The 144,179-nt window shown below is 35.8% G+C and overlaps 1 protein-coding gene and 14 non-coding genes across 15 annotated transcripts; 6 read left to right on the top strand and 9 right to left on the bottom strand.

Annotated features, from left to right (window-relative positions):
* Positions 1-1,029: 1,029 nt before the first annotated feature.
* TRNAP-AGG (transfer RNA proline (anticodon AGG)) lies at positions 1,030-1,101 on the bottom strand. Its single transcript has one exon. It is a non-coding gene; the product is annotated as a tRNA-Pro (tRNA).
* Positions 1,102-8,935: 7,834 nt separating this feature from the next.
* TRNAR-CCU (transfer RNA arginine (anticodon CCU)) lies at positions 8,936-9,008 on the bottom strand. The gene has a single exon. It is a non-coding gene; the product is annotated as a tRNA-Arg (tRNA).
* A 3,552-nt stretch (positions 9,009-12,560) lies between these two features.
* Positions 12,561-12,632, top strand: TRNAP-UGG (transfer RNA proline (anticodon UGG)). Its single transcript has one exon. It is a non-coding gene; the product is annotated as a tRNA-Pro (tRNA).
* A 1,338-nt stretch (positions 12,633-13,970) lies between these two features.
* TRNAP-UGG (transfer RNA proline (anticodon UGG)) lies at positions 13,971-14,042 on the top strand. The gene has a single exon. It is a non-coding gene; the product is annotated as a tRNA-Pro (tRNA).
* Positions 14,043-14,361: 319 nt separating this feature from the next.
* Positions 14,362-14,477, bottom strand: TRNAL-CAA (transfer RNA leucine (anticodon CAA)). Its single transcript has 2 exons — positions 14,440-14,477; positions 14,362-14,407 (listed from the first exon to the last, which is right to left on the bottom strand). It is a non-coding gene; the product is annotated as a tRNA-Leu (tRNA).
* Positions 14,478-16,074: 1,597 nt separating this feature from the next.
* TRNAR-CCU (transfer RNA arginine (anticodon CCU)) lies at positions 16,075-16,147 on the bottom strand. The gene has a single exon. It is a non-coding gene; the product is annotated as a tRNA-Arg (tRNA).
* A 4,932-nt stretch (positions 16,148-21,079) lies between these two features.
* TRNAP-AGG (transfer RNA proline (anticodon AGG)) lies at positions 21,080-21,151 on the bottom strand. Its single transcript has one exon. It is a non-coding gene; the product is annotated as a tRNA-Pro (tRNA).
* A 5,223-nt stretch (positions 21,152-26,374) lies between these two features.
* On the top strand, positions 26,375-26,446 carry TRNAP-AGG (transfer RNA proline (anticodon AGG)). Its single transcript has one exon. It is a non-coding gene; the product is annotated as a tRNA-Pro (tRNA).
* A 3,671-nt stretch (positions 26,447-30,117) lies between these two features.
* TRNAR-CCU (transfer RNA arginine (anticodon CCU)) lies at positions 30,118-30,190 on the top strand. Its single transcript has one exon. It is a non-coding gene; the product is annotated as a tRNA-Arg (tRNA).
* A 5,722-nt stretch (positions 30,191-35,912) lies between these two features.
* TRNAR-CCU (transfer RNA arginine (anticodon CCU)) lies at positions 35,913-35,985 on the bottom strand. Its single transcript has one exon. It is a non-coding gene; the product is annotated as a tRNA-Arg (tRNA).
* Positions 35,986-51,215: 15,230 nt separating this feature from the next.
* TRNAL-CAA (transfer RNA leucine (anticodon CAA)) lies at positions 51,216-51,331 on the bottom strand. The gene is made up of 2 exons: positions 51,294-51,331; positions 51,216-51,261 (listed from the first exon to the last, which is right to left on the bottom strand). It is a non-coding gene; the product is annotated as a tRNA-Leu (tRNA).
* Positions 51,332-53,158: 1,827 nt separating this feature from the next.
* TRNAP-AGG (transfer RNA proline (anticodon AGG)) lies at positions 53,159-53,230 on the top strand. The gene has a single exon. It is a non-coding gene; the product is annotated as a tRNA-Pro (tRNA).
* Positions 53,231-62,232: 9,002 nt separating this feature from the next.
* TRNAP-AGG (transfer RNA proline (anticodon AGG)) lies at positions 62,233-62,304 on the top strand. The gene has a single exon. It is a non-coding gene; the product is annotated as a tRNA-Pro (tRNA).
* An 11,015-nt stretch (positions 62,305-73,319) lies between these two features.
* On the bottom strand, positions 73,320-73,435 carry TRNAL-CAA (transfer RNA leucine (anticodon CAA)). Its single transcript has 2 exons — positions 73,398-73,435; positions 73,320-73,365 (listed from the first exon to the last, which is right to left on the bottom strand). It is a non-coding gene; the product is annotated as a tRNA-Leu (tRNA).
* An 8,746-nt stretch (positions 73,436-82,181) lies between these two features.
* Positions 82,182-125,455, bottom strand: LOC145679676 (uncharacterized). The gene is made up of 4 exons (XM_081750250.1): positions 125,139-125,455; positions 121,597-121,695; positions 112,639-112,805; positions 82,182-82,515 (listed from the first exon to the last, which is right to left on the bottom strand). The coding sequence occupies exons 1-4, from the start codon at positions 125,343-125,345 to the stop codon at positions 82,407-82,409; spliced, it is 582 nt and encodes a 193-aa protein (XP_081606376.1). The 5' UTR covers positions 125,346-125,455; the 3' UTR covers positions 82,182-82,406.
* Positions 125,456-144,179: the final 18,724 nt, after the last annotated feature.

The raw sequence follows: 144,179 nt of genomic DNA, 5'->3' as shown, positions 1-144,179 counted from the left end.
AGAACATCAGTTGCCACCCACCGTACAGCCCGGATCTTGCTCCGAGAGATCTTTACGTCCTCTTACACCTTAGGACATTCACGTTTGGTAAGCATATTGATAGTGATGAACGGCTGTCATATACTGGTCCCAATCCCAGACGGCTGACTGTTATGATAGCGAAATACAAAAGTTGATTTCCACGGTATTACAGGTGACTGAATTGCTATGGCGAATATGTTGTAAAGGAGTGTTACTTACGCTGTATCTGTGGCAATAAATGTTTCCAGGTCACTGTCTTGCTTGTGTTTACCGCAATAGGTAAATTTGCTTTCTGGGTGTGCCTCGTATGTGGAATTATACTTGAAACTTAATGAAACAGTATTGCTTCTGTTAAATGCCTGTTTACATGTACCTCACATTTAGTTTTTCAAGTTTCACTGTATATATATTCAATATACAAATTCAATATAGATTCAATTATTTCAATGACATTCATTTTACGGTGTACAATTTTCTTAGAATTTCTGCAATATGATAATACTATTTAAAGTGTATGACGATATTTAAATATTTAATTTTTCTTCTGTAAGTAATGCTGAACGCTAGTCAAAATCTAATTTATTGTGTTAACAGAAATTTTGGTCTAAAACTACATTTGATTTATTAACCTTTGTACTGCTAGTTTGCTGCTATGTAAAGTCCTATTTATATTATGTTAAAAAAAATAAATAAAAATCATTTTACTTGTAGTGAATTTATGTTAATTTATTCTACGAAATGTTTATGCATACGTTTACTGTATGTCGTTACAACCTTCAACTTCTCAGGACATCCTGGAGCATTTGGTAGTATTAGACGAATGTATCCTCATTTAGCGGTGGGTAATAATGGTTTATAAATAGGAATCAAATTCATTTGATTTTCCATTAAACAAGCCGAAAATTGCTTAAAGAAATCTTTTTATAAGCAATATATTTGCGCTATGTAATTTTATGAAACATAATTATAAAGAATTGATATACATAGTTACTACGTGTTTAAAATTTAGGGCTCGTCCGGGATTTGAACCCGGGACCTCTCGCACCCTAAGCGAGAATCATACCCCTAGACCAACGAGCCAGTTGAAAGGTTGTTTTTATTATTCTTTTTATTAATAGGGAGTTTCCTATTTTTGAACGAGATAAATTGTGTCACGTTTTGCTACGGTATTTTCATATATTTAATAACGGTTGCCTTCTTTCATTCTGTTAATGACCTCTATTATTCGTTTCGAGAACTAGTTGGAAAAATCATAGCCTTTACTTTCAGAGTTGATCATATGAACAGGGTGAAACAATAGAAATTATTAATTTTCTTTATCCTTATAACTTTTTATCTCTTTAAAGGATCGACAACAAGTTTCAAATTCCGTGACACTTCAAAATAGCATGAATTATCATTTCTGAGGTGGAAATTGAACGAGTGGTGACAGTGTTATTGGAATACGAAGACAAGTGTTAGGAATGAAAGTAAATGTTACCTGTTATTAAAAATTTTATGGCAAAGCACACAGCGTTTATCTTTAGACATGTAATAGAATGTGTTATATAACTCAAATTCTCCATCCTCCATAGTTCTAGACGAAGAAAGCAAATTACAGGTTCTATGAGGATACTATAAGGCAGTAAGTACGCCAGAAACTTTTACTTAGGGGGTGTTCAAAATAAAAGGGGGGTGTGCTCTCAGAATAGTGATATAATTTTTAAACAAACTCAAACAAGAAAACAGTGTATTTTGTTTCGCAACTATTGCAATACTATTATTATTATTATTATTATTATTATTATTATTATTATTATTATTATTATTATTATTATTATTATTATTATTACCAGTACTACCACTACTATTAATAATAATAATAATAATAATAATAATAATAATAATAATAATAATAATAATAATAATAATAATAATAATAATAATAATAATAATATTAATATCAACTCTTTGCAGTGGTAGGTTTAATAAAGTAAGTTCACACATTTGAGCATTTATTATTAGGCCTATTATTAAACTAAGTAATACAGTGAAACCTCTCAGAACGGATATCGGTGGAACCGATTATTTGTCCGTAAATTAGAGGTATCCCTAAAAGGAAGGGTTTTCTCGCATAACACCACATCACACATATTTATGGCATGGAAAAATAAGAAAGTTTGTCCTCTTATGAAAATATCCACTATTGAGAGATGCCCGCTGAGAGAGGTTTCACTGTATTCGGAATTAACCTCCACTATTTTACCTAGTAATTACATGTGAAATGATTACATACGAATTATTGTAGTCTAATTATTTCGCAAAATTCTGCTATTATTTCAATTTATTCACCCCAGCAAGTTTTAGTGGGTGATTTTTTTTCAAAATATTAATTTTGAAAAAATTCCCTCGTCCCACGCTGAAATCACATTCGTTTAGTAATTAATACTATACATAGTTCCAATTTCATTTCATTTAATATTCTAACCCTGTTGTTAACGTTAATTGTTGTAATATTATTTGATCTCTTAATCTCCGTTCCTGCCCCTTCCTGGCTACGTTATTATTCATTGATTTAGTTGTTTTCCAGAAATCCAGTTTTTCAGTTTACAAATATATTGTATCTTTCTGTTTTGTCTTCTTTAATATACCCTAATTTTAATAATCCCAGGGCTCATAGTGTTCTGATCTCTTGTAAATAGTGGAAAAGTGCCAAAATATGGCAAAAAGCACACAAAAAGTGACCAAAATCTCATCATGCCCCCTTTCCCTTTTTCAATTTCTCCATCACCTCTCTCTTTGTTTGAGCTCCTCCGTGGCTAAGCGGTTAGCGTACGCGCCTTTGGCGTGGGAGACCCGGGTTCGATTCCCGGCGGGAGCTCATGTGGTTCGGATTCCACGTTAATCAGTAGGTCCACGTCTCATATAGCCTCACTGCTGAAACGGACGCTAAACTAAAATCAACTCAACTCTTTCTTTATTTGTTCTTTTGTTTCTTCTTTACTTCTTTTTGAGCTTCCTCCTTTCTTAGGTTTTCAAAGTATTTTGTAGTTACGGTAAGCAGACTTAACAGATGTAAACAGCTTCTGAGTAAGTGGACCAGTTCTGGCCCATTTTCGAATTTCTTCATCCCAGACATTATATTAACTTCGCATTAAGAGTACTCAAAAACGTGAAATATTCAAATTCATCACCTACTCTTAAGAAGAACATACAAGAAGCATAACACAAGACGAACATGATGAACCACACAAAAACACATACACACAACGTTGAACGAAGCGTTAACTACTACGAGAGAAAACTAAAAGATTATTATGATAGAAGAAAGAATAGACACAGAAGGGTTCTCAACCCCAACTTGAGAGCTTAAGCATCCACCAACCGTCCACTGTGCTTTAGAAAGAATAAAAGCTAAAGTGAGAATAAAGCTGACTGTTTCACATGTGGCAGCAAGTACTGAAGCTTTCAGAAGAGTAATGGGTAACAAATTTCTGCCCTTTTCCATTTGTTTTTATATTTTTCTTAGAAAACTGTCAATGCAAAACATAAATCACACGAAAAAGTCACTTTACCTCTCAAAAAAGTAACTTTTAGTGACAAATTTGAAAAAAAAATGTAACTTTTAGTGACCAACTTGAAAAAAAAAAAGTAAATTTTAGTTAAAAAAGTGACTCGCTATGAGCCCTGTTCCGCTCAATGAATTTACGTGAATAAAAATATACTTTACAAAAATTAAGCTAGCGCCAAATGCGTTCCTGCATAACACTAGACTCAGTCTAAAAATATATATAATTCTTACTTCGATCGATCTCTTCATTTCTAAAAAACGTCTTGACTACACCCTTGTAACGTCCGTCCGTTGATATACCACTTGCAGAGCAGGCTCGAAACCAGCCACAGAGCTTTGGGGTCCATGAATATGTTAGGAGGGGTCAAGTCATTAAAAATTATCTTATAAATATCTAAATTGTGCATTTTGTATTGAGCTCTGGACTGAACATGAAAAATTTAGGGAGGGCCAGGCCCTCCTTAGCTCCCTTCTGGTTGCGAGACTGTTCCAGAGTAACACTTACCAACTGAATCTGGTGTAGGCTTATTACTATATTGTCACATTTTTCCTTATTGAGGAGGAGTTGGTGGTGAGGAGGAGGAGGTGAATGATCGCTCAAGACGTTGCCAAGTTCAGTAATCTGCATCTGTCCATCAATCTCTTTTCTCGGAAACGACCGCGGAGCTCAAGAGGGTAGGTATCAGCGGTCTGTTTTGTCAACTGTTTCCATCGAAACACTGCCCGAAACAATGAAGTCATGTGGTTCTCGAAGCCGTACATGAGAACGAGGTCGCTTCGTATTTTGAAGTGAAATTAATAAATAAGAATATTGCCTTCTTTCCTAAACGGTAAACCTTTTTAACCTGATGTAATAAATAATCTATATGATACTGATTGATACAACTGGATTTGGGGGAGTTTTCCTTTTCCATCCAAGGGAGTGTGTAAAGAAATTTGGAGGGGTGTTAGGGGGTGTTGGGGGGGTGTAGATTACTACCTGCTATAAGGTTAGTCGTAGAAAGACCTTGAAGATAGGGCAGACTGTAGGAAATAAAAAGTAGAGAGAGAAAATTAATAAGAAAAACATATAAAGGGTGAAAAAAAGAGGGAATATATTTAAGAAGTTGATTATCAAAACGGTGGTAAAAGCAGGAGAAAACAAAAATTGATAAAACGGAGGAAAGCAGATAATAAGAAATGCGTGTTTTTTGTGTGTGCTTTTTCGCCAAATGTTTTTGGGCTACTCAATCATCGTACACCTGGCCATCAGTAATTCCTGTTTGTCCGAAAACTATTTAAAGATAACTTATATTCAGAAAGGAGGTTTTCTTTTTAATTGTCTCCATCAGTGGCGGATCTCGAAAATAAAAACAGGGAAGGGGGAGTAACCATAACCCGACTATGATAGGTAAATTATGAATTTATTATAAACTTTTAAAAATATCTTAATAATAGTTTAAATTATTTTTGTCATTCAGAAACTGAGGGACTTAAGCCCCCCAACCCCGGGCTAGATGTGCCCCTGGTCTCCATTTTTATAGGTTGATTTGTGTGATGAAGTCAATTTTCAAAACAAAAAATACTTTCTTGAATTTGAGAAATAGTTTCTCAATGGGCAGCGAGGCCATTTGTTTCCCCTTAGAAACGAGATTTAATGATTCATGAGAATAACAATAATAAAATGTCTCGTTCTGTTTTATGTAAATTCTCTCACTATCTTTCATATCTTAGGAAGGGAAATTTCAAACTCTCGTTTCTAAGAAACAGGTCCTAGATACACAGATAAGAAATAGTTTCTGAAAAGTTTGTTGAGCGTGAAGGAAAGCAATGCCAACCATTAGACAAAATACTTCACTTAGAAGATGTTAAATACAAAGTTGTGTTTCCTTTCGCACAAAATTTCTAAATTGAATGTCTAATTTTTAATTGTCACTTGTCATTAATTAATGGACATCTCACTAGTCATCACATTCTTAAGGTTCATTTTTACTTTTACATTTCATTAAATATAATCATGTTTTTTCTAGCTGCATGGACAGACCATTGCAATAACAAAAACGATCATTATGTTGTTTTACAAATAAGAGGTTTTTAAGAGTTATTGTGGATTTTTTGTTAAAGTTCACAAAACTACCTTTGCTTGTATACAAATCCACTTGGAGAACAGTTATGGAAATTTACAACTATTTAGAATGTTTCATACTATCAATAAGAAATGGAGTTCTAATACATTAGAAAATAAGTGCTTTTAAAATGTTCAAAATGTGTGACAGCATTAATTTCCAGTAATAATTACAAATTTCTGGAATTTTATTCTATATATGACCATACAAACATTTTAATTCCGAAGCTTTTACAGTAAAAATATTTTGGGAAATGTAACGAAAGTTCAGAAGGAGTTTTCTTTGCGAATTTCTCAAAGCCTTCATTCTCACCGTTATGGTGAATCAGATTCGGTAAGACAAGCGTGATTATCTAAGCAAATTTATGACTATCAAAAGGCCAAACACGTATTTCAGACTTCGATCGTTACTGATTTTGAAAACGCTCCTGCGTAAACTATAAATCATTAATCGGTACTTTGTATATCACACCGTCATTAACAAATCATATATAATAACTTTTTAAGGTAATAAATGATAAGGAGTAAGGAATGATAGGTAATAAGGAATAAAAATTGTTGTCTTATCAAAATGGTTGGGTTGCGAGCGGAGCGAGCAAAATTTTTTTTAATTTTTAAACAAATCTGTTTCTTTGCAAACCGACAATAATGTTTATTTAAACATTCCTGTTACCGTCCGCCACTACGTTGACAAAATAGCACGTGTTTTGATACCGTATGCCATCATATTGGCGTAGTCTATAGTGTATGAAACTAAAGAGTATAGCACCACTTTTGTTGTGCATAGAGACATGAAGTAAAAAGTATTTTGTTGTTTAGGGTCTCCATTTTAATTTTTTGTGGTATTCGCTAATTCGTTTTCAGGACGACGCGACATTTAGTCATTTCTAACACTTTTTCATTTTTCTTGCTTGTTAAGCACCCTCTTGCTATCAGCGCCCGGGGTGACCGCCTCGCTCGCGCCCCTCTAGCTACAGCTCTGATAGTGGTAGAGTTTGATCAGATTGCCAAATATTATGTTGTATAGGCTTCTAATTGGTAAGTTATGGACAATCAGAACTCTAAATCAATTTATTTGGTATAATTAAACTGTAATATATACCGATATATAGATCTTCACTTCCCTATCCCAATCCAATTTCTGTAATTAAAAAAGTACACAAGACAACAAAATAACATGAAAGTACTTCATATGTTAATTAATTACATAGCTATCAACAGTTGAAATAGCCAGAGATGTTAAGAAATCGGTTGCAACCGTATCATTTGATGTCATTCAGGCATTTTCTTAAGAAGAATGAAGGGATGAGCTGGTAAAAAAAAAATAAAATAAAAAATCCTTGGACAGGACGACTGGAAGAAACGATATTTGAACGCGCGCGTTCAAAAAAAAAAAAAAAAAACATTTACTACACCATGCCACGCATTGCTAATTTGCATCTAAAGACAAACCATCTAGCCGGTGTAGCACTGTGTGAGATAATTACATACATCATCATATGAGAAACAGTGTAGGTAAGCATAACAGTCATGTTAGCTAAATCAAATCAGTTGTGGATCCTGAAAAGAGGCCATATCTCTTATAGAAATTGAAAAACTGTGTCATGCAAACTAAAAATAAAGAACAAAAAGAAAGAAATAAAAAGAAATGGAAAGAAAGGTGCAGATACAACTATAAGAAAATTATTCTCAACGTCTTAATTTATTTATTTATTTGCCTGTTTCATTAGCTTACAAAGCATGAGAAATTTTCATGTAAGCATTACAGTTGTCAGAAAGAAAGAAAAATAAAACATACAATATAGTATTATTATTCATTTCACAGGATCAAGAGTCTTGGTTTGTTGGCTACTTGTGTTGAGAGTCCCTTTTCAAGATCAAGGCTATTTGAGATGTAGACCTGGAATATACCTTAAAGTAAACGTATAACAGAGTAACAGTATAAAATACGCTTAGTGATATATAGTCAAGAATTATGATTAACTGTAAGACTTTATTTATTTATTTATTTATTTAAGTGTAATATTTCCGAAAGAAAAGGCAGATGTCAATGGAAGAACATTTAAAACTGACCCAAAAAACATATTTGAGGGCCAGAGTTGATTATGTTCGTTAGAGGGTAACTTCCCGCAAGTAGTTTTCAATAAAATCGAGGAAAACGAATTTTTATATCATTAAAAGAACAATATTTCGTTGTTTCCAATAATAACTGTTAGTTTTTATTCTATTGGAGCAGATCGTTTATTTGTCTGTGTGCTATTCATATGTAAGAATACAATTAACTAGAAGGTTGCGTATTATTAGTCTTTTGAAAGTGACACAATTCTCCTAAGAGTGACACAATAATGATCCGCATCCTCCTACATGTAATAGTGATCTGCATGCTCCTAGCACTGAATATCGTGTTCATGAGTTTTCTCGGGGTGCTCCAGTTTTTTCCAACCTTTCATTCCTTCCATTCTTTCATCATCATTCGCTTACTTTATTCATCCGTCTCCCGTAGCATAAACAGCATAATCGTGATACGTTAAACTGAAAGATTTAATCATTTTTCACATGCTCCTAAGAGTGACACAAATACTTCTAATAGTGATCCATATGCTCCTAATAGTGACACAAATGCTTCTAAAGTGATTCATATGTTCATAACTGTGACACAAATACTTCTAATAGTGATTCATATGTTCATAAAAGTGATACAAATATTTCTAATAGTAATTCATATGGTTATAACGCTGACAAAAATACTTCTCATAGTGATCCATTTGCTCATAAGAGTGACACAAATACTTCTCATAGTGACCTACATGCTCATAGTAGTAACACAATTAGTTGTAATTGTGATAAACATGCTTCTAACAGTGACATACATAATTCTAACATTCATAGCAATGACTTTTAAAAACGGCAAAGTTTAATACTAACCAGTGGACTGGGATGATGTGTGGTGAGCAAATTGGTCACTTTTAGCGTTAATTCTGATTTTCATGACTGGAGAGCACTACCTCTTACTTCCTATAACTCCCGCATCGTCTTTATGACTCTCGACAAACACCAATTACATCTGTAAGCTGATATCTGATTACTGACCAAATGAGGTGTTTTCGTCTTGGTGATATCACTTCAGTGATAACTCTTAACGATTGATGAGTTGTCAGTCGCTTATATATGCCATTCATTTAAATTCAATATAGAAAATAACATTATGAGCAAGATAACATTGATCATTGGTTCATTTTTGAGAAATCATAAAATGTTAATACCCCTGGTGGGATTCGAACCCACAATCCCCGGTTTAGGAGACCGATGCCTTATCCATTGGGCCACAGGGGCTCCATCTTGTGAGATCTAATCATTCTACATAATCCGCACTCTCGCTCACTATTCTCACTAACCTGTAGATATCAGGTTATACGTCATGAATACATCATATCGTAATTCTGAATTGAAATTAATAAACGCGGTTCTGCGAAACACAGTTTGAAATATACTGTTCTAGGAAATATATTATCTTTTGCTACTGTGAAGTGTTAAATATATCCAATTTTACTTCAAGTGGCATAAATATACAACTGTTGTTCATTTATTGTTTTGTCCTTAGTGTTTCGATTGCACTAATTAGAAGTTTTTATGTCATTGTTAAAGGCATATGGATCAGTATTACAAAGTATTTTTGTCACTGTTAGGACCATGCGGATGAGTATTAGAAGTATTTGTGTCACTGTAAGCACTATTATGTGACCGTTAGGTAAAGACATGCAGAAGGGACCTCGCGATCGAGGTCGTGATTTAACTCGCGGTCGCTTCCTCGATACTGCCACAAACACAAGAAAAAATGAAATGAAATCTTTGAGTTTTACGTCCCAGGATTATGCCGGTTAGGCTAAACGAGACGGTGATGACAAGTAATGAATGAAATGGTGGAATGAAGAAAGTGGGAGGAAACGGGAGAACCTCGAGAAATTCCACGCGCACGATGTTTGTCCACCACAAGGTTCACTTGGTGGGGGCTGGGATCGAACCTAGGACCCCAAGCACCAGAGGTGAACGCTCTATCACTGAGCCACCGCGGCTCCGAACAAACACACGAATTCAAATGGGTAAGCGCATGCTGAAAATGTGTGTTACATCGAGACCTAGAGGTCGACCGCGAGTGTGGATTAGTGGTCGCGATGATAAACAAGCAAGTTAGTTTTTACATTGATGTTCAACGCAAGCATCGCCGTGGCTCGTGTTCTTATTCGTTCTCCCTGGAGTTCTGCACGGAATAAAGTCTTCATTTATTTAGAATTTCGTCTGCAGAGGATTGTGCGTGTCTACGCTACGAGGTTCTGCTGCACTGTGAAATTTGATTATGAAAGCCATTACTAGAACTATGAGGAATGTTCCAACAATTTTGGATAGTAAACACAAACAACATCATAATATGTAGGTTTTAAAAAGCGAATAGAAGAAAATAGCGATTGAAATGGGAATATCAGAAAAGTTATTCACATTTATTTTGAGAATTATACTGTAGCTTATTATTATATATAAGTCAGTGGCGGTTACAGGGAGGGGCTTTCGGTGTTAATTCTGTAAATTGTGGAATTTCTATAGAAAAACGGAATCTACTGTTTATCATATCTATGCTTAAACTCCACGCCCCCACCCCAATTCCGAGATTAATAAAAAAAAGTTTCTTCTAAATTCGTTACTGATATAAAGTAAAGAAATACCTGTAATAAGAGACACGTATCCATACGGAGAAAACGTCGAATAATGGAATTGCAGAGACGAATCCTTATTTGCTGAAGTTAATACTCCCTTCACATCGAAACCAGAGGATTTGCCTTTTTTTTTTTTTTTTTTTTTTGCAATTTTACTGAGAAATTATTTCTCGCCTGACTTCTGAAAGAGCCCATTTGTTCAAAGAAAATTTAAAAAATGTTCAAGTCTTTGATTTATTGATAGAGATGGACGAGAGATGAGACTCAAATATTTTTGCGAAACAAGAGACGAGACTTTGGCATTTCTCATATCTCGTCTCGCGTCCATCCCTATTTATAAATTGTTTGGTACTTTCAATTTCAAAATATGGTTTCGAAGTGATTTTTATGCACTGATGGAATAATTTCACACGCGTCACAGTAACGTTTCTCCTCAAACTGAGAAGTTACAACAAGGGTGCGACCTCCTCGCTATGTGCGGCCTTCATCCCTCGCGATCTAGACTTCAAGGTAGCTACAGAGACTTAAACCTCGACTTCGATCGCGATATCTCTTCGGTATGTCTTTATCCTTAGAAGATCAAGAATATAGGTATACATCTTCTAGTTAATTGTATTTTTGCATATGAACAGTACAAGAATAAATAAGCGATCTCTTCCAACAGAATAAAAAGTAGCAGTTATTATTTGCAAGAACGAAATAACTTTTAATGCCATATAAATTTGTTTTTCGAAAACTACTCACGGGAAGTTCTGGAAGATACAGGCTATTAAGATTGGTGTGGTGCGATTAAAATAATGCTGTTGACGTGTGCTACTTTCAAAAGTAAGAGAAGACATCAAAATTACAATACAGAGGTCTCCAGCTGCAATCACACACTTTTCCACCGCTCTGCCGACGATTTGTATGTACGGCAAAAGAAATTTGGAGCCTGGGACTCGAAGAAGTCCTTAACCTCACATTACACCGCCCAGTCATCGAAAAAGTTCTTCCCTCGGAAGAAGTAATTGAGACACCAGAGGAGATGGTACTCAAGGAAAGGCATCACTTGGGGTGAGGAAGGGATTCATTGAGCGACATGTGGGCGTGCAACATCAAGATATCATATATTGACCTATATTGACTATTGTTCAGTGCTTGCGAACATGCTTGTGATGCATTTCTTGGATATCAGCACTGTAAATACCCGCAATGGTGGTTTATCTTCGCTGGAGAAAGACATGATAGATTACTCCACCATAAACCACCACACCTGCAATAATACCTGCAGATGAAGAAGTGGTTTTGTAATCCGTCCTGGACTTTGATAACGATCAAATCACGCTGTATAGAACCAGATAAAGTTTTCGTCACAAATCATAATTCGATGCAGAAAATTCTCCCGGTTATTTGGTACACTCAGAAGTTTCACATTTATGTATAGCAATCCTTGTTGGATACCATGTTATGTGGCTTACATGAGTCCATTTTTTTCCACGTTACTGACTTCGCGCAGCTGCCGAAGCACATTAGTATGATGTAAGCCTAACTCGTATTCAATTACATGAATACATTTCCGAGAGTCTGCTACCACTGTATTCCTGAGAAACTCATCCGAACATCTTGTTAATTGGTGCTTGTGGGACTCATTATTCGACGTTCTATTACCGGTATGCTTTAATATAAATCAATTTGTATATATGAAGTGTTTATTCATCACTTCCGCCACAAATGTTTGGTGATGTTTTTCGTAGTAAGATGTGGAATTAGTGGAAATAGTGGAAGACGTGGAAATAGTTTTAAATTTTAGTGGACACAGTGAAAATATGGTAACCCTGGGTTTGGCAGTGCCTTCAGTTTGCAAAAGGTCCGCATCCTTTATTCATTCATATTCTATAGGTAGTAATCCGATTATGGAATTCTTTCACCGAGGATAGTTTTATTGCAGATAGAGGTAAGTGGAGAATATGTAGGGCTATCTTATGTGAATTCTGAAAATAAATGTGACTGAGATCTGTCAAACACAAATGAAAAAGGAGTTCTTAAAACAACTAATAGAGGACACTGAAATAGCAAAACATGACAACCATTATCAGGATAACGAAATGTACTGTACTGGAACACATGGCACAATTTTTCTTCTTGCCCTTAGAAAGTTCTCAACAGATAAGTGAATAGCAAAGTTAGGTATGTAACTGGCTCGTTGGTCTAGGGGTATGATTCTCGCTTTGGGTGCGAGAGGTCCCGGGTTCAAATCCCGAACGAGCCCTTAATTTTAAGCTTGAAGTCATATACACTTCGAATCATGATGGTTCTCTATCATTAAGTCGTGTAATGTATTGTTTGTAAGTATGTGCGTTCTGATAATCGGAAAATTAGTTTTGTTCCAAGCGAATGTCATGGGAACAGGGACTCATGCATGGGCGTTCAACTGGGCCGAAACCACTTCCAAATCTCAACATATATATATTAGAAAAAATATTTCGTTTTATCAAATAAAATGGTTGCAATTGCATTATCAAGTTATGTTATTAAAAAGTTAATTTTGGAAAAGAACTTTCTTTTAAATATTAAAAACTTGTCAGGAGTGGGATTCGGAAAAAATTTAAAAATACATAGTTTTCACTTCTCAACATTTGCATATTAAATACTGGAAATGAACTCTGTGATTGACATTTGTCAAATACAGTAAAAGCAAATTTCTTAAAGGAACTAATAGAGGGTAATGACATAACAAAATATGACAGCCATTTTCAAGATGACGAAACGGGTACTGTACTGGAAAACGTGACACAATATTTCTTGTTCCGGTTAGAAAGTTTTCAATAACTCTTGAACCACCTGACCGATCTCGATCAAATTTTCAACATAGATGACGTTCGGGCCTGGAAAAAGTTCTGTCATTTAACTTTGACAAAGCAACGTACGGGGAGAGAAGGCATAAATATATGTAAAAAATAAATAAATAAATAAATAAATAAAATAAAAACGAAAACGACTGGCTTTGGGACTTTATCACTATTGAACCACCAGACCAACCTCGACCAAATTTTCAACATGGATGACGTTCGGGCCTGGGATGATATTTATCTATTCATTTTGACAATAGAACTTAGGAGAGAGGAAGGAAGGAGTTACAAATAAATAAAACTTCATAACTATTGAACCAAACGATCAATCTCAATCAACGGGTCACAGTGGCTCAGTGGTAGAGCGTTCACTTCTGGTGCTAGGGGTCCCGGGTTCGATCCCAGCCCCCGCCAAGTGAACTTTGTAGTGGACAAACACCGTGTGCGTGGGTTTTCTCGGGGTACTCCCGTTTCCGCCCACTTTCTTCATTCCACCATTTCATTCATTACTTATCATCACCGTCTCCTTTAGCCTAGCCGGCATAATCCTGGGACGTAAAACTCAAAGATTTCATTTCATTTCAATCTCAATCAAATTTTCTAAAACAACTAATACAGGACACTGGCATAGCAAAACATGACAACCATTATCAGGATAACGAAATGTGGTATTGTACTGGAACATATGACACAATTATTCTTCTAGCGGTTAGAAGGTTTTCACTGGATAAGAGAATAGCAAAAGTGTAAATGTAACTGGCTCGTTGGTCTAGGGGTATGATTCTCGCTTTGGGTGCGAGAGGTCCCGGGTTCAAATCCCGGACGAGCCCTTCATTTTAAGCTTGCAGTCAAATACACTTAGAATCATGTTAGTTCTCTATCATCAAGTTGTGTAATGTATTGTTTGCTAGTATATGTGTTAGTATTATAACCGGAAAATTCGTTTTGTTCCAAACGAATGTCCCGGGAACAGGGGCGCATGCATGGGTGCTCTACCGGGTCGAACCCACTTCCAAATCTCAACATATATATATTAGAAAAATTATTTCGTTTTATCAAATAAAATGGTTGCAATTGCAATATCAAGTTAGGCTTATGTTGTTAAAAAGTTAATTTTGGGAAAGAACTTTCTTTTAAATATTAAAAACTTGTCAGGAGTGGGATTCGAACCCACGCCCTCATAAGAGGACCAGAATTACTCAGGACCTTTAAACAGGCAAGTTTGCACTTGAGTCTGGCGCCTTAGACCGCTCGGCCATCCTGACAACGTCTCCAATGCCTTGTTGCACTTCTATTCGCCATGCATGACGCCTTCAATGTCTCATGGAGAGCATAGAAAATATGTGTCAAACAAGTTCATTATTTCAGTTGAGAAACGGTGATTCTCTAGAGTTCGTAGAGATTCATGGGCAGCGACTATATTGGGGAGAAGGCTAAACACATTGAAATTTGCAAAACAATTGAAATGTTTTGCATGGCATATTTGATAGCAAAAAATAATAATTGTGCTAATTCATCAAATTGAAGTTCCAACCAACTACACATCAAAGGTGGAGATTATATTATTATACACGTTGATTGAATTGAAATGAACTTCATTTCACATTGGCAAACCATGACAAATTTCCAAACTATGTAGTAAATTTACGTTATAACTTTCCTTTGCAGTAGAGGAATAATGTCAGAGATGGAAACTATTTCTAGAATGCTGATGAATTCATTCAAAAACATTTTTTTTTTCATCTTTTACAATAATTATTATATATGGAATAAATTGAAACCGGAATTATATTAGGTTCCAACTGGCAGTTTGAGTAGGCGAATAAGGAGATGAGAAGGATGATATTTTCAGTATTCTCTATCCACGTTAAAATGCACTTTCCCGTCTTCTATTGCCGTTTCTTTTGTATGATGACAGCCATTTTCAAGATGACAAAACTGGTACTGTACTGGAACACGTGACAGAATATTTCTGGTTCCGGTTAGAAAGTTCTCAATAACTCTTGAACCACCTGACCGATCTCGATTAAATTTTCAAAATAGATGACGTTCGGGCCTGCAAAACTTCTTATCATTTAACTTTGACGAAGCAATGTAGGGTAAGAGAAGAGGGAGATATACCCAAAAAAATAAAAATGAATGTAACTGTCTTTGTGACTTCATCACTCTTGAACCACTCGACCGATCTCGATCAAATTTTCAAAATAGATGAGGTTTGAACCTGGGATGGTATTTATCTATTCACTTTGACAATAGAACAGAGGGGTGGGGAAGAAAGGAGTTAAAAATAAATGAAACTTCATAACTATTGAACAAAACGATCAATCTCGATCAATTTTTTAAATATAGATGAGGTTCAGGCCTGAGATGTTTTTTATTTCACTTTGACGGTAGAATGCAGGGGAAGGGGAGATTATATAAAAAATAAATAAAACTTAATAACTCTTATACCACCAGATCGATCTGGATCAAATTTTCAACCTACGTAATTTCAAACCCGAGATGCTTTTAATCATATCATTTTGACGGTGTAACTTAAGGGAGGGGAAAAACACATTTAAAAATAATCGAAAATGGCAACATTAGTGTCGAATATATAGTTCTTGGGATCGCTGAGACGAACAGCGATGCCACTTAAATCCAAATTCAGCCCCGCAACTTGGGTCATGGGGAAAAGGTTACATATCAAAGAGCGCTTTAGTAATATTAAAAAGTGACTGACTAACGGAATATATTACTATTTCTTTCTTAGTTTAACCCAGCGGAGCGGGTAATTGATGCTAGCATAAAGTAACAATAATATCTGTTAGGAGTAGAATTTTCTTCATTGGTGAATTATTGAGAAATAATAATAAAAGCAAATACCCCTGGTGGGATTCGAACCCACAATCCCCGGTTTAGGAGACCGATGCCTTATCCATTAGGCCACAGGGGCTACGTACGAACATGACTCACACGTCTACTTCTAAACTTCACTGAAGTTAGCAGTCGCTGGAACTCTCGCTCTAAATTATCCTGAACTCGTGCTTCCCGCAGGGGCGGATCCAGGACCGACTTCGGGGGGGGGGGGGCGGTGGGTTGTCATAATGCTACTTTTAAGGGCTCCAAACTCTGGGATGGATATTATTTATATATAAAACAAGAAAGTTTCCTGTTCTGGGGGGGAGGTGATCGCCCGGCTTCCCGTTTTTAGCCAAAGTTGAGCTCACGCAGTCAGTGCACTCACTACTAGTGAAGATTTGAAAAATACCAAAAGTAAAACGAGTGTTGCCAGTAAAATATAGGAAAGTTAGTCAAGGGAATGGGTTCAAGCTTCGGTGCATGTTGTTAAATGCTAACTGTTTACTTTTGCATAATTCGAACTCTCCTTGTGTGTTATATAATATTGGTAATTTATTATATTGTGTGGTTTCCAGTGTCGACTACCCACGCTAATCTTATTTCTTCATAATGGACATCATACAACTGATTTATTAGCACAGGCTACTTACATCAATCACCAACATTCTAATCCATAATATTGATTACTAGTGTCAACTAACCGACACCTTTCACATTTTAAAATAAACTAACAGATACAAATGAATGGCCTATATCAGGGCACACAATTTTACAGTTAGACGCAGACGCCAATCCAAAAATGGTCCTGGATTACATCAGGGCGTAAAATTTCAAAATTAGACAATTAGATTCAGGATAATCAATTTTGAATTGGATAATTCATATACATGTTAAAAACTATTTTACCTTAAGACTTCACGTTTGTGTAACGCTCTCTCTCTGCACGGAAGTACCAATTGTTGATAACAGTTTTCTGAAAAAAAGTCCTCAAGTGAAGGGCCATTAATGGAAATTGAAAGAAAGTCTTGAATTGGAAGGACGTGCAGAATATTCCAGTTTCAACTAGTAAAGAAAACCTCTCCTAATTGTGAGTGATGTACTGTAAATCAGCATACTCAACAACACACTGTCTCTTGACTGACTGGGAATCCCATTTTGTCTTCTAAACATACCCGAAGTTTGTGAGTCGATGCATGATTTCGATCCATTCATTGCTTGTGTTACATAGGGTGGTTACATTACACTTTGAACAGATAAAATTTTCCGATAGTTTAAATCAGGAAGTATTTCCGTTTTTCTGTTAAGCGGATTCAATTTAACACAGATGTATTACAACTCACGTAGAAAATTAAACTTCCTTAGAGCGGTAAACACAAAGTAGACGCAATGACCTTGAAACATTTTTTTTCCCAAATACGGTACAAATGATACAACTCTTCAGTATGATCATATTCTCCAGACACTTCTAGTAGCTTGGGATCAACGTTTGTATTCCGATCTCATAACAGTCAGTCACCTGAAAGTGGAACCAGCGTATGACGGCCATCTGCAATTGTCTATCACTATAAAAATACTTGAGGGGCGCGGTGGCTCAGTGGTAGAGCGTTCACCTCTGGTGCTTGGGGTCCCGGGTTCGATGCCAGCCCCCGCCACCAATATACTTTGTGGTGGACAAACACCGTGCTCGTGGGTTTTCTCGGGGTTCTCCCGTTTCCTCCCACTTTCTTCATTCCACCATTTCACTCATCTCTCATCATCACCGTCTCCTTTAGCCTAACCGGCATAACCGTGGGACGTAAAACTTAAAGACTGTATGATGGGCGGTTATACTGGTGAAACACTTTCCAGTTGAACGACTGTAGAACATCAATTGCCACCCACCGTACAGGATCTTGCTCCGAGAGACTTTTGTGTCTTCTTACACCTTAGGACATTCACATTTGGTAAGCATATTGATAGTTATGAACGAGTGTCATATGCTGGTCCCAATCCCAGACGGCTGACTGTTATGATGGCGAAATACTAAAGTTGGTTCCACGGTATTACAGGCGAAATATTATGGCGAATATTTCGATCCATTCATTGCTTGTGTTACATAGGGTGGTTACATTATACATTGAACACATAACATTTTCCGATAGTTTAAATGAGGAAGTCTTTCCGTTTTTCTGTTAAGCGGATTCGATTTAACACAGATGTATCACCATTCACGTAGAAAATTAAACTTCCTTACAGCGGTAAATACAAAGTAGACGCAATGACCTTGAAACATTTTTTTTACCCAAATACGGCTCAAATGACGCAACTCTTCAACATATTCTACAGACACTTCTAGTAGCTTGTTATCAACGTTTGTATTCCGATCTCAAAACAGTCAGTCACCTGAAAGTGGAATCAGCGTATGGCGGCCATCTGCAATTGTCTATCACTACAAAAATACTTACCGGACAGGAATGTCTTGAAGTGAAAGAAGACATAAATACTTTCGGAGCAAGATCCGGACTGTATGATGGGCGGTTATACTGGTGAAACACTTTCCAGTAGAACGACTGCAGAACATTAATTGCCACCCACCGTACAGCCCGGATCTTGCTCCGAGAGATTTTTATGTCTTCTTACACTTTAGGACATTCACATTTGGTAAGCATATTGATAGTGATGAACGGCTTTCATATACTGGTTTCAATCCCAGACGACTGACTGTTAGGATAGCGAAATACAAAAGTTGATTCCACGGTATTACAGGTATCTGAATTGTTATGGCGAATATGTTGTAAAGGAGTGTTACTTACGCTGTATCTGTGGCAATAAACGTTTCCATGTCACTGTGTCTTCCTTGTGTTTACCGCCCTAGGTGAATTTACTTTCTGGATGCGCCTCGTTTGTGAAATTATACTTGAAACTTAATGAAACAGTATTGCTTCTGCTATAGGCCTATGCCGGTTTACATGTACCCCAATTTCGTGTCTTCAAGTTTCACCATATATACATTCAATATACAGATGCAATATAGATTCAATTATTTCAATGACTTTAATTTTACGGTATACAATTTTCTTAGAATTTCTGCGATGTGATAATACTATTTAAAGTGTATGACGATATTTAAATGTTTATTTTTCTTCTGTAACTAATGCTGAACGCTAGTCAAAATCTAATTTATTGCGTTACCTGAAATTTTGTTCTAAAACTACAATTGATTTTATTAACCTTTATACTGCCAGGACTTTGCTGCTATGTTAAAAAATATTAAAATAAATAAAAATCATTCTATGCTTGTAGTGAATTTACATGAATACGTTAATTTATACTAAGGAATATTTATGCATACGTTAACTGTATGCCGTTACTTCCTTCAACTTGTCAGTACATCCTGTGTGAGCGCGTGTCCTCCCTCACTCCCATTCCATTTGTTTAAATTCCCCAGTCAGCCCCACCTGAAGCGGAATAAAGCTCTATGCACAATACGTTGACGCAAACCTTATATAATGGTGCTGTCTTCTTTAACATGTTGGCAACGCTTTACCATGATGACTTGCTTTATGTGATCAGGTAACAAAGGGATGTGAAGTGGCTATGATGTTTCAGAAAAGTAGTTTCGTGAAATTTACTGTCATCGACATTTGTTTCTATTGTTTTTGGTATTTTGATTATTTTATCTAAATGGTAAATAAGTATAAAACTTAATTGTACTTATATTATTTACAAATGAATGTTTTCTAATAATATTTTAATACTACTCACTGTCATTAATGGCGTAGGAAAACGAACACTTTGTGTCGAAGGCGCGAAAGGTTGACATTGCGACGCCATCGTTAGATACAGAAACAAATATGTAGAACGACGGTGAAGAAAATCTGTGATTAAATAAGCAATCGCCCACAGTGTTGTAAAACTAACTACAGTATATAAATGTTTTTAATGGTTAACGCAGTCTCACGACGTGAATGTTAAGGTGAAAGTTAGTGAGTATATGCCAAAATAATACAACTTACCTAAAATCAAGTGAGCGCATATCGTGAAAATCTATTGCGAACATGTTTGATCAATAAGAAAAATCTATCTTCGCAGTCGATTACGTCAATATTTATGGTAAAATAGTGAAAGTAATGTGAAAGACATCCATTTGTTGAACTATCAATTTATCGTACATTAAGTGATTTTACCGTAAACTTCACAATGGAAAGACGTAAGTTGAAGTAACCCGGAAAGAGCCTTGAAATCATCGTCGGAATAAGAAGAGTAAATCAAAAGGATTTCTTCTCTATGGAATTTCACTAAATCCCCTGAGATCAATGTGTGAAGTGGTGAAGTGTTTAGTGAACAAACGTGTGCTGAGTGGTCGTGCACCACTAATCTTGATATCGGCCGGCAATAAAAATATAATTCAATTTTCAATTAACTCTTTATCTTTTTTATTTTTCTATTATTCTATATTAAATGGGCTAGAACTACAATATATTGAAATCTATGTAACAATAGAAGTATACTAGTAAAAGATACACGTAAGTAAGTGTGGAATGTAAATTACCTACTGATCAAGTAAAATTTATCCTATGCATTTATTTTGTTTCAGTTATCTTTTCCACGTTTCTTACATAAATCATTACAGAAATTCTTATCATTTTGTGTTGGTATTCATACATACTCTGTACGCTTCAATGATTGACGCATCAGGGATGGTGGGTAAGTACGAAAGCAACCTCAGCACGAGTTCATCTTGGTTTACGATTCCATTAAGAGTTGCATTTAACTTTTGTTCTAACCACTGCCACCTGCAGAGTTAAGTATGTGTTCTTACTGACCACTAAATCCATTTTGGATACAAAAATTAACAGCTCGAACATGGAAAATCGAACCCGGCCGGTCATACCTGGAGTAGACGAATATATCATCATTCAACGGTGGGTAATAAGGGTTTATAAATAGGAATCAAATTCATTTGGTTTTCCATTAAACAAGTCGAATTTTGTGATACCTATTTATTAAGATTTGATATACATAGTTACTACGTGTTTAAAATTTAGGGCTCGTCCGGGATTTGAACCCGGGACCTCTCGCACCCTAAGCGAGAATCATACCCCTAGACCAACGAGCCAGCTGCTAGCTTGTTTATATTATTCTTTTTTATTAAAAGCGAGTTTCCTATTTTTGAACGAGATAAATTGTGTCACGTTTTGCTACGGTATTTTCATATTTAATAGCGGTTGCCTTCTTTCACTCTGTTAATGCCCTCTATTATTCGTTTCGAGAACTAGTTGGAAAAATCATAGCCTTTACTTTCAGAGTTGATCATGTGAACACGGGAAACAATAGAAATTATGAATTTTCTTTATCACTTTTTGTCTCTTTAAAGGATCGAAACAGATACCCTACTATGGCACCTGAAATGCCCGCGGCTGAGTCAACACTTACAAGTTAGAAACATTTTGGCGGAACAAGACAGGAAAACCAATCCGGCAGGAGGGGGAGTAGAAATGACATGCCAATTCCAATGTGAAAACCCTCTGTGCAGCACAAATGAAAAAAAAAAAGTCTTATCAGATCCCCTCGTTTGCTTGCTTGCTTCTCAATTCTTGGAATTCTAACCCGAAGCTAGTCAGTCACGTGATGTGCAAAGCAGAGAAATTCTTCGTTCATCTCTTCCCCACCGTACCGTTTACGAGATAGGATGTACTCATAACTGATAGATGACACTTATTATTATTATTATTATTATTATTATTATTATTATTATTATTATTATTATTATTATTATTATTATTATTCAAACTAATGAAATAAGGAACTTCACACTTACCCGTCCGATTTTCAGATTTTTCACCTCAAATCGTTAGTTTAGGTTAGTTGCTAAAATTATTATTTTCGAAAGAGTTCTTTTATACTAGAAATAATTTAGAGAGAGGAGGGATAGTGTGAAGTTGTCCACCCATGAACAATATCCATATAGTTATACTGCATTATATAACTAGTTGCTCATCAGTTTACGCAGTTCTGAAGCTGTCTATCTCAGTTTTGCAAAAGTAAATATTTTATTTGACAAATATGTTTGAGGACCAAGTGGCATGTAATTATAATCGTACTTCTTCTCTTTAATCAACATCATATTCGTATACATCGCTCATTGTCATGATATGTATCATCATAATTAATTCCACATAATCTCTAGTCCATTAACAATAATTTATTATTATATTGTGCTAAAGATCGAACAAAATGACATGCACAAATTTTATACGTACCATGGAATATTTCAGAACGAAAATGATTCTCACATGTGAATATTATTATATTATTTAATCGTCAACATTATTTATATCTTGCTTACTGTCCGATCCCAATTGACAAATATTATACCTACGTAAACCAAGATTTCGAAGATAGACCCCCCCCCTGGTATGGCGTACGGTTCACGGGTATCCTTGCGAGCCACTGTTCTTAGCACTCTAATTTATTGAAATAACTTACAGTACAATGGTACCCTTATTTGGTTCACAGTGAGAGAGTATTAAATGTAATACAATATTCCGTCCCAGTCTAAATAGTGAGTCAATATATTAGATTGTATATAGAAACTGGTAGGTACTGAGAACAGATGCTAAACAACGAAAACAAAACATAATTAAAAACCAGAGACAAAAATAATGTAAATATACATTAAATAATAAGTAAAACGAATATAAAGAGTTATCTACTAACATACTCCAGTAACACGAAGCTTATATATATATATATATATATATATATAATCTTACCTTTCATCATGCTGTCTTGAATCTTCAGCGGTTCCTTGTTCTTGATAACATGGAAAAGAATCATCAACAGAAACAACAACTTCAGTTTTGCGACGTTTAGCTGCAGCTCGAGCAGATTTTGAGCGCTTATTTCGTTTTCTGGTTTTTGATAAAGGTCGTTTACGAGCCATTATGTATTTGCAGTATATCAGCTCACGCCTGATTGGTAACACCTTCAACTCGTTAGCTACACTGCGAAATAGGTGATAGTAGGACCTTGTAGTTGTAGAACATCCCGTCGAAAATGCGAGTGGCGCTAGCGTACAGATGTTCCTTTTAAAATATTAACACTTTGTGCATTTATTCTCGAAATACATAAAGTACGTTGGTAGTACATGATGAAGTATAATATCGAGAGGAAGAAGACACTTCAGTGTTTAGAACGATATATAAATGTTGAAGATCGCTGACCTCTTTCGACAAATATAAGTGATCAAAAAACGGATTTGCGCTGTGGTGTGCAGTTTAGTTGCATTTTTTCATTCTAATATCTAGTTCTTAAGATAATTAAAAGCAAATCAAGCTTCAAGAAAAATTTAATACCATTTCATTCTAATCAATAATAATCAGGGAATAACATATTCAAGTTTTGGAACGAAATTTTTATTAATTATTGCTCTAAATTGGAACAAATTTTAATTAATTATTAATTAATTATATAAGCGCATATTGATTATATCAACATAAAATTAATCATTACTACTTTTAAATATATTGCTATAATGTTATATACTCAGATCATTTCGATAAGTTGCGTTTTTTAGTAATTCTGAGTAGAGTGCCAACGCCCTTAAATTCCGTGATACTACAAAATAGCATGAATTATCATTTCTGAGGTGGAAATTGAACGAGTGGTAACAGTGTTATTGGAATACAAAGAGAAGTGTTAGGAATGAAAGTAAATGCTACTTGCAGTGGTCGAAGTAAGATGGTATGCCATACCGCCTATTGTTTTTTAGTTATGGAGACATACCCTCTCTGGTTTTTCAGTGACCAAAACATACCATCACTGGAAAATGGATGCTAATATAGCTGTAATAAATCCATTTTTGTGCACAGGAATTAACATATAGCTTTGCACTTCAAATATTTTATTTCTTATGTAGAAATAATTTCTAAGTTTCCAACACCGACATTTTTGTTATCTTTTCTACCTTTTGTTTTTTAAATAAGGTGTCTACAAAGATTTTCAACCCTTGCTCCTATACAAGAACTTGTCGTGTTGGTTCAGTTAGTAGTAGGGGCGCGGTGGCTCAGTGGTAGAGCGTTCACCTCTGGTGCTTGGGGTTCCGGGTTCAGTGGCGGATCTCGATGATAAAAACAGGGGAAGGGGAATAACCAGAACCCGTCTATGATAGGTAAATTATGAATTTATTATAAACTTCTAAACCATATTAATAATAGCTTAAATTATTTTTGTCATTCAGAAACTGAGGGACTTAAGCCCCCCAACCAAGGGCTAGATGTGCCACTGGTGTACATTTTTATAGGTTGACTAGCAGCGTTCACCCCGCTTCGCTGCGGTCACCCCGGAACGCAATAAACTTTGTTACTTAGATAATTTTTACTTTTTCGCTTTCAAGTGATATGATAAAAACCATAGAAGATTGCACTAATGTTAACATTATATCGCCTGTCATTTATGTTAACCCGCCCCGCTTCGCTGCGGTCACCCCAACCCGCCCCGCTTCGCTGCGGTCATCCCGGAACGCAATAAACTTTGTTACTTAGATAATTTTTACTTTTTCGCTTTCAAGTGATTTATAGCGCCTGTCAGTTATGTTAACCCGCCGAGTCACAGGGTCATGCGGGTTGCATATAAATACGTTTATTTTTATACCTATGATGAACTAATAACAAAGGATTTGTACGTATGGACACCTGAATGGTCAATTATCTCAAGACACTGGTAATTGAAAATTAAAGTGATATGATAAAAAACATCTAGGGTCCACATCCTAACAACCCCCCAAAAATGAAAGAAATCGGTTCAGCCGTATTAGCGTGATGAGCGGACAAAGGATTTTTTGTACGTATTGACACCTGATTGGTCAATTATCTCAAGACACTGGTAATTGAAAATTAAAGTGATATGATAAAAACCATCTAGGGTCCAAATCCTAACAACCCCCCAAAAATGAAAGAAATCGGTTCAGCCGTATTAGCGTGATGAGCGGACAAAGGATTTTGTGCGTTCTCTTTTATATATATAGATTTGTGTAATGAAGTCAATTTTCAAAACAAATAATACTTTCTTGAATTTGAAAAATAGTTTCTCAATCTGGGCAGTGAGGCCATTTAGAAACAAGATTTAGTAATTCGTAAGAAAAACAATAATAAAATGTCTCGTTCTGTTTTATATGACTTCCCTCACTAAACGGAAATTTCAAAGATAAGAAATAGTTTCTAAGAGACGGTGTCCTTGATACACAGATAAGAAATAGTTTTTCAACAGATTTTTGAGCGTGAAGGAAAGCAATGCCGACCACTAAACAAAATACTCCACTTAGAAGATGTTAAATTCAGAGTTTTGTTTCTTTTCTCACAAGATTTCTAAATTGAATGTCTACTTTTCAACTGTCACTTGTCATTAATTAATGGACATCTCGTTAGTTATCACATTCTTAACGTTGATTTTTGCTTTTACATTTCATTAAATAGAATCATACGTTTTCAGCCTTCTTGTATAAATAAGCGTTAAAAGTGCACTGTGCTGGCTTTCGATACACCACTTAAAGGAGGTCTAATTTCGAATCAGATTTTCGAAAACATTAACCCACACACTGAATTCCTCCGATCGGGTTCAAGTTTGGCATGGTGGTCAGAGCTGTAGCTAGAGATTTCGGCGCCCAGAGAAAAATAGAATTCGGCGTTACTTAAAATCACTGTACCAGGATCTTCTTTTTTTTTTTTTCTTTCTTTTTTCTTTTTACATATAAAAGAAGCGGGTTTTTAAGTAAGAATTAAATTAAACAATTAGTTACTGCACATAAAAATGGATTCATTAAAGGTATATTAACATCCATTTTCCAGCGATGGTATGTTTTGGTCACTGAAAAACCAGAAAGGTTATGTCTTCATCACTAAAAAACCATAGGCGGTATGGCATACCGTCTCACTTCGACCACTGCAAGTAGCATTTACTTTCATTCCTAACTCTTCTCTTTGTATTCCAATAACACTGTTACCACTCGTTCAATTTCCACTTCAGAAATGATAATTCATGCTATTTTGTAGTATCACGGAATTTAAAACTTATCGATCCTTTAAAGAGACAAAAAGTGATAAAGATAAAGAAAATTAATAATTTCTATTGTTTCCCGTGTTCACATGATCAACTCTGAAAGTAAAGGCTATGATTTCTCCAACTAGTTCTCGAAACGAATAATAGAGGACATTAACAGAGTGAAAGAAGGCAACCGTTATTAAATATGAAAATACCGTAGCAAAACGTGACACAATTTATTTCGTTCAAAAATAGGAAACTCGCTCTTAATAAAAAGAATAATATAAACAAGGTAGCAACTGGCTCGTTGGTCTAGGGGTATGATTCTCGCTTAGGGTGCGAGAGGTCCCGGGTTCAAATCCCGGACGAGCCCTAAATTTTAAACACGTAACTATGTATATCAAATCTTAATAATTATGTATTACGAAATTACATAGCGCAAATATATTGTTTATAAAAAGAGTACTTTAACCAATTTTCGGCTTGTTTAATGGAAAACCAGATGAATTTGATTCTTATTTATAAACCATTATTACCCACCGTTAAATGAGGACATATTCGTCTACTCCAGGATGTCCTGAGAAGTTGAAGGAAGTAACGGCATACAGTTAACATATGCATAAACATTTCTTAGTATAAATTAACGTATTCATGTAAATTCACTACAAGCATAGAATGATTTTTATTTATTTAATATTTTTTTCTATAATATAAATAGGACTTTACATAGCAGCAAAGTCCTGGCAGTATAAAGGTTAATAAAATCAATTGTAGTTTTAGAACAAAATTTCAGGTAACGCAATAAATTAGATTTTGACTAGCGTTCAGCATTAGTTACAGAAGAAAAAATAAGCATTTAAATATCGTCATACACTTTAAATAGTATTATCACATCGGAGAAATTCTAAGAAAATTGTATACCGTAAAATGAAGGTCATTGAAATAATTGGATCTATAATGAATTTGTATTTTGAATATATATACAGTGAAACCTGAAGAAACGAAATGTAGGGTACATGTAAACCGGCATTTAACAGAAGCAATACTGTTTCATTAAGTTTCAAGTATAATACCACATATGAGGCGCATTCAGAAAGTAAATTTACCTACGGCGGTAAACACAAGGAAGACACAGTGACCTGGAAACGTTTATTGCCACAGATACAGCGTAAGTAACACTCCTTTACAACATATTCGCCATAACAATTCAGATACCTGTAATACCGTGGAATCAACTTTTGTATTTCGCTATCCTAACAGTCAGTCGTCTGGGATTGAAACCAGTATATGAAAGCCGTTCATCACTATCAATATGCTTACCAAATGTGAATGTCCTAAAGTGTAAGAAGACATAAAAATCTCTCGGAGCAAGATCCGGGCTGTACGGTGGGTGGCAATTAATGTTCTGCAGTCGTTCTACTGGAAAGTGTTTCACCAGTATAACCGCCCATCATACAGTCCGGATCTTGCTCCGAAAGTATTTATGTCTTCTTTCACTTCAAGACATTCCTGTCCGGTAAGTATTTTTGTAGTGATAGACAATTGCAGATGGCCGCCATACGCTGATTCCACTTTCAGGTGACTGACTGTTTTGAGATCGGAATACAAACGTTGATAACAAGCTACTAGAAGTGTCTGTAGAATATGTTGAAGAGTTGCGTCATTTGAGCCGTATTTGGGTAAAAAAAATGTTTCAAGGTCATTGCGTCTACTTTGTATTTACCGCTGTAAGGAAGTTTAATTTTCTACGTGAATGGTGATACATCTGTGTTAAATCGAATCCGCTTAACAGAAAAACGGAAAGACTTCCTCATTTAAACTATCGGAAAATGTTATGTGTTCAATGTATAATGTAACCACCCTATGTAACACAAGCAATGAATGGATCGAAATCATGCATCGACTCACAAACTTCGTGTATGTTTAGAAGACAGACTGGGGTTCCCAGTCAGTCACGAGACAGTGTATTGTTGAGTATGTTCATTTACAGTACATCACTCACAATTAGGAGTGATTTTCTTTACTAGTTCAAACTGGAGTATTCTGCACGTCTAGGCTCGAAAACTATCGACAGTGCATTTGGGCTAGAAATAGTGAATTAAAGCACCATACGCCTTCCAGTTTGTGAAATTTCGTGCTGATGACACAGCATTGAAAATTAACCATCTAGCCATCAACCAAGAGCATGTACTAATGTGCTCCTCAGGACCATCGTGGAACTGGTCACCAGGAAAACTGATCGTATATACAATTGCAGACAAGCTACGCATACACTATGCAAGCTTCGTCGTTCTGCGAATCTGCGCAATCGGTAAGTGAAAGTAGGACTCTTGGCTACCACATGAGGTGACACGGATGAATAAGTATCACGGTCTATATGTGTGCAAGGGGGTACGGTGCCTCAGTTGTAGAGCGTTCACCTCCGGTGCTTGGGGTCCCTGGTTCGATCCCAACCCGCACCGTGTGGACTTTGTGGTGGACAGCCACCGTGCTCATGGGTTTTCTCGGGGTTTTCCCGTTTCCTCCCGCTTTCACCATTTCATTCATTTCTCATTATCACCTTCTCCTTTAGCCTAACAGACAGAACCATGGGACGTAAAACTTAAAGATTTCATTTCATTTCTTACATGTGTACATGTGAGTGTACGGAAAAACCAGGAAGATTTCCTGCATTGTATTATTATTTAAACATGGAGGTCATTGTTCTAAGCAAACGAGTAACAGACCGAAATTTAATCCCAAATTTCGACTGGTTAGAATCAACGTAGGAGCAAAAGGAAGTGTTTTCCATAATCTGCTAGCTCTGAAGTATCTTATGGCGCAATAAGAAAAATCAATGGGAATGTCCATTGTGTATATATCGAATTATATCTCTTTCGAATTGTCATTACATGATCTTTTTGAACGATGGACATTGCATTGCATTTCAATCGCATTTTGTTCAATGTTTTGGTTATTACTTAGCAACGAATAATAATCCTTTACTCTGAAATTAATAAAGAGTGGTTCAATGGTAGAGCGCTCATCTCTAAGCCTTGCGTTCCTGCCTTGATCTCAGCCCTCACCAACTGGACTTTCTGGTGGAAAACACCAGGTTTTCTTAGGGTTTCCTGTTTTCCACTATTTTCTTCAATCCACCACTTCATTCATTCTCATCATCACCGTCTCCTTAGCCTTAGGTGCATAATGAAAATAATAACGCATGTTTGATTTTTTTTTTTTTTTTGTTTTATTAGAGTTTAGTGCTCCTTTTCAGAAATGAGGGTGTATGAGACGTGAACCCACATTGTAAGGTGGAATTTGAATACCGCAATACTTTCAAATTTCGAGGCTATTCCATCGCCAATCGAACCCGGAAACCCATACACTAGTCATGAGACCAGACATGAGAGCGTTTCAATGCATTGTTGTAATTTTTATCTTGCATCTTAGACTGAACAAGACATATGATACTGGCGGCCATCATTTTTGAATTGGCGTCTACATCTAACATTGAATTTTGTACCTTTATATAGGCCATTCATTTGTATCTGTTAGTTTATTTTTAAAAATGTGAAAGGTGTCGGTTAGTTGACACTAGTAATCAATAGTATGGATTAGAATGTTGGTGATTGATGTAAGTAGCCTGTGCTAATAAATCAGTTACATGACGTCCATTATGAAAAAATAAGATTAGCGTGGGTAGTCGACACTGGAAACCACACAATATAATAAATTACCAATATTAAGTAACACACAAGGAGAGTTCGAAATTTTAATCTCCTTTAAGCAAGATATTATGCAAAAGTAAACAGTTACTATTTAAAAACATGCACCGAAGCATGAACCCATTCCCACGCCAAAATTTCCTATATGCCACCGGCAACACTGGTTTTACTCTTGGTATTTTTGAAGTTTTCACTGATAATGAGTGGACTGACTGCGTGAGCTCAACTTTGACTAAAAACGGGAAGCACGAGTTCAGGATAATTTAGAGCGAGAGTTTCAGCGACTGCGAACTTCAGTGAGGTCCGCAAGTACACATGTGACTCATGTTCTTAGGTAGCCCCTGTGGCCTAATGGATAAGGCATCGGTCTCCTAAACCGGGCATTGTGGGTTCGAATCCCACCAGGGGTATTTGCTTTTATTATTATTTCTCAATAATTGACCAATGAAGAAAATTCTACTCCTAACAGATATTATTGTTACTTCATACTAGCATCAATTACCCGCTTCGCTGGGTTAAACTAAGAAAGAAATAGTAATATATTCCGTTAGTAAGTGAATTTTTAATATTACTAAAGCGCTGTTTGATATTGGTCATTTCGGTCATATATATATATATATATATATATATATATATATATATATATATATATATATATATATATATATATATATATATATATATATATATATATATATATATATATATATATTCTCCTCCCCTTGACCCAAGTTGCGGGGCTGAATTTGGATTTAAGTGGCATCGCTGTTCATCTCAGCAATCCCAAGAACTATAGATTCGACAATAATATTGCCATTTTCGATTAGTTTTAAATGTGTTTTCCCCTCCCTTAACTTACACCGTCAAAGTGATATGATAAAAAGCATCTCGGGTTTGAACTTACCTGTATGTAGGTTGAAAATTTGATCAAGATCGGTCTGGTGGTTTGAGAGATATTAAGTTTCATTTATTTTTTATATACTCTTCCCTTCACCTGCACTTTACTGCCAAAGTGAAATGATAAAAAGTATCTCAGGCCTGAACCTCATCTATATTAAAAACTTGATCGAGATTGATCGTTTTGTTCAATTCTATTGTCAAAGTGATTAGATAAATACCATCCCAGGTTCAAACCTCATCTATGTTGAAAATTTTGTCGAGATCGGTCGAGTGGTTCAAGAGTGATGAAGTCACAAAGACAGTTACTTTCATTTTTAATTTTTTACATATATATCCCTCTCCTCTTACCCTACGTTGCTTCGTCAAAGTTAAATGATAAAAATTTTTCCAGGCCCGAACGTCATCTATTTGAAAATTTGATCGAGATCGGTCAGGTGGTTCAAGAGTTATTGAGAACTTTCTAACCGGAACAAGAAATATTGTGTTCCCGTTTTGTCATCTTGATAATGGCTGTCATCTTTTACTATGTCAGTGACCTCTATTCGTTCCTTTAAGAACTCTGTTTTTATGATATTTGACAAATCTGAATCACAGAGTTCATTTCCAGAATCTAATATGAAAATGCTGAGAACCAGTGGCGTAGCAATAGAGTAGGCATTGCCTACGGGTGCAGGGAGTATCGGTATATTAGGGGGCGCGTCAGTTTTTTTTAAATGAAAAAGCAAATATATAAATGGAGCCCTAAGTTTTCACGGTCTTTATTTCCGAACATGGAAAGAATAAAAATTCCTGATCACTTCGCTATCAGTTTATTACATTTGCGTATCATATTATTGGCATTGCTGTAAACTCATCGCGGTTATAGCACTGTATGATTAAGAAATTAATCCCCCTGTATTAATACGATATCAGTCCTATATTACATGTACTGAGTTTACTACTTTAAATAAAATTCTCCTGCGCAACATGCTTCAACAGTAATGATAAATTCTATGACCTATAAGATCTTGGTTAAAACGAGTTAAATGTGTTGCCATGATTATGAGGTTCAGTACAATTACTACGTACCGCGGCTACACAGAACCAAGCACAAGCAAAAAGGGTCACACAAACCGGGCAAGTGCCTGGGTCGCCGACGTCAGGGGGCGCCCAAACGAGCACACCATAACAAATTTTCGAACGTATTTTCTAATATCACTGTAATAAAATGTTAAATACAGGCTAGGAACAGGTGGGGGTAACAAAAAGACACTTTGACTGGGTGAAAATTTTGTTCATGAATTGGATATCCCTGATCTGATAAAACAATTTGCAGAAGCAAAATTGAAAAAGAAACACTTCTGATTTTGTATATAATTTGTTGATTTAAAAAACTGAAAATAGAAAATTGCTTATAAGTGGTTTCACAAGATTTTATTGTTTACTTTGTAATTGTGTTAAATCGTAACATATTATAAAGATATATTCATTTGAAATCCTTCTGGTAAAGAGGTTGATACATTACTGTGCATTTAAACCACCATTGCAAAAAAGTCCGAATTTTACATGAGTGTTTTTTTAAAAAAGACACTCTGTCCAGTTTACTTTTTTAAGACATACCACAACGATATGAAAAGAAAAACGGTCAATACGTTCCAGTGATAATTTTCGGTTTATGACAGTTTCTGCGAATACGCATAATTATAGATGGTCAGGCATGGGGCCTATCGATAGGTGAGGAGCGCGCTACTAGGAATTTTCCCTACGGGCGCCTAAGATTATTGTTACGCCACTGCTTAGAACTATGTATTTTAAAAATTCTTTTTAGACTTCCAAACTATGCTCTGCATAAATATAGGAAATCTTGCAGAACGGCTATGTCCCTTAGCCTATCGATCAAAGAGTATTAGAATAAAAATGGTAAGAGACAACGAGAAATGGTTGTTTGAAATTGGTCCGCAAGTAGACCTAATAGAGATAAACCATTTTTGGTTTGAATCTTGATCACCAAAACCAAAAAATTAAGATCCACAAGAAATGGCTTTCTTATATAATCATTTCCAACTTCATCCCTCTACTTAAACAAACCGGAAGTGGTGAAAATCTTCAATTATTTTCGGTTCCAACACTGATTAGCCAATGTGCTACAAACAATAGATAGCGAGGAGTTTTATTGGCTTCTGAACCCTAAAGATAAGTTCTATCTCTGAATATTATCCCTCTCTTGGTCCCAAAACCAGTGGATATATAACTACGGTATCCAATTTGAATATTAATTGCCGCAGAAAGAAACGGTAATAGAAGATTACAAACTGCTTTTTAACGTGGACCCAGTGACCCAATATAGATTAAGTATCATCTCTTTATTCTTCTACTATTAAAAAAATAATATAACACAATCGAAGGGGAGCCTTATCGATCTGCCTTCAGTAGTTAAAGAAATCCTTATTATGAAAGGAAAGCATCTCAGGCTTTGAGTAACGTTAATTATTAGTAGTGAACAGTTGCTGCTCCGCAGCGTGCTTGCCAGCTTTACTTATGCCAATACCTAGGTAGATGGTGCTAGCATGTAAGTAATTTGTAGATTTTAAACTATCGTGACAATTTAATTGTAGCTTATATACTGCAGGTATATATGAAAAGAAAGGGAAACAAAGTTTCAGATACAACTATAAGAAAATTATTCTCAACGTCTTAATTTATTTATTTGCCTGTTTCATTAGCTTACAAAGCATGAGAAATTTTCATGTAAGCATTACAGTTGTCAGAAAGAAAGAAAAAAAAACATACAATATAGTATTATTATTAATTTCACAGGATCAAGAGTCTTGGTTTGTTGGCTAGTTGAGTTTATAACATTTCTCTTCTCATTCGACAACATAGAGAATTGTTACATCAAATAAAAAGGTTCAGGACATCGCTTCTCCAGATTCACCTTAGATTGGAATCCCTAACTGTGAAAGGTATTTTGTATTACTAGGCGTTGTCTTTAAGCATAGCAGGATTATTCGACGTAAGCATAAAGTAAACTGGCCAGGAAGTGTGCAGTCACATAATATAACATCTACATGTACAAGGGCGAACATCAAAATAAGGTCAACAGAGTGATTCATTAAGTACATCGGATTCCACACCAATCATTATTTTATTCAGTTCGGCATAACATCGGCTCGAACTTGAATTATTATTTATACGTGGAATCCACCTGTAATATCACTAGTCGACTCTCATATATCTCCTTTAGCAATCCACGTTAGGAAATATATACACATATCTACACTACTTCAGGATTCTATAAATCAAAAGAACAACAGCTCCAACGTCAAAACCTAATTTCCTTACTTGCATTTTATTACGCCTGTGTATAGATATACCAAAATAATAAGATGATCCATTTTAAGGTGAGGTAAAGAAGAATAAGTTGAGGGGACCCGTAACTAGTTTTACTCACACATATTTATTATTATCTCCATGTCACAATAACATTATTTTAACTATATCCAGTCGTTAACAAACTAGATCCATTATAATTTTACTTTTTCTAATCAACCACAGTATATCTCTTTCCTTCTTTTCTTCGAACAAGTTAGAACATAGTCATAGTCATAACATTCTACATAGGTTTGCAATTATTAAAAGGAAACATTAAATTATACCATATGACAATATTCAAATACATGATAATATTCATAAGTAAAAAGGAAAGAGATTTTATAATAATTATAATTTTTAAATGTTAAAAATAATCCGAATCTATATATTTATAGCCTTTTTGCATATAAAACATCTTTGCCACAAAATAAATAATTCTACAAATTCTTTTTTTTTTTTTTTTTTGTCATAGAACTATCTATTTTAGGAGATGAAAACTATGTTATTTGTTAAAACATTAAAAACGTCTGTAACTAACAAAGTCTAAAATTTTGTTCCGTTACAAGTTGACAGTCCCTTTTCAACATCAAGGCTATTTGAGATGTAGATCTGGAATATACCTTAAAGTAAACCCATAACAAAGTAAAAGTATAAAATACGCTTAGTAATATATAGTCAAGAATTACGACTAAGTGTAAGACTTTATTTATTTATTTATTTAAGTATAATATTTCAGAAAGAAGAGGCAGATGTCAATGAAAGAACATCTAAAACTGAACCAAAAAACATATTTGAGGACAACAATTAATTATCTTTGTTAGAGGGTAACTTCCCGTAAGTAGTTTTCAATAAAATCGAGGAAAACGGATTTTTATGTCACTAAAAGAACAATATCTCGTTTTTTGCCAATAATAACTATTAGTTTTTATTCTATTGGAAGAGATCGTTTATTCGTCTCTGTGCTATTCATATGTAAGAATACAATTAATTAGAAGGTTGCGTATTATTAGTCTTTTGAAAGTTACACAATTCTCCTAAGAGTAACACAATAGTGATTCGCATGCTTCTAACACTGAAAGTAGTGTTAGTGGGTTTTCTCGGGGTGCTCTAGTTTCTTCCCACCTTTCATTTCTCCCATTCTTTCATCATCATTCACTTGCTTTAATCATCCGTCTCCCTTAGCCTAAACAGCATAATCGTGATACGTTAAACTGAAACATTTAATCATTTTTCACATGCTAACAGTGACACAAATACTTCTCATAGTGATCCATTTGCTCATAACAGCGACACAAATACTTCTAATAGTAATTCATATGCTCATAACAGTAACACAAATACTTCTAATAGTGATTGATATGCTTATAACAGTGACACAAATACTTCTCATAATGATCCATTCGCTCAGAACAGTGACACAAATACTTCTAGTAGTGATCTATTAGGACACAATTAGTTTTAATCCACATGCTTCTAACAGTGACATACATAATTCTAACATTCATGGAAAGGATACTTTTAAAAACGGCAAAGTTTAATACTAACCAGTCGACTGGGATGATGTGTGGTCAGCAAATTGGTTACTTTTAGCGTTAATTCTGATTTTCATGACTGGAGAGCACTACTTCTTGCTTCATATGACTCACGCATTGTCTTTATGACTCCCGACAAACACCAATTACACATGTAAAGCTGATATCTGATTACTGATCAAATAAGGTGTTTTCATCTTGCTGATCTCAATACAGTGGTAACTCTTCACGATTGATGGGTTGTAAATGGTTTATATACGCCATTCATTTAAATTCAATATAGAAAATAACATTATGAGCAAGATAACATTGATCATTGGTTCATCTGTGAGAAATAATAAAATATTAATACCCCTGGTGGGATTCGAACACACAATCCCCGGTTTAGGAGACCGATGCCTTATCCATTAGGCCACAGGGGCTCCCTTCAATTAGACCTAATCACTCTACATATTCCACATTCTCGCTCACTAACCTCCCAGGAAAAACTTGTCAAGATCAAGTTATACGTCATGAATACATCATATCGTAATTCTAAGCTGAAATTCATAAACCCGGTTGAGAAACCATAGTTTGAAATATACTACTCTAGGAAATATATTATCTTTTGCTATTGTGAAAAGTATTGAATATATCTAATCTTACTTCAAGTGACTTAAATATTAAACTGTTGTTTATTTATTGTTTTGTCCTTAGTGTTTCGTTTATACTAATTAGAAGTATTTGTGTCATTGTTAAAAGCATATGGATCAGTATTACAAAGTATTTGTGTCACTGTTAGAAGCATGCGGATGAATATTAGAAGTATTGTGTCACTGTTAGCGGTGTTATGTCACCGTTAGGTAAAGACATGCCGAAGGGACCTCGCGATCGAGGTCGTGGTTTAAATCGCAGTCGTTACCTCGATACTTTCACAAACGCAAGAATTCAAATGGGTAAGCACAAGACGAAAATGTGTGCTACATCGAGACCTAGAGGTCGACCGCGAGGGTAAATTAGTGGTCGTGATGAAAAACAGCCAAGTTTGTTTTTACATTGATGTTCAACGAAAGCATCGCTGTGGCTCGTGTTCTCATTGGTTCTCCCTGAAGTGCTACACGGATTAGAGTCTTCATTTATTTAGAATTTCGTCAGCAGGGGATTGGGCGTGTCTATCAAGGATATTATAAAATAGAGGATCTGCCCATACGTATCTTCATCATATGAACTAAATGAAGCCGAAAAACAATCGAGCATCGTCTGAGCCTGCACATCTGATTGGCTACTCTCGTTTCCGCCATGATTGTTGGCTAGAAACATTGCAATCTTAGTGGCGCGGGGTGGGCAGAGTAGGTGTGGCCAAGCTGTGACGTATGGCTTCATGATTTTGTTATATGGGCAGATCCTCTATTTTATAACATCCTTGGTGTCTATGCTCGAGAGGTTCTGCTGCACTGTAAAATTTAATTATGAAAGACATTAATAAAACTATGAGGAATGTTCCAACAATTTGGGATAGAAAACACAAACAACATCATAATAGGTATGATCTGTCAGGAAAGTAAATGTACACCTATTTTTCGAGTCTGGCATTCCTGCGCTCCATCCGTGGAGAGTATGAGAATTAAATCAATCAAATGTTTACTGAGGGGCAAAAAGAAAAGCTTAATCTGAATAAGACATTGCAGAGGGGCACAAGCTGTGAATACGAATAGTGCATTGTGTAAATAAAGGACGACACCGAAAGAGAAAGCCAGAAACAGCTGTTAAACTTACAAAAAAAGATTAAAAATTGTTGAAGTGGGAACATAAACCACAAATACAACAAATACGCCGACAACTAAACTATCACCATGCCATGATCTTGGTGTAGTGGTTAAGGTGCTGGCTTACAAATGCAAAGGACGCAAGTTCGAATCCTCGGCAAGGACATTTTTAAAGATTTTTGTTAAAAATACATACAACTCTTGAGAGATGGTAAAAGAGGTCGTATTTAGTTTTTCGTAGCAATTATTATTGGTAATGTTTAGTACTGATAATACTTTTTGTCTTTGCGTATTGCTTTTATTCTTTTCTTCATTTCGAAAGAGAAGAATATCCGAACAAATGCCACCAAAATTCCTCATATTTTGAATGTAAACGCCATTTGCAATTAGTAAAGAATAAAAATTGAACGTTCCGAAGTAGCTGCAAAAAGTAAAAGGAAAAACATGGAAGTCGACCGTACTCATGGTTACTAAAAATACAATTTCTACATGCCTTACACCTCCCGACCACGTTTCTACGTTAGCAAGTAAGAGGCTTGTGTTTAGGTTAGGCTCGTCAATACGTTTTGCAAAGGAGCCCGGTTTAGCTCTGACGCACCACAGGTGCGAGAAGGGAGAAAAACACTTTTTCTCTCTCCATCTGTGTGTCTACTTATCTTTCTATTTGTATATATATAACGCTATTTGTGAATGCCATAACCACCCTAATTTTCAGCGGAGTGAGACGAAACTTGGCACAAACATTAATTGTTGAAATATCTTGATGAGTTCGTTAACCAGAATAATCAGATGAAAATGTTCAAAATGGTGGCCCTTCAAACTCTTAAAAAGTTCCAAGGGAACCAAATTTCGCCCATAAATCGGTATTCAGAAAGTTTGAATAAATTTTCCTCTTTTACTGAAATATTTGTGTGCAGAAACTTATTGAAATATTGCACCCGATTAATCGCCTAAAAAGGTTCACGCCCTTTCGCTACGGTCATTTTTTTTTTTTTTTTTTGCAGGAGGGGGTTATCTTCCTATTGGAACAAGATGATTGTTACTGATGATATGAAATTACATATTGAAAGTGAAGTAACTTGTGTAACGTGTTATTTGAAAGAATAATATAATAAATGTGCATTCCTCTAACACAGAGAACTGTAAATCATGTATTTCGAGTTCGGGAGCCTGAATGGCGAGGAGTGTTATTTGATTTGCTTTTTAGTAACACATTGCATTGCAAATAAAGGTAGGCAACATTAGTGGTAAGTAAAACAATAATAATAATAATAATAATAATAATAATAATAATAATAATAATAATAATAATAATAATAATAATAATAATAATAATAATAATAGGTGTTGTTTGTGGCAAGGTAATATCTTCCTCAGTTCTTCTTCAAACGTAATGATTGTAACGCCATATCTCCCTTACAAACAAAATATTAGCAATTTATATCGAGAGAACGGGAAACTGTAGAGCGATGGGACCAACATTGGACAGTATGCACTCATAGTACTCAGAAAAGTAAGCGATTTCAATGCAAAAGGAACGAAGAGTCATTGTCATTGGTACTCATGGGGCCACGGCAGAGCCCTCTTTAGGCAAAATGTCGATAGCTTATATCGAGAAAACAGGAGGTGATACTGGGATGGGACCAACGTTGGACACCGTGGACCCATAAGGCGCATCGAAAAAATTAGGGAGGCGGGCGCCAGCCAGCCTTACTTATTTCCACATAATAATATAAAATTATATTGTCGAAATACACACACGAGTTAGCTACTAATATTTCATATTATTATTATTATTATTATTATTATTATTATTATTATTATTATTATTATTATTATTATTATTATTATTATTATTATTATTATTATTATTCTCTACAGCGTCTTTTCATTATGTGAGCATGTTTGACATGAAACCAAAGAGAAAATCCATCCTGTAGCGAAAAGAAACAATACTTTCTCTCAAATGGATAAAATATCAAGCCGAGATTGAATCGAACTCGCATGGACGGCGCGAAAAGCCAGTGCTTTGTCCACTATTTTTTTAACTGACTCACCGAACGCGTTTCAGTAACTTACTTATTGTTAATTTTACTTGCTTCACTCGTTTAACTTGCTTTTTCTAATAACTTATAACGACAGGGACACGAACACAGAAACATCGAGAACAGTTAAAAATGATAGATGCTCTCCGCCGAGAATCGAACCCGAGATTCCATACACCCAAGGCTCACGTGCGAGCCTCTAGACCAGCGGCGATGGCAACGCTCACTTCTTGTGTCGTTAGGGATTACGACCACTGTATTGCCAGCTATCACTTCTGTGGGTTGTATACTATGATCACATGTTTCTTCTTTGCTGGAAGAGTAAAACCTACATTATATGTAATACATGAGGTATTTAGACCTACATGCTCTTCATATAATGTAATAAAAGGGTCATGGTGTCGGATTTTAATACATGACGTATTGCAGTATACAACATGCTTTGCATTACTTGTTTGTTTGTAGACAGCTACTAGCTTAGTGTTCTGAAAGGTTGTGTATAAACTAGGGATAGCCCGTTCCGGAATTATTAGTTTTCGGACTCCCGAAAGTAAAGCCGGACAAATTCCGGAATTCGGAAAATTCCAATTTTGTAATAATTTCGGAATTCGGAAAAATCCGGAATTTAGAAATTTCTGATTTCGTTAACATTCCGGAAATCGGAAAATCCGGATTTTTTCGAAAGTCGGAGTTTTTCTCAATTCCGGAATTTTCTAAATTCCGGAATTCTTTCATAGTTCCGAAATTCTTCTGAATTCCGGAGTATAACTGAATTCCATAATTTTTCGAAATCCGGAAAGTGAAAGTTCCTCTTCCGAAAAATGAATTTATTTTGGTTAATATGAATCGTGGCGGAAATAAGTCTTTGACCAGGTAATGGCGACTGTTTTGAAAGAAATGGGGAGTATGAGAATTCAATCTGTCATATTTGTAGTTTCGTGTGGAGAAAGAACGAACTTGTGAACCAGTGGTTTAAGAAAAACTCAAGTTATTAATATAAACTTTGCCGACTTCATAAAAGAAATACGAAAGACATTTTGAATCGAAAAATATAACATACAAGTTTGCAAGCGGAGACAAAGAAACCTAACGTAACCAGACTAAAGACGGATCGTTTACCGCGTAGCGATCGCGGTTCAGTGGTCAAGGTGCTTCTGCGAATGCACGTTGCAATTTTTTTTCTTACTTTAGAATTTTTGATGGCGATTGATCAGCGACAACATACGTTTTATTATATTCAGATATTTGAATACTCGGATGTTTCAATACTTGAACTATCAAATCTTCAGGAATAATAATAATTATTATTATCTCGTAGAAGATTAAAAGCTAGAAGCTAAATTATCGCTCAGGTCATACCATTACAAGGAGAAACGTTACATTTGGAAAGAATATTTCGGTTTGGTTTAATGTTGCTCACGAGAAGAGGAGTTTCTCATCTCGTTTCTAAAACAAATAAAATAACATGAGAATTAACATTTTACATTCGAGACGGGTCAGGGCTAAATCAAAATTTTCGTCTCTCTTTGGAGATGAGAATCGAGACGAGACGAAAAGTGTCGTAAACATTTCCCGTCTTGTCTCGATTCTCGAAATAGTGTATGTCCATTCTTTAAGTAACAATTGCTCTGTAGACTGAATCTCATAGGCTATTTCGTTACATTGTATTTCAGAGCTCATTGAATTATGCTCTGTGTAGGTATTTTTGTAGCAAAGCTTTTATATTTACCTCTGCATATTCTAAAAATTAGTTTATTATATGCCTTACTGTCGCGTGATATTCAGTTATATTTATTACAGTTATTTTCCTCAAAACATACTTTCTACATGAAACTTCAATAAAAGGTTCTAGTTTAAAATGTTGGTAGTTGCAGAGGTGTGTCTTGAAGGTACGGAACCCTTTTCCCGAAATCTGTACTTTTAAGTAAGTTTTGCCAAATTTCAGGACAAGTTTAAAACTACTACTACTATTATTATTATTATTATTATTATTATTATTATTATTATTATTATTATTATTATTATTATTATTATTATTATTATTATTATATCAACTCCATGTATAATCTTTAAAAGATATACGGTTTGTATCTGAATAGTAAAAGCTAATTGAATGTCGATCTCGGTCGTCTGGAAGTCTTCAGGAGGCAAGGACATCGGTCACGTTCTGGGTTTGAGTTCCGAAGGGGCAAGTATTCGGGCTCGAGCAAAAAATTGTTAAAAGTTATAGGCTTCATCCAAACATATTCAAAACAGCTGGGACCGGGTTTGGGCTTCTGAACGGCTCGAGTGGCTCGGCTTACAGCTCATTCACTATCGAACCGAATCGAGAAGTGAGCCGAGCCAACAGCTCACCACACCGAGCCGATTTGAGGCATCGGCTTAGTTGAGCTGAGTCGAAACGTGCTGATGAACTAGTTTCAACTTAGCTGGCTCGAACCGGTTCACATGAGCCGAGTAGGTGACCCATCCCAACCGAGAAAGCTCGAGCCATCGGCTCAATTGAGCTGAGTCGATGGCTTGTTCCAACTAAGCCGGCTCGGGTCATCGGCTCATCCCAACCGAGCCGACTCGAGCTGTTCGCTCAGTTGATACGAGCCGAGCCGGTTGATATCACTACCCGAGTTGGTCTTCTGCTTGGGCTCAAGAATTCGACCGTGCAGATCTCAGCCTTGATTTTAAGAACTACAGTATATACTTATATTGGTGATTACGACATTTGAGGCTGTCTCGTAATAATAATAATAATAATAATAATAATAATAATAATAATAATAATAATAATAATAATAATAATAATAATAATAATAATAATAATAATAATAAACTCTTGTCTTCTCGTTATCTAGACGAGACGAGATACACTAAAATTGCCCCACGAGATGCACTAAAATTACGAGATGAGACGCACCTCTGTCGTGAGCAACACTAAAAGTATTCCACATTACTGCTTACATTTCTCATGGCTTTTGCTTTCCAGTCTGATCAGGCCAATATTTCAAAACGAGTTAAAACGAGCTGAACGAGCGAGAGAGCCATTATCAAACTCAACTCAACTCAAAACTAGACCTCGAAAACAGCGACTTGGCTCGGAACTCAATTCAAGAAAATTACCTTTGACTCGACTCAAATTGTACTCGAGTTGAATTGAATTTTGGCTCGACTTGTGCTCATCCCTATTCGTGTTCGTATTTTATGTTTCCACTTCAACAATGTCTACTCTTTTTTCTCCTTTTACCTGCTGTTTCTGGATTTCTCTTTCGGTGTCGTCCTTTATTTACACCGTGCACTATTCTTATTCCCAGCTTGTGACCCGCTTCAATGTCTTATTCAGTTTAGGCTTTTCTTCTTACATTGACTTCACATGTGATTGATTTAATTCTCACTTTCCGCGCACGACCGATAAAAATGTTTTATTATTATTATTATTATTATTATTATTATTATTATTATTATTATTATTATTATTATTATTATTATTATTATTATTATTATACTATTGAACTTGCACGGCGAAATTACTGCATAATACGATATCATTTCTGTAATTTTACTCCATTGTATGTTATTTAGTTTATTAATGGGCACTAAATTGTCTCCAGATCAACGAATAAATTAACTACGGCATGCACTTTGGTGGAAATATCATTGCAATAAGATTATTGGTTCGTTCCAAACATGTTCATGTAATGATATTTCCACCAAAGTGCATGCCGTAGTTAATTTATTCGTTGATCTGGAGACAATTTAGTGCCCATTAATAAATTAAATAACATACAATGGAATAAAATTACTGAAATGATATCGTATTATACAGTAATTTCGCCGTGCAAGTTCAATAGTATAATAATAATAATAATAATAATAATAATAATAATAATAATAATAATAATAATAATAATAATAATAATAATAATAATAATAATAATAATAATAATAAAACATTTTCATTGGTCGTGCGCGGAAAGTGAGAATTAAATCAATCACATGTCAAGTCAATGTAAGGAGAAAAGCCTAAACTGAATAAGACATTGAAGCGGGTCACAAGCTGGGAATAAGAATAGTGCATGGTGTTAATAAAGGACGACACCGACAGAGAAATCCAGAAACAATAGGTAAACGAAGAAAAAAAAGAATAGAAATTGTTGAAGTAGAAACAAAATACAAATACGAATAGGGATGAGCAGGAGTCGAGCCAAAATTCGACTCGACTCGAGTTCAATCCGAGTCGAGTCAAACGTATTTTTCTTGTAGTACTTAAAATTATACTGTAGTTCTTAAAATTAAGGCTGAGACCTGCACGGTCGAATTCTTGAGCCCAAGCAGAAGACCAACTCGGGTAGTGATATCAACCGGCTCGGCTCGTATCAACTGAGCGAAGTTGTTGTATTACTATACATCTGCTTCCGCCCCTGTCAAATCTGGTCGATCTCGTTGACGCGACATATTTGCTTTTTTATACCCCTTTCTTCGTTTACTGAACAAAACAGTAACTATTCTGAAATATACTACTGCGCATGCCTCGTAGATAAATATTTCTGATGCCAATAGTTTCCGTTTTGTCCAAGAAATGTTGTTTTTCTTATTCCCAGCATGACCCTTTTATTACATTATATGAAGAGCATGTAGGTCTAAATACCTCATGTATTACATATAATGTAGGTTTTACTCTTGCAGCAGAGAAGAAACATGTGATCATAGTATACAACCCACAGAAGTGATAGCTGGCAATACAGTGGTCGTAATCCCTAACGACACAGGGAGAGAGTGGTGCCCTTCCCGCTGGTCTAGTCGCTAGCACGTGCGCCTTTGGTGTATGGAGTTCCGGGTTCGATTCCCGGCGGGAGACCATCTATGATTTTTAACTGTTCTCGATGTTTCTGTGTTCGTGTCTCTGTCGTTATAAGTTATTAGAAAAAGCAAGTTAAACGAGTGAAGCAAGTAAAATTAGCAATAAGTAAGTTACTGAAACACGTTCAGTGAGTCAGTTAAAAAAAAGTGGACAAAGCACTGGCTTTTCGCGCCGTCCATGCGAGTTCGAATTAATCTCGGCTTGATTTTTTATCCATTTGAGAGAAAATATTGCTTCTTTACGCTACAGGTAGTCCACACTTTTCGTATTTTTCGCTGTCATTCACAGTTAAAGTAACTGACTATTATTCTTTCTACGAATGATGGATCTTCTCTTTGACTTCATGTCAAACACGCACACGTAATGAAAAGACGCTGTCGATAATAATAATAATAATAATAATATGAAATATTAGTAGCTAACTCGTGTGTGTATTTCGACAACATAATTTTTTATTATTATGTGGAAATAAGTAAGGCTGGCTGGCGCCCCCCCCCTATTTTTTTCGATGCGCTTTATGGGTCCACGGTGTCCAAAGTTGGTCCCATCCCAGTATCACCTCTCGATATAAGTTATTGACACTTTGCCTAAAGAGGGCTCTGCCGTGGCCCCATGACTACCCATGACAATGACTACCCATGACAATGACTCTTCGTTCCTTTTGCATTGAAATCGCTTACTTTTCTGAGTACTATGAGTGCATACTGTCCAACGTTGCTCCCATCGCTCTACAGTTTCTCGTTCTCTCGATATAAATTGCTAATATTTTGTTTGTAAGGGAGATATGGCGTTACAATCATTACGTTTGAAGAAGAATTGATTAAGATATTACCTTGCCACAAACAACACCTATTATTATTATTATTATTATTATTATTATTATTATTATTATTATTATTATTATTATTATTATTATTATTTTACTTACCACTAATGGTGCCTACCTTTATTTGCAATGCAATGTGTTACTAAAAAGCAAATCAAATAACACTCCTCGCCATTCAGGCTCCCGAACTCGAAATACATGATTTACAGTTCTCTGTGTTAGAGGAATGCACATTTATTATATTATTCTTTCAAATAACACGTTACACAAGTTACTTCACTTTCAATGTGTAATTTCATATCATCACTAACAATCATCTTGTTCCGATAGGAAAATAACCCCCTCCTGCAAAAAAAAAAAAAAAAAAAAAAATGACCGTAGCGAAAGGGCGTGAACCTTCTTTAGGCTATTAATCGGGTCCAATATTTCAATAAGTTTCTGCACACAAATATTTCAGTAAAAGAGGAAAATTTATTCAAACTTTCTGAATACCTATTTATGGGCGAAATTTGGTTCCCTTGGAACTTTTTAAGAGTTTGAAGGGCCACTATTTTGAACATTTTCATCTGATTATTCTGGTTAACGAACTCATCAAGATATTTCAACAATTAATGTTTGTGCCAAGTTTCGTCTCAATCCGCTGAAAATTAGGGTGGTTATGGCATTCACAAATAGCGTTATATATATACAAATAGAAAGATAAGTAGACACACAGAGGGAGAGAGAAAAAGTGTTTTTCTCCCTTCTCGCACCTGTGGTGCGTCAGAGCTAAACCGGGCCCCTTTGCAAAACGTATTGACCAACCTAACCTAAACACAAACCTCTTACTTGCTAACGTAGAAACGTGGTCGGGAGGTGTAAGGCATGTAGAAATTGTATTTTTAATAACCATGAGTATGGTCCACTTCCATGTTTTTCTTTTTACTTTTTGCAGCTACATCGGAACGTTCAATTTTTATTCTTCACTAATTGCAAATGGCGTTTACATTCAAAATATGAGGAATTTTGGTGGCATTTGTTCGGATATTCTTCTCTTTCGAAATGAAGAAAAGAATAAAAGCAATACGCAAAGACAAAAAGTATTATCAGTACTAAACATTACCAATAATAATTGCTACGAAAAACTAAATACGACCTCTTTTACCATCTCTCATGAGTTGTATGTATTATTAACAAAAATTTTTAAAAAGTCCCTGCCGAGGATTTGAACTTGCGTCCTTTGCATTTGTAAGCCAGCACCTTAACCACTACACCAAGATCATGGCATGGTGACAGTTTAGTTGTCGGCGTATTTGTTGTATTTGTGTTTTATGTTCCCACTTCAACAATTTTTAATCTTTTTTTGTAAGTTTAAGAGGGAGAAGGAGTGCGCCACAGCGGCCGGAATATTGGTGTTCAATTTAACATGGGATCTCAACCATTTTTTAGGCAAATCATGGTTTCATTTCGTTCTTTCGCAAAAATGTCTCAATAGCTCACTCAATATGATGCATCTCATTTTAAAGGTGCAATTTGAACGCTGTGCGTGATATTTTCTTCTTATAAATACAGATAATTATAATCCAAATTCCCATAAGAAAATGATCAAAGTTAGAGGGAAAAGTCTTCTGTTTTTTTACAGTAACGAAAAGAGCTAAAAACTTCGGACTTTTTTGAAAATGGAGTACTATCTTTGTACTTGTGCGCTACTGTACTATTTTTTCGCTGTTTCCAAAGACATTCATTACACAATCGATGAGAAATTATATCCTTCATTATTGAATCTACAGAAATCAGAAATCAGATTTTTTCGTGTTCACGTACTTGGCCGTCTAACTGCTAGATGGCACTATAGTCATTCCTCATCCCACTTTCCTTCTCAGCGGGAGCCAGTCCTTTTGAAAACCTACTTTGAACTTCTTAACAGGGGCGGGAGGAAGGAAGTCGTTGTGAAGAATGGGAATTTCAAACACGAGGAATGGCAAAATTTATGACCTCTTTAGTTGATGGTTTCTGTTTCAGCAGTACAGTGTATTTGTAGATGGTTTCTATGAGAAGAAGTAATTTGTGTTTGTAGCGATAAAGTCAACCTTTCGACAGAGATTTGTGAAGGAGAAGCCGAACCAGTTTTCGTTTATCTATTCCAAGAAAGAAATGAAAACTTCCTGCAGGACTGAGAATATACATACAAGAGAAAAGATAAAATACAATATTATAATCTTATTACAATAATCGAGTAGATTAATCCCCGAAATATTCTTTGTTTACCTGTCAAAAAATCAAGAATAATATAAAGCTCTTTCATCAGCTTCCATCGTACAACATACTAAACACAAACATTATATATATAGTGGCGGATCCAGGATATGATCAAGGGAGGAGCTAAACCATAGTTTGTCTCTTTATCCAGAGTAAACAGGATTGAAGCCCATTTTATCCAGTGTATACCTGAACGTCAAGGGGGGGGGGGGGGCTATAGCCTCTATAGCCACCCTTGGATCCGCGCCTGTATGTGTATACTGTTTACAGTGCCGGATTTACGTATAAGCTAAACAAGCTATAGCTTAGGGCCCTGCTCTCTTGGGGCCCAAAAATCTAAAGAAAAACTGGATATACATTTCTAAAATATAAGAAAATTAAAAAAATAAAATAAAATGTATATATACGTAGCAACAATGCTTCCTGCTGTGCAGCCTACGTTCATGTAATTAATGGGGCTCCTTCTGCTAGTCTGCTTCCTAAATTATCTCTAGTTTGTTCATTTCTGTATGTAGGGTGCCTATGTTCATCTGGACACATAAAGGACCCCATTACCTTAAACAGCTTGGGGCCCCACTAAACCTAAACCCGACTCTGACTATCTAGTTATGCATGTTTGCTCCCTCTCTTTTCGAAGCAGTGTTTCTTTGATATTGCTTCCAATTCCGGCAGGTTTTACCAAGGGGGGAAGAGTCCTTACTCATTCCAGACTTTCAAACTAGGGACTGGACTACTTGCTTCCAACATTCTGTCCCCCATGTATCCCGGTCTGAATCAATTGCCTAAAGCCCATAAAACATTCAACTTCAAATGTAGATGTTGTTCATCAGTGTCGACACCGAAATATTTCTCAATCAACGGTAGGGGTGTTTGGTATCCTCAATCTGTCTCCCTCTTATTAGCGGAGAAATACTCTATATTCGGTAGTAATTTTTATTTTTTAAAAAAAGTGCTGTTTAATGTATCGCATAGGAAACTAAATTTTAATATACCCTAGTAGTATAGAAACGCACCATACGGTACCTTACCAAAATAAACATCCTATGCCAAGGATGCAAACATTAACAATAATAATAGAAAAACATACTAATAAACATTTTAAAGACATTCTTTCATTAATTAAGTCGCACTTAAAAGTAAAAAAAAAAACAATTTTGGTTATGCATGACTTAAAAAAAAATGGGATGCGCTCTAATATAGGCTTACATACAGTTACTTTATAAATTCTTAAAATGACGCGCCCCATTCTTTTTATTTAGGCTTGCATAAATAAAATTATTTTTAACTTTTTAGTGCGAATTGATTAACAAAAGAATGTCTTTAAAAGGTGTTTTATCATTTTTTTATTCGTTGGACATATTTTCCAAATCCTAAAGTGATATGCAACCAGGGAAATAAGGGCTGGTTAAAGGCTAGCATTTATTTTAGGATAAAATAGTTGAAAATAAAAACATATTAAAATTTGCTTTTAAAATAAATAGATATATTGCAAAGTATGAAAGTAAAAATGAAATATTGTATTGTCGCCGGACTTACGTCGCTCTGTGACAGTTCTTAGTTCTAAGACGTCAGGAAATAAGTTCAATGTATACGAACACTTATTCAATGTTTGAAACAAACATCTGTTACGTCCTTGTACACTCATCTCCTTGATTGTCGCATATCTATAACTATCTTCATGTAAGAATATAATGTAATACTGATTTTGCTGGGTACTTTTAATACTGATACTATGTGTAGTATAATCGGGAAATGTATATATGGTAAATTTCATAGGAAAATATTTATAAATACGAAAATTAGAATGAGTAAATCATAATGTTGCTAAATGGACACGAAAGTTTTATTTTCGTTTTATTGTTCTTATTTACTCTTCTTTTGACATGAAATTTGCAATTTGCATACATGTCTCTGCCGATTGTACACATACTAACATTATAAGAAATACCGGGTGAATTCGTTATCAAATTATATTCCTACAACAACATATTTATAGACATGCGACAATAATTTTGGACATGAGTGTACCTTCCTGAAGAAGGTGACACATCTTTTAATTCTATTGTTAATGAAGTGGTCTATTTTCCCAAATAAAAACCAATTCCAAGCAGGGCATATGCTCCCTCCTGTCCTTCTAAGCCGGTACCCAAGGCTAAATGTAACATTGCGCCCCTTTCCTGTTGTAATAGGAAAAATTCAGGATGGTCAGCTACTGGTATCGATCCCAGGACCATTCGAATGTGAAGGAGAGACAGAGGGTAAATCTGGTGATCATATTTTGAAAAAAAATAAAGAAATGGATTCCACTGAAAAAGAGTCACATTGCCAATACATTTCAGATCTTTGTCTGGGTTTTCTGCCTTTCACTTCCAAGTTTCTTTTTTTAACCACGAAGGCCCAAAATAAATTAGAATATCGACTCTCCCGTTTATATATATATATATATATATATATATATATATATATATATATATATATATATATATATATATATATATATATATATATATATATATATATATATATATATATGCAGGGTTCATTTTATATCAGACTCTTCCTGCACTATTCCCGCGTTATTTACCATAGGTAGAATCCTTTGAGAAAGAGACAGGCGACAAGTGCTTTAGTTCTCTATGGTATGTTTGTGACCGTTGTAGATATTTGAGTGGCTGACGGCTGATATGATGTTGGTCCCTCTTAGAATATCTCTGTATTTATTTTTTCTTCAGTTCTGTTTCTCTTTTAGCCAAAAGAAAGGAATTTCACTCCTCTGTCCCATTTACATCCGTAACCATCCCCCTCCTGCGCTGTCCAACTTTGACCACATGTAGTGGAAAACGAAGGAAAAGGAGGGGTGCCATTTGCTTTGACGGCATTTCAGCAACAACCCCATCTGTTGCCAAAATAAGGAAACACTTTGCACTGCGATATCTTCGATTTGTCAAGGTCACTTGACTCCCGCCGGCTCTTAACAGCTGTTTCTGGCTTTCTCTTTCGGTGTCGTCCTTTATTTACACAATGCACTATTCGTATTCACAGCTTGTGCCCCTCTGCAATGTCTTATTCAGATTAAGCTTTTCTTTTTGCCCCTCAGTAAACATTTGATTGATTTAATTCTCATACTCTCCACGGATGGAGCGCAGGAATGCCAGACTCGAAAAATAGGTGTACATTTACTTTCCTGACAGATCATACGTTTTAAATAGCGAATAGAAGAAAATAGCAACTGAAATGGAATATCAGAAATGTTATTCACATTTATTTTGAGAATTATACTGTAGCTTATATTATATAAGTCAGTGGTGATTACAGGGAGGGGGCTTTCGGGCTGAAGTCCGTAAATTGTGGAATTTCTATAGAAAAACGGAAGCTATTGTTTATCATATCTATGCTTAAAAACTCCACGCCCCCTCCCCCAATTCCGAGATGAATAAAAAAAAGGTTTCTTCTAAATTCGTTACTGATATAAAGTAAAGAAATATCTGTAAAGAGAAGCACATAACCATACGGAGGAAACATCGAATAATTGAATTGCAGTGATAACATGTGTCTGGTGGCAGAGAATTCACCTTCTAAATAAAAAAAAAAAAAAAAGAGAGAGAGAAAATGGGCCCGTTTAGAGCCCGGCTCGTTTGTGACCGATCAGTTTAGGGTCCGGCCTGTTTGTGCTCGGCCCGGTTAGAGCCCGGCCTGTTCTCCGCCCGGCTCGAGATTCGGTCACAGAATACAGATCTATCCGAGCCGGGCCAGACCGTCTTTGGGCCTGGGTTTTCTGGGCTCTGGTACGAACCCACTTCCAAATCTCAACATACATATATTAAATATTAAGAATATTATTTCGTTCTATCAAATAAGATGGTTGCAATTGCAATTGGAATATCAAGTTATGTTATTAAAAACTTTCTAATTTTGGAAAAGAACATTCTTTTAAATATTAAAAACTTGTCAGGAGTGGGATTCGAACGCACGCCCTCATAAGAGGACCAGAATTACTCAATGCCTTTAAACAGGCAAGTTTGCACTTGAGTCTGGCACCTTAGACCGCTCGGCCACCCTGACGACGTCGCCAGATCCTTGTTGCATTTGCATTCGATGTCTCATGGAGAGCATGGAAAATATATCGCCTGTTTATTTCGAGAAATACATATCTCAAAATTCTTAACTTTTTAGAAGAAGTGTTTCATAGTTTCAAAACGCAATGAAAACAAATGGGCTCAAGAACGACACGAAGTGCTCCCTAGCCCCGAGTTTTGGAATCACATCTGTGAAATTTTTACCAGAAATAGACATCAACATTAGGTTTCATTATCCAGTGGTGCCCACCCCCCTCATGTCCATGACGCATCCCCCCTCAATTGTCTATCCGTAGGTGTTCTTCCATGAAAAAAAAAAATCTTTTCGATTAATTTTTACACTCCCTCAAACATATTTATATATATTTTCACCCCCCCCAAATATTTCAATGACGCAGTTTGCGTCATAGCCCCCCCTTGTGGGCACCCCTGCATTATCTGCTCATAACTCAATAAGGGCGATTTTTCAGTTATGTCGTTCTTGAAGTAAACAGGCCATATGTCAAACAAATTCATTATTTTAATTGAGAAAAGGTGATTTTCTAGATTTTGTAGAGATTCATGGATAGCAACTACATTGGGGCGAAGATATTTAATTTATGTGCGTATGTCATTTTTTGTGTAGCAAAGTGTTAAACAAGTTGAAATTTGCAAAGCAATTGAGATGTTTTGCATGGCATTTTTGATAGCAAAAAGGAATAATATTGTGCTACTTCATCAAATGGAAGTCCAAACCAACTACACATGAAAGGTAGAGATTGTATTATTACGTTGGTAGAACTATAATAAACTTTGTTTCACATTGGCAAACTTCCAAACTATGCGAATTTAATACTGGAAGTAGTAAATTTACGTTATAACTTTCGTTTGCAGTAGAGGAATAATGTCAGAGATGGGATCTATTTCTAGAATGCTGAATAATTCATATCAAAAACAGTTTTTTTTTTTCATCTTTTACAATAGTTCTTATGTATGGAATCAACCGAAACCGGAATTATATTAGGTTCCATACTGGCAGTTTCAGTAGGCGATAATGGAGATGAGAATGAAGATATTTTGAGTACTCTCTATCCACGTTAAAAAGCACTTTCCCGTCTTCTATTACCGTTTCTTTTGTATGAGAATTAATGTTGGAATTGGAAATGGTTGTTACTTCCATTGCTTTTGGTAGGAACAGAGGAATAAAATCCAGAGATGGAACTTATCCTTGGTGTTCTGAATCACATAAAACTCCTCGCTATCTATTTTTCTTTCACAATGACAAATTAATGGTGAAACCGGAAATCATAGATGTTCACCACTTCCGGTTTGCTTGGGTAGAGTGATGAAGGTGAAGATTACTCTTGGGTTGGATTATATAAGAAAACTATTTGTTGTGGATCTTAACCGTTTTTGCTTTTGTTGATCAACGTTGAAACTAGAAATGGTTTATTTCTAACACTTGCGGACCCCGATTTCAAACAACCACTTCACGGTAACTCTTAGTGTTTTATTCTTGATATGTGTAGGTCGACAGACGAATGGACATAGTCGTTCTACAATATTTCCTATTTCGAAGTCCAAAAAGAATTTTAAAAATCCAGAGTTCTCAGTATTTGTATTTAAGTTCTAAAAATAAACGCTATGAGTGACATTTGTCAAATACAGTAGAGTTCTTAAAACAACTAATATTGGGCACTGGCCTAGTAAAAGATGACAGCCATTATCAAGGTGACGAAACGGATGCTGTACTGTAACATGTGATACAATATGTCTCGTTCCGGTTAGAAAGTCCTCAATAGATTAAAAAAAATAACAAGAGCTTGGTGTAGCTGGCTCGTTGGTCTAGGGGTATGATTCTCGCTTAGGGTGCGAGAGGTCCCGGATTCAAATCCCGGACGAGCTCGTAATTTTTAATACGTAGTAATGATGTCGTATGTCAGTATTTCTGTATCGTCAATATGTATAATATATTGTTTACAAGTACTGTATATATCTATGTTCTTCGGATAATCGGAAAATTCGTTTTGTTCTAAACTAAATTGCAAAATGTCCTGGGAAAAACAGACAATTCTGAAGTTAGGAGTTTGCTTCGTCCTGAAACGAAAGCTTAGATTTTTTTTTTTATTTCAGCGATACAAGATGACAACATTTTTTTTTTCAGGACCAATTAATATATTAGATCAATAATTTGCTGTCAGCATATTATTACTACGAACTTGGAAGTATCCCGAAATGTTACAGAGGTAATACTTTGCACCCCTTTCTTTCCTTACATCCTTTCGAGGAAGAATTAAGAGATACAAACCTCTCCAGGCATAGAATTATAAAACTGCTGGACATATTTTTCTGAGATAATTCGCCCCATCATCTCAGACGGGAAAGCGAATGGACCAAATTTCACAAAATTAAATCCCCACGTTAAGCGGGTTTGCATATCCAGGCTCCTAACTATGAAAACATTTACGCTCACTCCAACCTCAATCATTTCACGAATTCAACCTGTTTTACGTATGTTATTAGGACATAATATCGATTGTGATTTATTCTAAAAACACTTTTATACATTGCAAGAGCTGTAACGTCCAAATATTTACTGAGAACTCATAGTCGTATCGGAATAAACAAAAGCGAGTATGGAACACTAAACTGCTTTCACAAGAGGCAAAAGAAAATGTGCAAAGGCATACAAAACGGTCGAGTGGTTTGGGTCGATACATTGTCAATCACACGTTTGTGTGTTCAAACCCAGTAGCAAGTTGTTTCCTTTTTAAGTGTCTTCCTATTTTCATCCGGAGGCTGAAAATATTTCTTTGAGTAACTCATTGAAAACTTCTTTTGTTTCAAATTCGATTAGAACGGAACATTGTATAAATTGCAAATCTTAAATCCATAGCTTAAAAAAAAAAAAAAAAAAGTATACTCACTACTCCATTATCCTCTGATTTGTAACGAAAAACTATTTATAAACAGTGGCGACTTCAGAAAATTATCCTCGGGGGGAATTTCAATATGCGGGTGGAGGGCAAACATTGGTAGTCCACTTTGAGCACGATCGAATAGCACGTCAAATCACGTCCTGAAAGTATCATTGCTTAAAAGCTTTTCGTAGCAAATATAATATTACACTTATTTCTCGTTCTACACTTAGAATTGGTAAAATCATAGCTTACAGAGGATTATAATAAAAGCATAAAAATTACAATACCAATCGTGTATAAATTATCCTGTAAGTTACCAACTTTGGGTCAGATTAAAACTCAAATATTTGTTTTCGGATTGCACTTAGAAGTAAGTCCTCTCTATATAATCCTGATTGGAAAGCCATGTATAACTCTAATTAATTAATCAATATTTATACAAATATTTTTTTTATTTTACTATTTTTACTATTCAATATTATATACACTTCATTTCCAAAATCAAAATTTCGAAAATGTATATTGTACGAGTGCAGATTCGGAAATAAATGATTATTTATCATATATATTGGTCTCTATTCGAAATTCTATTTAATCGAATCCGACAAGAACACAGACAGAAACATTGAGAACAAGTGAAAAAAAGAGAGAAAAAATGTGCTGTACCCGATGGAGACTCGAACTTAGTTCGAATGGTGCTTTATAAGCCGAACGCCTTAGACCACTCGGCTATGGTAACAACTAGTAATTGCAGCAAAGGATTCGAGTAGTAGTTCTCATTACAGAATAACGTTTTTTATTGCCTAAAATTTAAACCTAATTTACTTTGATATAATATATCTATTAATTTGTTTCATGAACACGTTTTCGTTACTTTGATGAATGATGTATGTTGTTGATATAGATTCTGTTACACGTTCTTTCGTAAATATTATAGAAAGTATCAGGGTTATTTATGATCTTTCATGGAAATTGACTGGCGCATGCGCAGTACACAGACAGTTCAATTGGAAGGCGAGGAAGGAAACGCTAACACACTGTTAGAATGTTTCCCTCACAAGCAGTAGTTCCCAACCGAGGGACGGCGGGACGCACTTTCTCCTCCTGGGGTGGCGTGAAGGGTTTACGAAGTCCCTTCGTTGTGTTATATTTCTTGAATGATTATGCACAATATACAGTCACATCTTCTACACATTTGGAAGTGATAAATGGTAGTATAAATAAATCGTCCTCCACACACAGTGATTGTTGCTTTTCCAAGATTATAAACTGGAACACTTTTTATTTCAGTATAATATAAAAGTTTCCATGGGAGGGGTTACAACCCCCTGGGTCTTTGATATGTCACCGCCTAAACTGTAACTTTCAAGTTAGAATCGAAAAATGGAGACATGTGACCTACTAAATATATTTTTAGTTCATTATACATTTTCATAAATAAAATATCCACAATTGCAATGACAGTAAATGCTAAGTAATTATTGTAAATGTTTGTATTTTCATTTTCCCTCTTTCTTCTCAACTGAGCTTGAAAAATTTAAAAATGGGAGGTTAAGAATTTCAAATATTACGTATATTTTAGCGTATTACGAAATTATAATTAATAGAATCCGGGAGGATCACAAACAGAAACATCAAGAAGAGGTAAAACCAAATTGTACTGTGGTGGGATTCGAACTACTCTTGAATGGTGCCTCAGAATCTCTAGCCGAATGCCTTAGTCCACTCGGCTAATGTCACAAGTTGAAAATATAGTAAGCGTGTTTCCTGTTCAATCTTTTGTTACAGTATGAAATTTATTTTGTATTCTCTGAAGTTTAAGCCTATTTTGGCCTGATGTAATAGTCTGTTGAAATTGTTTTATGTTTACGGTATTCTTTACTTTGACGAATGATGTTGTTAATATAGGTTCTATTACGTATTCGTTCATAAATATTACAACTATTGTCAGGATTATTTATGATCTTTCATGAAAACTGACTGGTGCATGCGCAGTAGAAACAGAAAGATGCACTTTACCGACATTTGTCATACACGCCAGAACGCAAATTTCTAACAGGTTCTGAAAATGTCTCGCTCTAAAGGTTGTGGAGAACTGTCTGTTGCTCTGAGAGGAGAAATCATAGGCCGAGCAAAAATGGGACAAACTGTGCCTCAGATTCCTAGAGATCTGGAATGTGACAAGAAAACGGTCAAGAAATGGGTTCAGCAACAAGAAGAAGGTGGTGAATGGTTCAGGTCTCGGTCAAGAAGTGGAAGGCCAAAAGTGACAACTGCAGCTCAAAATCAAGCTTTAGTTACAGAAGTAATCAACAGACCTCTACGCCACACGTCAATCCTCTTCGACAAAGCCAGAGAATATAATTGTTCTCACAAAACAATAAGGAGAAGATTATTGGGGGCTGGTCTACACTGTTCAAGACCCGCTAGGAAGACTCTCCTGACTGAAACTCACAAGGCCAGACGAATGGAATGGGCACAGAATAACATAACCCAACCTCAGTCATATTGGGACTTAGTCATCTGGACCGACGAGAACGTTTTTAAGTCTAACCAACAAGGCAGAGTTATATTGTATAGACCGCGCGGAACCAGGTATGCTGAACAAAATATTATCAGAACTTCTTGTTCAGGACGAATATCAGCACACTTTTGATGATGCATGACGGCTGCTGGTCCTGGAGATTTGGTTGCGGTGCCTGAGAGAATGAACAGCAGCGTTTACATTAATATCCTCGAAAATACGTTGTTACCGTCCTTAGAAAGAAACTTCCCCGAACAGGAAGAATATATATTTATGCATGACAACGGTGCTGTTTACACTTCCCGGCAAACACGAGAGTGGATAAGTAAACATCCAGAGTTAATTTGTATTGAGTGGCCCCCTCTATCCCCAGATTTGAACCCAATTGAACATCTCTGGGCCTACATGATGCAAGACTGGGAAGAGAGACGTGAAGACAGAGACCAAACGTTTCTTCAAAATCATGTTATGCAACTGTGGCAACATTTTCGTGACACACCGTCGTATTGCTCGAGACTTGTATCTAGTATCCCCTCCAGGCTTCAAGAAGTTATTGACTCTGGAGGTGATTACACGAAGTACTAGCGTGTTATTTGTTGTGTAAACATTTATTTAAGTTTCATTTATTCATTATATTTTTTCAAGAACAATACTTTCGTTCTTCATTCTTTTCCTTTGCTTGTTTACTTATTAGTTCGTTAAAACGTAAAGGAAGAGTAGTATATCTTCAAAAAGTATTTGTGAATTTACTTTGAACGTTTCTAAGAATGCATTTACTTTTTTTCTTACTCTATATCATGCCCAATATTACTTTCATTTCAGTTAATTAATAACTTTATTTCACATCTGGGATAAAAGTATTATTGTCTTTTTAACGATGTTTTTCCTTTTGATTGTGTAATTTCTAGTTTCATTGAATTATTTCAATTCCAATGAATAAATCACATTTTGTTTATTGTCCCTTCCTTAGCTAGGATCGAATTCGAGAACAATGTGGTGTAATTTACGTTCTTTATTCTTCATATTGTGCAGTAATGACAATATTAATTATTTTTCATGAGTCCAGTTGATCAGTGAGAACTTGGACAAACATTAACCCGGTGATTCTTTACGCAATGACAAGCGTAAAATTCATTTTAGCTGTTCTTTATACTTCACAGCGATGAAACATTCTAACAGTGTGTTAGCGTTTCCTTCCTCGCCTTCCAATTGAACTGTCTGTGTACTGCGCATGCGCCAGTCAATTTCCATGAAAGATCATAAATAACCCTGATACTTTCTATAATATTTACGAAAGAACGTGTAATAGAATCTATATCAACAACATACATCATTCATCAAAGTAACGAAAACGTGTTCATGAAACAATTTAATAGATATATTATATCAAAGTAAATTAGGTTTAAACTTTAGGCAATAGAAAATGTTATTCTGTAATAAGAACTACTACTCGAATCCTTTGCTATAATTACTAGTTGTTACCATAGCCGAGTGGTCTAAGGCGTTCGGCTTATAAAGCACCATTCGAACTAAGTTCGAGTCTCCGCCGGGTATAGCACCTTTTTCTCTCTTTTTTTCACCTGTTCTCAATGTTTCTGTCTGTGTTCTTGTCGGATTCGATTAAATAGAATTTCGAATAGAGACCAATATATATGATAAATAATCATTTATTTCCGAATCTACACTCGTACAATATACATTTTCGAAATTTTGATTTTGGAAATGAAGTGTATATAATATTGAATAGTAAAAATAGTAAAATAAAAAAAATATTTGTATAAATATTGATTAATTAATTAGAGTTATACATGGCTTTCCAATCAGGATTATATAGAGAGGACTTACTTCTAAGTGCAATCCGAAAACAAATATTTGAGTTTTAATCTGACCCAAAGTTGGTAACTTACAGGATAATTTATACACGATTGGTATTGTAATTTTTATGCTTTTATTATAATCCTCTGTAAGCTATGATTTTACCAATTCTAAGTGTAGAACGAGAAATAAGTGTAATATTATATTTGCTACGAAAAGCTTTTAAGCAATGATACTTTCAGGACGTGATTTGACGTGCTATTCGATCGTGCTCAAAGTGGACTACCAATGTTTGCCCTCCACCCGCATATTGAAATTCCCCCCGAGGATAATTTTCTGAAGTCGCCACTGTTTATAAATAGTTTTTCGTTACAAATCAGAGGATAATGGAGTAGTGAGTATACTTTTTTTTTTTTTTTTTAGCTATGGATTTAAGATTTGCAATTTATACAATGTTCCGTTCTAATCGAATTTGAAACAAAAGAAGTTTTCAATGAGTTACTCAAAGAAATATTTTCAGCCTCCGGATGAAAATAGGAAGACACTTAAAAAGGAAACAACTTGCTACTGGGTTTGAACACACAAACGTGTGATTGACAATGTATCGACCCAAACCACTCGACCGTTTTGTATGCCTTTGCACATTTTCTTTTGCCTCTTGTGAAAGCAGTTTAGTGTTCCATACTCGCTTTTGTTTATTCCGATACGACTATGAGTTCTCAGTAAATATTTGGACGTTACAGCTCTTGCAATGTATAAAAGTGTTTTTAGAATAAATCACAATCGATATTATGTCCTAATAACATACGTAAAACAGGTTGAATTCGTGAAATGATTGAGGTTGGAGTGAGCGTAAATGTTTTCATAGTTAGGAGCCTGGATATGCAAACCCGCTTAACGTGGGGATTTAATTTTGTGAAATTTGGGACATAAACCTTCGTAGATTGGCCAGGCATACATTTAAAAAAATGAAAACAAACAACTTCAAATTGCATTATACAGAGGTCTTATACAAATTATAGAACGGGTATTATAATACAGTAAGTTATGATAAGGGTTCGATTTTTTCCACTTACCTGCTTTCGAAAATTTTTCCAAACGCTCGTGTTTCAACAGGGTCAAGTAGCTAAAGACAATCACACTCCAAACAAGAACATTAAAATAAAATGAATTTGTTACAATGTCGAAATATCAAATCTTGTGGATATTGGAACGTGAAAGCTGATTTCCGAAATTTAACATAGCAGCATGAAAAGAAATATGACGCATCCACACACAAAACTACATATAAGAGTTAATTTTGAGTTTAACGTCCATTTCGGCAGCGAGGCTGTATGAGACGGGGCCTACTGATTAACGTGGAATCCGAATCACATGGGCTCCGGTAGAGAATCGAACCCGGGTCTCCCCCCAAAAGCGCGTACGCTAACCGCTTAGCTTCCGAGGAGCGCGACTACATATAAGATTCCATATATTTACGCGAACAGCTAATAAAGGAAAAACTCTAGAGATGCATTATACATATATTGAGTTAATAAACTCCCGTTTATTAAAATAATACCTATAGAAAATTTAACAACAATTTTGAAAATTACCCCATTTTATTAAATAGGATGGTTGCAACTGCAGATCAAGTTACGTTACAGTTTTTAAATTTGGAAAAGAATTTCGTTGTAAACCCAAAAAGAAACTGTTAGGAGTGAGATTAGGACTCACGCCCTGATGAGAGGAGCAGAATTCCTGGTTGCTTTCAAACAGGCAAGGTTTTACGAGCCTTAGACCGCTCGACCATTTTGACGACGCGAAATTTGCAACTCCTTGTTATACTTGCAGTAGGTACTATGTCTAATGGAGGCCATGGAAAATATATGTCAAACAACAAGTTCTTATTTTAATTGAGTAAGAGTGAGTTTCCTAAAGTATTGTAGAGATTCATAGGCGGCAACCAGATGGAGAAAAAGGCATATAAGTTATGTATTATTTGTGTGTGTGTACCAAAGTGGTAAACAAATTGAAATTGGCAAATCAATTCAAATGGTTTGCATGGCGTTTTTGACGACAAAAAAAAAAAAAAGATAATTCATGGAGTGGAAGTCCAACTCTCTCTATTTGTATGTGTGTGTGTGTGTGTGTCTGTTATTTGTGAATAATTCAATTTTGAGCCCTCCATTTGATAGAGCATCAAAAACTTCTTAAAGAAGTGATTTAATTTTTCGCATCACGCTCACCGTTCCCGAGATATTGACCAAAAGCCGATTTCAAAAGATTTAAGGAACCAGAGTATTTCAGGAGCGTAAGTCATAAGGAGATGATATTTTGCAAATTTTGAGCCCTCTGTTTTGAGCATGTGTCTTCGTAAAACAACATAACGTATCCATACAACATTTTAACAGAACTCTTGAGCAAAACATGTGGAAAAAATTTAGTATTCAAGGAAATTATAATTGGATAGATTGTTTATTGATTATGTTAATTACAAGAATTGTTTAATGAGTATAATAATGAAGTACATAAAACAATTGGTATAGAGCCTGTAGAAGGTAATAAGGAAAATTAAGTCTTTTTAAGTTTAGCTAGTAAGTTCGTTCTGGCAATGCTCTTGGATTTTTAAAACTGAAATGAATTTCGTTTCACATTGGCAAACTACCGCAAAGTTCAAAACTACGTGAATTCAATACTGAAATTAGTAAATTTACGTTATAACTTTCGTGTGCAGTAGAGGATTAATGTGAGAGAGGAAATATCTGTTTCTCGAATGCTGAATTCGTACCAAAAACAGTTTAGCTATCTCTAACAATAATTTATTTTCTACTATATATGGAATAAGTATTGAAAACGAATTGTATTATATTTCACTACTTGATTCTTTTAAAGTAGAAGATTAAAGAGATGATACTTAATCTATATTGGGTACACTGGATCCACGTTAAAAAGCAGTTTGTCATCTTCTATTACCGTTTCTTCTCTATGGAAATTAATATTGAAATTGGAAACAGTAGTTATTTCCACTGCTTTTGGGACCAAGAGAGGGATAATGTTCAGAGTTAGAACTTATCTTTAGGGTTCAGAACTCATATAAAACTCCTCACTATCTATTGCTTGTAGCACATTGGCCAATCAGTGTTGAAACCGAAAATCCTAGATTTTCACCACTTCCGGTTTGTTTGGGTAGAGTGATGAAGGTGAAGATTACGCTGGATTATATAAGAAAGACATTTCTTGTGGATCTTACCGTTTTTGGTTTTAGTGATCACCAGAAATGTTTTATTTTTATTACTTGCGGACCGATTTCAAACAACTATTTCTCGTTGTCTCTTATCCTTGATACTCGTCGATCGATAGGCTAACGGACATAGCTTCTGCAATATTTCCTATACTTATGCATAGCATAGTTTGGAAGTCTAAAAAGAATTTTAAAAATACATAGCTCTCAGCATTTGCATATTAAATTCTGGAAATGAACACTGTGATTGAGATTTGTCAAATAGAGTTCTTAAAGGAACTAATAGAGAGCACTGACACAGTAAAAGATGACAACCATTATCAAGATAACGAAACGGGTACTGTACTGGAACACGTGACACAATATTTCTTGTTCCGGTTAGAGAGTTCTCACTAGATGAAAAATAAAAAAAGCTTAGTGTATCTGGCTCGTTGGTCTAGGGGTATGATTCTCGCTTAGGGTGCGAGAGGTCCCGGGTTCAAATCCCGGACGAGCCCTTTATTTTAATACGTAGGCCTACTAATCATTTCGTATCGCAATGTTTCTCTATCGTCAAGATGTATATATCTTTACAAGTATATATGTTCTTCGGATAATCGAAAAATTCGTTTTGTTCTAAACGAAATAACATGTCCTGGGAACAATAGAGGACCCAGAAGTTCTGAGTTCACATCCTCCCGAAACGAAAGCTTCTGTTTTTGTATCATTTTAGCAATACGAGATGACAACATATCTTTATTCAGGACCAATTGGTTTATTATACCAACAACCTGCTCTCAGGATATTATTACTACAAACTTGCAATATCACCAAATATTACAGCAGTAATATGTGGCACCCCTCCATCCTTGCGAGCAAAGAATTAAGAGATACAAAACACCCGAGGTCAGAAATCTAACTTGTACAAAGAATTATTATAAAAACTGCTGGAGACATTTTTCTGTGAGGTTCATTCCCGTTGTGCCTACAGACCCTCCAGCACTTTAAAGAAAATATTTTTAATTATCTTATCTCTAGGCAGAACGGTAATTCCCGTTGTGCCTACTCTTTCGAGACGGGGAATTATGTGCAGGGAGGAATTTTTGTAGGGAATATTTCTTTAGTATTTCTAAAAGCTTCTGTAAAAACAACCACCACCTCTACAAGTTTCATCATACATGGAAAATTGGTTGACTCAGTTGCAAGAATGTTAGACATTGTATGTGAAACAAACATTAAAAAAAAAAAAAAAAAAAGATCTAATATCAAGCAATTTCAGAACAAAATTTTATTTGGGTTTCCAGTAGTTTACCTCCAGCATGCTAAGACTTGCAGTACTAAAAAATGCCACAGTTCACATCCCCAAGACATGTCTGGCCAACTATTAAACAAACAACGCAAGAGGATGCATAAGGCGGCCTTTAAAAAGAGTGTTTGTCTCCATCATATCTCTTTCCTCGAATTGATTGATTCAGTTGCCAGTAACCCGTTTGACATTGTATCTGAAACGAACACGAAACAGACTTACTTCGGGCTAATATCAATTCATTTCACAACCGAATTTTAATCGGTTTTCCAGTAGTTTATCTCCAGCATACTAAGGCTTGCAGTACTAAAAAGTGCCACAATTCACATCCTCAAGACATGTTCGGCCATACATTAAACAAACAATGCAAGAGGATGCATAAGGCGGCCCTTTTGAAAAAAAAGAGCCTTTGTCTTTTACATCACTGCTCCTTCTTTGGCATTACCTTAACAGGTAATTTGTCTTCTAACACGATTCTATACTACATGCAATGTTACATATACTTATATTGTCAATGTAAATACTACATATCGTCAATGTTAATACCATATATCGTTAATATAGCCAATATATTTAAAACATCTCACCATCACTGTTCTAAATGCAAACAGTATGCAACTGCATCTGTGTAAGCCACCAAGTCTATTACATGTGATTCCAGACGTGCCTTCAATGATTTTATTTTTTGTTCAATTCGCTTATATTTCAGCTTTGGTTCCTTCGGCTTTTTTCCTACCTCCAACATCAGCATACAAGCTTCATTCTCACTCTGTTCTTGCTGCAACAGCTGTACAAATGTAAAAATATTTGGATGTTCTCTTGTCAGTTTTCTGTTTAATTTAGAGTGCCAGCCCTCTACAACATTATTTGTTCTTCCCTCAACATTATCATATTGGTTCCATATATCTCTGGAAAAGAGAGAAACATTAATTACATAAAACAAATCAAAGATTGACAATAGACATTCAACAACGATTGGAAGTTGCATGTTAACGTCTGTCGTAGATAACGTTAAGGATAACGTCTGTTGTTTGTTGTTAGTAACACGGTAAATTTATAAGTATTCAGTTTTGTAATCATTACACTAGTATAGAGTTAATTTCAGATCTCTGGTATGAGCAGATTAAAATTTCGTATTGGCATGCAGATCTCAGAAATGATTTTTTATGGAATGAGAATAATAATTACGCTTACCACACTCCATTAAAGACACTATGCACCATTTCATATCCAGACACTTCTGAGCTCACAATTGTAGAACAATTGTTAATGTCTGTCTCCACCTGCCCTCTAACCTAATACAATTTCTTGTTGTGGGAAGTTCAGGCCTTTCTGCGCTTCTACACTTATACAGGGTATGTTTAATTCCCTCAAATGTTGGCAAAGCGGCTGCAACCTCTTCCTGTATCCCTTCCTTTGCAATCACTTCTCTGAAGATAGAAACAAATGAAATAAATAAAAAAAAATTACATGAATAGTTTCGTTAAAATTTACCTGCAAAATACATTCATCTGACTAGTGCAATAAGCTTGAAGTCAAAACTTGTAAACTGAGATTATTTGTACTGTTAACTTGAACTTGTATCACACGACTAGCGAGATACTAGGCCACTACCTTCAAGAAACTGACTTCAGTTTACCCAGATCAACTATTTGGTGTCTCTTAACGTAATGTTAAAAAACGAAAGAAAAAAGTAGTTAATTTTTAACTAGAAGATAGAACTAACCAATAAAATAACTACTCATTTAAAAAGAAAATTTAGTCTTACCTGTAAACTTTTGGAACTGCATCTACAGGATTCTCGGACACTTTACACTTCATCCTGTCTATTAAGCATCTTGCTTCAATTTTGCTCCTTTCTGTTTCATGAGAGTGTACTCCACTCTTTGATAAAACATCGTCACCCAAAACAACAACTGTCGCTTTGCACCCACGTGTACATTTCCAATATGTCTTTTCTTTACTACGTCTATTAATCCGGTATAAGAACCCTTCGTACGCGAGCACTTTCCCCCCGTATTTCGAACTGACAAATTCTGCCATTCTGTGCTGCTTACTATTCCTATTGATACTTATAAAGTGACAGATTAAAAATTTGAATTGAATTTTATACAGATTACTGTCTCGATCTCAGAACTTTCACTTTTCGAAGCCGTCAGGTGTTCTGAACGCTGATTGGCTACAGGTGAACACAGTAGCCAATCACCTTCAAGAGTACCAAACTGAAACAAAATCTTATAAATCCCTTTCCCTCCCCGATTATCTGACCTTTTGATTTGAGTTGAAACTCTACAAAAACATTCAATTATGATATTTGTATTTTGTATTCCTGCTATTTACATTGACAATATAAATATGAAAATAGAAGTATGTATGATATTATGGCATATAGTATAGAATCACGTATAGAAGACAAATCAGCTGATAAGGTGATGCCGAAAAAGTAATTTTAATGTAGGAGACTAAGACCCTTTCTTAAGGGCCCCCTTATGCATCCTGTTGCATTAGCCCTATTTGTTTAATATATGGCCATCAAACATGTCTTAAGGATGTGAACTGTGGCACATTTTACGTACTATGAGTCGTAGCACGTTGGAGATGAAATACTGGAAAACTAAATAAAATTTTGTTGTGAAATGACTTGATATTAGACCGAAATAAGTTTATTTTCTTGTAACTGAATCAATTAATTTTCCATTTCTCTGTAAGTATTAAAAAAACACATCTCTACTAAAGTAGACGTGAATAACGCTGCTAATAACAAAACTGTACCTAGTCATTTTTTCTGAGAAGAGCAAGTAAGATAACATTTAAAATATATGATGAAATTTAAAGGAATAGTTATTCTTCTTACAGAATCTATTAGAATTACTAAAGAAAAAATCCCTAGAAAAGATCCCTCCCTGCACAGAATTCCCCGTCTCGAAAGAGTAGGCAGAACGGGAAGTAGGCACAACGGGAATTACCGTTCTGCCTACAGATAAGATCATTAAAAATATTTTCTACAAAGTGCTGGAGGGCCTGTAGGCATAACGGGAAGTAGGCACAACGGGAAGACACCTTCTGTGATGATGAGCCACGTCATTCAAGACGCAAAAGCAAATGGACATAAACATTTGCAGAGGTCAGACATAAATTTGAAAAATAAAAGCAAAGGACTTTAAATTGCATTATACAGAGGTCTTATAAAAGTTGTAGAACAGGCGATATAGTACCATAAAATTATGAAAATTACGATTTTCTCAAGTTATCTGCTTTCAAAATTTTTCCAGCTGGTCCTGTTTCAATAAGGAGAGGTAACTTAAAACATACAAGTCAAACAAGGTCATTAAAGAAAAGTAAATTTTGTTACAATGCAGAAATTTGAATTGTTGGGAATATCAGAACTTGAAAACTGATTTCCGAACTTGAATTTAGCAGCATAACGTAGGCGGTTCGTTAATAGAACAGACAGAACAGGCTGTTTCCCCCTCCCTTTGTGCCCTCTATAAGTAACATTTAAATTATTCTAAGGAAAAAAAGCTCATTTGCTGTCTTACTGTATACAAACTCCAAATCTGCTTTGCAAGGGTGCAACGTGCAATGCCATTCAGTTGCTTCTCTGGGTGAGGGGTATTTTCTTCCTGATGAAGCCGAGGAGACACAAACGAACAACGAACATAGCGACCAAACAGAGACAGTTATTTGTTTGGCCTGTTTCTACTAGTGTATTCAGCATAATGTAATTCAGCGCATCATATAGTTCAATTTGTTTATGTAATTGTAATTTTGCAAGGAATAAAGACATTTGTTCATCCTTTTGTATAACGTTGATGTGATATTATATTACTTTCTTAATAAAAATTGGGAAGGGTTAGGTTTTCATACTGCCAGTTAAATCCCCCATCAGGAAGTCGCGGTCGGAAAGAAGAATTGCCGCTGTCGACGGTGGCGGGCCGCCGGAGGCAGCCGGCACCCGTCCGCGGTCGCACGACGATCTACTTGTTCAAAGTTGCCGACCTTTTGCCGAGGCGGCAAGCGGTCGAAAATTGTAAAATAAAATGCCCTTTGCCAACTTTTTGTCGACTGTTGCCGACCGTCAGAGTCGGCAAAACAGTCGTTAAGGCCTCTTTCCGAGCCTCTGCCGAATCCTTATGCCGGCCTATTTTCGACAGCGGCGCCGGCGCATTTACTGCGCCTGTACGGCTGTTTGCCGACTGCTCTGCAAGGCAACTATTCGTCGCGGTCGCGCCGGCAATCTGATCGCGGCATCTGGTTGGCATGGACAAATTGTTCGACTGTAGGCGGCAGAATCCTGATGGGGTCTGTGTAAATTAGACGACAAGGGAACAAGTAGCTGTTCTAGGTTCAAGAATTCGGAAATTTTGTTTTGCAAAAAAAATGAACTAGCTAGCGTATGAAAGATCAAGAGAAATTGAGTCCTTTCTGGTTCACTGAATCGTATGATAATGTAGTTATTCTTTTAAATGACAGACCTACTCCTCACCTACAGATTTTAAAACGAAAATAAATTCTGTAAATAGTCATCATAATTCTACAAAACGAATTCTGTAAATAGTCATCATAATTCTACGAAACGGTTAACTGGGTGTTCATCATGATAAATTGTCACATTAATCGTTACATTTTGTTACTGAAAAGGCGTTTGGAGCATTTCAGCCCAGAGAAAATGTTACCTTCTGCGGCTCGCCCATCTTCGGAAAGGAATTAAATCACACTATTAAAAAAATCTCAGAATTAATTGATCATTTTTAATGCAAATAGTGGGTGCAGGGCCGTGCTGGGATACTAATGAGGGCGGTGGACAAGTCTACTAAAAGGGCGCACATACAAATGGGAATATCTTCGGCGTGGAAGACCCGGGTTCGATTCCCGGCGGGAGCTCATGTGGTTCGGATTCCACGTTAAACAGTAGGTCCACGTCTCATATAGCCTCGCTGCTGAACGGGACGCTAAACTAAAATCAACTCAACTCAACAAATGGGAATATATATATATATATATATATATATATATATATATATATATATATATGTGTGTGTGTGTGTGTGTGTGTGTGTAGAGAGAGAGAGAGAGAGAGAGAGAGACTTTGAAAGAAAGTATGGGTGTCATTTTATATCAAAATCACCACCAAATTTGTTTTAGTATTAACGTAAATAGCTAACCTCAAATCGAAATCCTATTTACTAAAGAAAAACTTTTTAGTTCCTGTAATAACATTTCTGTCAAATAAAAAGAAGATAAATGTATCAACAACTTAATATAGCTCTATGGCCTATGGACGCAGGAGGTTCAGTGCCGCGTTTATAAAAGCTCTCCATTGATTTCTGTCCTTAGCCAACTGAATCCAGTTTCTACTTTATAATTCAATCTCTGCGAGAACCATTTTAATATTGTCCTCCAATCTGCGTTTCAGTGACCCTAATGGTCGTTTTCCTATTTGGATTTCCAATTACAACTTTTAAAGCCTTTCTAATTTCTTCCATTCTGGCTACATAACAGGCCCGTATCCACGGGGGGAGGGCTAGGGTGGGCCGGGTCCCCCTAAAATTTTCACGATAGGCTTGCAAATGAACTATAATATGGTTGGGTCAGGCTTCCCCTAACTTCTACCGGGCCCCCCTACATTTTTGGTCTGGCTACGGGCCTGCTACATAACCTGCCCATTTGAACCTCCTAAGACTTGATGACCCTAACAATGTTTGGTAAACGGTATAAAATTATGCAGTTCCTCCTTATGAAGTTTCGGCCTTTCCCCATTCCCGTTCCTCTTGGAGTTCGAATATTGGTTTAAGAATCTTGTTTTCAAATACTTTCAGTCTACGATTTTCCCTCAGAGTCAGTGACCATGTTTCGCAACCATATAGCACAACAGACATGATTATCGTTTTATATTTTGAGCTACAAATTCCTCAACAGAATTAGCGACAAACAAGATTTTTAACTGAATAATAACCCGAAATCCCTGCTTCCAGTTGACATTAATTTTTTTAGTGATTATGGTTTTGGTCTGTTAATAATAATCCTAGATATTTGAATCTATCCATTTTGTCGAAAGAAAATATGCAGTATTACGAGCCCGACAAACTTCCATTTATTTAGTTTTCTCTGCATTTATTTTTATGCCTATATCCCTGCAAGCGTTAATTAAGATTTCTGCATTCCTTTCTATTCTTCTATCATTCCCTATTAAATTTACATAATCAGTATACGCCATAACCTGGCAAATACAATTCAGCTCTAGCACCTGATTGCTGTCTTTGATTTTCATTATAATGTTCTCTAGAACAAAGTTAAATAATAATGGCGACAACGCATCTCCTTGTTTCAGGCCATTCTCAACGTGAAAGCTCGTGAACAAGAATTTCTCTACTCGAACCTTACTTTGGGATTCATTTAAACATATCCTAATTAATCTACCTTTTTCGGTGTTGCAAATTCTGTGAGCATGTTGTACAATGTTTCCCTCCTACCCGAGTCTAAAGTCAATAATTGATGTGCCAGGATATTGTATTTTCATTTCTTTTCAAGTATTAGTCGAATGGTAAATATCTGGTCGATAGTTTATCGATTTTACCTACATCCGCTCTGATAATCTCCAATAATTTCATCTGAATATGGCGTCAATCTTGATAATAGAATGTTTAAGAGAATTTATTGGATGTTGAGAGAAGAGAAATGCCTCAATAAGTATTAAATCTGTTTTGTTGCTTTTCTTGTGAACTGGAACAATGATTGATTCTTTTCACTCTTGTGATGATTCCTCCTTGTTCCAGATAAGGAGAATGAGTTTTTGTATCTTGCTCTACAATTCTTCCCCTCCAGCTAAAATTAAGTCAACCAGAATTTCGTCTACACCCGGAGATGTGTGTTTCTTTAATTTTTTTTTTTTTTTTTTTTTTTTTTTTAAATAGCGATTTCTATTTCTGTCTGGTTAGGTTTTGGAATATACGGTTATGCTGTATGCTTTTCACTTTCTCCACGCGCATTAGTTTTTGGCTATGTGTTAAGCAAATTGTCAAAGAAATCTTTCCATCTATTTAAAGTGCTATCCTGATCAGTGAGAACTGTTCCGTAGCTTTCTTTAATATATAAGCACGAGGTTGATAGCCTTTCTTAAGTTCGTTGATGCATTTATACATGTCCCGAATGTTTTTATTTTCACTATTATCTTCAAGTTAATTCATTTTAACTTTCAAACGTCGCGTTTCTTTGATCTAAAAGTTTTGGAAGTTTTCAGCCAGATGACAATGAAATTTTATGTAGTTATTTCGTTCGGATTTTGTAGCCAACGCTGTTTCTTCTGTTTTCTCTTCTCTGCTACTTTAGTGCATTCCTGGTTGAACCATGTTTGTTCCTACGTATTTCTGCGTGCCCCAATATTTGTTTTGCTGAAATTTTAATGTTATCTCTAATTTCAACCAAGTATCCTGAACAATAGTGCACTCCGAACCTTCTAAAACTGAGAATCTACTCGACACTTCAATCTGGTTCCCCTCTCACCTGATTCCCCTCTAATTTTTAATATTTAATTTCAGATATTGAATATTTCCTTTATTCAACGATACTCTCTCTCTTACTATCACAATCAACTCCTCTGAACGACCGAACATCAGTTGTGCTTGACTGTTTTCTTCTGTCTACTAAAATATGATCAGTTTGATTATGTGTTTTTCCATCTGATGAAGTCCAAGTATATTTATGAATGTCGCGATGTTGGAATTTTGTAATCTTCACGATAAGGTTTCTGTATGTTGCACAGTTCACGAGTCTAAAGCCGTTGTCACAACCTTCCTTATGCAAACATTTATTTCCTATAATCGGTTTGAAAATAACCTCTCGTCCGACTTTCGCATTGAAACCGCCTAACAGAATTTTCATATGGTAATGCAGGAGGTGATCAAATACCCCTTCTATTCTTTCGTAAAAACTGTATTTTTTTAATCGCCATCCTTATTTTCTGTTAGGGCATGTGCATTTAAAACAATAATATTACACCACCGACCCTTAAGAGAAGTAAAAGAAAATCTATCACTAACAAATTCAACCCATGTAATTGCTGATATTACGCATTCGTTTGTGAACGAAAAGCCCTGTTCCTAGTTGGTAATTTTTAATTCGTTCCCCGTAAATGAACATAAAATTTTCCGACTTGACTCCTCCATTTCTAAACTCATTCTTTACAAATTTCAACGCGCCTGCCCTATAGAGACTTCTTATATTCCATTTTCCAAATCTCATGTCGATTTTACTTTGCTGAGTTCGTGCCAAGTTATCAGTTCTGATATGGGGATTCTGCGAACTTATCTGAACAATACTTCTTTCTTTTTACAGGATAAGGTTGTTAGCCCCACACCAAATCCCCAAGGTGGAGGGTCACCCCTTGTCTGTCCGCGACTTCTTATTCAGTATATTCGCAGCTAACCTCTATATCCCAGAGGCCACCTCCTCGATCCACAACCTGACGACACGCCGTGCCGTGGTGACAGGAAGACCATATTTTACAGAAATTAATATAGCAATATTTCAGACATACAATAGGTACTGTTTATCCGAACACTGCTTTAAAACATAGAGGAACAATCAATATGCTCGGATATATGGATGCGTATTAAGACTGTGAAAGCTTCGATGCCGTAAAAATCGTAAATTAGAGATTAGTGTTAGTGTAGTATTACATAAATGCATCGTACGTTTGACTATCCGAACTATTCTTGATGTATTACATTGTTTCGTTTTATAGCTACATAACTTTATAATAAGTAATTATACAATTTACCTGTTCTCTGCCAATAGCAACTAATGAATTTATAATACAAAACTGAAATACAGAAGAATAAAATTTAAAAGAAAATATGTGATATTTTGCAGGGCATCTTATGTAAAGGGCGCCCTGTATTCTTCACAGGTTCCGTACTACCAGTCAGTATTTGAATTTATTATACAAAGCTGGTATACAGGATAACTAAAACCACTTATCTATAATGTGATGTTTCGTAGGGCGCCTTATGCAAAGGGCGCACTGTACCTTTCACGGGTTCTTTACCAACAGTAACTGTATGTATTTATTGTACAGAACTGTGCTATACAAAAGAGTAAATAAAATCGTTCATTTTTGATGTGGTCTCGCAAGGGCGCCTAATGTAAAGGGCGCACTGCACCTTTCACGGGTTTTTTACCAATAAAACTGTAAGAATTTATTACTAAAAACTTGTACCTTTATTTATACTGTGATATTTTGGAGGGCGCACCGGGACACGTCCCTGTGTCCCGGTGGGCCAGCACGGGCCTGAGTGGGTGTCATAAATAGTCGCAGAACCATTTGTATCCAAGTACAGCATAAAAACATTCAATAAAGCTTTTAACATCAACTATATCAGTTGTTTCCTCGAAGCCTTCTGTCCTCTTTGCTCAATAAGTTAAAATCGTGCTTAATTAAAAGTTCAAATCGTTAATGCATTTAACTTACTTCTCTTAGTTTGGCACCAATTAACTTGCAGTTACACACACATAATATTAATGCTCAAATTTAAATATGGTTAATGATAGTGTACTTCATGTGAGTTGGCGGTAAACCTTGTTATATATTGCAATGTTCTAAAGGTAAACCGTAACAACTGTCTGTAGTTTATATACTATGTTCCTGTTGCTTCTTACTAAATTATGTTGTGCTTAATACCGGTATGCATTTTATGTTAGTAATTACAACCTTATTTACATTTAATAAGGCACATATTGACAATAAATAACTAACCAGATTCATGTTCAGCATCATCAATATCCATTTCTAAATGATTAAATTCAAAAACGCAGTTCATAAGTTGCAATTGTTGTCATAATAATTTTAAATCTACAAATTGGCTGCACGCTAGCACCATCTATTGGCATGAGACGGGACGGCACAGCACATAGCGGAGCAGCGACTTTGAACTATTAGGAATTAACGTTTCTCATGGACCGAGATGCTTTCCTATTATTAAAATTTCTTAAAGAACTTAAGCAGATCAATAAGGCTCTTCTTCGAATGTGTTATAGTTGTAACTTAATTAACATCCACGAGATATAAAAATCGTGATATCATAAAATAATATCCATAGAAAATTTAAAAACAATCAGGAAAATTGGCTCGTTTTATTAAGTAAGGTGCATCCAATTGCAATATCAAGTTACCTTATCAAACAACTTCTAATTTTGGAAAATAATTTTCTTTTAAACCCTAAAATAAAGTGTCAGGAGTGGGATTCGAACCCACGCCCTCATAAGAGGACCAGAATTCCTCATTACCTTAACACAGGTAAGTTTCCACTTGAGTCTGGCGCCTTAGACCGCTCGGCCATCCTGACGATAGCTCCCGAGTCTCCTTGCTCTTCCATGAGCAATGCATGATGCTTATAATGTTTAATGGAGCGCATGGAAAATATATGTCACAGAACAAGTTCATTATTTTAATTAACTAACAGTGACTTTACTAGAGTATTGTACAGATTCATGGGCGAAAATTACATGGGGCAAGAAGTTCCATGCGCTAAGCACACCGAAAACCCAAGCTAAAGTATTTTGATACAAACTTTAATTTTCACTCTCCTATTAGTTGTATTTTTCTTGAGGTTTTTGTCATTGAGTCTTGCTTTCACTGTAAAAATGAAGGATAATGCTGTAGAAAACAAATTAAGTAGATATATCATAATGCCAAGTCATTTTTCTAGTAGGAAGAGTTGAGTTAGATCCTAGCCAATGAGAAAGCTTAAAACATACTCTGTGCCAATAACAACGCCTGATACAAGTTTTACACATCTTCAGAATGGCTTTCCAAAGAAGGGTGAAGAACTTTTTATAATCCACACGCACATAGTGTTCTCAATAAGAACAAAAACTGCTTTATCATTACCAGTAGTACTGTTATTTTTCTGGTAAAAGCAGAATCCGTAAGAGATAGGTATGAGTATTCTGTTAATACTCGAACAATTGTCAACAATTCTGTCAACACAAACCGAACGAAAGGAGAAAGGTTGGTTGGATCCGGTAGGAAGAGCAAGCAGGGCCTGATTTAAGGGGGTGCAAAGGTGCACGTGCACCCGCTTTCGTTGTAAATATACAGTACCTAAAGTGAGAAGCTAGCAGTGAGTTTTGCAAAATCAATAGTTTAAGTCAATTTTCTGAACGTTGAAGGTAAAGAATTCATCGAGAGCAGATACTTAGCATTTCCAAAGGATTTCCTTATTCACATCACAAATTCCTAAAGGCAAAATAAAAAAAAATAAAAAAAAATAATTTAGGCCTAAATGTACTGGTAGTTATTGGTGCACCCCCTCAGAGAATCCTTGATCCGGCCCTGATGGCAAGATACATTATGATTGTAGGTATTTGAAAAAAAAAATGCACATTTTAGCATTAAATTCCATGATGTATAAGTGTAACATATCCAGGTGGAAAATGCAATGTAATCGTAATAATAAGTAGTTAATCTCTGTTGTGTAAGACCATTTTAATTCGAAAGTAGGTGATTATCTTGATCATGAAATATCCTCAGAGACTTCTTAACTATCATTGAATTAATTAACTTTTTAAATATAGCTTTTGTTTATTTTTCATTTCTAACTCAGTGAAGTGTTAATGAAATGAATCCAACCGAAACTCCTTTTAATGAAACTTTCGAATTCCTCAGAACGTTGTTTCCGTTGTGTAGTATTAAAAAAAAAAAGTAACATAAAATAAGGTAAACTATTGCTTTCTAAACAGTTGTAAACAAGCGCAAAGATGATTGAGCGACTCAAAGACAAACAAATATGATAAGAGATGTATATACTATACAAGGTTATAGATCTTTGAATTTCCTCTCAAACTTTTCTTCAAGAGGGGTGGTTCTTTTATTAGTCAGGTTGTTCTAGGACCACCTTACCCTTTTATAAGCTTCGAAAGCAAATTGATTCTTTTAGGATTTAGGAACAAAAATTTTGGGCTTTCGGCATCTATGGCCATGTTAGACCATCATGTATGAGGGATCATGTCCCTTGGCGATCACACTATTCGGGGAAAGGGAAGGAAGCGGCCTGGGACCTATATGTTAGGTACCATTCCGGCATTTTCCTGATGTGAATGAGGAAACCCAAGAAAACCTCACTCAGGGTGCCTGACCTGGAAAAGGTTCCACATTTTTTCGACCGAGACTTCCCACCGGGAATCGAACTAGGAATCTATAATCTCTTTTGTTTTAATGTTAATGTTAATACCAGTATAGTACTTGTATCTTTAAAATAATATTAATTAGAAGTTTCTTAATTTTATGTTGGTGTTAATAGAAATAACTTTATATTAATTCTTTTAAATAATTGAAGACTAAAAGAATATTTTATACAAGTTCCAATTTGTATAATGTTTACGTATTAAGTTGCATCTTGTGTATAATCCATAATTTTATAATCTATTAGCAAAAGAGCCCTTTTATCCCTCACTGGTCGAACAATATGCAACTTGCAACACAGTAGAGTAGTTTTAGTTGCTTAACTCGAAGGGGTTCCATTATGTTCTATAATTTTTGAACTTCTAGATCGTTTGATCCCAACTGCCCCTTTTCGAGTTTTTTTTTACCAGAATTAGAAATGACTATTTTTTTTTTATCATATGACCCAAAATTAAGGGAGTTATGCAGTTTTAAAATGTTCAAACGGTCTCCATTTTGAAACAGTATGAAAGATCGGATTCGATATTTGTAATATGAATGAATCATCAAATTTGAACTGATCAAATTTGGTTTTAATCCATTCGCTTTTAGGGAAGTTACTATATCCACTAGGTATATAGAAGAAATGGATTCTCTTATTATAGAAATAGATGGATATTGTGAGATCTCCGCGATAGGTATATTAAGAATCCCACACAAGCTTATTACAAACCAGAAATTATAAAGCGGTTGCTGGTAAGAGGATGTGATAAAATGGGGATTGAGAATATGATAAAAGAGGAGGATTAGGTTGAAAACCACTAACCTAGCTGTATACTTTCAGGTATATTGCAAGGTGGTTAGGCAACCAACATGATCGTCCTGGTAATTGTGGGTTGCATACCTTACATTTGGTGAACACCACTGAAATGCCAGTACGAAAATCTATCCAGTTTCGAACTGAACATAGAACTCATAAGTAATGAATATTGTAAAAGTTCTACTTGAATAAGAGAAGTCATCAATTCAAAATACGAAAAATCTCCGTCCTCCTCCCCCCAAAAGCTGTTTTATTATATATATAAAAGGCTCCGTCTCATAAAAAGTCATATTGTTAATACTCTGGTTAAATGCTAGAAAGAAAGGAGATATTGCTAGCCTAAGAAAAAATAGTTTATTTAGTTTTCGATGGAGGAAAACTTTCGCTTCATTATGTACTTTTCATAGTCGTTTAACTACATGTATGAATAGTGTTAAGTCTACGTAAGTTCAAATGATGATTCGATAAATTTATAGAGCAGCTGTAAGAGTGTTAACGTGATGTGATGGAAAACTATTACGAAAGATCGAGAGAGAAAAAAAGTGATGGATTCTTTTCGCCTCACTTAATGGACAACGGTGTATCACCAATTTCTTTCCTTCTTCGTATCTGAAGTGATTTAATTTTTCCAGCTAGCCTTCAGCTCTCTTCCTCTTCTTTTTTCAACCAATTGCCTTCCATCTTCTTCTTCTGCTAACAAGAATACTGTGTCATCTTTACCCTGAGGCAGAATCTGCCGTCTCCATGGAAACCAGCATCCTTCTTTCTCCCTTTATTCTCAGCGATTTTCTTTAAGTGAACTCCCTCCACTCAAGGGAAGGAGTGAGGCATAGGGAAGCTGGAGAAACGAAATCCTCTACTTTAGTAAGCAACAAGTGGTCTTCTTAGAGAACCCTTGAAATTGCATGAAATCATATTTCAGTAAAGTTGGCAGGCATGTTAAATAATACGGTACTTTGTAATGAAATGTGTTAGTTAGGTATACCTACGATTGATTACTAGGTCTCGAATGGGTATAAAATGTCCGACAGTCGGTACGTAAAAATACTGGGTGGTGTATAAGTTTGTTTACCGAAGAAAATAGTTACTGAGTGAAGGTTTCGTCTAGTATATACAGGGTTCGACAAAATGTTGCCACTTGAAAAAAAAAAACTTGAAATCATTTTCTCAGTCTAACGTCATACAGTTATGACCTTAAGACTAAAAAAAAAAATAAAACAACAAACAAATGGGTGTTAATGAAACTGAATGATTGTGAAATTATATTTTTGTGTTCTTCCAGTGGGAATCGAACGCAGAACTATATGCACAAAAGGCATACACGCTACCTACTTTTTATTGTCAGTGACGCTACACATTACAATATGTAACAATATTGTATAGCTATAGACATCATATATGATAAATAAACATGGATCATATAACAAACACCAAATTATAGTAATCAGATAACATGAAAGCATAGTAGAAGTACCTGTTTAAGAATTGGTTCTAGTATTTCTGGCATTAGTAAGCTGACACATTAATAAACCAAACTCTGTACTCTTATATATCATAAATTTGCAACAAAATCTGATAACTTAGAAGTAACAGAATTATTATTCTATTTTGTTTCGTGATAGTTTTCAGGTTTAAAAAAAAAAGAAGAAAAAGAAAAAAGGAAATCGTAAAGGAGCTGATAAATTACAAATGAATTCTTTCAGTTTTACGACCCACAGGCTAAAGAAGACGGGGATGATTAGAATGAATGAAATGACCGGTAAATTAGATGTAACAGGATTTTTGGTGTAAAACTCGTATGTTGTTTCATGATGTTTGGCAGTCTGTAAAAAAGAAAAAAAATAAAGAAAAAGAAAAAGTGAACTTGAAACTTTTTAAAAATGAATCATAAAGTTTCCTTAAATTACATGGATTTTTGTTTTTCCATCAATTCTTTTAGTTTTATAGTCGTTTTTATAAATGAATTGCTGAAGGATTTATGATATTCACATATTTCAAATATTCAAAACGACATTTTGGGCTGGAAAAATCAATATAGAAAGACAAAACTTTGTTCATAATGAAAGTTAGCCATGATCTATGTATTGAACATACACCCTGACATTTGTCTGGTAGAACTGAGGACAAACCGAGAGACTTTTTAATCAGGATGAATGACTGTGAGATTTGAAGCAAAACATTCTCAGGTACGTAGGCTTACTATACTGGGCATGAACTAACAGTAGAGCAGGGCCGTGCCGTGGAGGGGGGGCGAGCGAGGCAACAGCCCCAGGCGCCGAGGTAAGGGGGGCGATAAATTCGGGAGAAATAAGGAAAAAAAGATAGGAAAAATGCTTGGAATATATGTATGGGGGCGCCGTCGTGTACTCTCGCCCCGGGCGCTGATTTTCCACGGCACGGCCCTGCAGTAGAGTGACGCACTATTGCCAAATCTCCAGTAGAAATCAACTTCCGTTGAGCGCATATTGCGACACGTTTTTGTCTCACTACGAATATACAGTGTGCATGTCGAAGTGGACTTTAACATCATAACATTATCAAAAGTACTATATACGGGGAGAAAAGTTATTCTCAAGGTCAAATGTCAATTCCGCTGCTACATAAATTAGTTATACCTAGGTATATGTAGTCAAGCTGAAACACCCCTTCTTTGTAAGGGGAGAATAAATTTATGGAATATTTGAATCCCCTTTCTCCCCTTAAGATATGCATTACAACGAAAATGTTTGATAAAAATCCGCAATGCCATCCCTTTCCAACCTCTTATTCAACCCTTGTAGACGGAAGGGGTGGGGGAGAATTCGGACTTCAACAGCATCGACGATGTCACTTCATCTCAGTGATCCCGAAAGCTAATAATTGGGCACTAATGTCTCTCGTTTCCTATTATTTTTACATGCCACCCCTTTCCACCTCCACCCTAACCTTCAATGTCGATAGAGGCTAAACTTGGACTTAAGCGGGACCTGGAGTGTCACTATTCATCTCAGCTACGCCGTAAACTATAGATTGAAGGCTAATATCGATCGTTTTCACTTATTATTATTATTATTATTATTATTATTATTATTATTATTATTATTATTATTATTATTATTATTATTATTATTATTATTTTGCATGTAACCACTCAATTTTCGCATAATTATATCTCCCAGGCTCGCCCCTTGGGATATAGATTTTTTTTTTGTTTGACACCCCAAGATTAGGCTAAGGGAGGCGGTAATGATGAGATGGGTGATTATGGTGGAATGACGAAAATGGGAGGAAATGGGAAAACCTTGATAGAACTCATTGTGTTTGTCCACCACAAAGCCAACTTGGAGGGAGCTAGGATAGAACGAGGGATCTCATGATGAACGCTCTATCACTACTCCACCGCGGCCTCGATATGCATTTTAATCAATTTAATATCATTTGATCCTTATGGAGCTTAAGGTTGATAATCATGACATTTGCTTCTGTAGTTATTGCGAATTATAATCAGACAGAAACTCACATTCGGTTTATATAATAGAATGAAGGCCCTCCTATACTATGAAAACATTGTACGCAATCTGTTCTTGAGCTCTCCCAATTCATTTGATTTTACAACCTAATTTGTATTGAGCAATGCCCATGGATATTTATATTGCACATGAAAAATGGCATTGTGCATAAAGACCTTAAAAGACAGAAACAGAAATATCAGATTAGCAGCTCTTTCGTCTCAAATATTAAGAAACCGAACCGTTTGAAAATGTATTGAGAATATGAGAAGAGAAAAACAAATCTGAAATTTTTCGATTTCTATCTTTCTTTGTCATTACTCATGGAAGCAAAACAACAAAAGGATCAAAGGGCCACTTCTCCTTTTGATCTTTACTTTCAACCGCAATCCGAATTGTCTTCTCTTTTGTTTTCACCGCAGCTAGCCTTTGTATGGTAATTGCCTCCTTGCCTGTCATTTGCACAGTCCTACAGATTGCCTCCAGTTATGTCTCTAGCAAAGCACCGCATACAGCGAACCTGCTATTCCGTTCAGGTCAAATGTGAGAAGATAATTCTAAAGTCTTTAAAATGGTAAATATACAGGGTGTTTCAAAATGAAGATGGGAGTTTTAAGGCTTTGTAGTATTTATTACAATTAACTTACAATTATATATAATATATCAAATGAAAGAACAACTCAAACAGTTTTGTACGCACACATTCGCATGCACTGTTTCTTCTGTCTACCGTTAAATAGCGCTATAGTACTCGCGCCCAGTTGTGAAGCTTGGCCTCTAAACCAATCATAGCAATATTTTGCTTGATGCATCGGAAAACTCCGGTATAATTCGTGGAGCCGCTTCCCGAGTGCACACTTGGGAAACGTCAAACAGCTGAAATTCACCAACAATGTTGCCAAACTTTGAAGAGATAGTAAATGAGTACTTTAAAAAGCATTTAAAAATTACCAATAATAACACTGCACAACAACAACCATTGTAACAATTATTCTAAAACGGTAACAATAACACGAATAGTAACAACGAAAATATAACGCACCAAAAACAATTAACAAAACGGAACTTAGCGCCAATCCGACAAGACTGTACTCTCGGGAAATGTTTTCCGTGTAGCTCAAGAGACGGAAAAAAATGATGGGTGGGGGCTGACGATTGGAACACACCCTCGCGTTCTATTGGGTGGTGAAATCGATAGGTTAAGCTTCACGACTCGGAGCGAATACTATAGTAGCAAAGATGGCGACTAGTGAGCAGAAAGGGTTTTGTGTTTTACATTTTGCAAAGACTGAATCTGTAGTTTGTAATCCACCAAGTGATAATAACATACGTAGATGGTACCATTAGTTTGGAAACGTAGACTATTTGTGTAAAGGGAAGAGTACGAAGGGACCAAGAGTAACTGAACAATGTGTTGATCGAGTGAGAGAGTCTTTCACACAGTCCTGAGACATCAATTCGAAAGGCTAGTCGTAATTAGCAGCTCCAGTGACGTCTGTGTGGAGAATTTTAAGGAGACTGAGATATTTAAGAAAGAGGATTGAAGCAATTGTTGCAACAAATACTCCAAACACACTGATCAAGGTTTGGGAAGAACGACTATCGACTCGATGTGTGCCGTTTGGCGAATTGTGCTCACATCGAACACTTGTGGCAAAAACAACATATTTGATTTGCTTTTTTCATTTTTGAAACACCTTGTATATTCCAGCACAAAAGTGCTGTTTGGACAATCAGTGAAATGTATAGCAGAACTTTGATTGTGCTACCAATAACCAATTTCAATGATATAAATGTAATAAATTATTCCCAATTACCCATTTCTTTTTACACAATTTTCCAACAGCGGCTAATGGGAAGTCAAAAACTACGAAACGGCCAGCGAACAATTCCTTTCTGTTTCTTAAAAATGTTGGACTGAACGATCTTTTTTTACGTATGAGGGGGTACCAAAATGTTAGTGCAATGTCTAGATAAAGACGAAGTGTGAACACTCTCGGACATGCGAACTCTCTCAGATATTATATATTGTTTCTTCTAAGTTAAGCACAGAAAATATTGATTGATAAGCATGGCTACTTGTAGCAGAGGGCAAGGAGGGACAGTTTCTTTTCCTGTATTTTCAAAGGGCATGTAAAAACACACTAATTTGCTTACTCATACACTACAGCACTTAATATATTTATATTAAATAATATATAGTACTATAGTAGAGTTGAATACTATAGTTGCACGATGTTGAGAAATAAAAGGTGTGGTCGAGTTTTCATGGTAACCATACAAGTATCAAATGTAGCTCAAGTTCGAAGCTCTGCAATTCTTCACCGCACAGGCTGCTTCGTTTATAGGTGACAACCAAGCATTTCTTTGTGGGCGAATTACAAATTTCGTGCATAAGACACATCTTACTGAATATTTTGGTATCATATCTATCAGATTTATTAATCTAGATGTTGAAGAATCAGTCAGAAGAATCATTTGGTATCATATCTATCAGATTTATTAATCTAGATGTTGAAGAATCAGTCAGAAGAATCAATCACGGTATAATTTGAGTAACTACATAAAGCATATTGCTAATGTAAATACGTAACTTCTAATGTAAACAAAGTTTAAAAAATGTTAAACGTTTATTTCCTTACAAGAAATACATTATTGTAACGTAACAATTGTTTTTTATTTACAAAATAAAAAATAAGTACAAATGCTTATGTAAGAAATAAAATTGGTAACAATAAGAGGATATTAAATTCACATTATGTTTTACTATTCATCTTTATTATATCATCCTGCCAATCATGTGCTTCTAAATTTTAGTTTCCAGTATTTGTGTATGGTGAAGACATTCAGCAACATATATTACCATCTGACAAGGACCGAAAACAAGATCCTAAGTATGGAGACGGATCTGCATCATAAGAACCACCATTATTATACCCAAACAAGCCCGCGTAGCTGAAAAAAAAAGTTTTAAAAAATAATAAAAATACTAAAAATAAAAATAAAATAAAGTAGTCAATGATGCGCATGATGATTAATATGCTTTATTTTACCTCATAAGTCGGAAACAATTAATTTGCCTTCAGGTTATTATACAACGCGACACACGAATTGATGTTTGATGTAAACCAACAAGAGCGTGGCGCTGTTAACAAATTACCAGTGAGAAATTAGGTTTAAGTTGACGAATATTGCAAAGTTGACAAGGATCTTGTCTCACACAAAACATGCAGCAGGTCGGCCGACTCAGACTTCTACATCACAACGTTCACAAGTGGATCTCTGTAAGCAGATTGGTGAACGTGAGGTCAGCACTCATCTTCAAACGTCAATTCGACTGCCGTACACAATAAATAATGCAGCTGGTTTTATGTGAAATATTTAAACAACTACATAGGACTTCCGTCTAATTGTTACTAATGGCTAAAATAAAATAAAAAAGTTTGGACTTCTTGTGTTTTATATGAGGAAAAGTAAATTTCGTTTCATGTCCTAAAATATACCTGACGGTAGACTTCCAAAGTATATAAATTTAGAGCAGCGGTCTTCCTTTGACGCGATTGTGTTGCTGAGTGATATCGTAGTTTTGAAATGAATACTGTTTCTAAAATCTGAAAAGGTAGGAATTTCATATTTCTGAAATGAGAAATTCCTAATATTAAATGTAGTATATAATTTCAATGTTTGTAGAACGTGAAATAAAATTTTATCGATTTTTTTATATTGATTTTTAGCTATTGTTGAAATGTCACCAAATACTAGTACGAGTAGCTTCTGACAACTCTGAATATCCATTAGCGTACCTCGGGTTCCAATCCTGATTACCGACTCGATTTCTTAGTTTTTGCAATTCCTCATCGGAAAGGCTGTTTCACTTTCAGACGACAAATCAGTGTTACCAGTTAAATCGTCGTTTGGCCATTAGGGATAGTCACTCTACTAATATTGTATTTTATTAAATATTAAAGTATACTCTTTATTCATGGAATGGATTTAAAATAGATGTTATTGAAATTTATTCCCTTCACACACATATCGTTCAACATTTTCTAGTATGTTCAAATGGCTGGTTTCATCTATGATTACTGAAATCATTTGATGTGAATGATAAGTTTAAAATTGATATAATGCTCGAATTGCTAATGAGCTTGATAGATATGCTTGACTTTATGCTTGGTATAGACTACTTGTAATACTTATATTTAAATGTCAGAAATACGTTACAGTAGCTATGTGAGTTATTGCGAAACCAATGCGTGACTGAACGTCAATTTCAAACTGCTATATACTACCTAAAGCTGAACAGAACTAAGCGAAGAAAGAAAAGAACATGCTTATTACCACAGTTCTATCAAATAGAAACAATAGTATTTATCACGGTAATATAAGAGCTTTTGATTGCTGAGCGGATAAAGTCATTATGAGCCAGTGTGGCCACCCAGCAAAATATTTCGTACTATCCTATTCAGAAAAAAAGTACTAGATTTGGGAGAAAAGTACTAAAAATTTTATCTGCTCCCGTTCCACACTATTTATGACATTTTACGATATAGATATATTATTAGAAGGTTTCCTTACATTCTGGGGGGCGCTGTGGCTCAGTGGTAGAGTGTTCACCTCCGGTGCTTGGGGTCCCTGGTTCGATCCCAGCTCTCGCCGTGTGGACTTCGTGGTGGACAAACATCGTGCTCGTGTATTTTCTCGGAGTTCTCCCGTTTCCTCCCACTTTCTTCATTCCATCATTTCATTCATTTCTCATCTTCACCGTCCCCTTTAGCCTAGTCGATACAACCGCGGAAAGTAAAACTTAAATATTTCATTAATGTTCTAAACTGTTCGTGTACCTCTGCAACCGACTTACAATTTGTTGAAGTATATTTTGACGAAAATCGTATTTTCACATCCTATCAAGTATTTCTTAGGCATGAAAGTACACGATATTACATAGGTAATTCGAACGGCGTAGATAACCGAAAATTCTAGAATATGAACTTTCAATGAACATAACGAGACCTACAGATACAATGTTTTTGACCATAGTAATGTATCAATATGAAGGTACCCAAAATCATGCATTAATTTTTTGCAACAAACAAATTCATGGAGATATTCTATTAGTTATATCACAGCAACACACTTCTGGATGCCTTCAGAAAAATGGACACTTCAGTTTATGCCGCACTAGTAATGCTGATTTTATTCACTGATATATATATCTATACGGTTTTACACTATCGACTATGAGGATCAATATTGAAACCGAAAGTAGAATTTCTACCTCTTCAATGAAATGAAATGAAATCTTTGTTTTACGTCCCTCGATTATGCCGGCTAGGCTAAAGGAGACGGTGATGATGAGAAATGAAGGAAATAGTGGAATGAAGAAAATGGGAGGAAACGGAAGAACCCCAAGAAAACCCGCGCACACGGTATTTGTCCGCCATAAATCTTACTTGATGCGAGCTGGGATCGAACCAAGGAACCCATGCACCAGAGGTGAACGCTCTATCAATGAGCCACCGCGGCCCGCCTCTATCCCTTCCCGTTTCAATAGAGAAATAAGGGCGGAGATCTATAGAGAAATATTGTGACGTGGTGTCCGTATAATAAATCCACTTCTTTCTAGTTTTTATCATTTTTTCTCTGATACTTATCGACAGAAGGACAGACAAAAATTTCGTTCTATAAGGCTTCTCGTATTCACCAAAGGTAGTCGTCAACCTGGTTCGGCTAATAATATAAGTAAATCTTTAGTGGCAGTAATTGTTTGCACATTAAAATATCTTCAGTAATTATATCCACTAGTATTTTCACCTTTTCTATCGAAATTACAAGTCGATGATGAGTATTAAATAATTTATTAGTTGATTCTCTTTTAACGTATTTTCACACAAACTGTCTTGCAAACATACATGTTGATTAGGTATCCATAAACAACTACATAGCAACCAATTATACAATAATGTATATTTCTTACATATATTAAAAACATTCTTCTTTTGTTATTTTTTTAATTAGCATTATATCAAGTATAGTGCTTGTATAGAAGCACTTTCTGCCCCAGATACAGATAATTATTAAACGATACAAAGTATCTCGTTGTATAAAATGTCGCCCGACGATGGGACTGAATATAAAAGTTACAAGCGAGCTTGGCTTTTATATTTAAGAACCACTGGTCCGTTTATAATAATGGTATTCTATTACTTATGTCCTTTACATTTTGATCGCCCCTCGTATGTATCTTCATTAAATTTCCTACATATAGATACATTTATAATAAATCTTTCATTACATTAATATTCATCTTTGACAACAAAGTTTCAACACAGATCAATATAATGTAAATAACCTTTGTGTTTAATCAATTATGAATCAAATTATAATTCTTCACATTAACAAGACAGAATTAAAATCATTTGAAAATTATCATTGGTTAATGAGAATTAAAGAAAATTAAATTAAGTAAAAAAATCAAAAATTAAACGTAACCTACGTTCGGACGAACAAAAGGAAGAAAATAAATCTATTTTTACACAAACAGAAGACGCCCTTTTATTTTTTCTTTTAGTCTCCTCCATTCTTATTAATTTGAGCAAGAATGTCAGGTGCAACTAGTCTTTTCACTAAACGCATCCATTTTTCTCTTGTATATTGGGTAGGCCTCCAAACCTTCAATTCATCTATATTACGAAGTCCAATTGATGTACCCGTTTTAGCGTTTAACAATTCAAAAACTTTAGGGTTTATTTCCTTGAAACATAAATAAGGACCTGAGAAAATGTCACAAAATTTGTAAATTTTCTTTAACAACGCATTACTTTGTGGATGTTGTTTAACAAAAACTAAGTCATTGATCTTGATCCGATATTTTCCTTCTTGTAAAGACTCTAATTGAGAATTACGTTTCAAAAATTTGTTGTGTCTTCGGATTTTTACCATATTCACTAAACTTGAAGAATCTACGATTGTCGAATCTTCTAACTTGACATTAAAATGTTGTTCCACAGGGAAAATCAAATCAGAACCGTTATGTACATTAGCAGGAGACACGCCCAAAGTGTCTGATATCGAATGATTCAAAAGATACGTGATTTGATTGACATGCTTAATCCATTCGGCATGTTTATCTTTACAGAAGTGTCGAAACAACATACCAAAATTACGATGCACATTTTCTACGACAGAGCTGCTAGGATGGTACGGAGTTACGAAATGAATTTTAATGTTAGCCTTGTTCATTGCTTTGATAAACACATCACTTTTGAACTGTGAACCATTATCACATAATATGTGTTCAATAGGACCACAATGTGGAATATATACGTTCAAGATTTTATTTATGATAGCAGTGGAAGTTGCTCTACGTAGAGGATAAGCTACTACATAACGCGAAAAGATATCCATAGTAGTAAGTAGATAAGTTTCTCCGGTAGCTGCTCGTGGTAACGGTCCATATAAATCGATAGATAAAAATGAGTGTGGTCTCTCTGGCGTTATTGAGAGCATAGGTTTTTGTACAGCCTGGTAGTTATGTTTGATTCGCATACACTCAATACAGTCCTTGATATGATTTTTGATTTGAGCTCTCATTCCTCTCCAATAAAAAGATTTATTAATCAAGGCACATACTTTCACATAACCAAAATGACCGAAATCGTCGTGATAGGCTTTTAATATACGGGTTGTCAGCGTAGGTGGAATGCAAATTTTGTTTCTAGACTTGAATTTAAAATCTTTAATAAGTAGAATTCCGTTGGATAATTTAAATCTGGAATTCCATTGTTTGGGGCAATTACATCCCTCACTGCATGAAGACAAATGTTTCATGATTTGGTTGTATTCATGATAATTCATTTGATGTTCTCTTAGATCTTCCATTGAAATGGTAGCTATTTCATCCTGTAAGACCTTAAATTCATTGATGTACAAGATATGTTGTTCTTCTCCAGGAAACAGACGTGATAAAGTATCTACGGGTCCATTATCTACTCCTTTAATGTGTTGTACTTCAAAGTCATAAGACTGAAGCTCCAACGACCAACGAAGTAGTCTGTTATTATATCCTTGTATACTGTTAAGGTATCGTAATGAATTATGGTCGGTAAGTACTATGAAATGGCATCCGCTGAGATATGGAGCAAATTTTTGTATCGCAAAACGTACGGCCAAAAGTTCGATTTCTGTCGTGGTGTATCCTTTCTCAGCTTTCTTCAAAGTACGGCTAGCGCAATGGATAACGGCCGGTTCCTTAATGGTTGGATTAGGTTGCCAGAGTACAGCAGAGATTCCAAGTTGAGAGCCGTCACACTGGACATAGAAAGGAACGTCATATCGAGGGTGATTCAAATGGATGTTTCGCTTTACGCTCTCCTTCAACTTATTAAAACTATGTTCTTGAATCGGACCCCATTGCCATGGTACTCCTTTCTTTATAATCATAAATAAAGGTTGGGCTATCTCAGCAAATCGCGGGATGGCTTTGCGAAACCAATTGAAGAGCCCTAATACTTGGCGTGTCTGTTTCACATTTAGCGGCGCAGGCAGATCCTCTATGGCTTGTACTTTAGATTGACTGAACTGTAAACCAGAGGCGTCAATTTGGTAGCCAAGGAATTCTATAGAATTTTGTAGAAATTTCGATTTCTGCAGGTTGATAGTAAGACCCGAACTTTCCAATCTATTTAAAACTATATCTAAGTACTTCAAGTATTCATGCGGATTTTTTCCCATTATCAAGATGTCATCAGCGTAGGTTATCACGTTGCTGCGTAAGTCTTGACCTAAGACTTTATTTAAGCAGGAAGCTAACGCCGCACTACCATTGATAAGCCCAAAGACTACACGGTTGTACTCATATAAGTGACCTTCAAAACTAAATGCCGTGTACGGTTTCGAATCCTCATGCAACTCGACCTGATTATAAGCCATTACTAGATCTAAATTTCCGAAGACTGCATTCCCTTGTAAAGAGGCTAATATTTCTTCCACTGGAGGGTACCTCACTTGTTCCAAATCAATATGACAATTCGTGCGTCTCAAATCCAAAACCACACGTAGAGAACCATTTTTCTTAGGAACTACATGTAATGGATTAAGGTGAATGCTTCGTGAAGGCTTAATGATCCCATCTCTTAACATATCTGTAATTTGCTGACGTACATTTTCCCTGTATCGGTAGGGAATTATAGTAGTAGTGGTCGACGTATGGCTTAATGGCTCAAAGGTCAAAGGTCAATGACCTTGGCCCGGGGTCAATGACCTAGGGGTACCTAGGACCACCCCCTCTAAATTTTGGCAGGGGTACCTTGGCCCACCCCTTAAATTTTGGCAGGGGTACATAGGACCACCCCGCTTAAATTTTGGAAATTGCCAAATCTAAAAATTGGGTATGGTAGCCTAGGACCATAGTATGTACCTCTATCAGTATTGGGTGTCTATGTCGTTCCCTTTTATGGGTAAAAAATTGCCAAAAATTGAAATTTCGGGGGTTTTTGACCTAATTTATCCCCTTTGATGAGGTGTTATTACCTTATATAGTTATATGGGCGTATACAGGGGTTCATTACCTTTCATAAGACATGGGTATATTTGTGCACCCCTTGAGAAATTTGGGAGGGGTACCTTGGCCCACCCCTTCAATTTTGGAAATTGCCCAATTTCAACATTTGGTATTATAGTACCGGCCCTAACATGTATTATGATAAATTTGGGTGGTCCACCTCGTTCCCTTTTAGGGGCACAAAATTGCCAAAATATAAACGTAAGCAATACGTTGTACCACGTGTTTGGTTTTTGGCTCAATTTATCCCCTTTGATGAGATGTTATTACCTTATATGGTTATATGGTCATGTATAGGGGTCTATTCCCTATCATAAGACATAGGTACATTTGTGCACCCCTTGAAAAATTTGGGAAGGGTACCATGGCCCACCCCTTAAATTTTGGAAATTGCCCAATTTCAACATTGGGTATTATAGTATTGGACCTAACATGTATTATGATAAATTTGGGTGGTCCACCTCGTTCCCTTTTAGGGGTACAAAATTGCCAAATTTTAGTACAACCACATGTTTGGTTTTTTGGCTCATTTTATTCCCTTGGATGAGGTCCTATTACCTTATATGGTTATATGGTCATGTATAGGGGTCCATTATCTATTATAAGACATGGGTACATTGGTGCACCCCGGGAGGGGTACCTTGGCCCACCCCTTAAATTTTGGAAATTGCCCAATTTCAACATTTGGTATTATAGTACAGGACCTCAATATGTATCATGATAAATTTGGATGGTCCACATCGTTCCCTTTTAGGGGTACAAAAATTGCCAAAATATAAACGTTGTACCACGTGTTTGTTTTTTTGGTCCATTTTATCCCCTTTGATGAGATTCTATGATTACAGGGGTTCATTTCTTATCATAAGACATGGGCACCCTTCTTAAATTTTGGCAATGGGGGTCCACTGAAATTGTCCAATTGAAGCATAGTACAGGACCTCAATATGTTTCGGTGGTCCTATTACCAAATTTGTTTAGTACAACCACGTGTTCGGTTACTGACTCAATTAAGGTTATAAGGTATGGATGGGTATCCCCTTTCAATTTGGTAGGACCCTTCGGGTGTAGTACAGTCACGTGATCAATGATTTGGTTTTGATGCGCGACGAGGTCCCTGGTCAATGTTCTCTAGGAATTAGGTGGAAACTTTGTCCAGGGTTCTCGTCTTATATCGCACAGTTCTTTAGGAGAATCTGATAACGTTGTATATGGAATGGACAATAAAAACACATAAATAAGTATAAATTGTATTTTATTCATTTTTCTGGTTTCTTCTTTTTCTTTCTTATTGACAATGTTTGTATATTGAGCTGGGTTTCTTCATTAGACCGCCTCCTCTTCTTGATTGCGATGATTTGTTTCCATGTTTTGCAGCATAGCACCCGTTTGCAAAGCTTCGTATTGTGAATTCTGTAAAAAAGAACAAGGAAAAAGATGATTAGTATAGAAATAGATGATGATTAAACAATACATTTGCAATGATAAATATGATAAAATTACCTGGAAGGTATATTGCAGCAGTCTACGATCATTAACCGTGGGTACTGTTGTGAACAAGTATTGAATTTCACGCAGAGATTTTCCTTGGGCTTTACAGCACAAATAAAAATAAGCATAATAGCCACATACGGATGAACCAAGACTTTGCATTTGGCTATTATTATATTTATAGTACATACAATGAAGTTTTAAGAATGCAACATGTTGTGGTACATAAGGAGGAAGGCCATAGCTGTCAAAATATTCTCCAACACCGCGATGATCAATATAAATTGCAATCCAATGACTTCCTAGTTTTGTGGATGGATCTGTATTTACAATCATTGCCAGAGGAAGAGAAATCCGTGAGGGCAACTCATCGCTTGCAAATACCCCGGTAAAATGATTTCTGAATAATGGACTACCGTGTAAAGCACTAGCTAATTGTAATGTATTCAACATCGTGAATGGAAATGATACATAACGTATACGTACCTTGTAATTTAAAAGTCCAGGATAATGTTGCGCTGGTGGTCTATCTCTAGGAGTGAGGAAAACTCTCCATACACAATACAGTTTGCAGGTGCTGCTAATTTCTCTTGGAAATGAACTTCCAATCGGATGGCTCCATGTCGTTGTAAATTCCAATAGTGACAATCTCCAGCAGAAGAATCGGGAGTTAGGTCAAATACAAACAGTGTATATCCATTCTTGTAGTCGGCTCTTGAAATTGTATTTCCAGTATTGGTAAAATGTATGCCAGAGCCTGAGAACAATGTGTGGTACGATGAAATGTAGAGATTTTCTTCAAAGTTGGGTTGCAATGGTTTTGAAGGTACAGCTTTTCCATCCACGTACAATGTAAAGAAATTAATGTTTAGATGTTGAAATTCAAATGGATTGGTGGTAATAGTTCCACTGGATGCTTCATTCGATGTAAATCCTACAATAATACGATTTGGCAATGTTCCCATAAACAGGTTATCAATAGTTTTGGATTGTATATCCTTCGGGATGGTAAATGATTTCATTTGAACCCTTGTCAGAGGATACTTTGCCGGTGTAGATTGTAAAATTTTATTGTGTGCCAATTTGACACTAGGGCTGATGCTGACTTTTTTCACCTGCAACGATGCATCTAGAATATTGATTTTTGCATTGACACCACTTTCACCGGCCATGAGACAAAAGTTTGGCTTTGCAGGAATAAGTTTCACACGTAATTCCACTCCATGAATTAAAAATTTATCTTGATTAAAAATGTCACAATGAAGATGTCCAATCATATCGAATTTCATACTTTGTTTTGTCAGTTCATAGCGTTGTTGAAATCCTTTGTTCTCACTTGTGGTTGCGTTCATATGACCAGCCGTATCTTGAAACCACATTGCTGTTTGTAAATGTGTATTTTTAGCTCCATCACTATAATTGAGTAGTTTTTCCATGTACGAACGATATGGATGATTATGTGACGGAAATGAAATCAGTTTATTGTTCAAGTAGATTTGTACTTCACTAAACATAGCATTTAGAAAATCATTGACAGGTGCAATTGCTTTATCCGTATTGATGAAGGAGGAACCATCTGGTTTCACAATTTGTGCTTGGATGTATAATAAGGTTTGTGGTAAATCAATATATTCATCACTGCTACCACTCACTACAAATTCTATTGGTGAATTTTCAGCTATTGAACTAATTGGTTTGTAGCCTATAATACGATTGTCCAGAACACTGGTTTGCGTGGGCAACGTTGAAAAAATGTCCAATTCACTTTTTACACATTCACAGGATTGATGATGTAAGAAAGCCATCGTTGAATTAATCAAAAATATCTGGTGACGATGCCAATGATCTCTTCTTCTTCTTATGTGATAATTTACGTCTCTTTGTAGGATTGATGGTGTTGTTGATCGTTGGAAGGTCAACCTCAAACTGAGAGCAGTCATCCCATTTTCGTTTATGATATCCACTTCCCAGCATAGTTTTCAACTTGTTTTTAGCTTTTTCTTGTAAATTCGATTTTGCCTCTTGCATACGTTGATGAAACGATTCTTCCAGCGGTTGATTCGAGATCACAACATCATTAATCATATTGGCACCTGATTTTAATAATTCTTTTCCCACAGTTTTAGCGCCTTGCTTCACAAGTGGTAACACTGAACGAAATAAGCCACCAAGGAAACTTCCAATGCCATGTCCTGCTTGATAGGGACTTCCCACATAGACGTTGCCGATACCGGATAACGCTTGTTTTTGGTAGTATTGCAAATACGGATCAGTCATGACGACGCCGACGGAAATGTAGTTTTGTACACACCGTTCCAAAGGTGAATGGCATCCGATGACCTGTGCTATCCCTTATATCGATTTGTATTTGCTCAAAATTCATTTTTTCCACCGGAACATAATGTGCAGGATTAAAGATTTGTACTGCATGACTTCCAAAAGTATGATTCACAGGATCCATGTTGACAATTCGTAGCAAGGGTACCATTGTATCTCCAACAATGACAGATTCAATAATGTCACAATAGACGTACATTTGTGATGGTAAGCCTAATCGTACATCCGGTGTATATTGTCCCTTTTCCATATCTTTTAAATCACTTTTCGGGTCAAATCCAAGCATTAAACTAACACTTGGTGACAATTGTACAGAAGTATGGATTTCCTTTTTGGGATGTCTTATGAGGCATATATTATTAGTTGCGTCATGAGATATAAATAAATTGGTTTCTTTATGATGTATATTAATTGCATGAATAAGATCCCGTATATTGTTATAATAGCGTACAGGGATCGTTACAACCTTCCACGGTTCCTGATCATTACTACTTGATGATTTGTAATATATTTTATTGTTTTTACTGTTAATGTTCAGCAAAGAATGTGGATAATGAATCTCTACAATTGCCACATCCCATTTCTGGCGAAACTCTACACGTCGTTGTAATTTCGTAATATATGAAGTCAATGTATTTTCTGGAAAATAATCCATGGAACTATTACTGGGAAGTGTAACGTAAAAATCTTGATCAGGTTCCATTCTTCTTCTTCTTCTTCAATGAAGTTGCAGGGATCCACGAATTGAATGAGGAAGGATATCCTTTCCACTGGACGAGATACTCCTTTCTGCGACCTTTTGTTCTTGTACGTAATATTTTATCGATGAGGAACGTCGAAGGGAGCGGTACTGGTTGTAATTCTTCTCTGTAGAAAACACCATCGATAAGTTGATGATTTAAATCCTCTAGTCGATACACTGGTGGGTTTCTTGGTACAATGGCTTTTACTCTGAATATTTCCCAAGTCCAGTTCTCGAGGTAACCCTTGTCAAAGATACGTTTTGTTTTACTTATACGAACAGTATCACCAACAGATAAATCCGTATCTTGTTTTGAACGTTGTAGCTTTTTGTCGTATAAGTTATGCCACACCTCCAGTAAATTGTCCTGAGAAACGTTTGCAGGTGCCATTTTAATACTGGAATGCCGACTTTCATTGTATGCTTTTACAAGTAAAGGCAATACTTTGATGTAATTGTATGTTTGATATTTGGTAAAGTATTTCCACATACGATGTTTCAATGTCTGATTAAATCTTTCTGTGATGCTGGCTTTAATATCTGGATCCTTTGTTGTAACATGTTGCACGTTGTGTTTTCTGAGAAACTTTTGTACTGTCTTGTTGGTAAATTCAGTTCCTTGATCACTACGTAGTACAATTGGTTTCCTCTCCTGGAAAATCATTTCAAATGCATTCACTATATCCTCGGCACTTTTTGATTTTAGTGGTACAGCCCACCCGTACCGACTAAACACATCAATCACTGTAAGAATATAGCGGTAATTGTCATTATAGTTTTGAAGTGATTGTAAATCATTTAAATCACATTCCCATTGATCATCAATATTGTTGACAAGATAAAAATCTCTACGGAAACGACGACGTACAGGACGATGTAACGTGTAGGTAGGTTGTTTGTTTAACCAAAGTTTTATTTTGGTTAGAGGTATAGATTTTCCTGTGGCTTGCCATAATTTCTTTGCAGTAGAAAACGATGCAGGATGTGCTGGATTGTAATAAATGGATTTCAACTTTTTGTTCATGGTTTGTACGTTGACCATTGTGGAATGATACGTTTTCTTTTTGGTCCGACTTCTAAAACATCATCATCGTCTTCTTCTTCTTCTTCTTCTCCGGAAGAAAATAGTTCAGGTGCCGGTTTTGGTGGTGCAGATCCTTCAGATGCTGTTGTACTATTATGCTTGACAATATAGTTTAATCTTCGTGGATTACCAATCAATTCTTGAGGTGTGTTTGACGATGCAAGGTAGTTGCAAAACAATTCCCAGCCTTGAGGATTAGAATGTTTCCTCGGTCGAGTCACATCGCACATTAAATCTACAATATTGGATCCATGTAGTTTATTATCGTTGATGTACACTGTTCCTTTATGATCCCACGTAATTGCGTCATCTTGTTTTAAACGACGGAATAGTAGTTCGGCTTTCTTACGATACATTTGTGGTATTGCGGCTAAAATTTCTTGTTTCGTGCTATCGTCAACATTCGGGACGTCACCATTAGGTTTCATTGATGTAATTGTAAGTGGTATTGGTTCTTCTTGTTTACGTATCACATAAAGATATTTCTGTAATATTCTATTGTACTGATTCCATTTTTCTTCATCACTTGGATACGATGTATTCAATATAGATTGCATTTCACGATCGAGATTAGATTCTCGATTTTCACTCACACGGGATGATGATGCATGCATTCGTTGAAGCATTTCTGGTGGCACTAAAACCATCTTCTTGCTATGTTCCATGATGTTTATTGTTTAAACAAAATACTGGATAACACACTTCCTACAATAGGTGCAAGTAATGCAGGTAAGAATCCTCCTTGTTGTACGGCTAAATGTTTCTTCTTTTTATCCAATGATTTTGTATTGTCTACGAGATAGCGGAGCGTGTTCTTGTAACGCTTTAATCTTGACTTCTGCACACTTGTCAGTGGAACATTGCCTTTTAAGACATTATAACAACATTCACAAATACTATGAATTAATGAAGCGTCTGCATTGGCAATAATAGCTTTACGCAATCTTGGTTTAGCTTTGTGCAGAGCACGTAGCAGATCAGCGTGTTTCACTGTAGGAGACATCGTGACAGACTAAGTCATTCTTTTCACATGCACAATAATTTAAACATGTTTTGTTGGTACGTAAACATAATGATGCAAATCGTCGGGAAAAATATTTGTACGAAATCGCATTTCATCGGGTGTATCTTGTTTAAGATCCAGCAGTAAATAACCATGTGGATTTCTTGTTGCGTCTGCATAACTTTCTTGTAGAAACAGTGGATGCTCAGGCATGATTTGATAACTCATATGCTTGATTTGTGACTTGTCACGTGGATTTTTAAACAACACCAAATACGAACAATTTAAACTCATATTTCTATTTGCTTTACTTTGATGAAATACATTTTGTGTTATAAAAATCACACTAATATTTCGATGATGTGATCCTTTTGTGAACATATCAACAATATCACTATTCACTTCTCGCATATGGTCATCAATAATAATCAAATGTGGTCCATCTTGAGGCTGAAAATCTTTCATTCGTGGAAGTCCTTCGTGAAATTCTACTGGAACTGGCATTGCTGCATACACGTCTTGCCATTCTGCATAATACCAGTATATCTTACGAAATTTTGCATTGATCATGGTTGGGAGATGTGACAGTAATCGCTTCACAAAATACGTTTTTCCACACCCACTAGGCCCTGCGAGAATACAGGTAAATGGATGTTTCCACTGTGTATCCATGATGAACACTAACACCTTGTTTCAAAAATGATGCGTATTTAAAGCGAGTACAACAATTCTTGCACTCACTGGTGTGAAAAGGAAAAATCCGTTCATGTGTTTATCGAATAGTTGAAAACCGTTTATTTGTTAATCGAATAGTTGAAAACCGTTTATTTGTTAATCGAATAGTTAAAAACCGGATAAAGTTTAACGGTTAACCGTGAAAGCTGATCACTGTTTGATTTAAATTCTATTTGAAAATTTTTCGTTTGAAATTTGTTTTGTAATTTTTGTTTCAAAAATTTTGTTTAAAAATTTTTTTTTGTTTCAAAATTTTTGTTTCAAATTTTGTTTAAAAATTTTTTCGTTTCAAAATTTTTTTTGTTTGTAAATTTATTGTTTCAAAATTTTTTGTTTGAAAATTTTTCGTTTCAAATTTTTTGTTGAAAATTTTTGTTTCGAAATTTTTGTTTTAAATTTTTCGTTTCAAATTTTTGTTTTGAAAATTTTTTAGTTTCAAGATTTTTGTTTAAAAGTTTTCGTTTCAATTTTTGTTTTGATTTTTTTTTAGTTTGAAAAGTTGAAAAAAAAGTTTTAAATGCCAAGAATCTTGTTCAAAGTTTCCACCTAATTCCTAGAGAACATTGACCAGGGACCTCGTCGCGCATCAAAACCAAATCATCGATCACGTGACTGTACTACACCCGAAGGGTCCTACCAAATTGAAAGGGGATACCCATCCATACCTTATAACCTTAATTGAGTCAGTAACCGAACACGTGGTTGTACTAAACAAATTTGGTAATAGGACCACCGAAACATATTGAGGTCCTGTACTATGCTTCAATTGGACAATTTCAGTGGACCCCCATTGCCAAAATTTAAGAAGGGTGCCCATGTCTTATGATAAGAAATGAACCCCTGTAATCATAGAATCTCATCAAAGGGGATAAAATGGACCAAAAAAACAAACACGTGGTACAACGTTTATATTTTGGCAATTTTTGTACCCCTAAAAGGGAACGATGTGGACCATCCAAATTTATCATGATACATATTGAGGTCCTGTACTATAATACCAAATGTTGAAATTGGGCAATTTCCAAAATTTAAGGGGTGGGCCAAGGTACCCCTCCCGGGGTGCACCAATGTACCCATGTCTTATAATAGATAATGGACCCCTATACATGACCATATAACCATATAAGGTAATAGGACCTCATCCAAGGGAATAAAATGAGCCAAAAAACCAAACATGTGGTTGTACTAAAATTTGGCAATTTTGTACCCCTAAAAGGGAACGAGGTGGACCACCCAAATTTATCATAATACATGTTAGGTCCAATACTATAATACCCAATGTTGAAATTGGGCAATTTCCAAAATTTAAGGGGTGGGCCATGGTACCCTTCCCAAATTTTTCAAGGGGTGCACAAATGTACCTATGTCTTATGATAGGGAATAGACCCCTATACATGACCATATAACCATATAAGGTAATAACATCTCATCAAAGGGGATAAATTGAGCCAAAAACCAAACACGTGGTACAACGTATTGCTTACGTTTATATTTTGGCAATTTTGTGCCCCTAAAAGGGAACGAGGTGGACCACCCAAATTTATCATAATACATGTTAGGGCCGGTACTATAATACCAAATGTTGAAATTGGGCAATTTCCAAAATTGAAGGGGTGGGCCAAGGTACCCCTCCCAAATTTCTCAAGGGGTGCACAAATATACCCATGTCTTATGAAAGGTAATGAACCCCTGTATACGCCCATATAACTATATAAGGTAATAACACCTCATCAAAGGGGATAAATTAGGTCAAAAACCCCCGAAATTTCAATTTTTGGCAATTTTTTACCCATAAAAGGGAACGACATAGACACCCAATACTGATAGAGGTACATACTATGGTCCTAGGCTACCATACCCAATTTTTAGATTTGGCAATTTCCAAAATTTAAGCGGGGTGGTCCTATGTACCCCTGCCAAAATTTAAGGGGTGGGCCAAGGTACCCCTGCCAAAATTTAGAGGGGGTGGTCCTAGGTACCCCTAGGTCATTGACCCCGGGCCAAGGTCATTGACCTTTGACCTTTGAGCCATTAAGCCATACGTCGACCACTACTACTATTACATAGGGCTTAGTCACAATGGGTTTATCTGTCTTAACCTTAAAAGAATAAACAAAATCCTTACAAAACCCAGGACGTTCTTAAAAGACATTTTTATGTTTATATAGGATATCCTTAAAGTGAGTTTTTACTGTATTATCTATAAAATCAAGACTACTTTCAAGTGACTTAACACACTCAGAAAACAATACATCATCCTTAGAATCCATCAAATTTTGTGTGACTTGCGTTAGTTGATCATTTAATTTATCGCTTTCTGAACTTACAGAAACATTATTCAATACATTAGGAACATTATTATATTGACAAGCAATATCATCAGATTTTGGAAGCAGTTTCTGAACGATTTCCTGAGGTATGCCGGGTATAGTTAACGTTTGATTTCTAAAATCAAGCATGACACGCAATTGAGATAATAAATCTAAACCAATAATTAGTTTTTCATTCAGTTCCTTTATCACAAGAATAGGGATTGACATTTCAAAATCTTGAATAGCTATTGTCACACGAGTAATTCCAGCTACTCTCTTTTTATGTTTGCCGGTAAAATCGACTATAATGAGATTCTGAGCCTTTTGTAATTTAGGATTCGAATAATTACTAGTAATTGCTTTCCATGACGAATATGGTAATAGAGAGGCGTTTGCGCCTGTGTCCAGTAAAGCTTCCGTGCTTAACCCATTGATTTTGACAGGTATTTTAGCTGTACTGTATGATTTTAAAAATACAAAATTTTCTTCAACATCAAAACCATCATTGACATTATCATCTATGGACCAACAACGATTTACTACAGGCATAAATTGATACTGACATCTATTAACTGCTATTTCCGAATAATTATTTACAGATACGTCATGTAAAAGGTCGTTTTCATCATTAACATGAACATGTAAATTTGAAGATAAATGTTCATAAGAATCGATAGCTGATATGGGTTTGACATTATCGCATAAATTTGAAGATAAATGTTCATGAGAATCTATAGCTGATATGGGTTTAACCCCTACCACATCAGCTGCAGTTAGTTTAAATTCATACTCGTGTATGGTTCCAATAAAGTACATTGTACTGCACAATCGTGATTATGTCCCGTATTGTTGTTCTGTACAGGAATTGTGTCATTATCTTGATTTTGATGCGAAGTGCCATCTCTTGAATTACGATTACGTCTATCCATGTAGTTTACTGTATTCCTGGAATTTCGCCATGTATTTTGACTGTTTTTGAGTCTACTTCGATTAAGTGATCTGACACAATTATTGTCACGATTGATTAGGTTAGGTGGATTCCCAACATATCTTTGCCTATTTTGCACGTTCCGATTGCTTAAATTTGCTCGACTTAGGTTATGTTCGGTATGGTTCACATTACGGATATTTAGATTACGAACAGGTACAAGATGATCTGGATTGTTTTTAATTTTGCCTAATCCCGCTTGATGGTTCTGAGCATGGTATTGAGTTTCATAACATTGAACAAGCATTAATAAGTGATTAAAACTCATACACTGTGTAGAAAACAGAATCTGTTGTAGTTTAAACGGTAGTAAATTTCGAATTGATGCAATTATTCTAGATTCCGATTGCAGTGGATTCACGACTTTTAATTCGTTATATGTATTTACAACAAAATCAACAACAGATTTGTGCAAACGAGGATTGAAAGGTTGGTTTCTAATCGTGGCATCTCTGTTTGCAAGCAAAAAGTCATTTTCGTAATTTGCAATCAGCGCTGCTTTGAATTCATCATATGTATTGACGTAATCTCGTACTGCTTTAGACCATAAAGAACATGGTGGGAGTAATAAATGAGGGATTAGTTTCATATATTGCGATTTATCTATACACATTATATTGCACTCATCCTGAAATTTTTCTAGGAAAGAAGTAGCATTTTCGTTACATTTACCACTGAACTTACTCATAGCACGTATTTCACTCATCTTTACACTTAACTTTACCTTTCTTTCACCATTCCGTGTTCGTGTTGAGTGACAATTCCTACCTACTGCGTGATGTGTAGTTCCACCATCTCTTTTCCGCCCATCTGTATTCCTTGGATGAATTCTTTCCAAAATAATGTCCTCATCGGATGGATTACTTGAAGAAGAGATAACGTAAGGTCCACATTGATCTGCTACTGGTGAAGGCGAGGTCATCTCTTGTGAACAAGGGAACTCCAAACGTTCATTAACCATGTTGTTGTGGTATGCGTTGTCCTTAATCTGCAACGTCCTAATTTCCTCTTGTAAAGTAGATATCAACTGAGTATTTGCACGTATTTGGTTAGAATTATCCGTGACCTGAATCTTTTGTTGACGTACAGAAGATTCTATTACTTCCAAATCCTTTTTTACACAATTGACTTCTTGGATTACATGGTTGTAATTATCCTGGCAATCTTCAGATACTCTTTTTAGCTTTTCATCGAACTGTAATGTGATGTCACTCACCGCCTGGATAATAGATTGTTTCGTCTCTTCTGATTTTTGGTCTATTTGCTCCAACCGTCTACTTAATTCCTCATACTGTCTACTGGATTCCTCGGACTTCTGCTCCAATCGTCTACTTAATTCCTCATACTGTTTACTGGATTCCTCGGATTTCTGCTGCATCGTCTGCTTTAATTCCTCATACTGTTTGCTGGATTCCTCGGATTTCTGCTGCATCGTCTGCTTTAATTCGTTGGACATCTGAGCCAAATTTTGCTTCATGGCTTCCAAATCGTCTTTTCGGCTTTGTTCTTGTCGTTGTAATGCCATTAAAATTTTGTCTTCTAATGTCAACATTTCAGGTACAATAGGTGCTGTATTTTGTTCGTTGTTACCACTGTCAACAGTTTCTTTCTCCACTGCCTCACCGATCATGATTTTTCTTGTGATTATTCTACCACTTCTAAGTATAGTTAAGTTCGTAGTCATGAACCTTCTTACTGAAGTAAATTCACCCTTACTTTAGACTTCAGGATATGAATTTACAAGATTCCCGGGTGAGGTAAACCAAAATTTTTACAACGACTCACCAAAGGTAGTCGTCAACCTGGTTCGGCTAATAATATAAGTAAATCTTTAGTGGCAGTAATTGTTTGCACATTAAAATATCTTCAGTAATTATATCCACTAGTATTCTCACCTTTTCTATCGAAATTACAAGTCGATGATGAGTATTAAATAATTTATTAGTTGATTCTCTTTTAACGTATTTTCACACAAACTGTCTTGCAAACATACATGTTGATTAGGTATCCATAAACAACTACATAGCAACCAATTATACAATAATGTATATTTCTTACATATATTAAAAACATTCTTCTTTTGTTATTTTTTAAATTAGCATTATATCAAGTATAGTGCTTGTATAGAAGCACTTTCTGCCCCAGATACAGATAATTATTAAACGATACAAAGTATCTCGTTGTATTATTTATATATTTTGGAAAGTTATATTAAACTCGTGATATACTTATTATATTCTAGAATGTGGCTGCCCCCAGTTTTTACTTTCTATATCCGCCAGTGAAAACAATAATAAGTATCACATCTTTATATATATTTCTTAGCCGAAATGCTAAGGAGTCATTTCAAATATATAAAGAATTTTAAAACAAATTTTAACTTTTTAAGTAGCCCTTAGAAAAGTTCGAAGGGCGACGCTGTTTTTTCTTCCTCTTTCTTAATCTTGTAACTAGCTCTTGTGCCTTTGGTACTTGTAGTGGATTTGATTCGCAGTGTGCGAAGATTATACGTAACACGATGGTTTGGATTCCACCTTAAACTGTGGGTTTACGACTCAAATAGCTTCGGTTCTATAAAGGTACGCTAAATTTAAACAAACTTTTCGTTTCTTTGAACCAAACTCATTTGTTTGTATTTGAAAAATGCTTACAATTGGAAGATGAAATAGGGGAGACCGGGGCTATTTGAGTATAGTAGGGGAAAACTCAAAATTTCCAAAAAAAAAAAAAAAAAAAAAAAAAAATGACGCACTTCAGAGTTTAAATAATTAGGCCATAATCTACGTACATTATTATAGTACAACATATTAAAGAATAAAAAACCTATTAAATCACTGAAATTCAGGATACGAATTTAAAATAAAAATGGCGGAATTCGAGACTAGTAAAAATCACGGGGTTATTTGGGTATTTCACTGTATCAACATTGTTTACATTAATTACATTAGTGTGCATGCTCTTTTCTATGTAATTTGTAAAAATAAAAACTTCATAGTAAAAGAAAATAAGTGGATCAATTCTTTAGGAAAGAGTTTTAAGGATAAGCTAAAACTCCTTCATCGATGTAATAATACAAGACTATTAATTTTCTTATATAATACATAATACCTTACACGTATAGATTCATTTTAGAATGGTTTGACTTATATCCTTTGAAATAAATACTTGTAAAAACAAACGAGAAAAAAGAGAACTTCTGACAGAATAACGCAAAAAGAAACTTCGGAGAGTTTTACATTTTCTTCATCAATTTTCAGTAAACAGAAAGAATACACAATAATGAAAACTGTAGTTCAAATTCAACTGTTAAAATAGAAATGATCTCACAATAAGATTTATGTTCAAAATCAGTTTTACGAGTAGTTTTTTTCAATCAAAATTAAATGTATAGGAAGATAAAAATCAAAACTTGTGCTGAAGAAAGCAAAGCGCATGAAAATTATTTTCTATACAAGCTTATGAGAGATCACTAATTTCTCGAAATCCTGAAGTACGAGACAATGAAGTTTACCAAGAAATGTGTAACCCAGAGGCACTTACTTCACACAAACTGTTTTTCCCCCATAATATCCAACACATGTCTCATGGTACCACTGTTTACAATGTTGACAACGGTTCCATTCTTCTTTGCTCACTGATCTTTACAGTAATATTTTACCTTACACAATCATTGATTTTTACATTGCTCTCATATTCATTCTAATCATTATCATCATCACGTGTAGCATATGCAACACTTTAAGGTACGGGCCTACTTATTTTTGTCTTGATGCTTTTCGTCTTCGAGCAGGCTTTACCATACTCCCCATTTGTAACTTCCGTTTCGTTGGAAGCTTTTGCACATTTTCGGGAGAAGTAAGTAGAGCTGTACTTTGCTTCTTCTTCCTTCAGATATGACATTTTATGTAAGAGTGAGAAGAATTTTCGTCATTGTACAGCATACGATGGAATTATTGCTCCATCATATGCTGTACATCCAATGTGCTCTTAACTATATTTCCCAGACTGGACTTTTAAATTCGATTATCACTTGAACTTCAGGGCTCTGAAGTGCTGATGTCATAAAAATACACTGCTCTATCCAGTGGTTGTAATATTGTAATACATGAGTAGTGTGAGGTGGCAAGCACAAAAGTTATATGTCATGCTGCTCACAAAATTTGAGAGCTTGTACCAAATTTTTCAAAAGAAAATCCCCACGTTGAGCGGGTTTGCATATCCAGGCTCCTAACTATGGAAACATTTACGATCACTCCAACAACAATCATTTCACAGATTCAACCTGTTGTATATAAGTTATTAGGACGTAAAATTGAATATAATTTATACGAAAAAGACTTTTATGCATTGCAAGACCTATAACTGCCAAATATTCACCACAAACTTATAGTCGTATCGACATAAACAAAAAGAAGTGTGGAACAGAAAACTACTTTACCCAAAAGTCAGAAGAGACGCACTGAAAACATACGAACTGGTCGAGCAGTTTGGGTCACTAGTCTATGAATTAGAAGTTTATGTGTTCAACCCCTGAAGGGAGTATTCGTTGTTTTTTTTAAAGTGTGTTCCTATTTTCATCAGAGGATTGAGAACATTTCTTTAAATAAATCTTTGGCAACTACTTTTCTCTCAAATTCCATTAGAAAGGAACATTATATGAATTGCAAATCTAAAATCCACAGCTGAGAACAAAATATTATGTTCAACATTTCATTATTATCCTTTGATTTGTAATGAAAAACTAATTATAAGCATTGACGATTTCAGAAGATTTTCCCCCGGTAATGGTCAATATATGAATGAGAGAAAACTGATAAAACATTATTAGTCCACTTTGAGCATGATCGAAGATAACTTATGACCACGAAGGGGGGAATTTATGTCGACAGAGTCTCAAATTCTCCCACAGGTCATGCCCTGAAATCATCACTGTATGAAAGGTTTCCTTAACAAATAGAATATTACATTTATTTCTCGTTCTACGTTTTGAATTGGAAAAATCATAATTTTAAAGTGAATTATAATACGATAAGCATAAAGATTTATAGAACTAATGAAGCAAATATTCTTGTGTAAGGTACCGATTTCTAATCGGATTAAAACTCGAATATTCGTTTGCATCGCACTTTAAAGTAAATCCTCTCTCTATATAATTCTTACTGGAAAGTATGTTTAACTCCAATTACTTAATCAATATTTTTAACAATATATTTTTATTGTAATACTTTTACTATTCCATGTTGTATACACTACATTTCCCAAAGCAAAACCTCGCAAATGTATAGTGGACTAGTGAATATTATCAAATAAATTATCATTTTGTTTACGTAAATACTGCATCGCCTCATTTGAAACTTCGTACTTTAAATAATAATAATAATAATAATAATAATAATAATAATAATAATAATAATAATAATAAAATCATAGCCATACCTTTATCAGAATTTCAGGCTTAGTCAATAAATGAATTCAACGTGGTCTCTATTCGAAGTTCTATTTAATCGAATCCGATAGAAATACAAAGAAACTTCGAGAACAGGCAAAAGAAAAATGTTACCTTGGTGGGACTGGAACTAACCTTTAAGAGTTCCTTTCAATTTACAGACAAATGCCTTAGGCACTTTGTTTCTTTTCTTTAAGTTAACTGATTCACCAAACGTATCTGAGTAACTTGTCTCTATTTTCTACTCGGTTATATACGTTTTACAATCATTTCCGTTAATCTTGAACGACACGAACACGAATACAAAAACATCTAAGATAATTAAAATTTCAAACTCCCCCACCGGGAATCGAACCCGGGACCCCATACACCTTAGGCACACGTGCTAGTCACTAGACCAGCGAGGAAACCGAGGGAAATGCATTTTGTAGTATCTGAAGTTTACACCTATTTCATCCTGCTGTAATAATGTTTACCGTATTCGTTACTTTGAGGAATGATATATGTTATTCATATAGGTTCTATTACGTATTCGTCCCTAAATATTATATAAATTATCAGAATTATTCATGATCTTCCATGGAAATTCACTGGCGCATGCACAGTAGACAGACAGTCTAATTGAAAGGTGAGTTCAACAGATATTATATATTTCGCCGACATTATTTAATAGCTATGTAGAAGAGATAGCAAAAATCAGTTTTCATAATGAAGATGGAATTTCGGTAGGAGATAGAATGATGAGGTGTATACAGTTTGGGGTTGATATGATCGTTGTTGCAGAATATAAAAAGAAAATTAATAAGATGTAGAAAACTTGAGAAAGGCTTCTGAAGAATATGGGATAAAAATAAATGTTAGAAAGACAAAATCCATGGTGATTGAAACGAAGCGATCGGTGTCAAATATAGAAGCAGGAGCGGGAAAAAAACAGGTGACTAGTTTTTGATGTCTGAGTAGTATTATTAGTGATATGACATGCGAACGTGAAATAAAATCAAGGATAGAAATGGCGAAAGAATCCTTTAGGATGAAGAAAATACTATTTTGTGGGGCCTTAGAGTTGAAAAAAAGACTCATAAAATGCTTCGTGTACTGTAGTTTACTGTATTTATAGGACAGAAACATGGACATTACGCAGAAATGATGAGAAACAATTGGAGGCTTTCGAAATATTTGCGTGGAGAAGAATGGAGAGAAATAGCTGGGTCGAGAGGAAAACGAATGAGAGGGTTGGAAATGGAAGGAGAAAAATATTATTAAGAAGAGGAAGAGAAACTGGTTGGAATATTGGTTAAGAAGGAACTGTATCATGAGGGATGTGCTAGAGGGTATGGTATGTGGACTATACAGAAGCATAATTAGGCTATTGGCGATATCAAAACAGAAAAATCATATGTGAAGATGGAGAGGTTAACAGAAAATTGTGGAGCATGGCAGCTTCTCAGCTGCGATAAGTGACCCGCTGGTAATGGCGGAATACTTCTGATATAATGATGCTGATGATGCACAGTAGAAACAGAAAGATCCACTTTACTGTCATTACTAATACGAATCACAATGCAAATTTCTACAAGTTGTCAAAATGCCTAGCTCTAAAGGCTGTAGAAAACTATCTGTTAGTCTGCGAGGAGAAATTATAGTCGAGTAAAAGTGGAACAAACTCTCATTCAGATCACTTGGGTTTTGGGCTGTGACGAGAAAGCAGTGAAGAAATTGATTTAGCGGTATGACAAATAATAATAATAATAATAATAATAATAATAATAATAATAATAATATATTTTACAATTCATTTCTGCCAGTAGCTTTCGCCCCCTTACTCCCACTTCATGCTTACTCAGGAGGAAGCTGCGCGTCCCCTGGGAACCACTACTTTCCATTAAGGAATTCTGATAGCCTATTAGAAATTTGCATTCTGACTAATATCAGTTAACTGCATTCTTCTGTTTCTACTGCGCATGCACCAGTGAATTTCCATGGAAGATCATGAATACTTCTGATAATTTATATAATATTTACGGACGAATACGTAATAGAACCTATATGAATAACATATACCATTCCTCAAAGTAACGAATACGGTAAACATTATTACAGCAGGATGAAATAGGTGTAAACTTCAGATACTACAAAATGCATTTCACTTGGTTTCCCCGCTAGTCTAGTGGCTAGCACGTGTGCCTAAGGTGTATGGGGTCCCGCGTTCGATTCCCGGTGGGGGAGTTTGGAATTTTAATTCTCTTAGATGTTTTTGTATTCGTATTCGTGTCGTTCATGATTAACAGAAATGATTGTAAAACGTATATAACCGAGTAGAAAATAGAGACAAGTTACTCAGATACGTTCGGTGAATCAGTTAACTTAAAGAAAAGAAAAAAACTGTCTAAGGCATTTGTTTGTAAATTGTAAAGAACTCCTAAAAGTTTCTTTCAGTCCCACCAAAGTAACATTTTTCTTTTACTTGTTCTCGAAGTTTCTCTTTGTATTTCTATCGGATTCGATTAAATAGAACTTCGAATAGAGACCACGTTGAATTCATTTATTGACTAAGCCTGAAATTCTGATAAAGGTATGGCTATTATTATTATTATTATTATTATTATTATTATTATTATTATTATTATTATTATTTAAAGTACGAAGTTTCAAATGAGGCGATGCAGTATTTACGTAAACAAAATAATAATTTATTTGATAATATTCACTAGTCCACTATACATCTGCGAGGTTTTGCTTTGGGAAATGAAGTGTATACAACATGGAATAGTAAAAGTATTACAATAAAAATATATTATTAAAAAAGTAATTGGAGTTAGACATACTTTCCAGTAAGAATTATATATATATATATAGAGGATTTACTTTAAAGTGCGATGCAAACGAATATTCGAGTTTTAATTAGAAATTTTAATTAGAAATCGGTAACTTATACAAGAATATTTGCTTCATTAGTTCTATAAATCTTTATGCTTATCGTATTATAATTCACTTTAAAATTATGATTTTTCCAATTCGAAACGTAGAACGAGAAATAAATGTAATATTCTATTTGTTAAGGAAACCTTTCAAACAGTGATGATTTCAGGGCATGACCTGTGGGAGAATTTGAGACTCTGTCGACATAAATTTCCCCCTTCGTGGTCATAAGTTATCTTCGATCATGCTCAAAGTGGACTAATAATGTTTTATCAGTTTTCTCTCATTCATATATTGACCATTACCGGGGGAAAATCTTCTGAAATCGTCAATGCTTATAATTAGTTTTTCATTACAAATCAAAGGATAATAATGAAATGTTGAACATAATATTTTGTTCTCAGCTGTGGAGTTTAGATTTGCAATTCATATAATGTTCCTTTCTAATGGAATTTGAGAGAAAAGTAGTTGCCAAAGATTTATTTAAAGAAATGTTCTCAATCCTCTGATGAAAATAGGAACACACTTAAAAAAAAAGCAACAAATACTCCCTTCAGGGTTTGAACACATAAACTTCTAATTCATAGACTAGTAGTGAGCCCTCGACCGGTTCGTATGTCTTCAACGGGTCTCTTTTGACTTTTGGGTAAAGTAGTTTCCTGCTTCACACTTCTTCTTGTTTATGTCGATACGACTATAAGTTTGTGGTGAATATTTGGCAGTTATAGGTCTTGCAATGCATAAAAGTCTTTTTCGTATAAATTATATTCAATTTTACGTCCTAATAACTTATATACAACAGGTTGAATCTGTGAAATGATTGTTGTTGGAGTGATCGTAAATGTTTTCATAGTTAGGAGCCTGGATATGCAAACCCGCTTAACGTGGGGATTTACTTTTGAGAAATTTGGTACCGAAGAGTGAGAAATATGTCTTTCCAAAATTAACAAACATTTTACCTCATCCCGATTTGTTTGGAAAAAATTCGAGCCAGTAAACAAACAGCTCTTTATTAACGTGACCACTACCCGATAAGGAAACTTGAGAAGTCGGTGGTAGATTCTTTACAAATTTTTCATTCATACGCTGATCTTTAAAATAATAAATCGTGGGATGTATTGTCCAACTGCGTTCCAATCGACTATCACAATGACATTTTCTCCTCTCTCAACGTAAATACCTCAAATTTTCCCATCTTCTTGGCAATGACTTTGCTTCATCCACATCGTATATACGCTGTTGTTTTTATGTTGAGACCAATCGTTCAAGTAACAGACTCAATGCTTCCTTATTAACGCCTTCAGCATGAGCTCTTGAAAGTCCCTTAGGTTTTCGTAATGATAAGTTCGGATGTCTTTTTTATCGAGCTTGAAAACCAATCTTCACCAGCTGGCTTCTCAAAGGTTGTGGAATCTGATTTATTGTTACACATGGACGCACAACTTTACGAATCGTTTCATGGTGCAGCTTAGTCCTTTTTCCGTGAAAGTCACAATTCGCAACACCAACTTCCTTCTGTTCTTTTGTCGGTATTGTGGAGTGTCCGATGACTTTCAGTTTTGTACTTTGAACTTTCCAATATTATCACTCAAGCTAGTCTCGCCCTTTCGAACAGTACTTTCCTTCAATAAGTGTCAAAAGGAAAATTGCAGAGCACATAAACTTAAATCTCTTTCTGTTACACTTTACATGGCTTTCTCCATGTCTTCATTACTCCACTTGCTGTATTTATGTTTTGATTTGTATGCTCGTATCATCTAAAAAGAAAATGAAGTGTTTTGTTTTACATACATGCATCACATAGGATGCTGAACCATAAATACAAAACTTAAAGATAATCACGTAAGTTTACACCTGACTCAAATAGCCCCAATTGGCTCAAATAGCTCCAATTTTTTCGACTCAAATAACCCCGTTTTGCACATGCTTACGTAGGAACGTACTATTTTCACACAGAACAGAGGAGTGCACCAATAATGGCGCTTACAACATGCTGACGTTCTGTTTTACGCGTGCGGTAATAATTTTACAAATATATGCATTTACACAGGTACAGCATCTTATACAGTGAAACCTGTCAACTTGGACACCTCTCTAAGTTGGCCACCTGCTTATCTTGGCCTAGTTCGTCTTGAACCTGCATTTTCCCATAAGACATTCATTACTTACCACTCTATAAGTTGGCCACCTGTCTATCTTGGAAGTTGGCCACACTGAAGCAATGTTTATCCTATGATGATAATGATAAATTTACTTGCGTATCTTGGCCACGCAAAATACTGTTTTGTTATTTTTCTTAACTTTTTCGTATTCCCATATGAGAGGCAGATGTTCTGTATTTGTGACTGGAGAAAAGAAGCAAGGATTCGCCCGATTTGCTCTTGGAGGTCAATGGCCAGAAGACTACCCCAATAAATGGGTGGTGAAAGAAAGATGTGAATAAGAAAACGCACGTACAGGAATTTAGGAAATGGTTTGTACGTATTTGTTTACCCTGTCTGTTTTGGTAAAACCATTAGCTATATCAGCTTCTCTCATCAGTGGGGAGCTTTAGTAATTACGGAAAATTCTCAAGGTTAAAAACCAATCATCTCAATTGTCAACTATTGGCACCTGTCGGCTTGTCAAAAGATAGCGGAGTTTTTGAGATATGAATTCCTTCAAGATTTTCTCAAAACATCTTTTACTCCGAGGGAAACACTTCCAGCTCATTAACAAGAGGTAGTTAACTACAATATTAGAATGTGCGTATTTGCCAAAAAGAATAAAACAAATACGTCTAGAATGAACCAACAACTGAAGGAATTCAGTAACAACTGAAAAGAAGTCATATAAATTGCATATGAATTTCTCAATTTATAACTTAGCTTTTCTTGTTTTCAATCTGAATAACTCAGTGTGACATAATATTAATTTCAATAAAATGCATACATACGCTTCTATTTCATGGCTGTTTGTGTTATTGTGTTTTCAATCCGAATAATCCAATGTACCACACTAGTTTTCAGGAAGAGAAAGATATGCACATGTATTAAACATACTATAGTAATATTTTCTAGTACTGTATATTTTTATGATTACTCTATATGTATTATTTATAAATAGCTGTCGTGCCACTGCTTATTAAAATTTTTACAAGCAAGTAATACTAGAAATCCTATTCTAAAAATACACCAATCACACTTGTTTTCTGTAAGTTGGCCACCTGTCTAAGTTGGCCACTTTTCGATGGAACCGATGGTGGCCAACATAGACAGGTTTCACTGTACTATACAGACATTATTTTATATCAGACCAAAATACGAAGTATTGCAATCCACCTTGCTGAGAACAGTCTCACATTTACAGAAACTGGTAAAAAAGAAGCAAATCAAGGACACATACATCCTTTTCTTTACCAACGAACTCGTAAATGAATGTGAGTTCAGCGTACCGCTGCGCATATTAAGTGCGCAGTCACATTTTTTCTTAAGTTTGACCCAAATAGCCCCTTGACTCAAATAACCCCGGTCTCCCCTATGAATTTAATTTACTTTGTTACTTGTACATGTCAATATTAAAACCGCGTGGAAAGAATTCTTTTAACTTTTAAGTGAACAAACTTGTTGGTTTAATGCTCAACATTTTGCAGCTGTATTGCTCAGCAAGCGCTTGCTAAAGCAACTTTTACTTGTATGAAGTATTTTGATTCTATATGAAACTACGGTTGCCAAATTTTTCAAAGAGATAAGAGAAGATTCGTGGCGACATACCACATTCATATGGTATATGGTTTCACATAGTGACATTTGCCAGACAAACGTAAAAACTTACTTGAAAACATAAGATTTGACAACCATATCACACACGCACATATATGCACAATCATATACCCCTGACAGTTGGGTAGAGCATGTGGAGTATTGGAAGCGCTGTTGTCAGAGGCTCCGCAACAGAGACAGCAGTTTTGGTGACAAACTTAAGGAGCCTTATGCAGAGTCGTTCTGACGCGCGATTAGTACCATTCTAAAGAGTTCGATTAACATGTGTTTCCTACAGTCGTCAGTCATTTAGTATGATGCTAATCATACGTCAAAACGACTCTGCACAAGGCCCAAGATGTTTAACAAGTCTTTTTTTTTCAACTACCGGCAACAGCGCAGTCAGTGACCTTCGTTGCTTAGCAACAGCGTGAAAGAATACTGCTGTGATTGGCGAACAATCCTCCTTCTCGTTTTGTTTACAACATGTGCAGCTATCTGTCAGAAGCTACCTTTCAGCAACTCGATAATAGTATGAATATCAGCCTACAAAGCTTTGTCAAACCGTTCCTACTATACGGCAATAGCAGTAATATTTAATTTCTAATAAGTATATAAGTTTCGAATTGAAAACTGAAATCATTTACTAGAAATTCTACCCAGCTACAAAGTTAGAAAAACTTAAGAAACGTGTTTTAAGAAATCGTTTTATTTTCACTTACCCAAAAAATGCAGCAACTGGGCTTCTCCGAGGAGAACATAAGAAGTACAGAGCCAAAAGTACTGCAAGAGTATTCACAGTCATATCCACTGTGGACTGTGCAGTTAAGTGGGGAATGCAGCAACGAAGATATTTCGCGAATGGATTGCGAATATGTATGCTTACAATCTATGAAGACAAAGGAAATCATAGTGAATTATTTAATATTATATGTACAAGTAATAATCAGGTTTCTATTTAAAGGAAAGTGTATGTCTCTATAGGAAGAGGGAACACTGTTTCCTCTTGTCTAGCAATTAAGTTTCTTCCTTAGCAGCTCTAAAGTCTCATGTTCTAAACCAGCGTTTCCCAACCTTTTTCAACTTGCGGCACACTTCAGGGTAACTTGAATTCTCGCGGCACACATATTATTATTATTATTATTATTATTATTATTATTATTATTATTATTATTATTATTATTATTATTATTATTATTATTATTATTTGAAAATATAAAATACTGTAGTATTTTTTTTCTGATTACTGACATCCTTCTCACAGAGAAGAAAGCTAGACCACTGTTGTTTCCCCGTGGTAAATCATTATGCTTATTTTTCATTTTAATTTAAAAATAGAAAACAATTACAATCAGATATAGGGCTCAAGTTGTTAAAAATACACTTTTTTTTTTTCGAAAACTGTATCCAACCTTTCATTAAGAAGGAGGATCACTAAATAACGAACGAACAAACGAATCTCTTTTACTTTTAAAACACAAATATAGGTAATTCGTATGCATGTTTACTTTGCCGGAAGGATTGAATAATATTTTAAAATTTCAAGTTACGAAATAGTCTGCAACAATAAAGAAGCAATAATGGTCATAACAATGATAACAAATACTTTTTTTTCAAAATTAGAAATGTACAGAAAAATGTTCTACAGAAAAGTAACACAGTATGAAACTTTAAATTTTAGATTCAGAGTAGTAATTTGAAATACAAATATACCTTTTTCTGTATGTCTTGCAATTTGATTGCTATAGAATTACTAATTTTGTTCCGATTTCCTCGCGGCACACCAGCGACCCATTCGCGGCACACCGGTTGGGAAACGCTGTTCTAAACCATCGCCATCATTCTGATTTACATTTTCTTTACTCCTACCACGCATAGTTCTTGCATAAACTTTAAACATACACTGAGTGCTCTTTGAATTGTAAACACCTACTTAGGCCTAATACTTTGTTGATCCACCTTTTGCTCAGATGACGACCTGGATAAGGCGTGGCATTGATTCTTGTAGTTACTGATATATTTCCATGGGGATTTGACACCGTATATTCCTAATGGTATCCCACAATGAGCCGATAGATGCCGGTGCAGGAGTCATGGTGCGAAGAGCTCGTTCCATAATACCCCTTAAAAGTTCTATAGGATTATGATCCGGTGAGTTAGGAGCCAAGTCACATGCACCGTGGAATGTTCCTTAATCCAAGCAAGTGTAGTCCTGATTTTGTAACACCGTGTGTTGTACTGGAAAATGCCATGTTCGTGTGGATAGAAGTTTTGCATTGTAGGGTGTACGTGATTCCCTAACACCTATAGATACACAACAGATGTCACCTTGTGGTTCATACACACTAACGGTCCAGGTCCATGCCAACAGAAGCATCCCCAAACCATACAGCCGCCCCAATCTGCCTGTACAGAACGCACCATGCACGAGGGATCCATAGCTTCGTCTGTTGGCGCCACACATGCACACACCCGTCCGAGAGAAGTAGAACAAATCGTGATTTATCGGACCAAGATACCTTTTTTCAAACATCCACGGTCCAATTAGAGTGTTCCTATGCTCAAACGCGACGAAGTCGGATGTGACGAATGGTAGCGACTGGATCGTTTGCAGTGTCTCTCCAAGATATGTTTTGGGGGGGCACTTCCCCCCGGAGGAGACCAAAATAATACTACTATAATATAATAATAAATAGAATAATATCAGCAGTGCCCCCGGAATACTGTATGCTCTCTCGGAACACTTTTTCTGAATAACTGGTCGTTTGCTGTGGAACTTCATTCGTGCCAGAGTACGCCGTATAGTTGCGTGGGATATGTATGTTGCGATCCACCATTGTATTGGTCATGTAATTCCCTGACACTGATGATTCGTTTGGCTTTCACGAGCTGTTTGATCCAACGTTCGCTCCACACTTTGAACTTCCGTACGCCCCTGCAGTTCCATCTCTTAAAGACCGTTACAATATTTTCTTCCCATTCTTTGTACACCTTCACTAAACATGAACGGGCGCATCCGACAAGTAGTGCTATCTGGGATAATGACGCACCTATTGCTCGGACACCAACAATCATGCTCTATTAAAATGCGGATAAATCTTGCTGACATTTCATTGTAACAGTGTGCTGTCTGCCAACATGTAGCCTCGAGCATGTTCCTTCTTTGCAATACTATTAGTTGAGGTGGGCATGTAACCAGCTCGGTTGCTGGCCACACTTTCTTCTGTGGAGAGGTGGTCGCAATATAGTGAGCACTCAGTATACTAAGGTTCAGAGGTCATTCATATAATATCCTATCCATCCATTTCGCAACGATGGATATTTTGGATTATTCCTGAACATGAGACGAGGTGAGACGAGAAATAAGGCTTTCTCGTAAATTTCGAAGAAATTTCATCTCGATTCTCGAAGAGTTCTTTCTTGTTTTGTCTTGTTTCTAGAAAAGTTTTTCTCGTATCGTTATATAAATTTATGTATATACAAAATGTATACCCTGACTATTTTTTAATTTCATCTAGAACTTAAGATATGATATAACAACATTCAAACCTTATTATTATTATTGGAGTATATTATGTAATGGCATGCACATCTTTAAAAGTTGATAAATGCTCCTCATTGTGTTTGAACAACTATTTTATCAACTTATATTTTTTTACTACAAATTATGTAACACCAGTGGCGGATCCAGGGGGACGATCGGGGTGATTGCCCCCCTGGATCCGCCACTGGTGTTACATAATTTGTAGTAAAAAAAATATAAGTTGATAAAATAATTGTTCAAACACAATGAGGAGGAAGTCCGTCCTGGATCCGCCCCTGTGTAACACTAAAACAATGTTTGAGGGCTATGACTTGGGTGATCTAGTGTTGTGCACGAGACTCGTTTCACTACGAGCGGAAAGACAATATGAAAGGAAACGAGCGAATCATGAGAAAACCACAAACTCTGATGGCCTGGGATCGATTCTGGTACTCTTCTCATGAGAGCTGAGTGTTGTGCTACTGCTCCAGCATGTCCTATTAGATACAATTAAATATACTCATTAGCGGCGTTCAGAATTTATTCCATTTTTAATCACGTGATTTTACTGAGTTCTTCTGCAAGTCTAGATAAATGTCCCTCGCGTTCTTAATATTACTTAACTTATATTTATTATATCACCACATTACAAATAACAAAAAAAATAAATAAATAAAAAATAAAAATAAAAATAAAAATAAAATAAATAAAAAAATCACGGAGGAGGAGGCATTTTTAATACAGGGTTTTTTCCGCAAAGTAATGAGACTGGCCGCCGGGTGGCGCTCCAGTAGCCAGCAGCACGCTCAACAGTGGGTGAAATTGTAATGGGGATCTAAGTTAAGCAATGCACCGGAGGGCAGTCGCGTCCGAGCTCTGACGCAATAAGGATCAGCTTGGAGCAAATGCTGTTTTTGAGTTTTTGTCACGACAGATTTTCAGAAATAATGTTGTGAACCATTGGTTTGCACATGTTGAGATCTTCAGTGATTAATCTTACACTCAAACGACGGTCGGAGACCAAGAGATTTTTCATTTTGACCACACTTTTTGTCCAAACCACTCCCTGAAGGACGTCCAGATCGCTCCATGTCTCCAACGGTCTCTCGTCTGTTCTTTAACTCACTGAACCACCGGAAAACCTGGGCTCTTGACAGGGCGTCATCTCTCTAAGTTTCCTTCACCAATGCAAGCGTCTCTGAAGCGGTTTTGCCCAGGTAAAAGCAAAATTTAATGGGAACGCTCCAATTGTCACATTTGCTGCCATGACAAAAACTCAAAAATAGCTTTTGTGTCACGAGTGAACATCAGAGCTCAGACGCGAGTGCTGCCCGGCAGTGTTCGTAGCATTTAAGGAAATTTCCCTCGACTGACACAAAATTTTCCCTTTCATTATCAAATTGTCCTTATTTGTTGAATGTCCAATTCCTATGACAGAAGTTTTGTGATAAGATTAATTAGCTGTATGAAAGGAAGTGCCAACCACATTTGTTTTGTTCATTTGCTTTTTGCTTCTACTTTTTTTACGTTTTTCTTCACTTTTTAAAACAAAAAATACACACAAATACACAGTGTGCGAAATAGATAATTTATATTGGAGGTGATAAAATTAGACCAACAGGACGTAGAATCTGAAGGTGCAATAATTCAAAATGAGACAAAAATGCCTATCCCCTACACTCACACACATACATAAATATGACATGACATTTGTAATAAATAAAAGATTTATTAAATCAATAAATCTACCGACAATAACTAGGTATAATTCCATATAGTAAAATTTGTGTATGGCAACGCAACGATAGCCATTATAATTACTATGCCAATTACCACCAGGTGGGGCTTTAGGATTTTAATTCCGGATAGGCCTGCTTCTTCGTTTATGGATACATACACATGTGATTGATTAATGACAGTGGGAAATTACTTTTACAGTAGTGGTTGATGATATTTGTTAAATAAATATCTACCATTAATATAAATAGGGGAAAATATATTTACTCTTTAATGTATCTTTTAGCGTTTATATATTTTTCAAAATTTTGTGTAGGCTCTTGCCTACCTGCTAAAGCTGCCACTGATTACCACAAATTAAATGCATCTTTTAAGTTGCCTAGACACAAACCTGTAAGGAATGACAACCATGTGCTCACAAAGAATACACTAGAAAATGAAATATAACAAACATTAAAACAAGATGATAATCGATACAAATGTACAAGATGATATGACATTGCCCACCTTCGCCAAGTATGGTGGAAAAAGCTATTTGTTTACTTCTTCTTGGCCAACCGCTGTACAATTAATACATTCAAATGCACGAACAACGACAAACTGAAGAGTACGAGGACACAACTGTAGTCATAATAATACAGTTCAACTAAATTGAACGGTGAAAAAAGTGGGGAAATTAGAAATGACCAAAAGTGAATAGTTTACATCGCTCATTTCCAAGATTAAACTTAAATGACAAAAATCAGTGAAATTTGGAATTATAGTAAGCACTGTTGGGGGGGGGGAAGTGAGCATCCCCGTTGGGGATACTTCAATTGAGTTCTTTGGGGGAAACAAAATGTGATTGAGGGGGAAAATCCCCCTCATCCCCCCGTTAATTCGGACCCTGTAAATACAGCCATCCAACAACTGGTTTAAATCGTGATACTTTGAAGACCTAATATCCGCACGAAACATAAACTATTGCTATTGTTTTGGTTTATTTCTGAAGAACAAGGAAAAATTTAAGTATTTGTATTGGTCAATCAGTCAGTACAAGAATTTCCTTGGATTTTTCACTTTTTATCGAAAAATTCCCTTTTCCCCATTTCGCTAAATTTACCTATAAAATTTCACTAGATTAGGGAAATTTCTCTCAAACTACGAACACTGCTGCCCGGTGCGTTGCTTAGCTTGAACACCCACGACCCGCTCGGGAGAGTAATATTCCCGGAAGTACGCTTTTTCGCGCGCTACTCTAGCCAGCTGTTTTAACTTGGTCACAAAATTTATATCATTTAGTACAAGGGCAACAAAACGAGCCCTGCGGGGCTTCTAACCCGTTCCTACTACAACTACTACTTATCTGCACAAAAGTAAGTAAATCACATTTTTGAGTATCTTATTTTAATTTAAAAAGTGTTATAAAAATGTAAAAAAAAACTTTCCTCGGGCGGGTTTGAACTCACGCCAAAAGAGATTTTTGTTACTAGCATATAGCGCTAGCCCACTCGGCCACGAGGACGGATAAGAAAAATCATCTGAATTCTGCTATTTAAATGCAACGTGGCAAGACATAGATAACGCCAACCAATCAGAAGTGTGTTTTTCGTTCCTACTTCCGGGAGCATTACTCTCCTGAGCTAGTCCTGAACACCCCGCCGCGAAGCGCGCTGCTGTCGATTGGAGCGCCGCGTGGCGGCCAGTTACGGACAAACCCTTTAAATTTGCAGAAGAAATCATTAAGGTGGATCACCACCCGGGAGTCAGTGCATATTTTAGTTCATTCCCTTAACTACTGTGCAATGAAACATTACACATAATAAATATTGCACTATAAGATAGAGTTATGTTTCAGCTACAACACAGGACACTGATTCATTTGATTGTGTCTTCCGATATCGAAAAAGGTAACAAATAAAAGAAAATATTTGATTCGTTTTACAATAAGCACACAAAATGGCACTTGCTGTTACATCTTACTAGAAGTGCCCAGTTTTATGAAATGTTTATTTGTACATGTAAAGTATTTTAAAGTAACGATCTTATTATGAAATAGATGTATTGTTTGACCATTTCTTCTGTTATTTTTCACATTATCTTTAAATATTAATTTACATTTAAGGAAATAGATTTTTGAGAAGAACTTGCGCAGAACGCCATAGTGCGTTGTTGCCAAATTTGTACGTTTACTGTAACAGTCACAATAAGAAAATTCCTGAATTCTAGCGTTGCAGTTTGAGAAGCGGAACTTAGTTGTGAACTCCGGTAAGGGTCGAAAATTAATTTCTCCAGTAAGTATTCAAGCAGAATTTCATGATTACTTCCCTTATTATCTGGCATCAGTAAACACTCGACACTATCTGGCAACGCTTCATTATTCAAGCAGCATTTAACACAGCACCGAGAACACCTAGTGATCCACCTTAAAATTCCAGTTCATTCAATGCAAACAGAAAGCTTATTCCGCATGTGAGTTTAAAAATAGAAAGGAAAGATGGCACAGGCACTCAATTTCGTTAAAAGGAAACGTAAGATAAAATATTTTTCACTGCTATACTTCCGCCATTGTTACTCCCGACCTAGTCCAACCCATTTTTGTTAAAACTTTGCTAATGTGAAAGCACGTGAAGTTAATACTGTGTTGCAACTTCGCGCACACATCTGACCTTCCCCAGCTGTATGACTTTTGCTTATTGTCGTAATGTGGCAACAGCTGAATGCTTTGGAAGCAGTGATGCCAACCCGTGTTTTTTTTTTTTTTTTTTTTTTTTTTACATTAATTGGTCAAATCTGGGGCTGAGAGGTATGACAAGTTACTTTTTGGCCGAAATTGGAATGAAATTAAATTAAATTTTTGAGTTTTACGTCCCACGGTTATGCCGGCTAGGCTAAAGGAGACGGAGACGGTGATGATGAGGAATGAATGAAATGGTGGAATGAAGAAAATGGGAGGAAACGGGAGAATCCCGAGTTATCATTTCTTTTCTTACTTACATTAGTATGAGGGACACTAGAAAAGTTTTGAAATGTGGACAACTGTTACGCAGAAAGTGAACAAGTTTTCCGTCAATAAACAATCGACGCAATTCAACAAAATATTGTCTTGCAAAACACTATTTTGCTTTTCCTGTGACATTAATATTTTATGACATATTACTTCACTTCTCAGCCTCAGAACTAAAGATAAAGTGAATTTTAGTAGAAATTTGTAGTTTATGTGGAATTTTTCGTTTCTTTACTTAATTGACACCAATAAAATTCTTCGAAATAAGGCAGACTTCAATAAACGTTACATCAGTACGAATTGTCAAATTTTGTAACTACAAAATCCATACTAGTAAGTGAATGATTTATATAGTGACTTGAGAATCTCAGAAAACAAGCACCAAGGACCACAGAGGAGAAACAGCCAATTTCCAAAACCTTCCCCATGAAGTGACTGCAGAATGAAGCTTGTCTAGCTTCGTTACGTTCGTAGAGGGTAGCTGCATAAAAGCGTGATAGGATAGCATTCTGACAACTAATATACATGTTGTCATGAACATTTTCAATTATCTCTTTCAATAAAGGAATATACTTACTCATAATAAGGAATATACTTGCTATACGTAAAAGATCAGAATTTACGGATAATTCACACATTTATTGAAGAAAGGGCGTGACATACACTATTATATTTCATAAATTTTGAAAATTTTGTATAATTAGTTTAGTGTAAGAAATGAAAGCGCAAATCAAAAAGCAAAATGAGTATTTTTGCCTTCCGACGCGGGATTTTATAATGTTTCAGATTGGCATCACTGTTTCCAAGACGAGAAGTCATCAGAGCAGCCAACAAGCGCACTACGTATTTTCTGCTTTAGACGATAGTGCTACGTCACTGGAGAGCGGTTCATACAGCGTCCGACTATAGAACATATTCCTTTTTCTTTAAACCTTATTTGACATATACGCGTGATATTTGCTGCAGGATGAAAGTTTTGGGCATATAAGACCTAAACTATTCATTTGGACGAATTCAATGCAAAGGGGCGGAAGGAAGAAGGGTGAGGAATCTTCCATTGAACCCCTGGACGTACCGTACAGTGCAAATACGAAACTTTGCACTTTGGGACATTTTGGCATACAAAATGCAAACATATTGTTCACTTGAAACAAACATGGAATATGCAGGCAAGTAACACAAAATACTGATCACCACGTTGATACGCAACTACATGCTACTTTATCATGCACTTAACTATACAACTGATTATTATTAATAATAATCTTGCATATTAGTTACTCAAAATACGATTTAACAATGTACTCTAATCTCAATATATTACTTATGGTTCAGTCTGATAATTATCAAATATTTTACAAGTGCTACTTTTTTGTAAAAAAAATAATTAAACAATTACATAATATGTAAATAATATTAACAATTTATACTTACTGATTTTGCTACTTGAAGATACCCGACAGCTAAAGAATCTATGAGAGGAAACCAGACGAATTTGAGTATTATGTTGTAAAAGAAACAGACATAAAGAAACTGTAAGAAATTAAAAGAAAACAGTAGAATTAGAACAACCTTTTGACATTTTTCTCTTTCAGGCTTCCATGAGGTTCAATTGTAGTAATGGTAAATATCCTAATAATTACAAGTACCTATAGACATCATTGTTAGGATTACGAGTATATGTATCACTGTTAGCTGTATATGTGTCACTGTTAGGAGTATTGTGTCACTGTAGGAGTATATATGTCGTTGTTCCGAGTACTGTGTTACTGTTCCGAGTATATGTCTCACTGTAGGAATATATTCGTCATTAGCAGTATAAATGTTTCTGTTACAAGTATTGTGTCACTGTTCCGAGTATATGTGTCACTGTAGGAGTATATGCGTCAATAGCAGTATATGTGTCACTGTTACGAGTATTGTCACTGTTCCAAGTATGTGTCACTGTAGGAGTATATGCGTCATTAGCAGTATATATATGTCACTGTTACGAGTATTGTGTCTCTGTAGGAGTATATGCGTCATTAGCAGTATATATGTCATAGTTACGAGTATTGTGTCACTGTTATGAGTATTGTGTCATTACTAGCAGTATTGAGTTATTGTTAGGTGTATATATATCAGTATTAGGAGTATATGTGTCAGTTGAATTGAGTTGATTTTGAGTTCAGCGTCCTCTTCAGCAACAAGGCTCTTTGAGATGGGGACTTACTGTTTAACGTGAAATCTGAACTACGTGAGCTTCCGCCGGGAATCGTACCCGGGCCTCCAAGTCAAAGGCGAATACACTAACCGCTTGACTATGAGAAAGTCCGATGTGCTTCAGTGTTAGTAGTAGGCCTATATGTGTCTGTTAGAAGTATGTGTGCTCCTGTTATGTATATATTTGTCACTGTTAGGAATATTGTGACATTGTTAGGAATATATATGTCTCTGATAAATCTATATATGTTACTGTTATAGAAGAAATCAGACATGAAAATGTAATCTGCTATCGAATGATTTCTGTTCTTTTTTATTCACAGTACGTACATAAATAAATAATTATTCCAGCAGAATAAAAGTTTCCAACTGCATCAGATTGGGAACGAATGTCATTAAAAAAAAAAATAAATAAATAAATAGCTACACATCAAAATTTACCTTGAAACATCATTTTTCAGCTGGATATGACCTATTGATAGATATATTGTATGCCATATCTTTCGACAACATTATCATCATCATCATCATTATAGGTATCCTGCCAGTATTGACAGGTCACTTGCCGCAACTGAGAAGCTTCCATGCTCCACGGCCTTCCGCAAACCTCTTCGTTTTCACGTACGATTTTCGTGTTTGATATCGTCCATTAATTGTGGTCTCCTTCAGCCTCTCTCTGTCTTTTCTCCACCATACCCTCTAGCAGTCCTTCATGACACAATTCTTTCTTAGTCATTGTTCCAATTAGTTCCTCTTCTTAATAATAATGTCTAGAATTGTTATTTTCTCTCTTACACTCCCTCGTTCGCTTTCCGCTCGATCCAGCTAAATCTCTCCATTCTCCTCCACACCTATATTTCGAAATTTTCCAGCCGTTCATATCATTTTTAAGCACTGTATCACCGGACCAATTTTAAGAAATTTACAGGGTCAGTTTGATAATCTGTTTTGATTTATTAGAAAAAGTGAGTGAAAGTTAGGTGAGGAGAATAGTTGAAGTTAAGAAAGTTGTCGTTGGTTGTTTATGATGTTCTAAGCAGCACTGTATGTGGAAGCGGAGAGGTACGCTTGTTAAATTTAGTCGCGGGAAAGGCAGTGTAGAAATGGCACGTATATTTCTACGCAATTGTACTTGAAATTGAAAAAGTTTACACGCCTCTCTTTTGAAGGTCTAACCTAACTATATCCAATATAGTACATTTTGTTACTTTTTTTGGATGACATTTAGTATCTCCTCCAAATCCACATATAATTGTTTTGTGCCATGTCCTATGATTTGCGCTATCCTTGTTTATGTATAATAACCATCGTTGACGCGCCTGTTACATACGGACGCAGTGCCTCGTTACCGCCCCCCCCCCTGCCTTGACTTGGTTAGATAGCCTTCGTGCGTTTTAGTCGACAGCTAGCACACGTTGGTTAGTGTCTTTTGCACGATAGTTCTTATCACTTACGTAAACTGAAGACCTGCTAAAGTAAATCTGCACAGAATAATGCAAATGCACATCCTTATTGACGGCTCCGGAGCTGGTACTTAAGCCAGAGATACTAGAAAGTGATTTGTGGGAGAAACTAAATAATACACCCTTTTCTTCGATTTCCTGGAAAAGTTTACACGCCTTTGTTTTGAAGGTCTAACCTAATTTAGTACATTTTGGAACTTTTTTGGGGTAAAATTTACAACACACGATTTCGCATCGAGCTGTGCATCGGTAAGTAGGGCCGCTTTAAAAGGGTATAGTAGAATAGGGTAGGATATAGTAGAATAAGATAAGTAGGGAAGGAAGTTTTGATCCATTTTCATAAAATTAACGGAGTGTAATTCCTCGATTCTGAGTAAGTATACCAGCTGGAGTGGGCATTGTAAAGTTAACCCCTTTTTTCGATTTTTCGTGTGGTCCGGTGATACAGAACTAATGCCCATATTTCTGGCCATTATCAGCATCAATGTCTGCAAGCCCGAAACCGTACCTCGACTAGTACAATACCCGGAATAGAGAGGAAGAAAGGAAGTGGCCTGAGACCTGTATGTTAGGTATCATCTCACCAATTGTCTGGTATGAATAAAAAAAAAAGAAGAGGATGTTACACATTTTCTCCCGAGTGTTCTACTGGGAATTGAACACAGGATTTCTCACAGCAAAGACAAGGGGTTAAGTTCCAAAGTTGGGCGTCCATTTCCAGCAAAATTTTTAAAATTTACAGGAAAGATATGGACAATTTGATCGTTTGTATGTTTGATAATATATAAGAGTCTCGAAAAATCTGTTTGTTTGTTATATATAAGCGGCATGGGACTGTACGGCGAGCGGAGGGAACTACTTGGCGCAAGGTAACCGAACAGTTGCATTGTGGGAAAGAAACAAGCATTTATGTTATCAACATGGCGAATGTAGGAGGGCAATGAACTAACAGTTTTAACATTTGTGAAGCAATACGTTGATAACGAGCAAAATCTTTTAAAAGTTTGTGAAGAGCACGGATTAATGAATCTAATAACAAATTGGACAAAGTGTGCAAAGGAGATAACAGCGAAAAAAGGTGGCGAAAGCGGACGCCCAACTTCGGAATAAATGCCAAGACAAGTGTCTTACAGTTTACGCGGAACCACACCCACATTCTTAAGCTGCACCTTACGTTATTCGAGAAAATTCTTAGAACAAAATTATCTTTAAGTTTCATGAGTGACTCCCACTGTAAAATACATATCAAATTCTATCTGAAATCCTTGTATATAAACATTTTTAATTAATACTGTATTAAATTTATCATACCTCTAATACTACGGCAAGGAATAAGGGAGGCCTTTGGTAGTTTCTTGACCACGGTGTAGCATCAGCAAACATTAAACACAACAGAAGAACAATTATGTGTGTGCCAAACACTCCGGCGACAGGATGGTTCCATATGCTACAGTCTCCAACAATACAATAACCATGCAGATAAGATCCATAAGCTAACAGTACAACTATTGGGTTCATTTTGATCTTGTTCCCTTAAAATTTGGCTACATCTTTGACCATGGATAAAATAAACAAGGAGTAATAACATACACCTACACCTAACTAACACTTCTTATCAAAATCCGCCATATTTGTTATCCTTAAAATACGTGATTCTTAGAGATAAGGATAAGAACTTCATGTGTTTCTCTAAATATAGAAGTGCTTTTAATTTTTCACATATATTTAATTTCTGTAGGATTAAAAGGACATTTGTTAACTTTATATCTGTACATGTAGTGATGCTACTAATGTTAGTTCGCTCAAATATGGTTACACGACGTTTATATATATTACCCCATAGTGTGAGATTTTAGCTTCAAAAGCGATTGATTTCTATAAATCTGGGTTACCGAACACAAATGAAATATAAATTATTTCATAATAAATCGCTGTTCAAATCAGTTTTAAATTTACCTATATGGAGCATATATAGGTATATATATTCTACTTGTTATGGGGCGTTTACAGGCCTGTAGCCAGCCCAAAAATGTAGGGGGGCGGGCAATCCAGCCTTTTCATAGTTCATCACCATATTATAGTTCATTTGCAAGCCTACCGTGAAAATTATAGGTGGCCAGCAAAAATTTAGGGGGGACCGACCCCCCTAGACCCCCTTGGATACGAGCCTGGGCATTTACGCTCAGTCTATTTGTGATCGATTCAGTTCAACTGACGTCACTTTTGAATCAGTCGACTGTGTAAACACAGCTTGACTGGATTGCCGGCTGGTAGAAAGCGACTAGTCGATTGGCACTTGATTCGATCAGATTGCCCAGCGAAGACGACTTGGATGCCTAGTGTAAACACCTGAATCCAAAACGTTTTCAGCAGAACGCAAAAGTGTCTTGGAAATGGCCAGTTTCGGTACAGCTGAGATGATATGCCTATTACTTTTATAATAATATGGGGAAAATGAAAGCTTAGGAAATACAGAAAATGCTCTTTACAAGAATATTGCCACTAGAGAAACAACACTAGAAGCAGTTGTTCGTCATATGGATTTAAAAATCACAACTGCGGATCTACGGAATAAAATTAAAGATATTAAAATTCTTCTAAAAGGTGGGGTGAATGCAAGGGCGCCGATCCTCGGGGGACCGAGGGAGACGGGTCCCCCAAAGCTCATATACTCCCCACTATTGTATTTATGCGTACACAATATTTGGCATAATTTGAGTGCAATTTGTCTTAAAATCTTCATATATATACCTTCTGCATCTGAATGGGCCCCTCCAAATTTACAAAGAAATCGGCGCCCTTGGGTGCAGGTGTGGGTAGAGATGCAAGGGCTCGGAAAAAAACCGGCTTTTTTGGAAAAAAACTCGGTTTTTTCTGCTTTGCTTTTTTGCTTCGGAAATTTTGGGCTTTTTTCAAAATACTGCTTTAAATTGATAAAACAGACTTTGTATCGCTTCTCTATAACACAAAAAATCATTTAATTAGTGGTTGATGCTGATAATAATATAAAATATCGAAAATAAACTATGAATTTCGAAAAAATATTTCAAACAATTTTTCTTCAACATATTTACATTATGAATTCCACAGGATTAACCAATGTATATAATAAGAATTTTTTAACCTCCTATATACAAAAGTAAGCAGAGTTGGCAAGAACCGTGGTTGTTTTTGAATATGCCAAAAACCCGTTTTTTGGGGGATGTTTAAACCAGACTTTTTTGGTAGATTTTTTGCTTTATGTATTTATATTACATATTCACAGAAATAGCCTAAGTTTGTTTCGCCTTGATGTTATTATGCAACAGCGGGGTTATGCCGGAAGAACTCCCATAAGCTTAAAGAAGTGCGGTCAGTAAATTTCTTAAGTTGAGAATCTCCCGCCCTAGCCATTGGGAAAATCCCGTCATTACTTGAAATGTAAGACAATAACGGGAAAATCCTGTTATTGCTTTGCATGTAAAATTTAAAGGTCAACGTACCATAATCAGTACGCTAAAACTGAGGTATTAAATTACAAATTTAGTACCGGTACGTAGATATCATTGAAAGTCCAATCCAAGCTAATGTTGGAAGCTACGTAGGCAATCGATAAATTTTGCCAATTTCTATCAATATATTTAAGCAATATTGGCTTCTTTATAAAACAACACGCATTTAGGCATGTAGAAATATACAATTTGGTTTGTTTCGTATATTTAGGCTTAACATCCTTACGAAATACCGAGGTTATCAAGGAGAAGACTTTCGCTTAAACTGACATCCGAACCGCTACTTGGGTTACACATGAAAGAAGGATTGTGGTTCGACCGAGAATTGAACATGGGACACCTTGATTAAAAGGTGAAAGGGAAATAAAACTACTGCAGGTGGTTTGATATCTGGAAACGTTACCATGAAGTTCACACGATTCGCATTTTTCATTCTTTTTATTTTTGTGGTTTAAACCAGTTATTAAAAAAAAAAAAAGTTGGTGTAAATCAGCCAACCCTAAAAGTAAACACTTCTTTTTAAAGAATACACAAATAACTAGCAAAATAGTATGTAGTATTTTTACTTCAAAATATTCCATACCCTCTTTTTGAAACAAAATAAAATTAAAATAAAACATAAGAGAAATACTTAGATTTATATGATACACTTAAAGGCTGCACATCTAGAGCTTTTGGTTCTGTATATTCTTGAAATTCTACAGTTAAGTTTTATAGAACCACCATCACAGTTTACCCAATCCTCAAGTTTTCTGAATTTTTAACAAGAGGGATTCAACATATCATTACGGAACTTCCACCCCCCCCCCCAAAAAAAAGACTACGGAATATATTTAAGTTAAGCTAAATACAACTGCACAACAAACATGACTGAGTGATTAGCTTTTGCGCTTCTATCGGGAAGTCCGGGATTCAACCAGCATTCGACCATTCTGACAAAGCTTTTCTTCATTCCATCTGTGAATGTAGAAATAGTGCGTGCACTGTGAGTTGGGCGACTTCCTTTTTTATTGTTTTTAAATCGTTATTAGTACTAATTACCAGCAGTGACGGTTTTGCGAAGGTTAGGGGGGCGGTCTTTCGGACTGAAGCCCGTTCCCCAAAGTTACGGAATGTCTGGAACAAACGAAATATCTATTATTTATGCCTTTACTCATAAACTTTAAGCTCCCGTCAAATAAAAATTACGAATGTTTAAAAAAACTAAACATTAGTAAGAAACCCTTCCCAAAATACTTTTCTAAATCCGCCACTGATTCTCAGTATAAAATGATTTTTAAAGTTGTATCCGGAAGATTATTGCTAAACATATAAACGAAACGAAATATTAGTTATGCCTGTACTCATAAACTTCAAGCACTTCCCAAATAAAATTAGGACTTTTTAGGAAACGAAACAATCAGAAAAAACCCTTCTAAAGTACTTTTCTAAATCCGCTACTGATTATTTGTATGAATTGGTATTCAAGGTTGTGTCCGGAAAATTATTGCTAAATCACTTCACAGCTACAGTATAACAGAAATGTGAAAGTACAGTTTGACGGATATATTGAAAAACGTACGCTTTGACGGATAAATAGAAAAACGGGCAAGTTTAACTTTTGCGCTAGAAGCTAGAGTAATAAAAGCTCTTAGAAATGAAACACGGATGACAAACTAGAGAAGAAAAAAGATGTCGATAACTCAAAAGTTAAAATAAAGTTAAATAGCCTCTAAAATTACCCTCAAATACTACATTCTTCATGTTAGCTTTAATTCGTAAAGCATGTGCTCCATCCATCTTGATGGTGAATTTCAGAGCGAAATATCACATTCAGGTCATGGAATTTTTATCTAACTATAGAATATACTATAAGAAAGCTATTTAGATAGAAAAATCATGAAGTTGAAAAAAGCCAAAATTTCCAAAATTCTCGTTTTTTGCCCAAAAAAGCCGGCTTTTTATGTGAAAAAAACCATCGATTCAAAAAAGCCGGCTTTTTTGCATCTCTAGGTGTGGGAGAAATAACCCAACCAAAGATCGCTACATTATATAAGCTCCATTAGTATGTGCTGGTTTACTTTTGCCGCGGTATTACAAAGGAAATTATAATACTTTCACTAATTTCCATCTTATTATCCCCTAAAAGGTTTCCACTGGGCAACATGAAAATTTGTCACTTGGTATAGATAAAATTCAAAGGGGCCACAAGAAGTAATTGTTGAAAAATTACAATTCTTTTACGATTTGCAAGTAAACACGGCTTCCGGATGTGTTGAATAAAAGCTACAGTGGAAAAAACACAAATCAACTTATGCTAGGTGGCCACTGAAAGCAGAAATACTAGCTAACCGAGCCAAGTCAGGGTGAAGCTGTGGGCCCGCGTGTTAGCGCGGGGTATGTCTAAAGGGACCAGGCGCGCCATCGATGGTAGGTATGCGCGCAATCGAGGGTAGTGAAAAGAAGTTGATTTTGGCGATGGTACGAGTTTCAATAGCACTTCTCATGGTTTCATACTAGTAGCACTGCACTTGTAAATATAAAATACAGGTCGTATTCACTGTACAGAAAATGCCGCCAGTGGAAAATTGCATCTAATAGAACCATATTTTACATGCAATCACATATTTTATCCGTCGTAAAGCACTTGTAATGATTTCACACTTGTGACCCTGCACTTGTAAATCTAAAATACAGGTGTATTACCTTGCACTTAATTCTGATGCCTGGAGAAATTTGTTACTGATAAAAATGTCTTTTCATACAAAATATTGAATCTTACTCGTAAACATTCCAAAATGTGGTGCGCCAAAACAACACCTGTACCCGTTACTAACATAGTAAGTCTCATATGATCTCTTAAAAATAATCTAATATTTTGTGCTAAGGAAAGGTTTCGCTACTTCTACTCTGTGTGGTTTAGGTACCATTCTCGCTTTGCCTTCGGTATGAGCGGTCCCGGGTTCGATTCCAGGTGGGGTACGCGGCCGAAAAAGTGTAAAAAGCATTTCCAGGCCAGCCATCCTGAATGAGGTTTTCCTGGGTTTTCCTCACACTAGGGAAATGCCGGTGTGGTACCTAACATATAGGTCTCAGGCTGCTTTCTTCCTTCCCTTTCCCCGGATACTGTGCTCGCCGAAGGAGGTCATCCCTCAAAAACGTGACGAGCTAACATGGCCTTAAATGCCGAAAGCCCAGAAATCTAATCCTACCATTCTCGATTTCAGTATCTACCTAGGATAAGTTGGTTAGTGCTTTTGTATCTACTGTTCTGTTAGTGTTTATGGCACTACGCTGTATTTGTACCGATAACAACTAAGCCTTTTTAAAGTAAATCTGCATCCAGTAATGCAAGTCTTCCCTTCTGCAAGAGTAAAAATGCCGTTGAAATAAATGGATGGAGTGGATTTTGAGTTTAACGTCCCGTTCAGCAGCGAGGCTATATGAGACGTGTACCTACTGATTAACGTGGAATCCGAACCACATGAGCTCCCGCCGGGAATTGAACCCGGGTCTCCCACACGAAAGGCGCGTACGCTAACCGCTTAGCCACGGAGGAGCTCCAAAATAAATGGATACGCATATTATAATTCTAAGTATGTGTACCCAAATTGGGACTGCACGATTTTCACTTACTAATGATTATCCTAGTAAAGAACTGCAATTTTGCGAGATGATCTTAATTTAAAAAAAAAAAAAAAAATCATATCATTTTTCATAATTTAATGATTTCTTAATACATTGCATAGTCCAAGTTTACAATAGACCGTCATAGAAATAACAATTTTATGGTTAAAATGAGTTGACTATAAATGAATGAAGACAAATATAATATTGATTTCCATTGGCGGAGCACTTTTGTAAAATGTAGGTAAGCAATATTTTATGTGGATCCGTATAGTAAAACTGCACGAATGTCTTAATTTCAAAGTGATACTGTATCCACCATCTTTCTTCATTTTCTTCAAATTTTACATTAAAATTCCTATGTTAGAAAACAATTACGAGTAAAAAATTCAATGAAATAATAACTGAGATCTAGGTCAGCACGTGAAGATTAACGAAAAAGAAATCAGGTTAAAAAAAAAAAATAATAATATTGATGTTATTATGTGTACGGGAAATCCAAGGATCTTATAAAATAGAGGATCTGCCCTTACAACAAAACCTTACAGTCACAGTTTCGCCACCCCTACTCTGCCCACTCCGCCCAATAAGATCGCAATGTTTTGAGCCAACAATCATGGAGGAAACGAAAGTAGCCAATCAGACGATGGCGGAAACGAGAGTAGCCAATCAGACGTGCCGATGCTCGGTTGTTTTTTGGCTTCATTTATTTTATAGGATAAAAATACATATGGGCAGATCCTCTATTTTATAAGATCCTTGGGGGAATCCTTTCACTTGTTTTGTTTGAAGTAATATAGGGTATCCAATATAGAATGCAACCCGGAGTTTGGGATAGAAGAATTTTTTAACCTGAAGTGAAACACAAATAATGATTATACCAAAATGAAGCCTTATTCATGCATATATTTTTAAACTAGAAAGCAATGATTGAAGTACACTAGGAACCACACAGTGTTGCCAGATGTAACCGAAAGGTAAATCTATCTTTTTTTTTTTTTTTTTTTTTTTTTGCAGAACATGTAAATTGATTCTTAACTCATACGTATGAATGTTATGTCGTTAATTTTCAGTTTCTTTAGTTGGAGTAACTTGGGAACTATAGATCAGAAAAAAGAAGTCTTCATTTCCACCGATAACTAATCGGATGATTCCTCTGTAAGGGGTAACTAGGGAAATCGTAGTTTTCATAAATTAACACTCTGAATTGGCAACCCTGCTGATGTTTCATAGCATCAAAAGGTGTGTTAAGGATCTGTCTACATTATGCAATTCCTCAAAACAATGAAAAACAAACATTGAAATTATCATGTTAAAATTTTTACTTACACGCACCCAGCAACACTGCTATTCATTTCTATGGGGCTATTTAAAGCAAGATGTATACAAGAACAATTCTTGAACTATTCAAGACCTGGAAACCGAACATTCGTAGTGCCATTGAAAACATTAATACTTCTAATCTTCGTAAAGTTACTGCCAACCTGGTGAAACGTGTGAACCAGTGTTTGAATGAAAAAAAGGAACACTCGCAGAATCCGCTGTACAGCTGGTAACTCATTTTTGATAGTAGCAGTGTTGTCGGGTGCATGTAAGTAAACATTTCCCCTTTCAAGGAAGAAAATTCAAGGAGGCAAAACTCAAGTCCACATACTCACTTCACGAGAAAAGTATCAGGTACTTCCAGTAGACAGAGAAACTTGAAATTTGGCACAAGTATAGTATTCGTGACACAAGTAAAGAGGGAAAATCGAAAACTGGAAATTTCCCTCTTCCACGAGAAAATAGGGCACAATCACTTAATTCAAAGTATCGGATACTTTCAGTAGACATGGAAATTTATAGTTGACAAAAATTTAGGATTTATCATACATAGAGAAGAAAAGTCCAAAAATTAGAAATTTTCCTCTCCAAGGAGGAAAATTAGAGAGCAGGAGATAAATTCTATATAGTTACGACACTTGATTATAAACCTATTGGATGCTTTCAGTTGACATGAAAATTTGATACTTGGCACAGATGTAGAATTGGTGTCATAAATTTAAAAAATAACGGAAAACCAGTAATTTCCCCGTCGGAGGGAGAAAATGGGGGCAAAATTGTATATACAATGGCTACGTCATTTTATTCAAAAACCTATTGGATGTTTCTAGTAGATATGAAAATTCAAAATTTGTCACAAGTGTAGAATTTGTGATGCAAGCAAAGAAAAAAAATCCGTAAACTAGAAATTTTCCCCTTCAAAGTGTAAAATTAGGGGCAATGCTAATATTACGTCATTTGATTCAAAACTGTACTTCCTGAAGACATAGAAACTTGAAATTTCGACCGAACGTAGGATTTGTGATTTAAATGAAGGGAAATAGCCGAATGCTGCAAATGTACCCCTCCAATTAGAGGGAAAAGTCGAAATTACATGTAGTTATGCCACTTGGTTCAAAACTTATAGGGTACTTTTTTACAGATATGAGAACTTAAAAGTGGGACAAACGTAAGATTGGTGACAAAAATAAAGTCTAAAAAATCCAAAATCTGAAAGTTTCTTCTTATAAGGAGGAAAATTAGGAGTCAAGGCCCAAATTTACATAGTTACGTCACTTGACTGAAAACCTATAACCTATAGAGAACTTCTAGTTGATATGGAAACTTGAAATTTGACACAAGTGTAAGCTTTATGATACAAGAAAGGAAAAAGTCGGGAATTTCACCCTTGAAGAAGGAAAATTAAGGAGCAAGGTCAAAAGTTTTCATAGGTCACTTTATTCAAAGTTTATAGGGTAATTTTTGTAGATATGGGAACTAAAAATTTGGCAGAAATGTAGGAATTTACAAATAAAGGGGAAAATCCGAAAATTGGAAATTTCTCCCTTAAAAAAATACTAGGGGAAGGAGAAAAATTACTTTTAATTACGTCACTTGATTTAAAACCTATAAAATACTTCCAGCAGACATGAAAACTTGAAATTTGGCACAGACGTAGAATTAGTAACAGTGAAAATCCGAAAACTGGAAATTATCAATTCGAATAGGGAAAATTGATGGGAAAAATTACATATAGTTCGTCGCTTTTTTCAAAACCTGTTGGGTACTTCCAGTAGATTTGGAAACTTGAAATTCAGCACAATTGTATTATCGGGATCTAGCTTGTTTACCAGCGGGGGTTGAGGTAAAGGGAGAATAATTTCAACAATTTTTCTGCCTGACTCTTGCAATACTCCCTTACTCTCCTTCTATATGTCAGCGTTGCCAGGGTTTAAAAATTGTCACATGAAAGTCATTATGAAGAGAGTGTGAGTTGGTTCTTTGTTGTGTGCTGTTGTGGTTGCGGTTTTGTTGCTCATTATTCATTTGACAATGGCTTTACAGCGTAAGAGAGGGCAAACTATACACAGCGAAGCTAGAGAAGTAATAAGGAAGGCCATAGTGCAGTGCGACGAGGAAGCGAGGGAGAGAAAACGGAAGCATTTGTTATCACAGCCTAATTTACGTGTGCCCAAGTATACAGAGATCTTCGATAGGGATTGCATAATTGCATAAACTCTTTGAATTAAGTGAGTATTAGCTGAATTTTTTGACAACGCACTGACAACCCTGCCCAGGACCGTCGAGTGACCGTTTCTTGGTGACGGGGTGTGGAACCTGTCGATCAACTCTGAATTCCTCAGCCTCGCATTAAAGCCAGCTCTCAATAATACAATAGGTGACACAAATAAAATGAATATCCGAAAACTGGAAATTGCCCCTCGGAGGCAGAAAATTTGGGGACCCGGACAAATCCGCCAAATGACAAATCCGCCAATTACCAAATCTGCCAATTACCAAATCCGCCAATTACCAAATCTGCCAATTACCAAATCTGCCAATACCAAATCTGCCAAACGCGAAAATGACTAAATGCGCCAATGACGAGAATGGACAAATCTGCCAATTGACAAATCCGCCAATTACCAAATCTGCCAATTACCAAATCTGCCAAACGCGAAAATGACCATATGCGCCAATCGTGAAAATGGACAAATCAGCCAATTGACAAATCTGCCAATTACCAAATCTGCCAATGACCAAATCTGCCAATACCAAATCTGCCAAACGCGAAAATGACTAAATGCGCCAATGACGAGAATGGACAAATCTGCCAATTGACAAATCCGCCAATTACCAAATCTGCCAATTACCAAATCTGCCAAACGCGAAAATGACCATATGCGCCAATCGTGAAAATGGACAAATCAGCCAATTGACAAATCTGCCAATTACCAAATCTGCCAATGACCAAATCTGCCAATTACCAAATCTGCCAATTACCAAATCTGCCAATTGACAAATCTGCCAAACGGAAAACACCGAACTCTGTTTGTATTATCATCAAATAACTGGATAGTCTAGTAAAAAGCATACAGAAAGAAAGTATTTATGAATATCAAGCAACAAACTAAAAGTAATTAATAGAAAGTAATCAAATCATCGCTCAGATATTTGAGGATTTGAACGAGGTAACCATTTAAAATAACATTAACGTTTACTCAGTATATGTTAAAAAAAAAAGTTGGTTATTTTATGAAGACCGGAGAGACATGATGTAAAAGTTCAATAAATCGTACATGCTCTAACGCAATGAGATAATTTGTTTGTTTTTATATGTTAATTTTGATGAATTTATAACTGTTAAAAATGAATGTTCTTGTTATTTGCTGGAGTGATTGCCCCCTTTCTGCACTGAAGTTATATTTTTCTGGTGCCCGACCTCTTGGACATTACACTATACTTGTTACAGTTGGCAATACTTCTTAAAATGACGTAGTTGCGAGAAATTTTTAAAACGATCGTTGTTTGTTTTCGTACTTTTGACACTTGACCAACAGTTTTTGGGAGTCGTGATTACTACATATTCTCCAAATTTCACGACTTTTAGCAGTATTGCCAACATTAACATTCATTATCACATCTCCTAAACCATGTAAAATTTCAAATTGCTATTACGTGTTGTTTATAGGATGTTGACAGAAGGATGTTTATAGGATGTTTCTCTTCTGTCAACATCCTATAAAATCCTTTCAAATATTCTGTTAGCAAGATTGACCCCATACGCAGATGAAATTATTGGAGATTATCAGTGCGGATTTAGACGAAATCGATCAACTATCGACCAAATATTTACCATTCGCCAAATACTCGAAAAGAAGTGAGAATACAATACCCCGGTACACCAACTATTTATTGATTTTAGAAAGGCTTACGACTCGGTTAGGAGAGAAACATTATACAACGTTCTTACAGAACTTGCAATACCGAGAAAGCTAATTAGTTTAATTAAGATATGTTTAAGTGAATCCCAAAGTAAAGTCCGGGTAGGAAAATTTTTGTCCACGAGCTTCCACGTCGAAAATGGCCTGAAACAAGGAGATGCGTTGTCCCCATTATTATTTAACTTTGTGCTGGAATACGCCATAAGGAAAATCAAAAATAGCAACCAGGGCCTAGAGTTGAACGGCATTCACCAGGTTATGGCATATGCTGATGATGTAAATTTAATAGGGGATGATAGGAGAACAATAGAAAGAAATGCAGAGATCTTATTAAACGCTTGCAGGGACATGGGTTTAGAAGTAAATGCAGAGAAAACTAAATACATGGAAGTGCGTCGGGACCGCAATACGGCAAATTGTGGAGGCGTTAAAATATTAAATAATACTTTTGATAAAGTGGATACTTTCAAATATTTAGGATCAATATTAACAGACGAAAATCATATCCATGAAGAAATTAAATGTCGACTAAAAGCAGGGAATTCGTGTTACTATTCGGTTCAAAATCTCTTGTCGTCGCGAATTCTGTCGAGGAATTTGAAGCTTAAAATATATAAAACGATAATCATGCCTGTTGTTCTGTATGGTTGCGAAACATGGTCGCTTACTCTGAGGGAAGAACATAGACTGAAAGTATTTGAGAGCAGGATCCTGAGAAGAATATTCGGACCCAAGAGGAACGAGAATGGGGAATGGCGGAAGCTTCATAACGAGGAACTACATAGTTTATACGGTTTACCCAACATTGTTAGGGTCGTCAAGTCTAGGAGGCTTAGGTGGGCAGGTCATGTAGCTAGAATGGAAGGAAGTAGAAATGCTTTCAAAGTCTTGACTGGTAGACCCATAGGAAAACGACCATTAGGAAGACCTAGGCGCAGATGGGAGGATAATATTAAGATGGATCTCGGAGAGATAGGAATACAAAATAGAAACTGGATGCAATTAGCTAAGGATAGAAGTCAGTGGAGAGCTTTTGTGAACGCGGCACTGAACCTCCGGGTTCCATAGGCCATAGAGTTAGTTAGTTAGTTAGTTATTACGTGTTGTTTGCCATGACTCCATTTCGGTGTTGTTTGCCACGGTATTGTTCTCTCTAGCTTATCTTATACCACAATCGTGAAGACTTATACAAAATCGACTTATAAGCTAAGGGTTGCCAGATGAGCATATTATAATGATCAAATCTATTATATTATAAACAGAATGCATACAATACGAATTGTCCCAAGCACGTTATTGGGTTACTACGCTATCAGCTGTTCACGCCACAGTTAAATTTATTCAAGGTGAGTTCAAGCACTCAATATAATAATTTGTTCGCTTAGAAACTCTCCAAGTGCATTTTCAAAATTGATATTGCCTACAATTTGTTTGTGTTCGACTGTGTAGCCAACGTTAAATCTAGGCATATCATCAGTACTAACAATAAGGGGGTATAGGAATCCCGATAAATGGGGACCCAAACCTTCTACAGGGAGCGCGATACGCGAGACATATATATGTATATATTTCATAACCTTTCTAGAGATCAAATTAAAATTAGATTTAAAAATCTGGATTTAGCGATCTTTTAAACACCTTTGGTGAAAGGAGAAAAATTTAGTCTATTGGTAATACAAAAATTTAGTGACTTATGTATAGTTACTGGGGTATTTTCAAGTCCACCCAAAGAGCTCCCTAGTGGATGAGCGGTTAGCGTAGGGACCCAGGTTCGATTCTTGGCGGGAGCTTATTTGGTTCGGATTCCACGTTTAATTGTAGGTCCACTTCTCATATAGCCTCGATGATGAACGGGACGCTAAGACTGAAAATCAAATCTGTTCCACAGAGATTATTAAAATACAAGGGTCGGCAATCCCTCCATAGCATTTCTGAAACAAGATGGAATGTACACGAATTGGAGTGGATTTGAGCTAAGCATCCCATTCAGCAGAAGACTATGAGCCTTGGGCCTACAACTTAACATAGTTTCCGATACACATGAGTTTCCGCCGGTAATCGAACCCGGGTCTCCCATACCAAAGGCGCGTACGCTATCCACATAGCCACAAGGGAACCCTGTGTACGATTTAAGACTATAAAACCTATGGCAGAAGAAACGGGTAGGTTACATTTCTCTAAGTTACAACCATTAATTCTTCCGGCCGTTTGAAGATAAAATCTAGATCATATCAATGTAAGAAATTGAATCCCGCATTTGATACTGAACCACTCCCAGAAGAAATCAGAGAAGAACAATTTAAAATATTGGCTTTTTGATGTAATCGTACACAAGATCGTATCTCAGGTGGATTCTCGGTGTACAGAAATGAGATGTATTTACTTGACTTTTCAAGCAATTCTCAGAGTAAACACTTTGGATGACAGTGTCACAATTAAGAAATTAATTACAATCTACTCTGATGACTTCAGTTGTAATTTTGTCAAAGAGAAACAAGTATATAAGTCAGTCTCTGTGCAGCTACTTTCTCGGATCTTCACAATAAAAATTATAAATTGATGTTATATTTGTGTTTCCTGAACTTCAGAATTTCCTCGCGCGAAGTGGATTCTGTGGTGGACAAACACAGTGTGTCTGAGGTTTCTCGGGGTTCTTCCTCCCATTTTCTTCATTACACTATTTTTCATTCATTCTTATCATTATCATATCCTTTAGCTTACACGGCATAAGAGTAGGACGCATCGGCGCAAATCTGTCTTCAACATTGGTTGGGACGAGTAAGACCGTTCTCATATATATATATATATATATATATATATAAGCGATGTTCAAAATATTTATGAAGTTGAAAAACAATGCTGTGAAGAATCAGAGGAGCAGAATTGTCTTCAAAGGCGTATTTAGGAGGCTATCGGGCTCAAGTCCCCCCCTCCGAAATAAATTTGTTAGTTTTTCGCATTCCACGTACAACAATAATCCTTCTTACCATTTCTAAGAATGCAATTGACTTTCCATTTTCTTATGCTCTTTGTTCAGAAATAATACTGTATTTGTCAAATTTCATTCCATGTAAGAACTGCGTTCTTTTGTTCTTTCTTTCGTCCTTTCTACTTTTCTGTTTCTTTTTCTGGACGTTATTTTCTCTCATTTCGCCTATCATACTTTATCGACCGTTGTCAGTTGTGATTTAAGTCGGCCGTCATCAGTAACACCAAAACTAAGAGGAGTTGATAAGCGAAACTGGTGTTCATGACAGGACTTTAGTTATTATAATAAAGGAAAAAAAAAATATATCGTTTAGTTATTTTTAAAAGAAGGGAATATTTGAATTAAAGAAAATCAAACCGGGGGAATAATTAGTCAAGGAAGTTAGGAAGGCCAAGAGGATGCTTCCTTTTTCTTGTATGAATAGAATAAAGGGTTAGATTCACTCATAAGTTTTTGTATCATATCATATATAGGATTTATCGGTCTGCAATTCTTGCCACTATAACTTCAATTTATGCATAAATTAAAATATATTTAATTCTCAAACTCAGATGGGCAATTGCACTCCGACTTCCTTCCTTGTGTTGGGCATAGCCCCTCGAAACAAAATACTAAGTACGCCTTATTCTAGAGAAGGGAGATGAAACTCATATTACGGTAGATGAATCTGATCAACTGTTGTGGAGTATATTATATATTAGGCGATGTAGGTGAAGTAGTTGTACATATCAGTATTACAAATCACTGCCGTGAACACATTATTAAATCTGAATACACGCATATTTATAATTGGTATATTTCTAATTAGGCATCCACAAAGATCAACGTTAAAATTGTTTTATAATAATATAATAATATAAATGACTTCCCCAAAACTATGAAGAAAGAATATCAATTATGTATGACGCAACAATACTGTTTGAGCAAAATGATGATAATCTCAATAACACTACATGAATCGTTACAGAAATCTGACGCATGTCATATACTCTTTAGTTAACAGATGTAACCTTAAGATTATGGAGAAAAATATTCCAGCATTTGAATTCTTTTCTTTGCTTACGAAGCATCCTCTCTCAAAAGTAAAATTGGTACACGGAAATACGTAGGAACAAACCATGGTTCGATCTAGCAGAGAAGAGAAAACAGGCAAAATTATGTTGGCTAAAAAATCCGAATGAAATAACTACACAAAATTTCGTCGATATCAGGCGGGAAACTTCCAAACAAAGAAACGCGATTTTTTGAAAGCTAAAATTTAAGAACTTGAAAATAATAGTAAAAATAAAAACATTCGAGACATGTATAAAGAGATCAACGGATTTAAGGAAGACTATCAACCTCGTGCTTATACATTAAAGAAAGCTGATGGAACAGTTTTCACTGATACAGATAGCATTTTAAATAGATGGAAAGATTTCTTTGACGATTTGCTTAACACCCAGTCAAAAACAAATGTACGTGGAGAAAGGGAGATACTCACCGCAGAACCGTATATTCCAAACTATCAGAAAGCTGCACTTGGACATTATTTGGTGAAGTGTTCTTCACAAGAGTGAAATGTGATTTATCTTTGCTACTGGGGACATTTTTATTCATATTCGACTGAGAGAACCAAGTGCCCGAAAGTATATCTGGAAGTAACATTGCTGTTGGTTGCCCTAACCTTCCTTCTTTCCCTTCTCTTGCTTTCTCTCTCTTTTATAAATAGCGTGACATTTTCAGTTTGCCGAGAATTGGTCACACCCTATTAAAAGTCATGTTATACTTCTCTTTTTAATAGCAGAACATGAGCAATTCTAAAGGTGTGACTTCATCTTTATAACCATCTCGACCTCTGTGTCTATGTGTGGGGGGGACTAATATGCAAATACTAAATTTAATGTTAAATTCGTAGTCGAAAGACATCATGTTCGATTGGATTGGGTTTCAATTTAGCGACCTCTTAAACAGCGAGGCTATATGAGAAGTGGGATCCAAACTACATGAGCTCCTGCCGAGAATCGAACAGGATGTCCCGCGCCAGAGAAGCGTACGCTGACCATATAGCCACGGAGGAGCTCTCATCATTTGCGAATTCTGATTAGGAAGTATTGGATTTAAATAGCTTTTTCTCTATGTACTGAAAATTAATTATGAATTTTAATTAGGAAATAATATCTCGTTTTGTGCAATAGAAAATATTAATTTAGCCAAAATCATGTATTGTATAGAAAGACTGAAACTAGATTGGAATGATGATTTCTGGTGAGTCTGCCAGCAAACCTCAGCAACGATCCGCGAGGACAACACAAGAACAGGTTTTCTCTTCTGAAAACAATAAAACCAGAACGGGGAGAAGGCCTGGAAAGGGCAAGAGACCACCTGCTGTTTGAAAACTCTTTCATCTGAGCCGTTTTTACGCGCCGTATTTACACTCGAAGTTAAAAGCAGACACTGGAAGTTAAAGACAGACTTTTCCAGTGTATAAAAATTCGTTACGTAAACTTACGCCAGGTCCCATACACTAACGTATTGACAGCTGCTAACAAGACTAGCGTATGAAATTTTATGGTTACGACTGAAAAATACATCAATGTATGGTCGACTTAAATATGCAATTCGCATTTCCTGAGCAGCTGTCAGTCTCTTAACTCGCCCCAACTGAGACAATATTCTCTGTAATTATCTTTTGATTCTAATTGTACTGAATGAGACATGACAGAGACACGGACACAGAAAGATCGAAGACAGTTAAAATCACAGAGAATCTCCACTGCGGATGAAACCTCGGACCCATACACCAAAAACCCACCCACCAGCCACTATACCAGCTTAATTTCCTTTAATTAGTTGCAACAGCGACACCCGACTGTGTAGTCATCTTTTTTGGTTGCAATTCAACTTAAGCATACACGTTAATGACAAACAGAAATGTAACGGACAGTCCAAATCACAAAGTATCTCTTACCAGGAATCAAGGCCGGGACCCCTTATACAAAATGCTCACGTACTAGCGACTAGATTAACGCGAAAGCTCAAAGGGAGGGTTTATAGATATTGTAGATAAATGTGCAAAAAGGACTTTCAGAAGATTACAACATTAGTTTAGGACCATTTTAACTCTTATACCCTTTGATGTCTGCCCCCATTCAAGATAAGTACATAGAATAAGAATTCATTCATCTATACGAAAGCTTGCTCAAAAGAAGAAGGGAAACTTGGTGTTCATGACTGCATCACTTGCTCGCATCAGACATACATTATAAAGGCTGTAAAAAAACGCATAGTACTCATGTTAATATCACCTTCCAGCACAAATACAAACTGATATTTGAGCAGGTATATAGTCTTAAAGTAGCTAGGTGGTGGTCGTAGGAAATGCTGTCATAATCATGTGTCTGTCAGAATCGCATGCTAGGGCTATGTTTGATGAACCAAGGGTAGGTTATCAAACGAGAGTAGAAGGTGTACAGTGACTAGAATACACCTGATTCATGTTATGAAAGTGTGTTATCCTCCTCGAAGATGAAATCGCAAAAAGTTGTTATTTATAGAGATGACAATTGAGGATGAAAGCACCCATAGCGGAACAACAGATGTGTGAGATATGTAGCTTAATGCCCTATAGTAAAGTTTTGGTATTCATCCTATATGCGAAATTCATACACACTCAATAGTCGTCATTGTGTTAAAGGGTAAAAGGACAATATTATCGAAATATCAGCGTCCTCCATGTGCCTAGTCAATGACGAAGATCCTGTAAGCGATGAACAGATGGAGAAAAATCGTAGGAAAAGAACATAAACGTGCGATTCAATAGTAGATTGGTTACTGTTCGTGCGTTCACATGGGCCCACACATGTTCCAATGAAGTTGGTAGTGATCGTCCTATCAATTATGGTTATCCGCACGTGTCTTACTTACGACTTACAGCGAATAACTATATACATCATTACCCACGAGAATGGTCTATAAATAAATACGTAAAATAGTGGTAAAATTCAGAGCAATATTTTAGTTTACCTTTAATAATTGAAGTAATAAATTACTTTCTGAAGAAAGGAAATAAATATATCTGGAAAAATTATCTTTTTTTGCTTCAGAGATGAAAAGAGTTGAAAATTAAGTATATGTAAACAGTTACTGTAAGCAATAATGAAAGTGATGTTTAATTTTGTATAGGTGAAAATTCTGTGCATCTCCTTAACATGCACAACGATATGTTCAAAGAATATTTCTAACGTTAAATAAACCACCTGTAGACCTTGTAAACAAATTTTATATTTAACTCAATTGTCATGACAAGGTACAGCACTTTTTAGTAAAAACACTGTATAAAATGTAAAGTTTCAATACTATAACAGTATCTTCACCAGACTTAACACACTTATCTAGAATGTTGTTTCTACTATTTCTACATCTCGTGGTGTAGCTCAAGGTTGTGGTTGCAAGGAGGTACCTAAAAGAACACCAAAAGCGATGCAACTAATGGGTCTAGGTCAAAAACCCCACAGCCAAAACCCCCACACTCAAGAAATGTCAAAACGCCCACACAAACGGTCATAACCCCCACACAAATGGACAAATCTCCCAAATACACGAACGGTCATAACCCCCACAGCCAAAACCCCCACACTCAAGAAATGTCAAAACGCCCACACGATCGGTCATAACTCCCACACAAATGAACAAATCTCCCAACGCACGAACGGTCAAAACCCCCACAGCCAAAACCCCACACTCAAGAAATGTCAAAACGCCCACAAAATCGGTCAAAACTCCCACACAAATGGACAAAACAGCCACACATAGCAATGGTCATAATCTCCACATAAACGGACAAAACCCCCACACAAATGATCAAAACTCCCACATGGAGAAATTGTCACAACTGCCACACAAATGGACAAAACCCCCACACAATCGGACAAATCCCCCACACTCTGAAATGATCGTGATTGCACGTCTTTGTTGCGGCTCTTTATGACGCCCACTTTAGTGTTTCTGTCATTAGAAAACAGTGCAAGAAGAATAGTTG

The sequence above is a fragment of the Thermobia domestica genome, chromosome 2, assembly GCF_964235325.1.
Source record: "Thermobia domestica chromosome 2, izTheDome1.hap1.1, whole genome shotgun sequence".
In the NCBI taxonomy this organism is placed as follows: Eukaryota; Metazoa; Arthropoda; class Insecta; order Zygentoma; family Lepismatidae; genus Thermobia; species Thermobia domestica.
The sequence above is the reverse complement of the archived record's forward strand: the minus strand, read 5'-3'. Positions and strand labels throughout refer to the sequence as shown.

What these genes read in the sequence shown, in the direction of transcription:
- LOC145679676 (XM_081750250.1), bottom strand. Translation starts at nt 125,345, where the DNA reads ATGAACCCAATAGTTGTACTGTTAGCTTATGGATCTTATCTGCATGGT. An exon ending in ATCTTCAAGTAGCAAAATCA is followed by an intron (nt 112,806 to 121,596) that starts GTAAGTATAAAT and finishes TTGTCTTCATAG; the next exon opens with ATTGTAAGCATACATATTCG. An exon ending in CCAGTTGCTGCATTTTTTGG is followed by an intron (nt 82,516 to 112,638) that starts GTAAGTGAAAAT and finishes TTTTTTTTTCAG; the next exon opens with CTACGCGGGCTTGTTTGGGT.